This window comes from Melospiza melodia, chromosome 14 (genome assembly GCF_035770615.1).
Source record: "Melospiza melodia melodia isolate bMelMel2 chromosome 14, bMelMel2.pri, whole genome shotgun sequence".
In the NCBI taxonomy this organism is placed as follows: Eukaryota; Metazoa; Chordata; class Aves; order Passeriformes; family Passerellidae; genus Melospiza; species Melospiza melodia.
Genome location: NC_086207.1, coordinates 20,741,877 through 20,886,055, shown reverse-complemented (window position 1 = coordinate 20,886,055; position 144,179 = coordinate 20,741,877). Strand labels below are relative to the sequence as shown.

The following is a 144,179-nucleotide window of genomic DNA, read 5'->3' as shown; positions in this document are numbered from 1 at the left end:
CCAATCAGCACCATCTCAGCAACGAATCCGCACCGACTCAGGACAATCTCAGAAACCAATCAGCACCATCTCAGGACCTTCGCACCACCCACTCAGCACCATCTCAGCACCATCACAGCAACCATCTCAGCAACCATTCACCACCCTCTCAGCACCACCTCAGGAACCAATCAGCACCCATTCAGCACCATCTCAGCACCCACTCAGGGCCATCTTAGCAACCAATCTGCACCATCTCAGGACCTTCGCACCACGGCACCTTTTATGACAGTCGCGCTTTACGACACCTTTTACGACAGTCGCGCTTTACGGCTGTATTTACGACAGTCACGCTTTACGGCCGTATTTACGACAGTCGCGCTTTACGGCCGTATTTACGACAGTCGCGCTTTACGGCACCTTTTACGACAGTCGCGCTTTACGGCCGTATTTACGACAGTCGCGCTTTACGGCCGTATTTACGACAGTCGCGCTTTACGGCACCTTTTACGACAGTCGCGCTTTACGGCCGTATTTACGACAGTCGCGCTTTACGGCCGTATTTACGACAGTCGCGCTTTACGGCACCTTTTACGACAGTCGCGCTTTACGGCCGTATTTACGACAGTCGCGCTTTACGGCACCTTTTACGACAGTCGCGCTTTACGGCCGTATTTACGACAGTCGCGCTTTACGGCACCTTTTACGACAGTCGCGCTTTACGGCACCTTTTACGACAGTCGCGCTTTACGGCCGTATTTACGACAGTCGCGCTTTACGGCCGTATTTACGACAGTCGCGCTTTACGGCCGTATTTACGGCAGTCGCGCTTTACGGCCGTATATACGACAGTCGCGCTTTACGGCCGTATTTACGACAGTCGCACTTTACGGCCGTATTTACGACAGTCGCGCTTTACGGCCGTATTTACGACAGTCGCGCTTTACGGCACCTTTTACGACAGTCGCGCTTTACGGCACCTTTTACGACAGTCGCGCTTTACGGCCGTATTTACGACAGTCGCGCTTTACGGCACCTTTTACGACAGTCGCGCTTTACGGCCGTATTTACGACAGTCGCGCTTTACGGCACCTTTTACGACAGTCGCGCTTTACGGCCGTATTTACGACAGTCGCGCTTTACGGCCGTATTTACGACAGTCGCGCTTTACGGCACCTTTTACGACAGTCGCGCTTTACGGCCGTATTTACGACAGTCGCGCTTTACGGCACCTTTTACGACAGTCGCGCTTTACGGCCGTATTTACGACAGTCGCGCTTTACGGCCGTATTTACGACAGTCGCGCTTTACGGCACCTTTTACGACAGTCGCGCTTTACGGCACCTTTTACGACAGTCGCGCTTTACGGCCGTATTTACGACAGTCGCGCTTTACGGCACCTTTTACGACAGTCGCGCTTTACGGCCGTATTTACGACAGTCGCGCTTTACGGCACCTTTTACGACAGTCGCGCTTTACGGCCGTATTTACGACAGTCGCGCTTTACGGCACCTTTTACGACAGTCGCGCTTTACGGCCGTATTTACGACAGTCGCGCTTTACGGCACCTTTTACGACAGTCGCGCTTTACGGCACCTTTTACGACAGTCGCGCTTTACGGCCGTATTTACGACAGTCGCGCTTTACGGCACCTTTTACGACAGTCGCGCTTTACGGCCGTATTTACGACAGTCGCGCTTTACGGCCGTATTTACGACAGTCGCGCTTTACGGCACCTTTTACGACAGTCGCGCTTTACGGCCGTATTTACGACAGTCGCGCTTTACGGCACCTTTTACGACAGTCGCGCTTTACGGCACCTTTTACGACAGTCGCGCTTTACGGCCGTATTTACGACAGTCGCGCTTTACGGCCGTATTTACGACAGTCGCGCTTTACGGCCGTATTTACGACAGTCGCGCTTTACGGCACCTTTTACGACAGTCGCGCTTTACGGCAGTATTTACGACAGTCGCGCTTTACGGCCGTATTTACGACAGTCGCGCTTTACGGCACCTTTTACGACAGTCGCGCTTTACGGCCGTATTTACGACAGTCGCGCTTTACGGCCGTATTTACGACAGTCGCGCTTTACGGCCGTATTTACGGCAGTCGCGCTTTACGGCCGTATATACGACAGTCGCGCTTTACGGCCGTATTTACGACAGTCGCGCTTTACGGCACCTTTTACGACAGTCGCGCTTTACGGCCGTATTTACGACAGTCGCGCTTTACGGCCGTATTTACGACAGTCGCGCTTTACGGCACCTTTTACGACAGTCGCGCTTTACGGCCGTATTTACGACAGTCGCGCTTTACGGCACCTTTTACGACAGTCGCGCTTTACGGCCGTATTTACGACAGTCGCGCTTTACGGCCGTATTTACGACAGTCGCGCTTTACGGCACCTTTTACGACAGTCGCGCTTTACGGCACCTTTTACGACAGTCGCGCTTTACGGCCGTATTTACGACAGTCGCGCTTTACGGCACCTTTTACGACAGTCGCGCTTTACGGCCGTATTTACGACAGTCGCGCTTTACGGCCGTATTTACGACAGTCGCGCTTTACGGCACCTTTTACGACAGTCGCGCTTTACGGCCGTATTTACGACAGTCGCGCTTTACGGCCGTATTTACGACAGTCGCGCTTTACGGCACCTTTTACGACAGTCGCGCTTTACGGCACCTTTTACGACAGTCGCGCTTTACGGCACCTTTTACGACAGTCGCGCTTTACGGCCGTATTTACGACAGTCGCGCTTTACGGCCGTATTTACGACAGTCGCGCTTTACGGCCGTATTTACGACAGTCGCGCTTTACGGCACCTTTTACGACAGTCGCGCTTTACGGCAGTATTTACGACAGTCGCGCTTTACGGCCGTATTTACGACAGTCGCGCTTTACGGTCGTATTTACGACAGTCGCGCTTTACGGCCGTATTTACGACAGTCGCGCTTTACGGCACCTTTTACGACAGTCGCGCTTTACGGCCGTATTTACGACAGTCGCGCTTTACGGCCGTATTTACGACAGTCGCGCTTTACGGCCGTATTTACGACAGTCGCGCTTTACGGCCGTATTTACGACAGTCGCGCTTTACGGCCGCATTTACGACAGTCGCGCTTTACGGCCGTATTTACGACAGTCGCGCTTTACGGCCGTATTTACGACAGTCGCGCTTTATGGCACCTTTTACGACAGTCGCGCTTTACGGCCGTATTTACGACAGTCGCGCTTTACGGCCGTATTTACGACAGTCGCGCTTTACGGCCGTATTTACGACAGTCGCGCTTTACGGCACCTTTTACGACAGTCGCGCTTTACGGCCGTATTTACGACAGTCGCGCTTTACGGCACCTTTTACGACAGTCGCGCTTTACGGCCGTTTTTACGACAGTCGCGCTTTACGGCCGTATTTACGACAGTCGCGCTTTACGGCCGTATTTACGACAGTCGCGCTTTACGGCACCTTTTACGACAGTCGCGCTTTACGGCCGTATTTACGACAGTCGCGCTTTACGGCACCTTTTACGACAGTCGCGCTTTACGGCCGTATTTACGACAGTCGCGCTTTACGGCCGTATTTACGACAGTCGCGCTTTACGGCCGTATTTACGACAGTCGCGCTTTACGGCACCTTTTACGACAGTCGCGCTTTACGGCCGTATTTACGACAGTCGCGCTTTACGGCCGTATTTACGACAGTCGCGCTTTACGGCCGTATTTACGACAGTCGCGCTTTACGGCAGTATTTACGACAGTCGCGCTTTACGGCCGTATTTACGACAGTCGCGCTTTACGGCCGTATTTACGGCAGTCGCGCTTTACGGCCGTATTTACGGCAGTCGCGCTTTACGGCCGTATTTACGACAGTCGCGCTTTACGGCCGTATTTACGACAGTCGCGCTTTACGGCACCTTTTACGACAGTCGCGCTTTACGGCACCTTTTACGACAGTCGCGCTTTACGGCACCTTTTACGACAGTCGCGCTTTACGGCACCTTTTACGACAGTCGCGCTTTACGGCCGTATTTACGACAGTCGCGCTTTACGGCCGTATTTACGACAGTCGCGCTTTACGGCCGTATTTACGACAGTCGCGCTTTACGGCACCTTTTACGACAGTCGCGCTTTACGGCAGTATTTACGACAGTCGCGCTTTACGGCCGTATTTACGACAGTCGCGCTTTACGGCCGTATTTACGACAGTCGCGCTTTACGGCCGTATTTACGACAGTCGCGCTTTACGGCACCTTTTACGACAGTCGCGCTTTACGGCCGTATTTACGACAGTCGCGCTTTACGGCCGTATTTACGACAGTCGCGCTTTACGGCACCTTTTACGACAGTCGCGCTTTACGGCCGTATTTACGACAGTCGCGCTTTACGGCCGTATTTACGACAGTCGCGCTTTACGGCACCTTTTACGACAGTCGCGCTTTACGGCCGTATTTACGACAGTCGCGCTTTACGGCCGTATTTACGACAGTCGCGCTTTACGGCCGTATTTACGACAGTCGCGCTTTACGGCCGTATTTACGACAGTCGCGCTTTACGGCACCTTTTACGACAGTCGCGCTTTACGGCACCTTTTACGACAGTCGCGCTTTACGGCCGTATTTACGACAGTCGCGCTTTACGGCACCTTTTACGACAGTCGCGCTTTACGGCCGTATTTACGACAGTCGCGCTTTACGGCCGTATTTACGACAGTCGCGCTTTACGGCACCTTTTACGACAGTCGCGCTTTACGGCCGTATTTACGACAGTCGCGCTTTACGGCCGTATTTACGACAGTCGCGCTTTACGGCACCTTTTACGACAGTCGCGCTTTACGGCACCTTTTACGACAGTCGCGCTTTACGGCACCTTTTACGACAGTCGCGCTTTACGGCACCTTTTACGACAGTCGCGCTTTACGGCCGTATTTACGACAGTCGCGCTTTACGGCCGTATTTACGACAGTCGCGCTTTACGGCCGTATTTACGACAGTCGCGCTTTACGGCACCTTTTACGACAGTCGCGCTTTACGGCAGTATTTACGACAGTCGCGCTTTACGGCCGTATTTACGACAGTCGCGCTTTACGGCACCTTTTACGACAGTCGCGCTTTACGGTCGTATTTACGACAGTCGCGCTTTACGGCCGTATTTACGACAGTCGCGCTTTACGGCCGTATTTACGACAGTCGCGCTTTACGGCCGTATTTACGACAGTCGCGCTTTACGGCACCTTTTACGACAGTCGCGCTTTACGGCCGTATTTACGACAGTCGCGCTTTACGGCCGTATTTACGACAGTCGCGCTTTACGGCCGTATTTACGACAGTCGCGCTTTACGGCACCTTTTACGACAGTCGCGCTTTACGGCCGTATTTACGACAGTCGCGCTTTACGGCCGTATTTACGACAGTCGCGCTTTACGGCACCTTTTACGACAGTCGCGCTTTACGGCCGTATTTACGACAGTCGCGCTTTACGGCACCTTTTACGACAGTCGCGCTTTACGGCACCTTTTACGACAGTCGCGCTTTACGGCCGTATTTACGACAGTCGCGCTTTACGGCCGTATTTACGACAGTCGCGCTTTACGGCACCTTTTACGACAGTCGCGCTTTACGGCACCTTTTACGACAGTCGCGCTTTACGGCAGTATTTACGACAGTCGCGCTTTACGGCCGTATTTACGACAGTCGCGCTTTACGGCCGTATTTACGACAGTCGCGCTTTACGGTCGTATTTACGACAGTCGCGCTTTACGGCCGTATTTACGACAGTCGCGCTTTACGGCACCTTTTACGACAGTCGCGCTTTACGGCCGTATTTACGACAGTCGCGCTTTACGGCCGTATTTACGACAGTCGCGCTTTACGGCCGTATTTACGGCAGTCGCGCTTTACGGCCGTATATACGACAGTCGCGCTTTACGGCCGTATTTACGACAGTCGCGCTTTACGGCACCTTTTACGACAGTCGCGCTTTACGGCCGTATTTACGACAGTCGCGCTTTACGGCCGTATTTACGACAGTCGCGCTTTACGGCACCTTTTACGACAGTCGCGCTTTACGGCCGTATTTACGACAGTCGCGCTTTACGGCACCTTTTACGACAGTCGCGCTTTACGGCCGTATTTACGACAGTCGCGCTTTACGGCCGTATTTACGACAGTCGCGCTTTACGGCACCTTTTACGACAGTCGCGCTTTACGGCACCTTTTACGACAGTCGCGCTTTACGGCCGTATTTACGACAGTCGCGCTTTACGGCACCTTTTACGACAGTCGCGCTTTACGGCCGTATTTACGACAGTCGCGCTTTACGGCCGTATTTACGACAGTCGCGCTTTACGGCACCTTTTACGACAGTCGCGCTTTACGGCCGTATTTACGACAGTCGCGCTTTACGGCCGTATTTACGACAGTCGCGCTTTACGGCACCTTTTACGACAGTCGCGCTTTACGGCACCTTTTACGACAGTCGCGCTTTACGGCACCTTTTACGACAGTCGCGCTTTACGGCACCTTTTACGACAGTCGCGCTTTACGGCCGTATTTACGACAGTCGCGCTTTACGGCCGTATTTACGACAGTCGCGCTTTACGGCCGTATTTACGACAGTCGCGCTTTACGGCACCTTTTACGACAGTCGCGCTTTACGGCAGTATTTACGACAGTCGCGCTTTACGGCCGTATTTACGACAGTCGCGCTTTACGGTCGTATTTACGACAGTCGCGCTTTACGGCCGTATTTACGACAGTCGCGCTTTACGGCACCTTTTACGACAGTCGCGCTTTACGGCCGTATTTACGACAGTCGCGCTTTACGGCCGTATTTACGACAGTCGCGCTTTACGGCCGTATTTACGACAGTCGCGCTTTACGGCCGTATTTACGACAGTCGCGCTTTACGGCCGTATTTACGACAGTCGCGCTTTACGGCCGTATTTACGACAGTCGCGCTTTACGGCCGTATTTACGACAGTCGCGCTTTACGGCCGTATTTACGACAGTCGCGCTTTACGGCCGTATTTACGACAGTCGCGCTTTATGGCACCTTTTACGACAGTCGCGCTTTACGGCCGTATTTACGACAGTCGCGCTTTACGGCCGTATTTACGACAGTCGCGCTTTACGGCCGTATTTACGACAGTCGCGCTTTACGGCACCTTTTACGACAGTCGCGCTTTACGGCCGTATTTACGACAGTCGCGCTTTACGGCACCTTTTACGACAGTCGCGCTTTACGGCCGTTTTTACGACAGTCGCGCTTTACGGCCGTATTTACGACAGTCGCGCTTTACGGCCGTATTTACGACAGTCGCGCTTTACGGCACCTTTTACGACAGTCGCGCTTTACGGCCGTATTTACGACAGTCGCGCTTTACGGCACCTTTTACGACAGTCGCGCTTTACGGCCGTATTTACGACAGTCGCGCTTTACGGCCGTATTTACGACAGTCGCGCTTTACGGCACCTTTTACGACAGTCGCGCTTTACGGCACCTTTTACGACAGTCGCGCTTTACGGCACCTTTTACGACAGTCGCGCTTTACGGCCGTATTTACGACAGTCGCGCTTTACGGCCGTATTTACGACAGTCGCGCTTTACGGCCGTATTTACGACAGTCGCGCTTTACGGCAGTATTTACGACAGTCGCGCTTTACGGCCGTATTTACGACAGTCGCGCTTTACGGCCGTATTTACGGCAGTCGCGCTTTACGGCCGTATTTACGGCAGTCGCGCTTTACGGCCGTATTTACGACAGTCGCGCTTTACGGCCGTATTTACGACAGTCGCGCTTTACGGCACCTTTTACGACAGTCGCGCTTTACGGCACCTTTTACGACAGTCGCGCTTTACGGCACCTTTTACGACAGTCGCGCTTTACGGCACCTTTTACGACAGTCGCGCTTTACGGCACCTTTTACGACAGTCGCGCTTTACGGCACCTTTTACGACAGTCGCGCTTTACGGCCGTATTTACGACAGTCGCGCTTTACGGCCGTATTTACGACAGTCGCGCTTTACGGCCGTATTTACGACAGTCGCGCTTTACGGCCGTATTTACGACAGTCGCGCTTTACGGCACCTTTTACGACAGTCGCGCTTTACGGCAGTATTTACGACAGTCGCGCTTTACGGCCGTATTTACGACAGTCGCGCTTTACGGCCGTATTTACGACAGTCGCGCTTTACGGCACCTTTTACGACAGTCGCGCTTTACGGCCGTATTTACGACAGTCGCGCTTTACGGCCGTATTTACGACAGTCGCGCTTTACGGCACCTTTTACGACAGTCGCGCTTTACGGCCGTATTTACGACAGTCGCGCTTTACGGCCGTATTTACGACAGTCGCGCTTTACGGCACCTTTTACGACAGTCGCGCTTTACGGCCGTATTTACGACAGTCGCGCTTTACGGCCGTATTTACGACAGTCGCGCTTTACGGCCGTATTTACGACAGTCGCGCTTTACGGCCGTATTTACGACAGTCGCGCTTTACGGCACCTTTTACGACAGTCGCGCTTTACGGCCGTATTTACGACAGTCGCGCTTTACGGCACCTTTTACGACAGTCGCGCTTTACGGCCGTATTTACGACAGTCGCGCTTTACGGCCGTATTTACGACAGTCGCGCTTTACGGCACCTTTTACGACAGTCGCGCTTTACGGCACCTTTTACGACAGTCGCGCTTTACGGCCGTATTTACGACAGTCGCGCTTTACGGCACCTTTTACGACAGTCGCGCTTTACGGCCGTATTTACGACAGTCGCGCTTTACGGCCGTATTTACGACAGTCGCGCTTTACGGCACCTTTTACGACAGTCGCGCTTTACGGCCGTATTTACGACAGTCGCGCTTTACGGCCGTATTTACGACAGTCGCGCTTTACGGCACCTTTTACGACAGTCGCGCTTTACGGCACCTTTTACGACAGTCGCGCTTTACGGCACCTTTTACGACAGTCGCGCTTTACGGCACCTTTTACGACAGTCGCGCTTTACGGCCGTATTTACGACAGTCGCGCTTTACGGCCGTATTTACGACAGTCGCGCTTTACGGCCGTATTTACGACAGTCGCGCTTTACGGCACCTTTTACGACAGTCGCGCTTTACGGCAGTATTTACGACAGTCGCGCTTTACGGCCGTATTTACGACAGTCGCGCTTTACGGCACCTTTTACGACAGTCGCGCTTTACGGTCGTATTTACGACAGTCGCGCTTTACGGCCGTATTTACGACAGTCGCGCTTTACGGCCGTATTTACGACAGTCGCGCTTTACGGCACCTTTTACGACAGTCGCGCTTTACGGCCGTATTTACGACAGTCGCGCTTTACGGCCGTATTTACGACAGTCGCGCTTTACGGCCGTATTTACGACAGTCGCGCTTTACGGCCGTATTTACGACAGTCGCGCTTTACGGCACCTTTTACGACAGTCGCGCTTTACGGCCGTATTTACGACAGTCGCGCTTTACGGCACCTTTTACGACAGTCGCGCTTTACGGCCGTATTTACGACAGTCGCGCTTTACGGCCGTATTTACGACAGTCGCGCTTTACGGCCGTATTTACGACAGTCGCGCTTTACGGCACCTTTTACGACAGTCGCGCTTTACGGCCGTATTTACGACAGTCGCGCTTTACGGCACCTTTTACGACAGTCGCGCTTTACGGCCGTATTTACGACAGTCGCGCTTTACGGCCGTATTTACGACAGTCGCGCTTTACGGCACCTTTTACGACAGTCGCGCTTTACGGCACCTTTTACGACAGTCGCGCTTTACGGCACCTTTTACGACAGTCGCGCTTTACGGCCGTATTTACGACAGTCGCGCTTTACGGCAGTATTTACGACAGTCGCGCTTTACGGCACCTTTTACGACAGTCGCGCTTTACGGCCGTATTTACGACAGTCGCGCTTTACGGCACCTTTTACGACAGTCGCGCTTTACGGCCGTATTTACGACAGTCGCGCTTTACGGCACCTTTTACGACAGTCGCGCTTTACGGCACCTTTTACGACAGTCGCGCTTTACGGCCGTATTTACGACAGTCGCGCTTTACGGCAGTATTTACGACAGTCGCGCTTTACGGCACCTTTTACGACAGTCGCGCTTTACGGCCGTATTTACGACAGTCGCGCTTTACGGCACCTTTTACGACAGTCGCGCTTTACGGCCGTATTTACGACAGTCGCGCTTTACGGCACCTTTTACGACAGTCGCGCTTTACGGCACCTTTTACGACAGTCGCGCTTTACGGCCGTATTTACGACAGTCGCGCTTTACGGCAGTATTTACGACAGTCGCGCTTTACGGCACCTTTTACGACAGTCGCGCTTTACGGCCGTATTTACGACAGTCGCGCTTTACGGCACCTTTTACGACAGTCGCGCTTTACGGCCGTATTTACGACAGTCGCGCTTTACGGCCGTATTTACGACAGTCGCGCTTTACGGCACCTTTTACGACAGTCGCGCTTTACGGCACCTTTTACGACAGTCGCGCTTTACGGCCGTATTTACGACAGTCGCGCTTTACGGCACCTTTTACGACAGTCGCGCTTTACGGCCGTATTTACGACAGTCGCGCTTTACGGCCGTATTTACGACAGTCGCGCTTTACGGCAGTATTTACGACAGTCGCGCTTTACGGCACCTTTTACGACAGTCGCGCTTTACGGCCGTATTTACGACAGTCGCGCTTTACGGCACCTTTTACGACAGTCGCGCTTTACGGCCGTATTTACGACAGTCGCGCTTTACGGCACCTTTTACGACAGTCGCGCTTTACGGCCGTATTTACGACAGTCGCGCTTTACGGCCGTATTTACGACAGTCGCGCTTTACGGCCGTATTTACGACAGTCGCGCTTTACGGCCGTATTTACGACAGTCGCGCTTTACGGCACCTTTTACGACAGTCGCGCTTTACGGCCGTATTTACGACAGTCGCGCTTTACGGCCGTATTTACGACAGTCGCGCTTTACGGCCGTATTTACGACAGTCGCGCTTTACGGCCGTATTTACGACAGTCGCGCTTTACGGCCGTATTTACGACAGTCGCGCTTTACGGCACCTTTTACGACAGTCGCGCTTTACGGCACCTTTTACGACAGTCGCGCTTTACGGCACCTTTTACGACAGTCGCGCTTTACGGCCGTATTTACGACAGTCGCGCTTTACGGCCGTATTTACGACAGTCGCGCTTTACGGCACCTTTTACGACAGTCGCGCTTTACGGCCGTATTTACGACAGTCGCGCTTTACGGCACCTTTTACGACAGTCGCGCTTTACGGCCGTATTTACGACAGTCGCGCTTTACGGCAGTATTTACGACAGTCGCGCTTTACGGCACCTTTTACGACAGTCGCGCTTTACGGCACCTTTTACGACAGTCGCGCTTTACGGCACCTTTTACGACAGTCGCGCTTTACGGCCGTATTTACGACAGTCGCGCTTTACGGCAGTATTTACGACAGTCGCGCTTTACGGCACCTTTTACGACAGTCGCGCTTTACGGCCGTATTTACGACAGTCGCGCTTTACGGCACCTTTTACGACAGTCGCGCTTTACGGCCGTATTTACGACAGTCGCGCTTTACGGCACCTTTTACGACAGTCGCGCTTTACGGCCGTATTTACGACAGTCGCGCTTTACGGCCGTATTTACGACAGTCGCGCTTTACGGCCGTATTTACGACAGTCGCGCTTTACGGCCGTATTTACGACAGTCGCGCTTTACGGCACCTTTTACGACAGTCGCGCTTTACGGCCGTATTTACGACAGTCGCGCTTTACGGCACCTTTTACGACAGTCGCGCTTTACGGCACCTTTTACGACAGTCGCGCTTTACGGCCGTATTTACGACAGTCGCGCTTTACGGCCGTATTTACGACAGTCGCGCTTTACGGCCGTATTTACGACAGTCGCGCTTTACGGCCGTATTTACGACAGTCGCGCTTTACGGCACCTTTTACGACAGTCGCGCTTTACGGCCGTATTTACGACAGTCGCGCTTTACGGCACCTTTTACGACAGTCGCGCTTTACGGCACCTTTTACGACAGTCGCGCTTTACGGCCGTATTTACGACAGTCGCGCTTTACGGCCGTATTTACGACAGTCGCGCTTTACGGCACCTTTTACGACAGTCGCGCTTTACGGCCGTATTTACGACAGTCGCGCTTTACGGCACCTTTTACGACAGTCGCGCTTTACGGCCGTATTTACGACAGTCGCGCTTTACGGCCGTATTTACGACAGTCGCGCTTTACGGCACCTTTTACGACAGTCGCGCTTTACGGCCGTATTTACGACAGTCGCGCTTTACGGCACCTTTTACGACAGTCGCGCTTTACGGCACCTTTTACGACAGTCGCGCTTTACGGCCGTATTTACGACAGTCGCGCTTTACGGCAGTATTTACGACAGTCGCGCTTTACGGCACCTTTTACGACAGTCGCGCTTTACGGCCGTATTTACGACAGTCGCGCTTTACGGCCGTATTTACGACAGTCGCGCTTTACGGCCGTATTTACGACAGTCGCGCTTTACGGCCGTATTTACGACAGTCGCGCTTTACGGCCGTATTTACGACAGTCGCGCTTTACGGCACCTTTTACGACAGTCGCGCTTTACGGCCGTATTTACGACAGTCGCGCTTTACGGCCGTATTTACGACAGTCGCGCTTTACGGCACCTTTTACGACAGTCGCGCTTTACGGCCGTATTTACGACAGTCGCGCTTTACGGCACCTTTTACGACAGTCGCGCTTTACGGCACCTTTTACGACAGTCGCGCTTTACGGCCGTATTTACGACAGTCGCGCTTTACGGCACCTTTTACGACAGTCGCGCTTTACGGCACCTTTTACGACAGTCGCGCTTTACGGCACCTTTTACGACAGTCGCGCTTTACGGCCGTATTTACGACAGTCGCGCTTTACGGCACCTTTTACGACAGTCGCGCTTTACGGCCGTATTTGCGACAGTCGCGCTTTACGGCACCTTTTACGACAGTCGCGCTTTACGGCCGTATTTACGACAGTCGCGCTTTACGGCACCTTTTACGACAGTCGCGCTTTACGGCCGTATTTGCGACAGTCGCGCTTTACGGCACCTTTTACGACAGTCGCGCTTTACGGCCGTATTTACGACAGTCGCGCTTTACGGCCGTATTTACGACAGTCGCGCTTTACGGCACCTTTTACGACAGTCGCGCTTTACGGCCGTATTTACGACAGTCGCGCTTTACGGCACCTTTTACGACAGTCGCGCTTTACGGCCGTATTTACGACAGTCGCGCTTTACGGCACCTTTTACGACAGTCGCGCTTTACGGCACCTTTTACGACAGTCGCGCTTTACGGCACCTTTTGCGACAGTCGCGCTTTACGGCCGTATTTACGACAGTCGCGCTTTACGGCCGTATTTACGACAGTCGCGCTTTACGGCACCTTTTACGACAGTCGCGCTTTACGGCACCTTTTACGACAGTCGCGCTTTACGGCCGTATTTACGACAGTCGCGCTTTACGGCACCTTTTACGACAGTCGCGCTTTACGGCACCTTTTACGACAGTCGCGCTTTACGGCCGTATTTACGACAGTCGCGCTTTACGGCACCTTTTACGACAGTCGCGCTTTACGGCACCTTTTACGACAGTCGCGCTTTACGGCCGTATTTACGACAGTCGCGCTTTACGGCACCTTTTACGACAGTCGCGCTTTACGGCCGTATTTACGACAGTCGCGCTTTACGGCACCTTTTACGACAGTCGCGCTTTACGGCCGTATTTACGACAGTCGCGCTTTACGGCACCTTTTACGACAGTCGCGCTTTACGGCCGTATTTACGACAGTCGCGCTTTACGGCCGTATTTACGACAGTCGCGCTTTACGGCACCTTTTACGACAGTCGCGCTTTACGGCCGTATTTACGACAGTCGCGCTTTACGGCACCTTTTACGACAGTCGCGCTTTACGGCCGTATTTACGACAGTCGCGCTTTACGGCACCTTTTACGACAGTCGCGCTTTACGGCCGTATTTACGACAGTCGCGCTTTACGGCCGTATTTACGACAGTCGCGCTTTACGGCCGTATTTACGACAGTCGCGCTTTACGGCCGTATTTACGACAGTCGCGCTTTACGGCCGTATTTACGACAGTCGCGCTTTACGGCCGTATTTACGACAGTCGCGCTTTACGGCCGTATTTACGACAGTCGCGCTTTACGGCACCTTTTACGACAGTCGCGCTTTACGGCCGTATTTACGACAGTCGCGCTTTACGGCCGTATTTACGACAGTCGCGCTTTACGGCCGTATTTACGACAGTCGCGCTTTACGGCACCTTTTACGACAGTCGCGCTTTACGGCACCTTTTACGACAGTCGCGCTTTACGGCACCTTTTACGACAGTCGCGCTTTACGGCCGTATTTACGACAGTCGCGCTTTACGGCACCTTTTACGACAGTCGCGCTTTACGGCCGTATTTACGACAGTCGCGCTTTACGGCCGTATTTACGACAGTCGCGCTTTACGGCCGTATTTACGACAGTCGCGCTTTACGGCACCTTTTACGACAGTCGCGCTTTACGGCACCTTTTACGACAGTCGCGCTTTACGGCCGTATTTACGACAGTCGCGCTTTACGGCACCTTTTACGACAGTCGCGCTTTACGGCCGTATTTACGACAGTCGCGCTTTACGGCACCTTTTACGACAGTCGCGCTTTACGGCCGTATTTACGACAGTCGCGCTTTACGGCACCTTTTACGACAGTCGCGCTTTACGGCCGTATTTACGACAGTCGCGCTTTACGGCCGTATTTACGACAGTCGCGCTTTACGGCCGTATTTACGACAGTCGCGCTTTACGGCACCTTTTACGACAGTCGCGCTTTACGGCCGTATTTACGACAGTCGCGCTTTACGGCCGTATTTACGACAGTCGCGCTTTACGGCACCTTTTACGACAGTCGCGCTTTACGGCACCTTTTACGACAGTCGCGCTTTACGGCACCTTTTACGACAGTCGCGCTTTACGGCCGTATTTACGACAGTCGCGCTTTACGGCAGTATTTACGACAGTCGCGCTTTACGGCACCTTTTACGACAGTCGCGCTTTACGGCACCTTTTACGACAGTCGCGCTTTACGGCACCTTTTACGACAGTCGCGCTTTACGGCCGTATTTACGACAGTCGCGCTTTACGGCACCTTTTACGACAGTCGCGCTTTACGGCCGTATTTACGACAGTCGCGCTTTACGGCCGTATTTACGACAGTCGCGCTTTACGGCGCCTTTTACGACAGTCGCGCTTTACGGCCGTATTTACGACAGTCGCGCTTTACGGCCGTATTTACGACAGTCGCGCTTTACGGCACCTTTTACGACAGTCGCGCTTTACGGCCGTATTTACGACAGTCGCGCTTTACGGCCGTATTTACGACAGTCGCGCTTTACGGCACCTTTTACGACAGTCGCGCTTTACGGCCGTATTTACGACAGTCGCGCTTTACGGCACCTTTTACGACAGTCGCGCTTTACGGCCGTATTTACGACAGTCGCGCTTTACGGCACCTTTTACGACAGTCGCGCTTTACGGCCGTATTTACGACAGTCGCGCTTTACGGCACCTTTTACGACAGTCGCGCTTTACGGCACCTTTTACGACAGTCGCGCTTTACGGCACCTTTTACGACAGTCGCGCTTTACGGCCGTATTTACGACAGTCGCGCTTTACGGCACCTTTTACGACAGTCGCGCTTTACGGCCGTATTTACGACAGTCGCGCTTTACGGCCGTATTTGCGACAGTCGCGCTTTACGGCACCTTTTACGACAGTCGCGCGTTACGGCCGTATTTACGACAGTCGCGCTTTACGGCACCTTTTACGACAGTCGCGCTTTACGGCCGTATTTACGACAGTCGCGCTTTACGGCACCTTTTACGACAGTCGCGCTTTACGGCCGTATTTACGACAGTCGCGCTTTACGGCCGTATTTACGACAGTCGCGCTTTACGGCACCTTTTACGACAGTCGCGCTTTACGGCCGTATTTACGACAGTCGCGCTTTACGGCACCTTTTACGACAGTCGCGCTTTACGGCACCTTTTACGACAGTCGCGCTTTACGGCCGTATTTACGACAGTCGCGCTTTACGGCACCTTTTACGACAGTCGCGCTTTACGGCCGTATTTACGACAGTCGCGCTTTACGGCACCTTTTACGACAGTCGCGCTTTACGGCCGTATTTACGACAGTCGCGCTTTACGGCACCTTTTACGACAGTCGCGCTTTACGGCCGTATTTACGACAGTCGCGCTTTACGGCACCTTTTACGACAGTCGCGCTTTACGGCACCTTTTACGACAGTCGCGCTTTACGGCCGTATTTACGACAGTCGCGCTTTACGGCACCTTTTACGACAGTCGCGCTTTACGGCCGTATTTACGACAGTCGCGCTTTACGGCCGTATTTACGACAGTCGCGCTTTACGGCACCTTTTACGACAGTCGCGCTTTACGGCACCTTTTACGACAGTCGCGCTTTACGGCCGTATTTACGACAGTCGCGCTTTACGGCACCTTTTACGACAGTCGCGCTTTACGGCCGTATTTACGACAGTCGCGCTTTACGGCACCTTTTACGACAGTCGCGCTTTACGGCCGTATTTACGACAGTCGCGCTTTACGGCACCTTTTACGACAGTCGCGCTTTACGGCCGTATTTACGACAGTCGCGCTTTACGGCACCTTTTACGACAGTCGCGCTTTACGGCACCTTTTACGACAGTCGCGCTTTACGGCCGTATTTACGACAGTCGCGCTTTACGGCCGTATTTACGACAGTCGCGCTTTACGGCCGTATTTACGACAGTCGCGCTTTACGGCAGTATTTACGACAGTCGCGCTTTACGGCCGTATTTACGACAGTCGCGCTTTACGGCCGTATTTACGGCAGTCGCGCTTTACGGCCGTATTTACGGCAGTCGCGCTTTACGGCCGTATTTACGACAGTCGCGCTTTACGGCACCTTTTACGACAGTCGCGCTTTACGGCACCTTTTACGACAGTCGCGCTTTACGGCCGTATTTACGACAGTCGCGCTTTACGGCCGTATTTACGACAGTCGCGCTTTACGGCCGTATTTACGACAGTCGCGCTTTACGGCACCTTTTACGACAGTCGCGCTTTACGGCCGTATTTACGACAGTCGCGCTTTACGGCCGTATTTACGACAGTCGCGCTTTACGGCCGTATTTACGACAGTCGCGCTTTACGGCACCTTTTACGACAGTCGCGCTTTACGGCACCTTTTACGACAGTCGCGCTTTACGGCTGTATTTACGACAGTCGCGCTTTACGGCACCTTTTACGACAGTCGCGCTTTACGGCCGTATTTACGACAGTCGCGCTTTACGGCCGTATTTACGACAGTCGCGCTTTACGGCCGTATTTACGACAGTCGCGCTTTACGGCACCTTTTACGACAGTCGCGCTTTACGGCCGTATTTACGACAGTCGCGCTTTACGGCCGTATTTACGACAGTCGCGCTTTACGGCACCTTTTACGACAGTCGCGCTTTACGGCCGTATTTACGACAGTCGCGCTTTACGGCACCTTTTACGACAGTCGCGCTTTACGGCCGTATTTACGGCAGTCGCGCTTTACGGCACCTTTTACGACAGTCGCGCTTTACGGCACCTTTTACGACAGTCGCGCTTTACGGCCGTATTTACGACAGTCGCGCTTTACGGCACCTTTTACGACAGTCGCGCTTTACGGCACCTTTTACGACAGTCGCGCTTTACGGCCGTATTTACGACAGTCGCGCTTTACGGCACCTTTTACGACAGTCACGCTTTACGGCCGTATTTACGACAGTCGCGCTTTACGGCACCTTTTACGACAGTCGCGCTTTACGGCCGTATTTACGACAGTCGCGCTTTACGGCACCTTTTACGACAGTCGCGCTTTACGGCCGTATTTACGACAGTCGCGCTTTACGGCCGTATTTACGACAGTCGCGCTTTACGGCACCTTTTACGACAGTCGCGCTTTACGGCACCTTTTACGACAGTCGCGCTTTACGGCCGTATTTACGACAGTCGCGCTTTACGGCCGTATTTACGACAGTCGCGCTTTACGGCACCTTTTACGACAGTCGCGCTTTACGGCAGTATTTACGACAGTCGCGCTTTACGGCCGTATTTACGACAGTCGCGCTTTACGGCCGTATTTACGACAGTCGCGCTTTACGGCCGTATTTACGACAGTCGCGCTTTACGGCACCTTTTACGACAGTCGCGCTTTACGGCACCTTTTACGACAGTCGCGCTTTACGGCACCTTTTACGACAGTCGCGCTTTACGGCACCTTTTACGACAGTCGCGCTTTACGGCACCTTTTACGACAGTCGCGCTTTACGGCACCTTTTACGACAGTCGCGCTTTACGGCACCTTTTACGACAGTCGCGCTTTACGGCCGTATTTACGACAGTCGCGCTTTACGGCACCTTTTACGACAGTCGCGCTTTACGGCCGTATTTGCGACAGTCGCGCTTTACGGCACCTTTTACGACAGTCGCGCTTTACGGCCGTATTTACGACAGTCGCGCTTTACGGCCGTATTTACGACAGTCGCGCTTTACGGCACCTTTTACGACAGTCGCGCTTTACGGCCGTATTTACGACAGTCGCGCTTTACGGCACCTTTTACGACAGTCGCGCTTTACGGCCGTATTTACGACAGTCGCGCTTTACGGCACCTTTTACGACAGTCGCGCTTTACGGCCGTATTTACGACAGTCGCGCTTTACGGCACCTTTTACGACAGTCGCGCTTTACGGCCGTATTTACGACAGTCGCGCTTTACGGCCGTATTTACGACAGTCGCGCTTTACGGCACCTTTTACGACAGTCGCGCTTTACGGCACCTTTTACGACAGTCGCGCTTTACGGCACCTTTTACGACAGTCGCGCTTTACGGCCGTATTTACGACAGTCGCGCTTTACGGCACCTTTTACGACAGTCGCGCTTTACGGCACCTTTTACGACAGTCGCGCTTTACGGCCGTATTTACGACAGTCGCGCTTTACGGCACCTTTTACGACAGTCGCGCTTTACGGCCGTATTTACGACAGTCGCGCTTTACGGCACCTTTTACGACAGTCGCGCTTTACGGCCGTATTTACGACAGTCGCGCTTTACGGCACCTTTTACGACAGTCGCGCTTTACGGCCGTATTTACGACAGTCGCGCTTTACGGCCGTATTTACGACAGTCGCGCTTTACGGCACCTTTTACGACAGTCGCGCTTTACGGCCGTATTTACGACAGTCGCGCTTTACGGCACCTTTTACGACAGTCGCGCTTTACGGCCGTATTTACGACAGTCGCGCTTTACGGCACCTTTTACGACAGTCGCGCTTTACGGCCGTATTTACGACAGTCGCGCTTTACGGCACCTTTTACGACAGTCGCGCTTTACGGCCGTATTTACGACAGTCGCGCTTTACGGCACCTTTTACGACAGTCGCGCTTTACGGCCGTATTTACGACAGTCGCGCTTTACGGCCGTATTTACGACAGTCGCACTTTACGGCCGTATTTACGACAGTCGCGCTTTACGGCCGTATTTACGACAGTCGCGCTTTACGGCACCTTTTACGACAGTCGCGCTTTACGGCCGTATTTACGACAGTCGCGCTTTACGGCACCTTTTACGACAGTCGCGCTTTACGGCACCTTTTACGACAGTCGCGCTTTACGGCACCTTTTACGACAGTCGCGCTTTACGGCCGTATTTACGACAGTCGCGCTTTACGGCACCTTTTACGACAGTCGCGCTTTACGGCCGTATTTACGACAGTCGCGCTTTACGGCCGTATTTACGACAGTCGCGCTTTACGGCCGTATTTACGACAGTCGCGCTTTACGGCACCTTTTACGACAGTCGCGCTTTACGGCCGTATTTACGACAGTCGCGCTTTACGGCCGTATTTACGACAGTCGCGCTTTACGGCCGTATTTACGACAGTCGCGCTTTACGGCACCTTTTACGACAGTCGCGCTTTACGGCCGTATTTACGACAGTCGCGCTTTACGGCCGTATTTACGACAGTCGCGCTTTACGGCCGTATTTACGACAGTCGCGCTTTACGGCACCTTTTACGACAGTCGCGCTTTACGGCCGTATTTACGACAGTCGCGCTTTACGGCCGTATTTACGACAGTCGCGCTTTACGGCCGTATTTACGACAGTCGCGCTTTACGGCACCTTTTACGACAGTCGCGCTTTACGGCCGTATTTACGACAGTCGCGCTTTACGGCCGTATTTACGACAGTCGCGCTTTACGGCACCTTTTACGACAGTCGCGCTTTACGGCACCTTTTACGACAGTCGCGCTTTACGGCACCTTTTACGACAGTCGCGCTTTACGGCCGTATTTACGACAGTCGCGCTTTACGGCAGTATTTACGACAGTCGCGCTTTACGGCACCTTTTACGACAGTCGCGCTTTACGGCCGTATTTACGACAGTCGCGCTTTACGGCACCTTTTACGACAGTCGCGCTTTACGGCCGTATTTACGACAGTCGCGCTTTACGGCACCTTTTACGACAGTCGCGCTTTACGGCACCTTTTACGACAGTCGCGCTTTACGGCCGTATTTACGACAGTCGCGCTTTACGGCGCCTTTTACGACAGTCGCGCTTTACGGCCGTATTTACGACAGTCGCGCTTTACGGCCGTATTTACGACAGTCGCGCTTTACGGCACCTTTTACGACAGTCGCGCTTTACGGCCGTATTTACGACAGTCGCGCTTTACGGCCGTATTTACGACAGTCGCGCTTTACGGCACCTTTTACGACAGTCGCGCTTTACGGCCGTATTTACGACAGTCGCGCTTTACGGCCGTATTTACGACAGTCGCGCTTTACGGCCGTATTTACGACAGTCGCGCTTTACGGCACCTTTTACGACAGTCGCGCTTTACGGCCGTATTTACGACAGTCGCGCTTTACGGCACCTTTTACGACAGTCGCGCTTTACGGCACCTTTTACGACAGTCGCGCTTTACGGCACCTTTTACGACAGTCGCGCTTTACGGCCGTATTTACGACAGTCGCGCTTTACGGCACCTTTTACGACAGTCGCGCTTTACGGCCGTATTTGCGACAGTCGCGCTTTACGGCACCTTTTACGACAGTCGCGCTTTACGGCCGTATTTACGACAGTCGCGCTTTACGGCACCTTTTACGACAGTCGCGCTTTACGGCCGTATTTACGACAGTCGCGCTTTACGGCACCTTTTACGACAGTCGCGCTTTACGGCCGTATTTACGACAGTCGCGCTTTACGGCCGTATTTACGACAGTCGCGCTTTACGGCACCTTTTACGACAGTCGCGCTTTACGGCCGTATTTACGACAGTCGCGCTTTACGGCACCTTTTACGACAGTCGCGCTTTACGGCCGTATTTACGACAGTCGCGCTTTACGGCACCTTTTACGACAGTCGCGCTTTACGGCCGTATTTACGACAGTCGCGCTTTACGGCACCTTTTACGACAGTCGCGCTTTACGGCACCTTTTACGACAGTCGCGCTTTACGGCCGTATTTACGACAGTCGCGCTTTACGGCACCTTTTACGACAGTCGCGCTTTACGGCCGTATTTACGACAGTCGCGCTTTACGGCACCTTTTACGACAGTCGCGCTTTACGGCACCTTTTACGACAGTCGCGCTTTACGGCACCTTTTACGACAGTCGCGCTTTACGGCCGTATTTACGACAGTCGCGCTTTACGGCCGTATTTACGACAGTCGCGCTTTACGGCAGTATTTACGACAGTTGCGCTTTACGGCCGTATTTACGACAGTCGCGCTTTACGGCCGTATTTACGGCAGTCGCGCTTTACGGCCGTATTTACGGCAGTCGCGCTTTACGGCCGTATTTACGACAGTCGCGCTTTACGGCCGTATTTACGACAGTCGCGCTTTACGGCACCTTTTACGACAGTCGCGCTTTACGGCACCTTTTACGACAGTCGCGCTTTACGGCCGTATTTACGACAGTCGCGCTTTACGGCCGTATTTACGACAGTCGCGCTTTACGGCACCTTTTACGACAGTCGCGCTTTACGGCCGTATTTACGACAGTCGCGCTTTACGGCACCTTTTACGACAGTCGCGCTTTACGGCCGTATTTACGACAGTCGCGCTTTACGGCACCTTTTACGACAGTCGCGCTTTACGGCACCTTTTACGACAGTCGCGCTTTACGGCTGTATTTACGACAGTCGCGCTTTACGGCACCTTTTACGACAGTCGCGCTTTACGGCCGTATTTACGACAGTCGCGCTTTACGGCCGTATTTACGACAGTCGCGCTTTACGGCCGTATTTACGACAGTCGCGCTTTACGGCACCTTTTACGACAGTCGCGCTTTACGGCCGTATTTACGACAGTCGCGCTTTACGGCCGTATTTACGACAGTCGCGCTTTACGGCACCTTTTACGACAGTCGCGCTTTACGGCCGTATTTACGACAGTCGCGCTTTACGGCACCTTTTACGACAGTCGCGCTTTACGGCAAATTTTACGACAGTCGCGCTTTACGGCACCTTTTACGACAGTCGCGCTTTACGGCACCTTTTACGACAGTCGCGCTTTACGGCCGTATTTACGACAGTCGCGCTTTACGGCCGTATTTACGACAGTCGCGCTTTACGGCACCTTTTACGACAGTCGCGCTTTACGGCCGTATTTACGACAGTCGCGCTTTACGGCCGTATTTACGACAGTCGCGCTTTACGGCACCTTTTACGACAGTCGCGCTTTACGGCACCTTTTACGACAGTCGCGCTTTACGGCCGTATTTACGACAGTCGCGCTTTACGGCACCTTTTACGACAGTCGCGCTTTACGGCACCTTTTACGACAGTCGCGCTTTACGGCACCTTTTACGACAGTCGCGCTTTACGGCCGTATTTACGACAGTCGCGCTTTACGGCACCTTTTACGACAGTCGCGCTTTACGGCCGTATTTGCGACAGTCGCGCTTTACGGCACCTTTTACGACAGTCGCGCTTTACGGCCGTATTTACGACAGTCGCGCTTTACGGCACCTTTTACGACAGTCGCGCTTTACGGCCGTATTTACGACAGTCGCGCTTTACGGCACCTTTTACGACAGTCGCGCTTTACGGCCGTATTTACGACAGTCGCGCTTTACGGCCGTATTTACGACAGTCGCGCTTTACGGCACCTTTTACGACAGTCGCGCTTTACGGCCGTATTTACGACAGTCGCGCTTTACGGCACCTTTTACGACAGTCGCGCTTTACGGCCGTATTTACGACAGTCGCGCTTTACGGCACCTTTTACGACAGTCGCGCTTTACGGCCGTATTTACGACAGTCGCGCTTTACGGCACCTTTTACGACAGTCGCGCTTTACGGCACCTTTTACGACAGTCGCGCTTTACGGCCGTATTTACGACAGTCGCGCTTTACGGCACCTTTTACGACAGTCGCGCTTTACGGCCGTATTTACGACAGTCGCGCTTTACGGCACCTTTTACGACAGTCGCGCTTTACGGCCGTATTTACGACAGTCGCGCTTTACGGCACCTTTTACGACAGTCGCGCTTTACGGCCGTATTTACGACAGTCGCGCTTTACGGCCGTATTTACGACAGTCGCGCTTTACGGCCGTATTTACGACAGTCGCGCTTTACGGCACCTTTTACGACAGTCGCGCTTTACGGCCGTATTTACGACAGTCGCGCTTTACGGCACCTTTTACGACAGTCGCGCTTTACGGCCGTATTTACGACAGTCGCGCTTTACGGCACCTTTTACGACAGTCGCGCTTTACGGCCGTATTTACGACAGTCGCGCTTTACGGCACCTTTTACGACAGTCGCGCTTTACGGCCGTATTTACGACAGTCGCGCTTTACGGCACCTTTTACGACAGTCGCGCTTTACGGCACCTTTTACGACAGTCGCGCTTTACGGCCGTATTTACGACAGTCGCGCTTTACGGCCGTATTTACGACAGTCGCGCTTTACGGCCGTATTTACGACAGTCGCGCTTTACGGCAGTATTTACGACAGTCGCGCTTTACGGCCGTATTTACGACAGTCGCGCTTTACGGCCGTATTTACGGCAGTCGCGCTTTACGGCCGTATTTACGGCAGTCGCGCTTTACGGCCGTATTTACGACAGTCGCGCTTTACGGCCGTATTTACGACAGTCGCGCTTTACGGCACCTTTTACGACAGTCGCGCTTTACGGCACCTTTTACGACAGTCGCGCTTTACGGCCGTATTTACGACAGTCGCGCTTTACGGCCGTATTTACGACAGTCGCGCTTTACGGCACCTTTTACGACAGTCGCGCTTTACGGCCGTATTTACGACAGTCGCGCTTTACGGCACCTTTTACGACAGTCGCGCTTTACGGCCGTATTTACGACAGTCGCGCTTTACGGCACCTTTTACGACAGTCGCGCTTTACGGCACCTTTTACGACAGTCGCGCTTTACGGCTGTATTTACGACAGTCGCGCTTTACGGCACCTTTTACGACAGTCGCGCTTTACGGCCGTATTTACGACAGTCGCGCTTTACGGCCGTATTTACGACAGTCGCGCTTTACGGCCGTATTTACGACAGTCGCGCTTTACGGCACCTTTTACGACAGTCGCGCTTTACGGCCGTATTTACGACAGTCGCGCTTTACGGCCGTATTTACGACAGTCGCGCTTTACGGCACCTTTTACGACAGTCGCGCTTTACGGCCGTATTTACGACAGTCGCGCTTTACGGCACCTTTTACGACAGTCGCGCTTTACGGCAAATTTTACGACAGTCGCGCTTTACGGCACCTTTTACGACAGTCGCGCTTTACGGCACCTTTTACGACAGTCGCGCTTTACGGCCGTATTTACGACAGTCGCGCTTTACGGCACCTTTTACGACAGTCGCGCTTTACGGCACCTTTTACGACAGTCGCGCTTTACGGCCGTATTTACGACAGTCGCGCTTTACGGCACCTTTTACGACAGTCACGCTTTACGGCCGTATTTACGACAGTCGCGCTTTACGGCACCTTTTACGACAGTCGCGCTTTACGGCCGTATTTACGACAGTCGCGCTTTACGGCACCTTTTACGACAGTCGCGCTTTACGGCCGTATTTACGACAGTCGCGCTTTACGGCACCTTTTACGACAGTCGCGCTTTACGGCACCTTTTACGACAGTCGCGCTTTACGGCCGTATTTACGACAGTCGCGCTTTACGGCACCTTTTACGACAGTCGCGCTTTACGGCCGTATTTACGACAGTCGCGCTTTACGGCCGTATTTACGACAGTCGCGCTTTACGGCACCTTTTACGACAGTCGCGCTTTACGGCAGTATTTACGACAGTCGCGCTTTACGGCCGTATTTACGACAGTCGCGCTTTACGGCCGTATTTACGACAGTCGCGCTTTACGGCAAATTTTACGACAGTCGCGCTTTACGGCACCTTTTACGACAGTCGCGCTTTACGGCACCTTTTACGACAGTCGCGCTTTACGGCACCTTTTACGACAGTCGCGCTTTACGGCACCTTTTACGACAGTCGCGCTTTACGGCACCTTTTACGACAGTCGCGCTTTACGGCACCTTTTACGACAGTCGCGCTTTACGGCCGTATTTACGACAGTCGCGCTTTACGGCACCTTTTACGACAGTCGCGCTTTACGGCACCTTTTATGACAGTCGCGCTTTACGGCACCTTTTACGACAGTCGCGCTTTACGGCCGTATTTACGACAGTCGCGCTTTACGGCACCTTTTACGACAGTCGCGCTTTACGGCCGTATTTACGACAGTCGCGCTTTACGGCCGTATTTACGACAGTCGCGCTTTACGGCCGTATTTACGACAGTCGCGCTTTACGGCCGTATTTACGACAGTCGCGCTTTACGGCACCTTTTACGACAGTCGCGCTTTACGGCCGTATTTACGACAGTCGCGCTTTACGGCCGTATTTACGACAGTCGCGCTTTACGGCACCTTTTACGACAGTCGCGCTTTACGGCACCTTTTACGACAGTCGCGCTTTACGGCCGTATTTACGACAGTCGCGCTTTACGGCACCTTTTACGACAGTCGCGCTTTACGACACCTTTTACGACAGTCGCGCTTTACGGCACCTTTTACGACAGTCGCGCTTTACGGCCGTATTTACGACAGTCACGCTTTACGGCCGTATTTACGACAGTCGCGCTTTACGGCCGTATTTACGACAGTCGCGCTTTACGGCACCTTTTACGACAGTCGCGCTTTACGGCAGTATTTACGACAGTCGCGCTTTACGGCCGTATTTACGACAGTCGCGCTTTACGGCCGTATTTACGACAGTCGCGCTTTACGGCAAATTTTACGACAGTCGCGCTTTACGGCACCTTTTACGACAGTCGCGCTTTACGGCACCTTTTACGACAGTCGCGCTTTACGGCACCTTTTACGACAGTCGCGCTTTACGGCACCTTTTACGACAGTCGCGCTTTACGGCAGTATTTACGACAGTCGCGCTTTACGGCACCTTTTACGACAGTCGCGCTTTACGGCCGTATTTACGACAGTCGCGCTTTACGGCCGTATTTACGACAGTCGCGCTTTACGGCACCTTTTACGACAGTCGCGCTTTACGGCCGTGTTTACGACAGTCGCGCTTTACGGCACCTTTTACGACAGTCGCGCTTTACGGCCGTGTTTACGACAGTCGCGCTTTACGGCAGTCTTTACGACAGTCGCGCTTTACGGCACCTTTTACGACAGTCGCGCTTTACGGCAGTATTTACGACAGCAACCAATCAGCACCCTCTCAGTACCATCTCAGCAACCAATCAGCACAGACTCAGGACCATCTCAGCAACCAATCAGCACCCCCTCAGGACCATCGCAGCACCATCTCAGCAACGAATCAACACCCACTAAGCACCATCTCAGCAACCATTCAGCACCATCTCAGCACCATCTCAGGATCATCTCAGACACCAATCAGGACCCACTCATACCAATCTCAGCAACCAATCAGCAACCACTCAGCACCATCTCAGCAACCATCACAGCAACCATTCAGCAGCATCTCAGCAGCATCTCAGCAACCAATCAGAACCCAATCAGGACCATCTCAGCAACCAATCAGCACCCACTCAGCACCATCTCAGCAACCAACCAGCACCCGCTCAGCACCATATCAGCACCAATCCGCAGCATCTCAGCACCCACTCAGCACCATCTCAGCAGCATCTCAGCAACCAAGCAGAACCCAATCAGGACCATCTCAGCAACCAATCAGCACCCACTCATCACCATCTCAGCAACCAACCAGCACCCGCTCAGCACCATATCAGCACCAATCCGCACCATCTCAGCACCCACTAAGCACCATCTCAGCAACCATCTCAGCAACGAATCAGCACCCCCTCACAACCATCTCAGCAACGAATCAGCACCCACTAAGCACCATCTCAGCAACCATTCAGCACCATCTCAGCACCATCTCAGGATCATCTCAGACACCAATCAGGACCCACTTATACCAATCTCAGCAACCAATTAGGACCCACTCATAACAATCTCAGCAACCAATCAGCACGCCCTCAGGACCATCGCAGCATCCACTCAGCACAATCTCAGCAACCAATCAGCAACCACCCAGGACCATCGCAGCAACCAATCAGCACCCATTCAGCACCATCTCAGCACCCACTCAGGACCATCTTAGCAACCAATCAGCACCATCTCAGGACCTTCGCACCACCCACTAAGGACGATCTCAGCAACCAATCAGCACAATCTCAACACCCATTCAGCACCACCTCAGCACCAATTCAGCACCCATTCATCACCGTCTCAGCACCAACCCGCACCATCTCAGCAACCAATCAGCACCCAATCAGGACCATCTCAGCAACCAACCAGCACCCATTCAGCACCATCTCAGCACCCACTCAGGGCCATCTTGGCATCCTATCAGCACCATCTTAGGACCTTCTCAACATCCACTCCGCACCATATCACCACCAATCCGCACCATCTCACAACCATCTCAGCAACCAATCCTCACCCACTCATAACAATATCAGCAACCAATCCGGACCCACTCATAACAATCTCAGCAACCAATCAGCACCCCCGCAGGACCATAGCAGCATCCACTCAGCACCATCTCAGCACCGACTCAGGACCATCTCAGCAACCAATCAGAACACACTCAGCATCATCCCAGCAACCAATCAGCACCCACTCAGGATCACCCCAGCAACCAATCAGCACCAATTCAGCACCATCTCAGAAACGACTGAGGACCATCTCAGCAACCAATCAGCACTCACTCAGGACCATCCCAGCAACCAATCCGCACCAACTCAGGACCATCTCAGCACCGACTCAGGACCATCTCAGAAACCCAGAACCGTACCTAGCACGTACCCGGAACGTACTGGAACTAAAATGCGCCGCAAGAGGTGCCATCACAGGCACAGGCAACATTCTGCCATTGACAGGGTTTTCAGGCGCCACCTTGCAGCCCCCTTTCGCCACCCCGCACATCCTGGTCTACTATTAGTGGCAATACCCGGCCCCTGCATCCATGTCACAGGCCTACAGTGATCTCGGCGCAAGAACACTACAGTCTCAGGTACCAGCCCTAAGGTTACTGTGATGTGTTAAGGCGCAATTCCAGTCCCAGAATGAAGAGAAGACAAAGCCCAGTGATCTCAGCTCTTTTAGTTCTTGACCCAGAAGCTTTATTTTACTGCCAGCTCTCTTCTTCCAGCTCCAGCTCTGAGTTTTTCCAGCTTCAAATGCCAGCATCTGGCTCTTGGCTCCAGCTTGGAAACAATTCAGCTCCCGCACGAGCCTCTGAAAGCCCACCCCCCACCATCCATATGCTAGCCCTGCAGTGATTTAGCCCCCACCCAGCAGTCCCCAGTCACTTTGCCACCCCCTGTGTAAGTTCTCCTGGATGCCCACAGCCCCGTTCACAGGTCTAGGTCCTTTGCCATTTTCATTCAAGTTGCCAGCCCCGCAGTCCACTTCCCAGCCCCACAGTGCGCCCCAAGAGGTGCCATCACAGGCGCAGGCAATATTCTGCCATCGACGGGGTTTTCAGACGCCACCTTGCAGCCCCCTTTCGCCACCCCGCACATCCTGTTCTACTATTAGTGGCAAAACCCGGCCCCTGCATCCATGTCACAGGCCTACAGTGATCCCGGCGCAAGAACACTACAGTCTCAGGTACCAGCCCTAAGGTTACTGTGATGTGTTAAGGCGCAATTCCAGTCCCAGAATGAAGAGAAGACAAAGCCCAGTGATCTCAGCTCTTTTAGTTCTTGACCCAGAAGCTTTATTTTACTGCCAGCTCTCTTCTTCCAGCTCCAGCTCTGAGTTTTTCCAGCTTCAAATGCCAGCATCTGGCTCTTGGCTCCAGCTTGGAAACAATTCAGCTCCCGCACGAGCCTCTGAAAGCCCACCCCCCACCATCCATATGCTAGCCCTGCAGTGATTTTAGCCCCCACCCAGCAGTCCCCAGTCACTTTGCCACCCCCTGTGTAAGTTCTCCTGGATGCCCACAGCCCCGTTCACAGGTCTCGTGCCTTTGCCATTTTCATTCAAGTTGCCAGCCCCGCAGTCCACTTCCCAGCCCCACAGTGCGCCCCAAGAGGTGCCATCGCAGGCGCCGGTAATATTCTGCCATCGACGGGGTTTTCAGACGCCACCTTGCAGCCCCCTTTCGCCACCCCGCACATCCTGGTCTACTATTAGTGGCAATACCCGGCCCCTGCATCCATGTCACAGGCCTACAGTGATCTCGGCGCAAGAACACTACAGTCTCAGGTACCAGCCCTAAGGTTACTGTGATGTGTTAAGGCGCAATTCCAGTCCCAGAATGAAGAGAAGACAAAGCCCAGTGATCTCAGCTCTTTTAGTTCTTGACCCAGAAGCTTTATTTTACTGCCAGCTCTCTTCTTCCAGCTCCAGCTCTGAGTTTTTCCAGCTTCAAATGCCAGCATCTGGCTCTTGGCTCCAGCTTGGAAACAATTCAGCTCCCGCACAAGCCTCCGAAAGCCCACCCCCCACCATCCATATGCTAGCACTGCAGTGATTTTAGCCCCCACCCAGCAGTCCCCAGTCACTTTGCCACCCCCTGCGTAAGTTCTCCTGGATGCCCACAGCCCCGTTCACAGGTCTAGGTCCTTTGCCATTTTCATTCAAGTTGCCAGCCCCGCAGTCCACTTCCCAGCCCCACAGTGCGCCCCAAGAGGTGCCATCGCAGGCGCAGGCAATATTCTGCCATCGACGGGGTTTTCAGGCGCCACCTTGCAGCCCCCTTTCGCCACCCCGCACATCCTGGTCTACTATTAGTGGCAATACCTGGCCCCTGCATCCATGTCACAGGCCTACAGTGATCTCGGCGCAAGAACACTACAGTCTCAGGTACCAGCCCTAAGGTTACTGTGATGTGTTAAGGCGCAATTCCAGTCCCAGAATGAAGAGAAGACAAAGCCCAGTGATCTCAGCTCTTTTAGTTCTTGACCCAGAAGCTTTATTTTACTGCCAGCTCTCTTCTTCCAGCTCCAGCTCTGAGTTTTTCCAGCTTCAAATGCCAGCATCTGGCTCTTGGCTCCAGCTTGGAAACAATTCAGCTCCCGCACAAGCCTCCGAAAGCCCACCCCCCACCATCCATATGCTAGCCCTGCAGTGATTTTAGCCCCCACCCAGCAGTCCCCAGTCACTTTGCCACCCCCTGCGTAAGTTCTCCTGGATGCCCACAGCCCCGTTCACAGGTCTAGGTCCTTTGCCATTTTCATTCAAGTTGCCAGGCCCGCAGTCCACTTCCCAGTCCCACAGTGCGCCCCAAGAGGTGCCATCACAGGCGCCGGTAATATTCTGCCATCGACGGGGTTTTCAGACGCCACCTTGCAGCCCCCTTTCGCCACCCTGCGCATCCTGTTCTACTATTAGTGGCAATACCCGGCCCCTGCATCCATGTCACAGGCCTACAGTGATCTCGGCGCAAGAACACTACAGTCTCAGGTACCAGCCCTAAGGTTAATGTGATGTGTTAAGGCGCAATTCCAGTCCCAGAATGAAGAGAAGACAAAGCCCAGTGATCTCAGCTCTTTTAGTTCTTGACCCAGAAGCTTTATTTTACTGCCAGCTCTCTTCTTCCAGCTCCAGCTCTGAGTTTTTCCAGCTTCAAATGCCAGCATCTGGCTCTTGGCTCCAGCTTGGAAACAATTCAGCTCCCGCACGAGCCTCTGAAAGCCCACCCCCCACCATCCATATGCTAGCCCTGCAGTGATTTTAGCCCCCACCCAGCAGTCCCCAGTCACTTTGCCACCCCCTGTGTAAGTTCTCCTGGATGCCCACAGCCCCGTTCACAGGTCTAGTGCCTTTGCCATTTTCATTCAAGTTGCCAGCCTCGCAGTCCACTTCCCAGCCCCACAGTGCGCCCCAAGAGGTGCCATCGCAGGCACAGGCAATATTCTGCCATCGACGGGGTTTTCAGGCGCCACCTTGCAGCCCCCTTTCGCCACCCCGCACATCCTGGTCTACTATTAGTGGCAATACCCGGCCCCTGCATCCATGTCACAGGCCTACAGTGATCTCAGCGCAAGAACACTACAGTCTCAGGTACCAGCCCTAAGGTTAATGTGATGTGTTAAGGCGCAATTCCAGTCCCAGAATGAAGAGAAGACAAAGCCCAGTGATCTCAGCTCTTTTAGTTCTTGACCCAGAAGCTTTATTTTACTGCCAGCTCTCTTCTTCCAGCTCTGTGTCCCATTCTGCGATTAGTCCTCAGATCCACAGTGAGTATGCCTTGTAGCAGTGACTCTTTCTGCAGCACTGCAGTCCCCACCCCGTCCCCAGTGATTTCAGCTCCAGTCCCACAAGCTTTATTTAACTGCCAGCTCTTCTTTTGCACTTTCTGCTCAAAATCTTCACAGTAGTGCCACACAATACTACTTGTGCTTCTCAGGACAGGATCTTTGTTTTAGCTCTAGTTCTTGAGCTCTGATCACAGCCCTTACAGCAATTTCAATTCCAACCATGCAGTTCACCTCCCCGCTCCACAATCCCTATCCCAGCCCCACGGGGGTTTTACACCAAACCCTACCATATTTCTGTCTCCTCCAGGTCTGCTGCCTCAGCTCCAGCTCCTCAGCTTCCTACTGGCTGCAGCTAAAAGCTGCTCATGCTTCTCACTGCACCTTGGGGCTGTTGATAAGGCCACAAATCAGTTACTGCCATCATTACAATTTCAGTATCTCTAGAAGCTGTCCCATCCACCCACCCAGCCCTAAGTGGCAACCTTAAGTGGCATCCCAACTCTGGGGACACTGGAGGCCTGAAGCTCAACATCCATCCTCCCCCTCACCCTGGCTCTCAGCCCAGCACCTGCACAAAGGCCCCCTCACCTCCCCTCAGGCAGCTCCAGGGGCTGGGAATAGCCATTGGACTCCTGCCCCCCCATCCCAAAAGGCACTCTTGGGCTGGTTCTTGGGCCCTAGAACCCTCTGAGCCCCCACACCCTCAGCTCCTCGTTGGTACCACAGGGCAGGAGCTGGGAACCCCCAGGCATAACCTGCAGGCCCTGTGGTGCAGCTCCATGCCTTCCTCCCATGGCATTTATCTAGTCTCAGCATTGCCACCACTCCACATTGTTTTGGGCCTGACTCATGCCAAAATCATTATTCCACACCCTGGGGTTTCATGTCCCCAGTGCTCTCACAACTGGTGTTTCAGCCCCAGTCCCACAACCCTTACCAAATTAATATGAGATATCTAGTAAAGAAAACAAATCAAACCAAAAAGATGTATTAAAACGGGCAACAATAAAATAACACAATTAAGAAAAAAAACATTACAAGTAAAAACAAAATAAAGTAATAAAAATACAAAAAGCAAGCTTTATTCCTCGTATTCTAAACATTTCTTTAAATCCAGAAACCGCGAAATGGCTACTTCCCAGCCCCCAGTGACAGCAGACGGTGCCCCCCCCCCCACCGCGCCACTCCAGGCCCCACACCAGCCGCCGGCTACCCGAGCCACGCAGGGCGCGGCAGAAAGAACTGGACACGGCCGGCCCCAGATACGGCCGCAGGCATCGCGTCCGTACTCACCAGCGCTCCCCGGATCAGCTGCCGCGGGGGTCCCGTCCTGCCGCAGCGCCGCTCCTCGGACCGCGCATCCGCAGCTCCCGTCGCTCCCAGCTTCGCCGCCGAACTGACGCCGCTGCCTCTCCAACGCCCGCTATTTATGCCCCACGGGCGGACAGCCAGCCAATCACAACCCGAGGCAGCGCCTGCCGGCTCCACCAATCCCAGCCCGCCCATTCCCGCCGCGCTCGGATCCGCGACTCCCCGCGGTCCCCTCAAGCGCTGCTCCCGCCGCCGCCATTGCTGTGGCCGCGTCCGCCCGCTCCCCGCCGCCTGCCCGCTTCCCTGGACCAGAACCTGATCCCGACCAGGACCTGAACTGGAAGCTCCCGGCCGCCCTTCCCGTCCGCAACAGCGCCTGCCGAGGCAGCGGCAGCGGGGACGCTGCTCCGCCGGCTCCCAAAGCGGCGGTGGCGGGAGCGGCGCCTCAGGCGTACGGCCGAGCGGGGCCAGTCTGAGGCGGCGAGCCGCGACTGAGCGGGCTGAGGTTGGCGGGACCGCTTCCGGTTTGAAAGGGCGGCTGTGATTGGACAGGGCGGACGGAGAAAGGCGGGCCGTGATTGGCAGGTTTAGGAGCCGTCAGGCTGCGGCCCGTGGGAGCGTGGGGCGGAGCTCGGGCTGCCCGAAGGGCTCGCAGGCGGCGGCGGCGGCGGCGGCGGCGGCGGCGGCGGCGGCGGCGGCGGCGGCGGCGGCGGCGGCGGCGGCGGCGGCGGCGGCGGCGGCGGCGGCGGCGGCGGCGGCGGCGGCGGCGGCGGCGGCGGCGGCGGCGGTCGCGCTCGCCAAACCCCCGTCCCCTTCTCCGGCCTTCTCTCGTGCCCAGGTCCCGGCGAAAAGACTCCCGCAGAGCCCCTACCGGAGAGCCCCATCGGCACTCGGGGCAGGAGGCGGAGAGGAGTGTAGCCCGGGAGGGGTTCCGTGTCGTCTTTGCGACAGCAGGGCGGACTAGGGAGCGGCGGCGATTTGGTGAGGAGAGGGCTCGGGAGCGGGGAGGGCGTGCAGCGCCCGCTGCGGGCTCTGGGTGCCTCTTCTACCGCAGTGCTTCCGCTTCTGCGGGGACTTGGCCTGCCCCGACTGGCCGAGATCAGCACCCTGGCCAAAGTTAAGTGCCCGCGTCCCCCTGCCCGCCCTCCGCCTGCTGCGGGCCCGCTGCTCACCCTCGTCGTCGGATGTTATAGATGATAAAACAATATTGGCTTTCACATTCATAGATTAGCTTTTTGCATTACAAGTATTTTGATATGGTAAAACTTATACTTACTTTGAACTGCTTTGTATAGTGTAATATGCTAGTTTATGTATGCACTGTATATTTCATATGAATAGTAGCCTGATAAATATATCGCAGTTTTAGCAAAATGTTGAAATAGAAACTAAAGTACTTCTATGTAACTAACTCAGAAAATGGTGTAAAGCAATTATTCTGTTTCTTATAACTGCAGACTGCCCCTACCAAGTGATAATAGTGACAAAAAGAGCTTAAGCATCCAGGAAGCATTTATCGACTCTTATCGGTATTATCAGGGAGTGTGAAGCAACAGGATAAAACTACAGGAAGAAATAAAATGTGTAGACCTCATTTACAGAACGTTCTGCAGACAAGTCAGAGGTTAAAACCAAACAAGAGAGTTCCTGGAACATCAAAAAGTCAAAGGAATGTTTGAATAATGTGTAAGTTAATGAATATGCATGTAACCTCAGCAATGTAACAGTATATAGTGAACATGTTTTTAAGCTACCTCTGTGCTCTTTGGCTGTTTGCTAAAAGCATCCCAGTGCTGGATTATTTTGTCCTTTTATCCTTTAATAAACTTTTAAAAATTTTAAAGAATGAACTCTGTTTATCACATCAGTGAAGCTTAAGCTGATCTGCATCCAGGTGTTTTGGGACCTGCTGGGGCAGGCCATCGAGGTAAGTGTGGGGCTACTGCAGTGGAGGCCAAGTATTTCAACACAATAGCATAATCAGCAACGTTAATTAATTTTGTGTTCTTCATGCAAGCCTCAGCCTTAAGAACTCTACCAGCCTCTAATAATACGCATAGTGTTACTAGTATTAATATTTAGGTAAGGATTGTTAGTGTTAACACTGGTACTAAGTATGTTAGCTGGTATTTACTGTGAAGCTCTGCTCTCCCACAGTATGACAAGGTCCTGAAGCTGTCCTCAGGTGCACAGTTAAGTGAGCACTGCTGTCCTTACCACGGTCCCCCAATGGAGCCACGCTCCAGAGACGGGCAGCAGTGACTCTGCAGACGCCTTCCCAAGGTGACAGAGCCCGCCCTCCTTCCCATCTGCAGTCAGGGGATGTGAAGGCAACCATTGCTGTCCTTGGCTTCATCATCTCCAGTGCAGCCAAGCACAGTATAGACAATGAGTCTCTGTCAAGTGAGCTGCAGCAGCTGGGACTGCCCAAAGGCAGGGGAAGCCCTCAGGGTGGCACCATCAGCCAGACCTGCTGGGATGTTGCTTACAGTTCCCAGCCCTGCCTTCTTCACACCCAGATGGAGGGCAGGCTGCCTGCTGTGCTGTCCTCCATCACCTCCCTTCTGTACCATCAGTCCCTGGGGGCTCCTCAGGTGCTTTGGTGAGGTTTGGCAGCTGCAGGTCTGGTGTGAGCAGAGGGATTCTTCTCTTGTCTCCCCTCATAAGCAAAGCATGCCAGCCAGCTGTGCTGTTTTACATGTGACTGACCCACAAAATTGCAGGAGACTGAGGACTCGTAACAGGTGCAGGACAGGTTCAAAAGGAACTTGGGACAAAACCTCTGCCTTTGTCAGTCCAAAGGGACAGCAGAGCTCACATCTGCTCACAATAATCCTCTGGAGAGCGGAGCAATGTTTGTATGGAAAGATGACTGGGGGTAAAATCAGTGGAAACCGAGTTACATTTGTATCCTAACAGGAGCTATAATGGGACAGAAATTTTAGGGTAAAATACAGGTGCTGTTCCCAGGATGGAGCTGGCTTGGCATGCTCCACAATGATTCCCCATACAACCATAAGGACCTGCTAAGGGGGGTGGAGTGGAATGGGGCACCACAACCAGGCTCTGCCAAAATCTTTGCAGGGGCAGCAACTCCATGGTACTTTGAAGCTTATTAATTGCATAACAAGGGCTATTTGGCATATGTAGGAACACTTTCCAACCTAGCATCTGAAGACCAATTTAGAGGAGGCGCCTCTAAGTCGAAAGCCAGCCAGACCTTATGTTCTTAGCACCATTCATTTAGAAGAAATCCTGTTACATTTGCAAATTTAAGAGGTGACACCCCCATTCAGACCATGGCTCCTGGGTGCCAACAATAGCTCTTTTCAACAGCAAGGAAATCTGCATGCCCTAGTGTCTCAAGGTCACTTCACCTGAGAGTCCAGAGACCCTAATCCAGCCAGAGTCCTAGCTCCCAGAAAACTTCTGCTATAAGAAATCCTTCAAAGTGTGCAATTCTAGGAGTGGAAGTCCTACAGGAAACACGAGGCTTCAGGCTCCAAATGGGATCTCTTTTCCACACAGTGGAAAACTCAGCAAGCCCTTCTGGCAAGACCAGTTCACAGGAGGCCTAGTTGGGTATGATAACAAGTAGACAGAGAGACATGGGAAATGGGGAATCTAGGCCCAAAGGAATGAGGAAGAGTTGATGGTATAGTTTAACCAGTAGATCGCTTGGCTTACAGAATTTCATGAAACATTAAGTACAAAAAAAGTCAAACAAGTATCAGACCTGCCTATTTTCTCACCATTGCATAAGAAAATCCTAAAAGCAGTATAAAGTCACTGCCTAAAACTGATCATAGGATGTAACAAAAAAACAATTTAGGTCATTTGCTAAACTCCAGCAGCCAAGCTGGCCCTACCAAATGTGTATGTTTATATATACAGCAAACAAAACCAAAACCCAAGTAATACCTATCAGAACTCTATTAAAGAAACCTATTGTAATTAATCCTACCTCAAATACAAACCAACCCATCCAGAAAGTTAGCTTCACTCAAAAAACAATTTACACAGAGTTAATAATACCAAGAAATAAAACAACACACCATATACCACCAATGAATATAATAGTGAAGAAAAAAACCCCACATTTTTTTCTTTTTTTTAATTTAAACTAACTTCCTTTATTAGCTAGAACAAAAGATTATGCCAGGACTGTAACAACAACTTCTTCTCCTTCTTCTCCTTCTGAAATGTCCCTTCTCATTCCCAAATTCCTTACAACTTCTGAGTTTAAATCCAAGCAAAATTTGTGCACTTGTGCGTTCGATGCTCCCGTCAGATTCTCTGTTTCCCTCCACATCTTCTTACACTTTCAGTCTTCACGCTGTCCTGTCGTCATGAGTTTGACAGAAGAATTGGCACATGTTAACAGAGGATTTCCCTCCCTCTCTCCCTCTGGTTTCCTTAGCACATATCAGTCAATCCCAAACCTGCAATGATGCACGCTCACCCCAAGGCTCACAGCAAGCATGCAGCAGCTCAGGCTTACTTGGCTCCAGGGCTCTGTGCCTCAGATAGCTGAGGAAACTTCTGATGAGCCTCTGTTCCAATAAATTGGAATGCAAACTCAGCTCCATCTCAGGGTCTTGGCGGGAGGCAGGAGAACATCTGGCTGAGCCACAAAAAATCCTTTCTTGGGTGGCTGCACTCTGCTGGAAAGGGGAAGCACATGCTAGTGAACAGCCGCTCAGAAACAATTCTTTTCTAATGTTACCTGCTCTACTTGACTGCTCACTACACAAGTCTAATTTTATCATTGCAGGGAGAATTCTGTGGGAAAATGTCTGATGAGCAGCATCAAAGGCCTTGCTCCCTGCCACACAGCCTGCAACACCCTTGGGAGAGCAGAACAGCAAAATCACCAAACTCTCCTTTCCATGGGGAAGGGTAGAAGATTACTGTGGGAGGCATATAATGCTCCTATAAATGCACAGCCATTTGCTTTCAGAAGCCCAGAGTTAAGGATCTTCTCTAGGAAGCCAGACATGACATGATATTTCTAAGATTTTCTTCCTTATTGAAGGAAATGTATGTATATACACACTCTTATAAATGTATGTATGTTTTTGGGTTTTTTTTCTTCTGAAGTTCCCAAGCTCCCAACTTTCTTCTGAAGTTCTGAAGAATGATTTCCCATCTTGAGTAATTTAGAAGAAATGGCCCCTGTGACTCTGGACAGAAGGGCTACCTGCATTTTTGATCATGACAGCTTTTGGGTTTACCCTGGAAGCAGGAGCAGCCAGAGCTGAGGCTCTGCAGAGGCTGACCCCGGCCAGCCCCTTCCTCACTTATCTGTGAGACAATGACTTCCAGGCAGAAGGATGCAAAGCAGGTTTTTGTCTTTTCTCTTGAATGCCAATAGGTAAAATATTTAGGCTTTGAAATAACTAATTACCCTCTCTTTGAACTATCCCAAGGACAGTTTTAATGAAAAGACAGAAGATTCCTGGTACATCCATATGGGATAAGGAGGAAAGCAGCAAGGATCCGAGGCCAGCGGCGTGGCTGGGCAGTGTCACGTCCCTGCCACCCTGTGATAAGGCACACGGCTGCAGAGCCCCAGAGCCTGCAGGCCCTGCAGCTGCCACACGGATGGACCTGGTTCCCTTCCCGGCTGCCCAGAGGGAAACCTGAGGGCAGGCGTCCACCCCGAGGGTGCACCCAGAGCCCCGGGCAGGGATGGAGTCACCGGCTGCTCTCTGGGGATGACACCCTCCCTGCAGGCGACACTGCCTCGTCCTCTCCCTCCCTGTGGGACAGGGACCTCCAGGGTCTATGACCAGCCTCCTTCTGTCAGCATCCAGGTGCTATGTCAGAGCCAGAGGGGTCAAGGCTTTCCAGAACCATAGGACCCTTTAGGCTGGAAAAGCCTTCTAAGGTCATCGAGCCCAGCTGCTGCCCCAGCACTGCCAAGCCCCCACCCAAATCAGGTCCCTAAACACCACATCTTGCCATGCTTTAAATGTCTCCAGCAATGGGGACTGCCCTGGGCAGCCTGCTCCTATGCCTGACCACCCTTTCAGTGAAGAAATTTTTCCTCAAATCCAATCTAAGCCTTCCCTGCTGCAACTTGAGGCCATTTCCTGTTGCCATGTCACTTCTTACTTGGGAGATCTCAGTACTTAAACCTTACCTGCCCATTCTCTAGGAGGTCTCTGGCTTGGCTGGATGAGAGGAGAAACACTCCCACCACAGGAACGGGAGCTCAGCAGGTCCCACACCGAGGCAGGGGAGCAGCTGTCCTCACCAGAGCTCCCGTGTCAGCTCTCAGAGATCGGCTCTGCTCTGCCTCCCAGGCAGCTCTCTGCTCAGTGCTTCAGAATTGGCTGTTTGGAGGAGGAGGGGAAAATAGGTTAGGCAAGTTTTTTACCCAGACTTATCTGATGTCCTTGCCTGCTTTGCCTCTTCCTGACTTCCTTTTGCTAAGAAAACAGCTGCCTTTGGACTTCTAGGGGGAACTTTCACGTAATGCTTGAAAAGGAACTACAGAAAAGTGCCTCATTTTTAAAGACTCGGCCAAGAAGACAGATAACTGCAGCTTCTCCATCCCCACTGCCTGCAGAGCTGCCAGGCACCAGGCCAGCTCTGCTGCTGCTTCAAGTTGTTCCCAAATCTGCTGGAAGAACTGAAGGGTACTTTGGCGTTCCATTGCTCTTCTTTTCCCGAAAAGATCTTTCAGTGCTGTTATTCCTCCATGGGAAGGCCCTTTCTGTCTCACACACTCGGTGACACAAGGCTACACGAAGCTGCAGTAGCCTCTGCTCCAGGTGGGAAGGGCTTTCTTCCTCCTCTGGCACCTGGCTGGCACAGGTTGCTCAGAGATGCTGTGGCTGCTCTGGGATGAGGCTCTGAGCAACCTGGTCTTGGGAAAAATGTCCCTGCCCACGGCAGCAGGCTTGGAATGAGGTGATCTTTAGAGCCCCTTCCCACCTGAGTTATTCCATGATTCTATGAACTCAAAAAACCTGAGGAATAAATTTGTAAAGGTCACTAAATATATAAAAGCACATCCCATTGATCCAATACTCACCAGCCCATCCGGCCAAGGTCAGAGCTCTCTGCCCACCGAGGACACGGCAACCAGCACGGACCTGCGAAGTCAGAGAGGAGTTTACAGAGACCGGGAGGCAGCGGGACGGGGCGGGCGCCCGGCCCGACCTTCCAAAGCTGGCGGCAGCGAGGGCGGGGAGCGCCACGGCCCCACTCCGCCGCCTGCGCCGCCTGCCCGGGGCCGCCCCGCCGGGATTGTCCGGCCCGCGGTCGCTCGCAGCGCCTGGAGCGGGGAGTGCGCGGGCTCGGGGGCTGCAGCCCTGTTCCCACGCCGCTCGCCCGCCCCGCCCGCTGCCCCGGCCCGCGCAGCGCTGCGACCGCGCCTCCGCCGCCCGCCGAAACCGGCCCCGCCGGGCCGCCCCCGCTCCTGCCATTTTTCTCAGCCATCATGTCCCTTTGCACTCCTGAATCTCCTTCACCCCTCCCCGCCACTTACAGACCGCGCCTGCCCCTCGCCCTTCCCTCGATCGGCAGCCGCGTTCTTCCCCCGGCACCTAGCGGCGATAAGCAGGGCGTTGGCTCGGGGGGGCTACAGTACTACTCTCTGTCCACAAGGCAGCAGGTTTACCGGGGTCTGCGATTTTTGCCGCCACCTTGAAAAGGTCAAGCGAGTCCGCGACACCCGCGACACGCCACTCCCAAGGTGGCAGCCTCTCGGCTGCCTGTAGGTGGAGGACTGCAGTACCGTGCTCTGCCCACAAGGCGGCAGCACTAGCGCCCGCCCCAGCCGGGGGCGCAGAGCGCCTCGGGGCTGCGGGCAAGGAAGGCGGCAAAAAAGAACAGGGGCGATCCCCGCGAAAAATTCCTCTAAAATAAATGCCAAAAAACAACCCGCTAGAAAAAAATAAAAACAACCCTGCCTCTAACCCATTAAAAACAAACAAAAGAAAACCAACCCTTTTTTAAAAAATAATATTTAAATATATTTTCTATGTTTCTCATAATTATATCCACATTTATATTTATAATGTATATTGACGTTTAATGCAATTTAGATTCTATATTACATATATTCCTATTAGTTCATTTGCATTTCTTCTTTTTTACATATCTTTATATATTGATTATATATTTCTATATTGAGATTTATATTTATATAGTGCTTATATTATTTAAAATAAAACTCCTGCTTCTACCCAAATAAAAACCAAAAAACCACTTTATTTTAAATATAAATTTTTAAAATTTTAAAAATTTAAAATTTTTAGATTTTCATATTTATATTCACATTCACATCTAAAATGAATATTGATGTATAGTGTTATTTATATTCTATACTACAACCCTTCCTATTACTATTTACTCATATTTTATATATTTAATATATATCTTAATATATTGATTTTATATTTCTATATTTAGAACTATATAACATTATTCAGTATATTCATATTCTTTAAAAAAAAGCCCTTCCTCTAACCAAACACAAACCATAAAACGCTCTTTCTTTTCAACTATATTTATTTATATTTCTATTTTTCATAATTATATTCACGTGTGCATTTATAGTTTATATCAGTGCATTATATTCATAAATGTATATAATAGACATCAGAATGTAATAATTTTTATTATATATCATATATACTGCTAATACTTCTATTAATGTAATTTTTTACTTTTATATATATCTTTATGTATTTATGATATATTTCTATACTTAGATATCTACCTTTATTTATATTTATAATTTTCATAATAAAACCTCTCCTTATTACCATATAAAAACCAAAAAAACCCCCTTATTTTAAACTATATGAAAACATTTTTATATTTATATTTTTATATTTACATTCCTAAGTGGTCGTATACTATATTATATTTACTATTATATATTACTACATTATATTATATTTACTATTATATGTTCTACATTTAGATACAGAATATATATGACATATAATAAGACATATACAGTATAACTAGTATCATGTATTTTATTGATTTCTATTATTGTGTTTTGGTATATTTATATACATCGTATATAAATGTATATATTTATATACATAGTATATATTTATATACAACATTTTTCCCTTTCCATTTAAAATAGAACGCAGGGATTCCCTGTCACCCCTGTGATACCCCTAACAGCCTGGAAAAGGCAGGTTTACCTTCAATCAACACCCTTGAAACCGCAAGTGAAAGGGGATCACCCCCAGTTCAAACACAGACAATAATGAAAGAGGAGTTACTTCTCTATGTTTAATTTAATTTATTTTGTCCTCATAAGCTCCTTTTTTTTTTTTTTTTTTTTTTTGTTTTGTTATGTTTTGTTTTACCCTGGGGGCACCGGGGAGTGATTGACAAGGTGAAATTGAGAAGGGGAAGGACAAAAGTCCCCGCTCCAAATCCACACGGGCTCACCTGTTCGGCTGCTGCTCCCCGGCACAAAGATTCGCCCCTCGGCACCTCCTTTAAGCGACGCTCCACGTATCCAAGCGCGGCTCCAGGTGTCCCCCCGACCCTGTGAGAAGCTCTCGCAGTCCTTCCATGAGACAGAGCCGGGAGCGCCCCATAAACCCCTCCACTCAGCAGCTCCATGCAAAAGGGAGCTGAGGCACCCAGCGTGACCCCCCCCGCCCTTCACCCACCCGCTCCTGCACCGTAGTGGGGCTCCCTCTCCTGGGGACCTTGGGATGCCCCAAAAGGCATCAGAGCCCCGAGTCTTCACCCCCTTTTCCTGACCCCTAAAGAAGGCACAGAACGAGTCCGACTGCCCCGGACAGCAGCGCAGCGCTTCCTCCAAGCCCTTTCCACACGTCCATGCCCGCAGAAAGGGATTCTGCTGCAACAAGAAAGGGGGGGCGGCCCCCAGAAGCGTTGAGGTTCTTCCCCAGCCTCGCTGTCCCGGGCCAGGGGCAGCGAGAGGGAGCGGCACCGACGGCGGGCACGGCGCGGCACTGAGCGGGGGCCGCTCTCGGCGCCGTGCCGGGAAAGCCGCAGCTCCGGCGCTGTCGGGCGAGGCGTCTGACCGGCACGGGGGGGATCCGCCGAGAGCCTCCGGCCCCGTGCGGGGACTCCTGCAAGGACCGAGCGGCGCCGGGCTCCGGACCTCGGGCCTTTATTCTCCGGCACCCCGAGCCCCGCGGCTGCGGGGCAAAGAGGAAAACGGGGCACGGGAAGACAGGAGCGAGAGCAGGGCATGAGAAAGGGCGGCGAGGGAGGTCGGGCTGTGCAGGAATGCGGGAGGGAAAGGGAAAGCCCGGGAGAGGGGTAGAGGGAGGGTGGACAGAGGAGGGAGAGAGGGGGAACAGAAGGGAGTAGCGGGGTAGGGACAGCCAAGAAGAAGCGGCGGGGACAGGGAGTCGGGATTGGGAGGGAGACGAGAGTAGGGTCTCGGGGACAAAGAAGAGGAATACGAGGAGGAGGAAAGAGAGGGAGAGAGAGGGACAAGCGGGCCTCACAGAGCCCCGGCTCCACCCCGAACCCGCCCTGCCCTGCGCGTGATGCTGCGCTCGGCGAAGCTCGGCTATTATCGGCTGCATTCTCCTCTTTGGCTCAGCTCGGCTCGGTTCGGCCGAACTCGGAGCCGCTCGCTGCGTTCGGCTCAGCTCGGTTCGTTTCGGCTGAACTCGGAGCCGCTCGCTCTGCTCGGCTCAGCTCTGCTCGCTGAGGGCGGCGCCGCCTCCCGCCCAACGCGCACAGCTCGCTGCGCTCCCGCTGCCGAGTCCCGCGCGCGGCCCGGCCGTCCCACGGACACCCCCCCACGGAAGATTAGACAAAGCAGTTTCTATGTTAAACCCTTTTTATCCCATAAGGAGAAAACTTCTCTACCTCCTTCGGTTACTCATTTTCTTCTTTGATGTCAAAATCAGAGTTTCAAAACCCTACTCAAGTACAAGACTTAGTAAATAGTCAATAAAGTAGTCCCGTAAATTTCATAACCTACAGAAAAAGTTATACTTCTGTTTCCATAAAAAAAAATCATATGAGATTCCTACTCACTGTGTCAAACCTTATTTAAAACACACAAAAAAACCCCATCATAAATAGTTCTACAACCAAAACAAAACTAATAAGCAACACTAACTAAAACCACACATCCAAATAGTGTTTATCAGTCACCAATCCTAAAAATCCATTTTCTACATACGTTGTTAGTATACCTCTTAACAACTAACCTTACCCCGCACAAAATTTAAATTGTAAATCAAATAATCCAATACATACTATAAACTTAAAAAACAATTTATACACTCTTACCCAAATTACAGTTAAACCACAAAAATTAAAATTACTAAAATCACCAAAAAATACTTGTATAATATTTAGTTACCAAAAAACTCAAACAAAAAACCACAAAAAGCTTACCTCAAAGTATCAAAACTATCATTTAAAACAATTAACATGACTAAGACTCAACATAATAATACATAAAAAAAATACATAATCACTCAAACACAAATTTACTCCTCAATAGCAATTCTCACAGGAGTGATGAACCGGGTCTGTTGGCCAGTTGCTGAGGGGGTCTCAGTGTAATACCAGTGGACCACCTAAAGCACACAAACAAGAACGGAGGCTAAGAGTCGCACCAGAAATCGAGAGCTGAGCTATACCAACTGCTTCCATCCACTGGTCACTGATCACCTTGCCCACTTACCACATTCTGGTAGACAACCTGAGAGCTATACATACTGGTGCAGTCAAACAAGTGCAGTAATTAGGATAAACAAATTTTAGATAGTCATTATAAAACATGTTTCCATGAGCTTCTAAAGCCATCCCCAACTACCCTGGTCAGTTTGAAAAACAGCCACAGACAAAAAAAGCAACACTCAGTCTGTTTTAAAGTTTTAACTGCATTTTACCAAAAGGATGAAAGCATTCTGGGCCTTTTAACGATCAAATCGAAACTCGTTCTCCCCATCTCTCCAACTCTGACATTCGCAGATCTCTTACTGATCAACAGTTGTACTGCTACAGGAGAAGCCCACTATCACAGTAGCTGGCATAAGAGAAGTCACGTCATATTACCCAGGTCAACCTAACAGAGGACACGAATAGCAGAACTTTCAACTATCAACATTTACCAGTAGTATTATTGTCAAACATCATTTGTGTTTGGAGATGTAAAAATGGGGCATGAAAAGCTCACAACAGAAAAGAATAAGCCTTTAGGCTTGTTAGAAAAAAAAAAAAGGAACAGAAAGCATACTTTGATAATGTTTTTTGTATTTATGGAAGTGAAATATACACATTGAAAATACTTCTTTCTATCCACTGTTTTTGTTATGACAGTGACAAAAAATTATCACAAATTGAAGCCTGGAAAGTGCTAGAGATTATGTATAAGCAACAGCCTCAGCTATTTAGAAGATAGAGTTTCATTCAAGACCATACATCATTAGGCTATCAGTCAAGGTTGATCTTTGATTATAGCAGAGAAGCTTAACTATTTTTAAAGTTCCTGGTCTTTAGCTACATCTCACATTTCATCCAAAAGTCTTTGTGCACTTTAAAATATGCAATCTCTTTTCTAGGTTTAACTAGTACTTATTAGGGCTAAATTATGATAATGCACACAGGTAAAAACATGAGTGTTTAGCTCAGCAATCACACCACCAAGCCCTCTTCATAAATTTATTATCTACACTCAAAACTCTTCAGGATTCTAAAGTCTAGTGGGCAACAAACAGAAAACATTTGAAATATACAGTCACTTATACCAAAAAGGCACTAAATATGCTAGCCCTAGTTAACAGTGCAATTTCCTTTAGAAGGGGTCAAGCCTAGTTACTAGTTTGGTTCAGAACGGGTCAAACACACTCTTCATGAGTCAGCCTTCAGCCGCTACACTCAGCTTTAGTCCAACCCGACAGTGGTGAGCACCTACTTGGGGGACAGCCCTTCTAAGGGCACCTGCCACAGCTCAGATCACCTTCAGTCTGCCAGCTATCAGTTTAGAGTCATTTTTCTTGGGGCTACTTGAGGTCTTGCTCAGATGCACAAAGTCCAGACATGTACGAGTGAAAACCCTAAAGGAAAAAAAAGCCCATGACCACATACCTCTTGACTACAAAGTCTCTGCCTACAGCTCTTTTCTCCGTGTTGTTTCATCTCTCCAGTCAGTGCCCATGACCTACTCAGTAAGTGCAGTTCGCAATCACAGCAGAAATATCTGTAACAGTTCATTTTACCAGCTTTACAGAAAATCTCCAGTGGCATTTCTAGAAAACAAAAGGACACAATGCAACAGGCCACATAGCGTACCACACCAGATCCTGGGCTCCGAGTATGCTCGAACTAATTTTTAGCTCCTTATTTCTAAGGGAAAAACAAAGAAAACCGAACAATAGTTTTTCCTCTAGTGCAAACCAGACACCAAGTCGAGGACTATCCACACTTACCCACGTAAACAGTCGCTTACGGAAAGGGTCTGCAGAGCAAAAGCCTGGGTGGACAAGGTCTCTGGCCTCTGCAGCACTCCCCAGGCCAAAGGTATCCTACCTATTTCGGAGGCGTGTATAAAGAGCGACTCAGTCCCCACTAAACGAAAACGAGCAGTAACCAGCAGCGAGGAAGCGCTGATGGCCGGCCTGTGCGCCAGCGGCCTTGGGAAGCCCCACGGAAAGCCGCAGCCCGCCCCTCGGCCCACTGCAGAGCAGAGCTCCGCGGCTCGCAGGCGCGTGACCCACCGCCGGCGCGGGCCCGGCCTCCGCCGGAGAGGGCCTCCCGAGGGGAGGGGGCGGAGGGGGAGAGCTGGGGGGAAAGGGGAGGGGGAGGGCGCTGCGGCATCACGGCGGCTGCGCGGCGCAGCCCCGGAACCCCTGAGCAGGAAACTCCTTTTTTGGGCCGCGGAAGGGCCATAAAAGGCACGGAGGAAATGCCAAATATGGTCGGTCCTGTTCCGGGCGGGGACGGTGCTTCTGTTCAGCCGGGGCCGCCCCCGGCGCGCTCCCGGCGCTGGCGCGGCACCGCGACCGCTGGAGGCGGGGGGGGGCGGTGGTCTCCTTCGAGCCAAGCCGAGCGGCCGTTCCTGTCGCTAGTTATCAGACCTGAATTGGCTTTTAAATCACAAACAGCTGAGGTTTAGTTCCGAGCAAATGTGTCTTCTGCGCGTAAGCGCAAAAGCGAGAGGTTTTCGCTTCCTTCCTCGCCGCTGCACTTCCTGCAGGGGGACGGTTTTCCCCGCCAGTGACAACACCTGCTGTTTCCTTGGGAACAAACTCCTTGAAACCGACTCATCCTACTAACTGGACTAGAAGCAAACGTTTTAAGAAACAGAAATACTGTGTTCAGGCCAACAGCAAACGAAAGATCTTGCAGAAAATGTATAGGCAATGCTTTCTCATAAGGCATTTTTCTTCCCTGAAATCTGTTCTCATTTTATGGGACAAAGGCCACGAAAGTAGTGGATGCAGAAGTCCCATGCATTTATTTCCTTTATGTTACGCTAGCAAGGGTGCACCGGCCTTCATCCCTGTACAGCCAAGCACTACTCCCTTACTTGGACCACTTTTCACACAATGCACCAAGATAACCTATCTTCTTTTTTCCTCTTTAGGCATGAAAATTACTCATTTCAAAATGCTCTGCAGAACCTGGGGCACCCTCAGGCTCATCAAGCATTGCTTGACAGCCTACTTGGTCAGTTTTTAGCACAATCAACATTCCAGAAGGCTAGACCAGGAGACAGTAATTGTGGTTACTTCAAAAGAGGTGGTGATGCACCTAATGCAAGGACATGAGTCCGCCATCCATGTTTTTTGAAAGCAACTGGACATAAGATTGATTTTATCTCCTCTCTTTAAACAGTTTGGTTTTGGTTTTTTTTCTCCTGGAGACAAGTGGTTATGTGTTGGCTTTGAAGCAACTAAAAGAGTTGGGATTGCTGTGGTGCAGTCTTCCTAAGCAGTAATTTCAAGGAAAGTCTGCACAATTTGATGTTTTATTTATTTTTTTTCTGAAGGGTATTGTACACCAAATATCCCAATGGCAGAAAAGCGCATTCAATGTGTTTAGAAGCCAAACAGTCACTTTCATTTTAACAAACACAATTACAAAGTAAAAATAAACCACAAAATAATGAACTGCATGTTCATAACATACAAAAATTGCTGCCTACTCAGTAGGTAACTACAACATTCCAACTCCTGAATATATATATAAATTTACATTTTTGTAACAAAAATAGACTTTGAGAGGTGGAGGGGGAGAGGGTCTGGGGTTGGTTTGGTTTTTTGCTTGTTGTTTTTCTGTTGTTGTTGTTTTTCTGATTGTTTGGTTTTGGTTGTTTTGTTTTCTTTTTTGGGGTCTTTTTTTTTTTCTTACATTCCATCCCCTGGCCCTTGCTCTTGTTCCTCTCCCCACCCATTCCCTGCTCTTCCTTACATTCTTTGAGTAACATCCCTTCCACTTTAAGGCAAGATGCAAAGCATCCACTCACACAAACGCATGACGTCAGCAAGGCTTCACAAAAAGGCACCAAGACTTGTAACTTTTAAAAAAAACTTCTGCCACATGTGAGTGTCTCATCAGATGATAATTACATAACATCACTCCAACATGCTCAAATACAGTAAGTGCTGTTCCCAAAGAAGTTTGAAACGCATTATAGCATTGTCACTGAAATAGAATTAACATCTACAAAATGTGGCCCTGCAAACTCCAAATTATACAATATGAATATGCAAAGATTTTTTCCACATCAATAGTACCTAAAGGAAAGCAAAACCATGGCACATGTACAATTTACATTAGCTAGATACTTAATCAAAAGTCCTTTCTTCCTAATAAAAGGCTATTGTTTATGGGGAAAGTTATATTGAACTTATATCCACAATCCATGCAAATTAAGTCATTCAACAGAGGTGGAAAACTTAAGCATCAGTTGATTCAGGCAGCTGAAGTTTAAACTAAATAGCCTTGCAACGTATGGTGTTGTGGGAGTAATCGGAGACTCCATGTCTGATAATACCAATGGAAAAGGTGAATTATCCTGTTCCAGAAGGTAGCCTCAGCAGATCTCAATTGTCCTTGGAGAAAAGGCTGAGTTCATGTCTGAAAGTGCTGAGGTTACCTGTGAGCTGAAATTGTTGGTGACTCCTGGAGATGAGAAGGAAGTGGCCACTTGGGTCTGAAAAGTGGCAGTGCCAGAGGGGTAAGTGGTTGCTATAGAAGGAGATGGGAATGTGGTGTGTGCAGGGGAGGGATAGGAAGAGGGAGCAGGAGAAGAATACGCTGTGCGCACCGGGGAGGGATAAGTGGTGGCGATGGAGGAAGGGTAGGATGTAGTCACAGCGGATGAATAGGCAGGAACTGGGGAAGCAGTTGAGGCTGGAGCTGCCTTTTCCACTTTCTTGTCCTTCTGCCTAAGGTGGATTTTAGTGTGCCTCTTCCTCTCATCACTTCTGGCAAACTTTCTGCCACAAATGTCACAAGCAAATGGCTTCTCTCCTGTGTGTGTGCGGATGTGCGTAGTCAAGTGGTCACTCCTGCTGAAGTTCCGCATGCAAATGCGGCACTGGAAAGGTTTCTGTCCCGTGTGGATGCGTATGTGCCGTGTTAGCTCATCAGATCGTGAAAACCTCCGGTCACAGGACTCCACTGGGCAGGCATAGGGACGCTCATGAGGAGGCGTCTTGCTGGGACGGTTGGGGTATTTCCTCATCCTGCTGGGCTTGATCAGCTGAGACTGATAATTAGCATTGAGCTTCAGCTCTTGGGAGCCAGTCTGCGTAGCAAATGCCTTGATGGTGGACAGTGGCGTGAGGGAAGGCTGCTGTGCTCTGGTCTCAAGAGCTGGGAAGGGCTTCTGATCAGCTGGAACAAGACTGAGCTCACCCTGTTGCTGAGGGAACAAGTAATCCGGGATCATTGGCACCTGAAAGTTGGTTTTAGCAGTCGGGTAAGCTGGAGGTGGATACTGGATGGGGGCTCCAGAGGGGTTGGGGAAAGATTGGGTCTGGGATTCAGGAAAAATGTCGGAGCTGGAATTGGGGAATGTTGGTGCAGCCGAATAAATTGGATTGTTCTCACTGGCTTGGACAGAGCAGCTCAATGGGGAGCTCTGCGAGGAGGAGGATGGTGATGATGAAGTAGGCGTAGATGTGGGAGGTGCATTAGCCATGCCCACCAGCCCACTGACGAGACTGAAGAGGGGCTCTGGCCATAGGGGGTTGCTGCTATTGGGGGCCGGCTCTAAGGAGAAGCGCCCCGTGTAGGTTATCGGTGGCAGTCTCGTCGTTTGGTTGGGATAGCTGGTTTCTGGCAAGGTTTTCTCGTTGTTCAGGGAGATTTCGGGGAAAGTGTCTGCAAAGAAAGGAATAGCGATTAATTCCAGCAGTTACTGCAGCTGCTGCCGGTGCTTCGCGAGCCCTCCCTCTAACAGCGCAGCCCCAGATTCTGGTTAATTACTAATTGAGCGTAACATATTGCAGCGTCGCTGGCAGGTCTCCAGCCGCAGCTAGTCCGGAGCCGATGACGCACGCAGGAGAATCCCCCCGCGCGGCCGCCGGGACAGAGGCGACGCTGCGGCGCGGAATTCCCGCCGGCGTCGCTGCCCCCGCTGCAGACCGGGACTCCCCGCCCGCCTGGGCGAGGTCAGCGCGCTTACCTGCCGCGAGGTGCTCGAAGTGCTGCTCTCCGGGCTCCCCGGCGGCGCCGAAGCCCGCACTCTCGGGTGCCCCGGGCTGGGCAAGGAACTGCGGACCCCCGCCGCTGAGCAACATCATCTCCTCCAGCTTGGGATAGTGAGTGTCCATGGCAGGGGGCGAGTGCGGGAAGGCGCCAAAGGGGTCGGAGATCTGCAGCGGGGGTAAGAGCTGCATCTCTGCCTTGGCCGCGGCCATGAGGGCGCCGGGCTCCGACTCTGACGGGTGATGGCGCTGCCGCCGCGGGGCCGGCGGACGGGCCGGCTGCGGCGAGGCGGCCGTCTCCTGCTCTGCGCTCTGCGCCGCTGTTGCCCCGGCGCTGCCCGCTGAAAGCTCTCGGCTGCCCGCCCGCCCGCCCGGGGCTCCCCCCGGCTCTGCCCGCTGGAAGCGCTCGGCTCCCCGCCCGCCCCGGCACCGCCTCTATATATCGGGTCTCACCGGCCGCAGCCCGCCCCAGCCCTGACGTACATGGCCATATATGGAAAGCAGGAAGCCCTTATATGGATGCGGGCCGGAGGACCCCTCCTGGCGTCAGAGCCGGGCACCGGGGAAAGCCGGGCCGGGGGGCCCCGCCCGCCCCGGGCTGAGGGCCCCGCGCCCGGTGCAGGTCTGACCCCCGCCATGGGCAGCGCCGCCGCAGCGCTGCCGCAGCATCGCCGGTCCCGGGAGACGGGTTCCCCGGCCCCCGCCGGCCCCGGCCAGCCCGCCGGAAGCCCCCACCGTACTTTCCATATTAGGAAACAACCTTATAAGTCTCGATTCCGGCGGAGGCTTCCCGTGCCTTATATGGCGATTCCGGCCCCGGGTTGGGGGGGCGCACAGCCCGTCTGCAGACGGGTGCGCGCCCGCCCCCTGGCAACAGAAGAGCGCGGAAGCCCCAGGCCGCGAAAGAGGGAGCATGCTGCCCGTGCGGGTGGCACAGGAGCCTCGGGGAGCACCCGACAGACCCCGGCGTCGCCGCCGTGTTTTCGCGGGCAGAGTTCCCCCTGGTCCCCACCCCGCGTGCTCAGCTCGCACTACTCGCCTCCCCTCCGTCTCCGCAGTGGAGCCAAGCGCCGCTCACGGCGGCTCCCGCGGCAGCCTCGATGTGGAGTTTTCTGGGTGGTGGCAGCGCGCCCAAGGCAGGAGCTGCCCGCTCCCGGAAAAGAGGAATCTCCGGGATTCCAGCGGCCTGCCGGGATCGCCCTGCTCCGCCCGCTCCCGACGGAGGTCTGCCCATAGCGCCAGACCGGGACAGACCCCGGCTCTGTGCGCCTCCTTCACGTAGCGGAGAACAGGGCACTGATAAACACTGAGAGCCTCAGATACTAAATGGCCACAGCCACCACTGACTTCAGCGCGATGAAATGTGACAGCGCTCGGGGACTCTACTCTCGCGGCCTTAGGACTGTCCCCTGAGTCCTACAGCTCTTTCCTGCCCACCCCGCAAAGCGCTGGCTGCACCCTGCACCGGCTCCGCAGGGAACCCTCGGCCGTCTGCTCGACGCAACACGCACGCCAAGGAGCCGCGCAAGAACGCTGCCCGGGCCGGGGGAGCCTCCCGCGCTATAAATAGTCGCTCGCCGCGGCCGCCGCCCCGCCCCGCCCGGGCAGCCCCGCTGCCGGCGCGCGGGGCTCCCCTGGCGCCGGGCCAGGCGGCTCCGGCGACGCAGTGAGGCCGCAGTGCGCGTGCGCGGCCATGGCGGCGAGGGCTTCCCCGCAGTGCGCGGGGCTCCGGGGGCGGGGTCGGAGCCGTCGCCCGCAGCCCGGTGCGCAGGCGGGCCCGATGCCGGTGCCGGCGCCTGAAGCTCCGCGGCGCACGGTCGCCCCATCGTCGGGCGCAGCGCCGGACGGCCGGCTCGCCGCTGTCTGCGGCTCCAGGCTCTGCCGCGGACGGCGCTCCCTCTGCCGCAGAGACGGAGCGTAAAGGCCGGCGACTTGGTTCCTCTTCTGGTCTGCCTACGGGCACGTCCCGCAACTCGCGGTCGGTTGCAGGGCTGGCTGTTCCCCGCGGAAATCCCGGGCCGAGCCACACAGGGCTTTATGCCAGGCGGCTTTCTTTTGCCGTGGGAAGGCAGCTGCGTAAACCACTAGCCTCTACAGCCTTTGAGATTTAAATTCAAGTTGCGAGCCACGGCAAGCCTCTGTCTGCCTGCTTTTTTAGAATATTTAGACTTTTGCCATGCGTACGTTTTTTAACTGAGTTGCTATATTTAGGGCAGTGCCTCCTACACCGATGCATTTCCACCTTAAAATCAGTGATGGACTGTAGCAACACAATGCCTCCAGGCTTTGGAGGATAGCTTCTGCTTATCTGCAGCTGCTGTTACTCAATGGCAGCTACTACACATCTGTTCTATGGTACTTACCCTTTATGGAGAGAAATCATTCTAGTTTCCAATGCACCAGGCCAAACTTTCTATTTTGAAAATGTGATTTGGAGCTTTTCCTTTTTAAACAGATACCTACAGCAGGTTTTGTGACATCCCATACATAATGATTTCAACTAGTCTGATTTTCATCAGCATGTCATGGTTTGGAGCTCTGTTAGAAAGGGATGAGTAGCAGAACTTGACTTTTTCTACCAACACTGTAGTTTGTTTTGGCTTCTGAACATCTTACTGACATTGCATCTTCCTTGTCCTCTTTTTTTATTCTATTCCTTTTCAAGATCAGAAAGAAGTGCCTGTTTCCTAAAGAATTTCATTCATACACTCTGTATGTTAGTCCCAATATTCCTTTACCGATATCAAAGTGCATCATTCAGACAAAGTTGGTTTTTTGTCAAAATCTGGAATCACAGATGGAAAAATCTAATCTTCTTTTTCTTTTCAATCACCTTAATTTTTATCCATTTGTATAAAACAAGAGACCTGCTTTAATAGTTGCAGACAGAGCAGTGTAACTAGCTTGAGCTGCACCTAAATTACAGTCATAAAGAATGTTTTGCAACATTGCACTGTTCTGGTGAAGTTTGCTGGCTTCAGGGAAGTACTGCAGAGGCCGTGGATGACTTACAACCTGTGCACTGAGCTAGGAAATTGCCTGTTGTTATGAGTTTTCCAAACGCTTCTTCTGTGTTCAATTTTCTTTTTCTGAATACAACATTAGGTATGTGGGAATTACATTGAAGTTGTTACATTTTTACTATTGAGATCCAAGATCTGTTTAGGTCATCTAGCCAGACATTTGGGTTTTTTTCTAGGTAGTATGATTTGAAACCCCAAAGAATTCGCTACTATTGACTAGTATTTGAAATGTCTTTCCAAAATGGCAGTATTTTAATAAATTCGTAACACTTCCTCTTAATGTTCCTAGTGAAAGCACAGAAATGTAGTAAGACACTGCCACTTGGGCAGCCACAATTTTATTTGAAAATTTAACAGTTTTGGCTCTGTCTAGTGAATAAACATGCGCAATACACTGGGTCTCCTTGAAAGTCCGTTGTTATCAAATATATTGTCTCTCAATACATTTCAGTGACAAGAAATGTATTGACAGGACATAGAGTGCAAAATGCTGTGGGGTCAGGGAACAAGAGGAGAGAATGGTTTCAGAGTTAAAAATTACCCGAGATGAATCCTTGGTTTTGTTTTGCTTGCTTTATTAGTAGAGGCTGGTACAAACTACTTTATACTCAGCCTCAACATACCTTTCAATGTTTATTTTTTCACTGTTTTTTTTTTTTATATTGTGCCAATAAAAGAATCACTGTGCCTTTATGAAATACGTTTCCACACAGTGGAACTACACTTTTACCTCTGTTACTTTTTGTTAACTGCTGCTTTCATGATGGGCTTACTTCTAGGTTTTTCCAACTTGTACTTTAAATTATGCAAGTCACTTGCATTTCTTGTACACAATTTTCTAGGTAAGGGGATGGTATTTTTTGTCTCTAAGTATACTTCAAATGCCCATCTGTCTTGAAATTTTTTATTTGCTAATATGGAATACAGAGCAGGGGTGACAGGGGGGCAAATCCTCCTTAGGAAGCAAGCTTTAGGGAAACTAAGCTTGCAGTTGCTGTGAGTGTCAGTGCTGCTGCTAGCTCAGTATCCATGGAAACTTGATTTCTCATCTTGCTGCAGGAATTAATTGAAGATCCCAACCCACTTGCTCAGGGAATCACCATGATATTAACTCACATCCCACTATAAAGCTCACTTTAATATCCCAGATTCTCTTTTCATCAGAACAAAAAGTTCAATTAGCTTTCACCAACCTAAAAAGGAAAAAAAAAAAAAAGAAAAGAAAAGGCCATCTAAATTTTTACTGCCTCAAAACCAGGGCAGAGAACAAACATAGAGCTACATCTTGGAGATCTACCTCTTTCAAATGGAACTTGCCAAAAACGTCAACAACAGGAGAGGGCACAGAATCAGGAATGCTCTATGCAAATCTCATGTCCGAAATCATATAGTTACCTCTATTTTTCACCTATGCCAGTAGCTGTATTATCTTGTGGGAAAAATTCACTGTCCATACTTCAGTATCAGAACATAACTTTGTCTTCCACAATACATTCTTAAGATATACTGTGCAAAGCTTCAAAGAATAAGAGAATAAGCCAAAAGGGACATTTGCTAGGGAATATTGTTTCCAGACTTCTCTTTAAAGACTTTTCATTAATTACAAACACCAGCATGTCAATTCCCACAAGGTCTGCTTCCGGATCAAACATCTCTGATTATCTACCTTGGAACTTTCTTTCCTCTAATTTCCTGTTGGATTCCCTAGTTGCTCCCACCATTCCTTTTCTTTTTTCCCGGTCCCCAAATAATCTTATCTGCTCTGCAATCTTTTCTGTTAGGACACTGATTTTCCCCATTTTCATGTTTCTGATACTTTGTATTTAGCACCTGGTCCTTTTGTAACCATGACAACTACATCATGATATCAGCAAACAATCTCACTATTATCTGAGGAACCCAATCTCATTAGCTTGAACTGATGTTTAGTGTCCTCTACCCAGGGGACAAGTTTTGTTTGGAGTTTTCTATATTTTATACATGAGCCAGGAAAGGCCAATTTCTTCTGTTAACCAGTATCCTCCTTCACACAGTTGTCCTCCATCTTTCATTTCCATTCTTGACACACTGACTCTCCCAGAAATGTGGACCACTGAAGGAATGTTACCACAGAAAAGATGGCGAAGACATTATCATAGACTGAGCATAGTCTTTGGATTAGATCAAAGAAGTTATGTTGTGTTGCTCTATTACATCTCCAACACTGACAGTTTATAAGCAATTGACCTCAAACTGTTAATTCCAGGTGCTGCAAAAACTGCATGTACTAGTTACAAAACAGTTTTGGATTTGTGGACATAGCTAAACACCACTGTTTTCTCTGAATGGCAAATGCAGGCAGGGGACAAGTGAAAGTAATATTTTGAACTGACTTGGTAGTAACTCAAGACATATTAGATAAATAGTTAGGAGGATGAAGAAATACCATAGACCAGTGGAAGACTGCTGAAGTACAAGGACACCAGAAATAATTTCCCCTTCTAGCCGGACTTCCAAATTACATGCTGAGTTATATTGTTACTCACCACCAAGACTGAGAAATCCATCTGTGGTTAATCACAATAACAATTCTATGAAATGCTGCGTTATGTAGAGTACAAATATGCAGCAATGCATCTGTAGAGTACTACATACATGCTGGATCAGATCTGTAGCTCAGACCAGGTACAGTTGCTCCTAGAATTTTTGCATTTTCCAGGTGAATAGAGAAGGGAGGAAAGAGCAGTAGTTGTCTTGGATTTTTTATGCTTTACCATAGTATTTTTAGTTACCATGTATACTATGAAAAAAAATCAAATACTTGAATTGAAATCTAATAAACACATTAATTTTAGACACGTCACAGCAACGAATCCTATAAGCTAGCAATTATGGTGTTACAGACTCGTGTCTTGGAAACAAACCTTCAGCTCTTGCAATGAAAACAGGTCAATTTACTTTTTCTTATTCCCAGACTAAGGAAGCCCAAAGAATTGATTTTTATAGAATACAAGAATTTGACAACACCTCCTCTTGTACTTGTTAAATAAGAGGAAACACAATGTGCCTATATTGAACTCACTCTGTTAACGTTCCCATTTGCACTTCATTTTATTTCTAGACATTAAACTTTAGTAGTACGTGAATGGGAGTTTTTTTCCATTGCACTCAATAAACATTAAATCCTTTGAGAAAAAAAAAATCACACACATATTAATTACCTAATCTCTCACCCTACCTCTTCAGTAAGTTACGGCTCCTGAACATATATTTTTTTCCTTTCATTTCTCAAGGTTGATCTGTGACAAAAATTTAAAACTAAAGCAAAAATCTTGCTTCAAAGAAAATTTGAAGGCAAAATTTTATTCCAAGTATTGAAAGATAAACCAATGTTTAAGTATATAGTAAGCTAAAATTCACAATCTTCCAATAGGAAAAGTCTCACAGTAGTTAAAATAATTGTAGACCTACAGGATTTTCTTCATCTTGATTGTAAAAGCTGAGGAAAGGAGTCTGATTGTAATAACACACAAACACATCGCTAGAGGCAAGGTTCCCCTCCCACTTCATGACTGAAATAGTCCAAATCTGGATTGCATCCTTATCTTGATTTTGGATTTGCTTAAACTGTTTTATTATTGAATGCTAAGAATTTTTATTGGAAGCTGAGCAAGAACTTTAAAATCAGCATGACTGAAAACTCATTGCTGCTTCCTCATTAATATGCCAGAAGGACTGTCTGACATTTCTATGGAGTGTCTGTGCTCTTGGGACTGATGATTCAGTGCAGAGCTGTTTGGAATGTCTACAAAATTTCAGCCCTCCTCCCTTCCCAAATGGCTTAATTTTACCAATCTGTCAAGTAATGCTAAAAATAATGAGTTTGTGTGCAATTACAAGGGGAAGGATGGAAATTTCATTGCAAAGTGTATTAGGTAACTCATTAGAAAGCAGAAGCTGCATTTTCAAAAGCAGTGTGAAACATATCTCCCATGCTTTTTTTTTTTCCACAGTTAGAAAAACAAACTAAGCTAAAATTTTAAGGTGCATAGTAATACTCAAACTAAAGGAGGATGCAATTAAGAATTCTGTGAGGTCAATTTGATGAAAAGTGTTCCTTGGCTTGTCAGAGTTTCATGGAAGATAAGGAAAAAAGTGATTAGGGTTAGCAACTCACAAATTCAGTGGTCAATTCCACTGGAGCCTGCTAGCCCAGAAGAAGCAGCTTAGCCTCAAGAGCTGCCAATGATTCTAATAAACAGGTAAACTCAAAGTCCAAACCCAGTGCAGCTGTTCCTGTAATCCTTCTGCACAGGTCAGCTGCTGTTGGAGCAAGTGGGGATATAAAATGTCATAGACATATACAAAGAGGAAAATAACCATATCATTTTTGCATATGCCCAGAAATATAGTCAAACACTTTCTATTTACTATATAAACATTTCAGGTTTCAACTGCTGAGTTTAGGAATGGCCAATCTGAGCTGGCTGAAACAGAAGACAATCTGCTTCCTTCACAAGGACATCCACAGAGTTGGAAGGATGGCAGTAAGGGTTGAACTAGATGATCTTTAAGGGTCCTTCTAACTCAATCCAATCTATGATTCTTTGATTCATTGCATTGGCAGGAAAAACTGACAGCTAGGGGGTAAAAAGAGAAAGGCTGCACCTACATAAGAGTCTACTTTGGGAAGGAAAGAAACCACTAAGCTGAATTTCAAAGCCAAAAAGGATTTCAACTCAATCCAAAACAGACTCAGTCCATTACTACTTTTATGAAGTTCCAGCTAGAGACCACAGTTCATCAGCCTCAGACATATGTTACCAAAACACCAAATATAAAGATGCCACTAGAACCCTGCTAGCTGATTTCCTCTCTTATCCCAGCCACTACAACTGCTAGCTCCCAGCTACCCACTTTACCTGCTAGTTGGGTCTGTGGAAGAACAACTGTTACTGGTAGCTACAGAAAATTCTTCTCACAGCCCATTTTTACCTTGTAATTTCACATACCCTCTGCCAGTTGTCGCTACCACAGGTTTTCCAGTAAGTAAGCTGAGTTCTTGCTACCCGGCTCTGCAAGACAATTTTTATTTCCTGACCACTCTAATGTTTCATGCCTAGGTATAGCAGCTATGTAGTACTGATTAAACATTCGTGCTTCTGCACGTAGACCGCGAAAAAGATATTCACCATTCTCTAACGTTGCACACATGAATGCTTTCCAATTTCTGTCTTCCCCAAAAGTTATTTGCCATTACAATTCACGTGTCTAGGTCTCCTAGATGCTTAACAGCAACAGTATTCTGCAGGAACAAAAAGGCCACCTAACAAATACACTTGTGATAGGTATCCAAGTCCTCAGTTAACAGCTGGGAAGCGGACACAACATGAGAGTGAGGAACATTTATGTTCCTGTATAATGCCAGGACAAACCAGATTCCCAAAATTTGCCTTATTTTTAAGGCAAATAGCAGAAATAGCAGGACTTTGTGTTCATTTTCATATATTTATTCATTCAACAATGGAGAGGTGGAAAGGCAGAAGACTAATCACATAAGACATGAAGATAAACTAAAATGATTTAGGAGCACAATTTGAAAAGATAACAAAACAGCATTTTTTAAAATAATATCCACAGGCATCAGTAGCAAGAAACTGGGACATGAGGGGGGGAGAAAGGTATGTAAACTCACTAAAAAATAACAAAAAGCCATACCTTCAACTAATAAATTAATAAGCCTATTCTGATGACACACAGAGATTTAAATTCAAAGTATCTGAGACATTTATCTGTCAAAATAAACTGGAAATAAAAAGTGAATAAATAACTTCTAGAATGTTTCTCTCTCACCCACATCAATAACTAAACCTTACCACAGCAACTTTTTCTTTAGAGGTGCCATCATAGACTTGTGATCAGTTGTTCCTGGTAGTACCACTTACCAGAGAGACCCACATGAGACAGTAGCAAGAAGTAGTGTTCAAAATTTAGTCCTTAGATGATGCCTTTTTGGTCTCATCAGCAATCTTCAGCAAGTTGATAAATAAGCCTAAATAGACATAGTAAAATGAGCTTTTCCAAATAGTCTCCAACCCGAACAGAAGGGCTGTCTTTCCATGTGTATGACCCTGATACGTCAGAAGGGAACTTAGCCAGGAAAGCCATTTCTAGTGGAAATGTCAAAATAATTGAGAACAGAAATAAGGACTAGTTGCCATCTTGTGGAACAAGAGCACATCTGCATTGATAAAACCTTTTGTATTATACTCTGGATAGAAATGGAAGACAAGCAATGGGCCCTTTAAAATAAGCACTTCAAAAAAGAGACTGTTAAAAGATACCTAAGAAGAAAGCACAACACAAGACTTAGATTTTGTACATTTAAGTCATTATACTGCAGCAAGTGACCAGACTTAATGACCAAAAAAATTAGTTACAGATTCTCAACAACTCCTCCTCTTAGGAAAACTCTATTAACTCAGTCATTTAACACCACAGTGCTTCAGCACATGGGTAAAAAAGTGACAGTGTCGTAATGAGGCATTTTCCAATGTGTGTTTAATTCCAAACTACCCTCTGATCATCAAATCAACTGAGCAGTATCAGAGACAGGACACTGGACTAGCTGAACTAATTCAGTTTGCGTTGGCCTTTTCTCTGCTTTCCCTTTTTGGCGGTAAATAGCCTTCCTGCACTACAATGGCTCCAGGCATCAGTGACCATATTCTTGTAGTAAATACAGAATGGTCACAATAGCTGGTTACAAAATTAATTTTACAAAAATTAAACTATTAAATGCTGCTTAATTCTATTTAATTCAATATATTCATCACCCCAAATAAGCAAGCGATAGCAACAATGTTATAATTTCCATTCAGTTGCTAGATTCCCCAACAGAACCTAGGAAAAAGGAAAAGGTTGGAAAAAAAAAAATCTGTGCTTTAGTTTTGGCTAAACTTACATCAGCACACTTCCTATAAAACCAACACTGAGTGTTGACAGTAGAGAGCCTTTATGTTAGTTCTATACAGGCAGAGATAAATTAACTACATACAAGGCTTAGCCACAAAAGCCAATTCCTACCTCCCTCAAAAAGAGGTTAATTTCTTATAACTCTTTAAATCATTACTAAATGTTTTGTAGAATGCGCTACATGCTTTTGGGATGAGGCATGTCAGGGCAATCCATAACTTGTACTTGAAATTTAGCACCTGCCCAAAAGCACTGTGTTGGTTTACATAAGGCCGATCATATGAATGGAAAATAGAAACATATTCAATATATTTTATTCTTCATGTTTTTCCCCCTGATGTCTGACATTGAAGAATCCCCAGGACTATTCTAGATTCTGTTTCCCTTTCCTACAGAAACCTCCTGGTATGTCCTGGATCCTCCTTTACTCTGCAAGTCTCCATCTATGCTGTTGCAAATAAAAGAATTTCTCAACATTGGAAAGAATCTCATACTGTTAAATTATGTTCTAATATCAGCTTTTCCATGTAAGAATGTCAAAATCCCATGGACTCATATTATCCTGTATGGTTAACAAATACGAAAAGTCGAGTTTATTTTGTGAAATGCGTGCACCATTAATTGACTTTAAAAAATAACCAAAACAACAAAACAAACAAAAAACCAACCAACCAAATCTGTGTCTGTTCTTCAGAATGCTAACTCTCTGTTGCCATGGTCACAAATTACCATAGTAACATTAGATACATCTGTATTTTTAGATTAAAATTGCTTCTCTTTTCAGAGAAAACAGACCCAACTAAAAGAAAATACTCATCCTTACCAGGAAATACTACTAAAATTCAGAGTATAAAGTAGAGGAACACACAGCAATTGGTTAATTACAAAAGCTGGTGGGGGGAAGAGGGCTGCAGGGAGGGGGTGAATCACAAACATTGCCATTTTCAGAGCTGCTCCCTACAGCTAGAAAATGGTTTGAATATACAACAAAAATTAAAAAGTGAGGACAGTTATTCTGTAACTCTATTGTCTCAGCAAGCCTTACTGGATAGTGGCTCAATAAGAATGCCAAGAATAGCCTTTTCAGTCAGATGTTAATAGCAGTATTATTTCATGAAATATTTCTCCATTAGAACCCCAGCTTGTTTTCCCTCTCACTCCCAAGGAGGACCTTCACTCATACCTAGGAAATATTGCTGTTCAACTGCCATAACTGAACTAACTGCTACAAGACATGTCTCTGCTCTCTCATGTTCAGTGGTTTTATGTTATGCTTATACCCTCTAGTGGACAAAAAGTAATTCACAACCCTCCTAGTGCCTTACTGCCTTTAGATCAGCACTGGGCTAACAGGGACTTGAGGATGTTAAAATGCTGAGTCAAACCCAAGCATCTCTAATTTGAGATTAATTTCAGAAATAATCTAAGAGTCAGAAATGATGAATTAATTAATGCAGTGCTTTCCCAAATAAGGCAGCAACACAAACACAAAAAGTTTATATTCGATACTAGGTTTGACAATCATGAAAATTTCTCTTCATTTTATAATTTTAGTTAATTTTTTTACTTCTTTCTTTCTGGTAAGTTACTAAGCATTACTTGTGATAAAAACTTAGTTCCTTGGTATGTAAAACTTTATATGCTTGCCATCCAGACTAACTTTCCTCCCAAACCCCAAACCTACGACAAAGACCATGACTGAATGCCCTACCTTTTTAAGTCAGTATAGCAATGCATTTCCACTGTGGCCAGAAATGCTTTAGTGTTTTACATATTCTCAGTCAGTCATATATTACAGAAGACTTGAGCTTTGCTCCTTTAATGTTCACTAATTTTTGCATTATTCCCATAAATGCTACTTCTAACATGATCTGGTTAAACACTGACAGAATGCTCTTGGTCCAAAGGGTCTGCAGTAAGCACATTTCAGCCAGAATCACTGCAAGAAAAGGGAAATATGTCAACCTATGCTATTTGCAATAGATACTTACATTCCACCTGCGAATCTAGCCTTAGGCCTTGTTGTACCAGTTACATGTATCAATCTAGGTCATAGGTTTAAATAACAAGAAAAGGCTAAATTAAAGCTCTAATACAGTATATTTCAAATCTCCACAGTCAGTAGAATGGAATCCAGCCCTTGCTTAATAAGAATAAACATAAAAACATAAACAATTCACAGAAAAACAGGAGCTCTGAAAGAGAGAAAAAGTAACAGCTTGCAAGGTGCTTTAGGCAAAGATTTTAGGCATATAAATAGCAATGACCTGAATTTACCTGCAAAGTTGCAAAAAAAGAAAAACAAAACAAACAAACAAAAAAAAACCCCCAAAAAACAACAAAAAAAAAAAAAAACAAAAAAAAACAAAAAAAGCAAACAAAAAACAAACAAACAAACAAAAAAACCAGCTTGCAACTGTTTCTTTTCACTTCATATTATTTTAATTCCTATTATCATCAGAAATAGAGCACTAGAAATTCTGACATTGAATTGTGGGATTCTAGAGATAACTGTGTATATGAGCATAGCTAAGCCCAGCATTTGGTTCGCCCAAAAATGCAGGCTTTGGCAGGGGACACAGGGTAGAATTTCCCAGGCAAACATATCCTCTGAAGCCTCCTGCTACTGCTTCTCCAGTGTCATGCATCTACAAAAGAGACGAGATGCTTGATATTCATCTGGTCCTCCCTGCAGATCAGCTGCCTGCCTGCTGAAGTAAAAGTAAAATTTTATTGCTCTGAAGGGGTGAAAGTTTGAAGAATCTTAATGTATGTAGCTCAAGCCCAGTTTGAAAGGGATGGGGAAGCGGGGGAAAGCAAAGGGGGAAAGAGGGAGGGAGGAGACAGAGACTGACTCCAAGCGAGAACTCAGGCTCAAAAAAGAAATCAAGCTCTCATCTGTAGAATGCACAGTTTAAGTGTTGCTTGAGGCTCAGAAAGTTAGCAGTATTTACTGGACAGCTCTGTAATATACACAGCTCATTTTCTACTCTAATGCTATCTTATCAATCTATCTGTCTCACAGGAAAGGTTCTTAGCTGCTATGCAGTTATTGTCTCCATTTACTGTTGATACCAACTGTTTTCACAATTTACTCTGCATACCTCAAGATCTTTTTTGAGACTCTAGGCTTCTTAACAGTACCTATAAGGAACATAAGAATGGAGTTATGTTTATAGTGTCTTGCAATAGAGCCAAATTCCAGATGAAAAGTGACCAGGAAACATTTCTCCTCAATAACACTAAAATGCATTCCCATGCAGCATATGCATTTCTGCACATATTATCAGCCCTTAGGGTCAGCAGATTCCAGACCAGAAATAGCACACAGGAACTGGCAGTGGGTGGCTCTGACTGAGTTGCAAGGTTGAACCAGATGACCCCCAGAGGCCCCTTCCGACTCTGACACCTCTATGGTTCTACAAGCTCATGTAACTTTGCAGTGCTTTTCCTGGTTTTTCACATCTCTGACTTTGCAAGACAACTCACAAAGCAGCACGTCAAGGTGCTTCAGCCAGATAGCACATTACAAATTCCTAGTGGCTAAAGCAAGAAAAGCTATAGTACAGACCAGTTACATAGAGATGTCATTCAGCATCTGCCCAGTAAGCAGTAATGTGACAATACAGTGTCCCCATTATAATACAACTTTTTTTCCCCAGATTTCTCTCTTAGGGAGCAACACTTTACAGCATTATATGCAACTTTGGAAGACAGAAAGGAAACAGGTCAATTTAACAGCTGCTCTCAAACACACAATGACACTTCACAGTTAACTTGTGAGCCTCCTTGATACAATGCTCTATGTGGACCAGAGAACCAGCATAGTTCTCCATAGATATCTTACTTTTCTCCTAAAGCACTAAATTTCCTGCTGATTAAGATGGCACAGAACCATTTCTGGAAAGTTGGTGGTTCTCTTGTTTTCCAAGGAAGTATATTGTGAAGGAGTCATACTTCCAAGAGCGATGTATTAAAAAAAAGCCCAGCACTGCAAAAGCACAATGAGTGGAAATCAATTCACTAAAATGAGGGAAGGTGAAACTTCCCCAGAAAAAGCTTTGCAATTTTAACACCAGCACCCCTCTCTATATATATGCTCTACATACCAAGGAAATCATTCTAGTCTAAAGGAAATCAGTCCCAGAAATGTAAAGCTGGAGAATCACAAACTCCATTTTAAAAAAGTAGGTAACAATGATGTTTAGGTAAAGTGTAAAGGGTTAAAACCTGACAGTTGTCTCCCCTGTATTTTCATATTTCTTACCCACCACGGAGGATTATTGCCAAACAAGAAAACACTTTCCCTTTTATGCAACAAATTATTAAGTTTCTTACACAGGAAACCCCATTTCAGTATTTTCTTTTCCAACAGCAGAACACTGACTCATCCTACAACAAAGCATGAAAGTAAAACATTTCTTTTCAAAAGGCAGTCATGGCTTCAACTTTGTATGTCATGGTACAGGTATTTTAGGATAACCTTTAGGCACATGAAGTTTGACACACACATACCACCCTCTTTAGCCTCCACCTTCAAGTATCATTTTCTGTTACTGCACTTCTCTCTATGGCCAGGCAGATTAGGAAAAGGCTCTAAACATTTACCAAACACAACAGGGTTCTACTGCTAGGTGAAGATTTAACCATTTGCTTAATTGCATGATGAAGCCCACAGATGATACTGAAGAGAAACTACATTCCAGCATTTCCTGCTGAAAACACCGAACAGCAGCTGATAAAAGCATTTTATCAAAACAGCACATTCAGCGTTCTCATTAACAAGAGAAATTCTATGCAAGACAGTGCATCCAATGCAGAACTAGATCTAGAAGCTCACTAAGAGGTCACGTGGGTGGTGGTAGATCTGCAGTGGCTTTGATCAAGCAAAGTGCAATCTAGCAGTCACACTTGTACTACAAGAAGAAAACAGTATCCATGCTAAGACATTGGTCTTGCTCTGGGTAAGTTCTGCTGCTTGACATCATCAGCTTCATATCACACACTAGATAGTCCCTCACTCTACTGTAGACTCCCTCTTGCAACCAAAAAGCCAATTCCCCTGTATAAAGAAAACTCAGAGTAAAACTGACCTGTATTTACCCACAAGCTAACGACATCAAGCATCAATGCTAAGTAAATGCTACTTAGCACAGACCCCAGCTCAAGAAGACAAATCCAAATACCAGAACTGACTGAATCTTCAGAAATTTTTCCCGTGCTTCAAAGCAGAAAAGCCATTACAAATAAATGTATTCTAGAGAGGATTCTGGAAAGTTGCTCTGTGGAAACCCAGTAATCGTAGACTATCACAGTGCATGCACAAGGAAAGGGCAAGAAGAACAGCGCAAGGGGAGACTTGGCTTCCAAATTAAGTCCCTCACAATGATTTACATAAATAATTTGCTATGCACAATTTTAATTTTGAAAAAAAAAATCAAGAAACATGGTCACAGACATACTAGGTATATAGAGAACAATGGTTCTCTCTCGCTCAGTACAGTAAAGTCTAGGACAGCAATATCTCACAACTGGATCTTCCACATAACCATGAAATATTTTATCTGTTGTCTGAAGAGAGGAATTTCCTTTGGAAACAGCAAGTATTCCTGCTTCAGGACATGCATTTGCATGTGCTGGTAAAACACGAATATGAAGTTTGCTAATAAACTTAAAAAGAACAAAATAATTGTTTGTTTGTTTGTTTTTATGAAATGCAGAGCCAAATCAAGCATTTTCTACAGGCTTCTGGATAAGGCCTTGTGGATAATTTAGGACAAATATTTCTGACAAGACGCAAGTTTCTAACATGGACCGTAAAGTTTAAATTTTTTAAAGCTGCAAAAAATAGTAAACCCAACTTAACCGGCTTCCTGAAATAACTGGTGTATTCAACAGCAAACGATTTGCCACCAAGACAGTGGAAAACAAGAAAAAAATTCAGTCCTAATCTTCACCTTTATAAACTTTTGAAAGGCTATTCTCTAGGTCAGAAATACTTGTGGAGCATTAGCTGCAGAAGTGCTTCTATACCTTGTCAACAGCAAAATACTGGGCTCTGTGAAGAATTCACTGTAATTTTAGAAATGTGACAACAAAAGTATGGGATGCAAACACCTGCTTGTAGGAGCCAGGTTCCTTTGATAACTAATTTCAGTGAAAATTAAGACCATCAAGTATTCATTCAGACATCCATGTCTAAAATGGTGCACCTTCATTATTGATCTTGATAACAAGAACCCAAACTCTTAAATTTTCATAGGCTCAGCCGGCATGTGTACAGGGGTTCGCCCCTGAAAAACGTTCAAGAGTCTAGTATGGCTTGTCATTAAGCAAATTTTCTTTCTAGCACTACAATTTCCTTCCCACAATACATATTCTACATTCCTTGTAGTTTTCTGTCCCAAGCATTAAGTATTGCTCGAGTCTCAGGACACTGATAAGCACGGCACATATCAGACAGAAAATCTGTGCAAGGGCTGCAGCAGGATAAAGCAAGAGAACAGATTAATCAGTATTTACCAGTATTGTGCCCTAGTGCCTGCTTTTTATCCCCCATAAACGAAATCCTGAAGTTAGAGGAACTCGACCGTTAATAAATCAACTGTTTCAGTTCTTATGTCCTGAGGATTGACTCTCCTAAAGCTGAGAGGTGAGGGCTTCTGATATTCTCAAGTATGTTTGCAGACTATTTTGAGACAGATTTTCCCCAGACATCTGCTAGAATAAAAGAATTTGTCTGAAGTAACAAGCAACACAACAACATGAGTTCAACCACTAAATGGCAAAGTGAGTATGCTTGCTATGGAACTGCATGAGACTCGCTTCATTCTGATGCTCTCAGTGAAGTCAAAGTGAGCATTAGAACCTGAAATAAAATTCAAGCAGTTTAAAAAAGAGCCAAAATCTTAGATATGTCACACTTTCCTTCTCAACAGTAACTCCTACCTACTCCATCATATAATGTGCATGTAATAGCACATTTCCTTTATCAGTTTTTCAAATTATCGCCCTTCTAGAAAAAATTATCACCTTCCAGAAAAAATAAAATTAAACCCAATCTCTTCATCTTCCAGTATGAGTAGTGGGAATCTAGTATATACCTCCCATGAGCCAGTCCTTTATGTTCTAAAGCACTCAGTACAATATCACTTCGACCACTTTCTCAAAGGCAATGGACATATCCATTCTTAAGGAATATGACTCATGATGGGCACTTCTTAACAACACACAGCTGCAGGAGACTACCCAGAGCAAGAGAAGACATTTTTGAGAGCCACCCACCCTATGGAACTCCAGTGTCTAGTATTTTTCCAGCTTCTGTGCAATGGATGCCTTTAACCCTAGTAGGTTTTTCCAGCAAAGATTCTCAACTAGAGTTATACAGTGGGAATTCCAAAGCATCTGGCTATGTACAGACATATCAGCATTCCCTCCAACAGAGAGATGAAAAGGAGAAAATTCCTGAGGATTTGTACCCTCTACTCTGCTTTCTGAATCCCAGCCTCCCCCTTGCCTTGGAATGAGCTCTGTAAAGCAGTATCGGTTATGTACAAGAATCTCAGCTCCCTTCCTTTGGAGAGTTTCCCCATAAAAAGCGAAAGGCAAATCCCAGGACAGAGACAGGTGCTGGAGGGAGCAGGTTGCCTTAGGATGACTCGCCAGAAGCAAGAGAGCCAGCAGCTTTCTTCTTAGGGCGGGCTTTTACACTTCTCACAGGAAGCTGAGGAGAAATAAAAAGAGGCATCTTAGGCTAGTTTATTTTAACATCTAAATGTGTAACAGAAAGATGCAAGAAAGCAGAGTGAAAAATAAGACAAAAAAACAACAACATGACCCTAATAATGTCATCTGTTGTCTCAAAATGTCTGTTTAACCATTCTTTTTTTTTTTTTTTCAATAAACAAATCACTCAATATATCCATCAAACCAGAAAAAGGCATTCTAGAACAAGGTATGTACAGTAGTAAAATCAAAGCTGGCTGTCCAAACAAAAGGTTAAACACAGATATTTCTGACTGGTAACATTCACATAACATTTCACTGCTCCAACTTTTCTGCTTCTTAACGTCCATCACCAGTGCAGTTCTCCGAAAGCTGTAGAAACAACCTGAACTAATTTGCACACTTTACTTCTGTGCCTTACATTCTAGATACTGGTAAGAGGAGCACATTTATTCATCTGTGATGCATTCAGCCCTGGCTGGAAATCTCACAGATCTCAGTCAAAGACCTCCTACAAGTCCTGCATCTGACCCAAAGACCCAACAATCTGAGCATAAATACCAATATGCCTGCAAAGGTCTTTATCGGTACTTCTGTATTCACAACAAACAGCAAAGAAGAGTTCTTTCTGACTTTTCATAATTTCACTTTGAAAAGTCCTCACTAGGAAGCTTCCACTCAAATTTTGAGCCTCTTTTTTCCCTGTTCCTGTCTAATAGAGAAGACAAGAAAGAAGAGGGGTCAACTCCAAAATAAGCCATAGAAAGATCCTAGTTAAATTAAAATGCATCTTTGGACAGAGATGTCTGTTTTTGGAGAAAATCAAAAGCCACCTGGACCTGGTCCTGGGAACTGGCTCTACATGAGCAGTGGTGAATTCAGAGAACCCATCCAACCTCAATTATTTTGTGATTCTATTACAAGGAGCACTGAAGCACATGCAAAGGTTTCCCACACACTGTAAAATCAGTTTAACACTACAACTTAAAATCACACCCTAAGCAATTACTTTCCTTCAAACTATTTCATATTTAGCCTGAATAGCTCGACAATGTGAGTCAGTTATATAGCATTCTTTATCTTAGATAAAAATAATAACATTAGAAGTCCAAGCTGAATCAACTCCAACTTCATAAAAAGGGAGAAGCATTTTATCATGTACAAATCAAACCATAAGAAACACGCAAGCAAGTGTCAAGACCTGGAAAGCAGCACCTCAAAAAACATTTTCTACAAAACACAGATGAAAACACCTGGAAAAAAGATTGCTAAGCTCAAGTGATTCTTGGACACAACTGCATCTACTTTCATGTATGGTTTATTTGAATAATAAGAAATCAGGCATCTCATATCCCACTGAATGGCGGTAAATACCTTGGATCATCATGTGAACATAAGGAGACAGCTGAGCAATCACTAGTTACTCAAACTTCAGGAACAAACTCCAGGAATGGGGTAGGTAGGACTGGTGTAATTTCCCATACCTAAGGTGTAAAAGTCAAGGGAGGCCTAAGAGGGTACACAACTGCTGCATTTAGATCAAGAGAAAGTGGCTGTCCCAGAGATAAATGTCACTATTATGTATTCAGACTGCAGTAGATAAGAGAGAGGATATTGTCAACAAAACATGTTAAAGATATCTAATGCTCCACCCTTCAATACAAAATCCAGATGAAAGAAAAGCTGGGTTCTGGCTTATGACAGAGGCTTACAGGCATGATAAAAATGCAAAAGCTAGAGACAAGTATAGCAAGTAGACGACAAATCCTCTGATGTAGGACTCAACTAGAAAAGACAGTCCAACAAAATTTATATATACAGCTTCTAAATGCTGAGACTATAAAGCTATAGCCTTTCAACCAAGCTCACAAATCAATGTCAGTGCTGGAAATTATCTATACACCAACTAACTCACTTCAGCTTTCATCACCTTTTTAGGAGTTTTGAGACTCTGGGTTCGTTTAGGAAGTTTGTCTCCTGCATCTTCATCTGATGGGTCTGTTCTAGCATCTGACGGAGTTCCATTAGACCGATGTGCCACACTGCTCTCCTCTCCTGAGGAGTAACACGAAGCTAAGGAACAAGAGCAAAAGTTTTAGCAAATACTTTTAAAGAATCTCATGAGGTTTTAAACGGCCCATCCTCAAGGAACACATGACAGAGAGACCATCTTGAATAATGATTATGGGATAAGTATGGAATAAGTACAGAGATGTATATTAAATAAGAAGGCTCTAAGGAAGACAATGCAACTTCTCACAGATAATTTACAATCTTGTACTCCTTTCTGAGACCCAAGGCTCAGGGAAGCCCTCCTGGCTCACTATCAGAGGTCTCATACAACGGCCCAGCTGGTGCTCTGTACCTGAGTCTTCAATAGTTTCCAGAAGACTTGCACCAGAGGGGTGCAGCTGTGGATCACGGCTTCGCATATGCACAGTATCTTCATCTCGGATCAGAGTGAGATCCTGCATGCTGAAACTTCGAAGCTTCTCAGACAAAACTCCCTGGCCCTAAGAGGACATAAAATTAGGGTGAAAGGCACCTCACCAAGATCATATCACATGGAATTATTCATTCAGAAGAGGAGCAAAGGTGCCCTATTCCCCACCAGGGTACTCTGAAAAAAACAGAGAAGTGAAAACAACAAGAGGTTAAAGCAAAATCCACTCCACTCCCCCTCTACTTTTTCTAAGTCAAAGGATGGGATTATCTGCAAGGCAAACAGGAAGGAAGGAAAAGTAGGTTGCTGCCAAACAAGTACTAGTATCTCTAACAGACCCACAGCACCTAACTGCTGGTACACAAAAATAAACTGCTGGAGAATTCATTAATATTACAGAAGGCACTGCATTACCTTTGCAGCTGCAGTAACCGCTGCATTGGCAGCAAGGTTTAACCCTCTCTTGCCAACTCGCATCATGGTTTCGTAGCTCTTGTCACAAGCCTGAGTAATGTATTCATCAATTTCCTAGGAATGCAACATGGAACATGGCATTTAGTTGCTCGTTACAAACATGATCAAAGTTTCCTCATCATCACCCTTAAAAACACAAAGCTCATCTCTTTTTTCAGACTATTAGCATCAGGTGTCATTGATCACATAACTTGAGTTTCTCTGCTAATTACAGAAAACATGTAAATGCAGCTTTAAAATACAGTATGCTATTTCCAAATTATAACTACTGAAACAAAGCAGCTGCTTATACCAACAATGTGAAAAAATAGACTGGCTACAGAACATGCTCCTCCTATCGTGATTCAAGAGGCTTAACTACTGACAGTGACTGTAAGGGCTCATGACACTGGGTTAGCCAAACATGCTTTCTAAGCATTAGGCAAACTATTGGCTACACTGCAATCTTCAGTAAGCTGCAGTATGACATCATTGTCAGACACAGAATCATTCTACATTCACTAAGGTCAGCACAAGCAAGATTCATTGATTTCAGTTTTTATTGTGGCATAACTGAATTAGAAGTCAATCAAGTCCCAGACAGGTCAGTATCTTCCAACAAGCAAGTACCTTCTCCTTATTGGAGAGCGTTGGGTGCACAAACTTCCTGTAGAGGACACTGGAGCCCTTTGTGTAAGGGGAGAGCAGCCAAATCACAAATGCGATTTTCAGCTCGAAATAAAAGGGAAACCTGAGAGAAAGAGGAAAAAAAAAAGAAGAAGAAAGAGAAAGATGGAGAACTGGAATCAAGATCAGCACAGAGACAGATGGAGATAACTAGCAGAGAGCAGCACAGGCAGAAAGAGTGTAGGCAAGGTAAAGGCTCAGAAACAAGAGAATCAATTATTCAGGTCAGAAAAGCAGAACCCTTTTTAGAATCCTAGGACATACCTTCTTCGAGTATCATTTAGTCTTTCATCCATAGCCATGAAAACTCCATAAACAGGGCATCTCTCAGCCCTGCAAACACACCAAATTACAATCTGATAGCTACTCTCAGAATTCTGAAGTTTCTTCAGAGAGCACCCACCGGCTGTTAACATCACATTATTTTCCCTTCTCAGTTTCCAAAATTTTCAACTATGCATCTTAGTAATGTCACATTGCTGCTAAAGCTGATGGCTGTTTCTGAAACTTCCAACAGGTACTCCTCAGATAAGACAGAAAAGCAGGGCCAGTGTAAATGAAAAAGAGCAGGCAGAACGTATGCCTGTCCTCTCTAACCCTTATCCAATAAAGTCTAGAAGATACAATAGCAGAGATTGAAACAAGTGAATAGAAATTTTCTACTGACTCAATCAGTAGGAAGAAACTCCTGTTTTCAGAAGTCCTTTATGTGAATAAGCTGAAGTTCTTATACCTTCTCAATCTTTGTCTGCTTTTCAGATTTTATGCAGGTAAAAACAAAGCTGCTGAGCACGTTTGTATGGCATGTATAGTACCTCATGGCTCTTAAGAAGATGAAACTCTTGACTAACATTGTTTCAGAGATGTATGCAAAGCTCAAACACTAAAGCAATGAGACAACTGAAAATACCCTGTTTCAAAGTTGAAGCCCTGTAACAATGAATTGTCATTTTTGGAGGCCTCCATATTGCCAAGCATGACACAGAACATCGAATGGAGTAACAATCTGCTTTCTTCTATTCCAGTCTGTCCCATCCTTCCTAGAGAAAGCCAAGTTCATCATGCAAACCACTCACAGCACTGACATGCGTGTGATCTGTTCTTCCACATAAAAGCCTGTCAAAGCAAAATAGGTCCCTTCCTTCTACAATTTTAAAGGTGTCTTTTAGACTATCATTATTCAAACTGTACCAGTTCACATTAACAGCTTCTCAAAAATATTTCAAGTTATGAATGGATGAAGATCCTTTTACAGATACTGTGCATTTACCCTAACTTTGCAAGCAAAGGAGTTGAAACAGCTAAGATGGCAGATGCTACCCACAGTATCTAGAAACCTGCTAACTCTTCACAGGGACTGAAAACTCCTAAAGGAGACAAGAGTTGATTTTCTTAACATCCTAACAGTTCTCCTCTCTGCTTAAAAAAAAGGCACAACACCAAAACAAAAACACAGCAATAACAAAAAAAAAAAAAACAAAAAAAAAAAAAAAAAAAAACAAAAAAACCACAACGTGCCGCTAAGGAACTCACCAAGAAAGAACAATGTCTGTGAGTGTTTCTGCAGTGGTGAAAAAGGCAAATACAATCCAATACATCATCCACTTCACCTGCAAAAGAGCAGTCACTCAATGGACACACATCAGAACCCAGAAAAAAAAGTCAAATGTCTTCTCAGTATAAATGACTCATCTCCACACATTAAGACGGATTCAAAAAGAAGGCATATATAATCTGTAATGGACACATACTAAACGGTACATTTTGGTCTGAGAAAACATGTAGGATTAACTGTGCTCTAAATAAACACAAACAGATACATTGATGAACGAATACCCTGAAGCAACATTATGGTTCAACAGTGTTAAGGTCCCAAATGACCTATCCAAAAGGATATATCCATTCACTTGAAGTAAAGTTACATTCTTCCATATATCATGAATACTATAAAAAAATATATACATGCACATATATAAAAGCATAAGTCTCAGCTGCAGCCCTGTATTTTCCTGATAGAAAAAAAGAAAAACAACAAACAGAGCAACCTATTACTTTGTGCTAACTCACTAGTAAGCATTCTTTGCCTTAATCATTACTCCCAGAAATCCCACAAGCAATTAATTTTTCTCTTTAAATAAAGGCTCACCGAGAGAGGTATAGAAGCAAAGAACACGCCACATCAACCTAATCTTCTTGTTTAAGGGTTAGAGTAGATGTATGTACTACTATGACACATTTGGACGCCTTTTATCTATCTCTCTACTTCCTCACACCCTTATCTGGGGCAGTATTTCTTTCAAAGCACAAAATAACTCCCCCCTAACAAACACAGATACACACTGCTGTTTTGGTAACTGGCTACAAGCTTAGAATTCACTCAGCTTACTCCTCAAGAGGAGTCAGCTGAATTATAAGGAAATTTGCTAGTTTTCTATCCTGTTGAGAATTAAAAAAGAGCATAAGTAGCAGATAAATGAAGAGGACACCTCAATTAAAAGCAATTTAACACCCTGAGTGTCATCAAGAATTGGAAAAAAGGACTAAACTGAATCAGGGAAATGCCACATACTATATCCATACATTAATCAATCGATTAAAATGACACAAACAATTACGTTCATATAATAACGACTTGTTGACAATCCTTGCAAATACTATAAAAGCAAGTATTTCCCCAACCCTGCATGTATTGGAAAATTTGGCGATCTGTTCTGGAAAGACTCTCCACAAGTTTCTCATAAAAGAAAATTAATCTGTCTCCAGCTGCTCTAACACAGTGATGAGTAGTTAATAATCCAAATTATTTCCACTTTACTTCAAACCTTTTCACAACAGAAAATAGCAAAAACTTATATTGTATGGCTCTCTCCTGCCTTTTTCTTTTTCTTGTATCATCAGTTTGGACAAGACCAGGAGCCATTCAGCTGATCTAAAGCAACTTTTTGAAAAGAATGATTAAGTCCTCAGTGCAGCAACATGAATCAGCTCTTACATGAAGAAGTGTGTGAATAATGATAAATCTAAGTTTGCAAAAAGGTATCCAAAAGGGTGACAGATTTCAGAAAGCCTATACACCAGTAAATCTTACTTCAGCATTAGGCAAAATGATGGTAATAATAGTAATAAAAGCAATTAGCAAATACCTACATATATATAATAAAACAAAGATTAAGGGCTTTTTTCAGAAAAAAAAATCACAAGTATAGCAGAACTCTTATGTTTCCATAAGACTCTGCTAGCTATAGTGCTTTCCTTACAGGGCAAGGGTATATGAAGCTTCTAAATAGTTTCTAACAGGTCTATACAAACACTTAAAGAAACAAAATCGTCAGGGATAAAAATGAAGGGACTATTGAGGATTAACAATTGGTTAAAAAAAAGGAAACAAAGGATAAAATAAATGGCCACTTTTCACAATGAGGAAAGTTACCAGTGGAATCCCACAGGAATCTGTTGAGATCTGTGCTGCTCATCTTCATGAAACATCTGGAAAAGGCTGTGAATAGTGAGATGACAAACTGTGCAGAAGATACTTTTCTATCCAAGAGATTAGATAGGAGTTGATTAAAGGATTCAAAAAAGGATCCTGCTTGATCTCCAGCTGACATTTTGTCTCTAAATGGGATTAAATACAAAGGAATGAATTTACAGTGTCTCCTTTTTCCTAGTGAAAACTATTGCATTTACATATATTAGTAGATTTCACTCAAAAGAGGTCACTGTCGGCAGCCTTAGTGTAAGCTTTGTGTTTATTTTTCACTCTGCTTTGTGTTTTATTTTCACTCTGCTAACAGAATGTTCAGAGTACGAACTGAGAACAGAAAACATTGTTTTGTTACTGTTTAAATAAACTTCATGTTCACATCTTTGATACTGGACACATCTCTCACCTCTGTCTCCTTCTGGCACCCTTCACCCTATGCTTTAAAGCCAAGGAAAAAAAAGAAGTATAGCTCCTAAACAAACTAGAAGGATCCTAGTTTTAGAAGTCCCTACAGATGATCAGAAACTAAAAGAAGAGAAAGCAGATGGGAAGAAGCCCTATTTTTTTCTTACAGATTACAAACACCTTCCAAAATTGTGGGTTGAATGAGGCTGCATGTTTTTTCAATTTACTAAAAGGAGGCAGGAGTCATTTGCTGCTCACCCTGATGATGACCAGCTTCAGGCACATATATAGTCTCCCGAACTTGCACCAAGAGCCTAAACAAATTCAGCAAATGCGGAAGCAAAACTGGAATGTATACTTGACCAACGCTGAAGACAACACGTGAAAAGAAAGAAATTGCTCTTAGGACAATCTGAGCTACTAGAAGTAGTTTGCCACAACTGATCAAGGATTTATCCTGAATTTTTATCATGGTGGTAGAGAACAGTAAATTAGCACTGTACTGTGGTGTCACTGATGAACTGTTTGTGGTAGCTTTGTCTGTGTCAAGTCAAGCTTCACTACACTACTTAAGCACAGATACACCTCTAAGACCTTTCTCCACCACCAAACCCTAACCAATGCTGGTTCTTAAGCACTATGAGCAGGCAGCAGTACATAAAAGAGCTAGATTTGAAAATGGGCAGAACAGCATTCAAGTTTTCTGCTGACTTTTCACATGAAGAACATTTTGAACAGATATTGCCCCTTCTGCTACATTTTCTCCTGTCTTTCTACTTGTGTTGAAAAGGAAGAAGTGTTTCAAATGTAACTGAATTAGACAGATGGCAGTCCAACATCTAACTGCTTATTTCTGATGCGATCCTCTCACGGAAAAATTATTAATGTGCAAGTTTTCGCAGTTCAAATATATTTTCTTGAACCACTCTGCTGGAATCCAGACTAACTACTTCAGGAAACCTATACCATTGAATCACTAAACAAAACCCAAAAATTAGTGCCATATTTTTCCACATCATAGGTCTTGTCTCAAATTATCTACTCAGAATATCGCTTCTGTAAGAAGGCAACACATTACCACAAAAAACATCTGGTGTTGTAAGTATGGTAATTGCAGCAAGGGTGTAGACAGAGAGAGGGAAACGGTTTCAGAAGGGATGGAGAATGAAGTTTTAACCAACATAAAACACTGATCGCAAGCAGATGGCAGGCAAAGTTGATAGAAAGCCATAAACTAAGCAGGATTATTCAACCCTTTGCGAGAAAACAAAAGTAGTACTGAAAAAGAAGGACACAAAGCAAGGATAAAGTTACAAGAAAGAACTTGTCCTGGACTTTCATCTGCTTCCAGACTGCAGTGTTTCCCCCACTTTCCCCTCCTCACTCAGCATCGCCTGAGAAAATACAGCCCACACTGACGGGTTGAAAGCTCCCATTTCAGTAAGCACCCATCCTTGGCAGCTTTTCCAGAGACGACTGGAGCTGCTGCTCGGGCGGCCTGGCTGACCCGAGCCCCTGCGGAGCCGGAGTGCCATCGTCCCGAGGACAGCCCGGGGGCTTTCGAGGGCGGCCGCGAAGGACGAGGCGGGCGCTGCGCCGGCACGGTGAGCTCGTACTCACATATTCCTTTACGTTTTTCGTCTTCACGGCCTTGTAGGAGGAGTACGCGGGGTAAAGGGTGCCGAAGATCAGCCTACGAGAAGCACAGACCCCTCAGCGCCTCGCGACGCCCTGCACCGTCCCCGGCCGCAGTGGCGGGCACTCCCCCTGGGATGCCGGTGCCGGCGTGATGCCGATCTCCGGGCGGGGCTCAGCCGCCCTCACCGCGGCACCGCCCGTGGGCCGCAGCAGCCCGCGCGAACCCGCCCGTCTGCGGCCGCAGCCACCCGCGAGGGCGCCCGCCCCCCCTTCCCGGGCGTGGGGTCCCGCGGGGCAGCACTGACGCCACCGCCGGAGCCCCGCTCTGGGCCGCGGCCCCCGAGGGACCGCCGAGGAAGGGCCCCGCCAGCGGCCCACACCTCCCCGCGCCCCGGCCGCACGCACTCACACCACGAGGCGGGAGATTATCCAAGAGACCATGGCGGCACCGGGCGCGGCTCAGGGCTGAGCAGCGGCGGGAGGCGGCTCTTAAAGGACAGGTTCCTGCAGCAAGCGCAGCTCCGCCCCGTGTGCTCGCATGGGAGGAGCCGACGCGGCGGAGGGAGAGGCCGCAAGGCCCTCAGCATCCCGCCGCGCTGCGGAGCCCCGCGAGGCCGCCCCGCGCTGGGGGAAAACCCCGCGTTCGCTCGCACCAGGTCGGGAGGTGCGGCGGGATCCCGGGAACGGAGCCACGGCAGCGGAACGGCAGCAGCGAGGTAGACGAGTGGCCTTGTTGGAACGATGGCAGAGAAGCAACATGCACAACGTAAGGAAAATTACAGGACAGTGCTGAACTGAGATCACGAGCACTTGGGAGGACAGAGTAAGAGAGACAGCCGAAGAAGCCATCTTCGTTCCAGTTGCCACCTCCAAGGAAATCAAGACAACAGCTATTACATGCTGCAAACAGGGTACTTACGTGTAAGAGCGTTTCAGAGTTCCACGGCTCCGAGTTTCGCCCAAAACCGGATGCAAAACAAAACTCAGCTAGCCAGTACTGACGTTTACGTTATCAAACCAGAAGAATAAAGGCTGTTACTTGTAGTTTCCAGGTAATTTCAGTGTTGCCAGATAATCTTTCTCGTAAACTGAGAGGTCAAGGATTCCTTTGCTAACTACACAAACGAGGCTGAACAGTGTATGTGTTGGAATATTATTCTTAGTGTGGGGTGGGAAATGGGTATAAATGTGTATTCTTAAGCATACTGGAGTACCGGAAACTGTTGTATTTTAACAGGTCACCAATGAATACTGTTAAAAGAATCTTCCTCCTCAGTCAATGCCAGAGTTCGTTACTGGGTCCCTGGAAGCCTGTACGTGTATTACAGTCATGGATTGATTAGGCCCTGTACACAGATCTCTGAATCACGCTGAGATAACTATTACATAAGTTGGTTTTCAATGGAAAAAAAAAATCACCAGAAATCTGTCATGGTTCTTCAGCTAACAAAAAACAAAACAAAAACAAACAAAACACCGACACACAAACAAACAAAAACCCCCACACAAAAACCCCACCCCTAAAAACCAAAAAACTCAAATCCAAAACCCCTCTCCAAAACAAATCTCACAAAAAACCCAACCAGCCAAACAAAACAAAACAAAAATGGATGGAAGGCACTACGGCAAAGTCTCATTAGTTACCGATGGTTGCTGAAGAGCTTTTATGATAAGAAATGAGACCAAGGAAAGAGTCATAACAAAAACAAAGAGCTGTTTGGGAAAATATTTCTCATGAATGCATGAAATTCAGTATAATGAGCAAAGAGACAAATACAAAACATTGACAACTTCCCATTACATGCAAGAGATGAAAACGCAAATGTCTCTACAGACAGCAACAAAGAACATTTTATCACAGTCTGCTTTTGGATATGAATGGCCACAAAATGATTGCATAAGGGACTCCACAATTTACACCACTGATGGCATAACTGACTTACTAATAGGATAAAAGGAATCTGCTTTCACACATCCAAATAACAAGCAAAACCTTCAACAAAATTACTACCTTTCTAACTGCATCTGTTTCCTACTGGTGACCAACACAGCAACAGGTCTGTTACTTGAGTAATTTGTTCATGCTTGGTTGAGCGGAAGACGCAAACAGGAGAGGGAAAATGCAGAGATCTGGTGAGTAACACACATGATTGTGTGAGAGCGCTAAATAACTGCAGCATGGGTAAGTTACACCTAAATAAAATATGCCTTAGTGTTTTAAGCTATTTAATGTGCCATGGGGCATTATGAAAATCTACAGTGCATTAAACACAAATGGTGGTAAGAACAACAGAATCTCAACATCATTAGAGAAGGTGGTGTTGTAAATGTAGTGCCAGCTCACTGTTTAGTAGCATGTTATGCTTTAGAACAACTTCAGAAAATATATTTTAAGCCAGCAATTTACATTTAGCAATAAGTTGTTAATTTTTTTCCATATCATAAATAAAAATGAAAGATTAATTATTTAACTGACCTTTCCACAAGAAGAAATTACTGGTAGTTTAAGGGCTATTTTTGCAATAAAAGTCAGCTGCAGGTTAAGTGAAAATAAAAATATTAGTAGTATTCTTTTTATTAAGTTAATAGTAATATTGTATAATGCAGTGTAAATAAGACCTAACCAGGAAAGCAATTCATCACTTTTTTTCAAATTAAGGCTGTATGGGGTTTTTCTGCAGCTGTGTTACTGCTGAAACAACTCATGATAAACTTGTGTTCTACAAATAGTCCAAATAGGTCACCAAATATCTATCAATCTGCTACGGCTAAACAACAAAGCATGGAAATCAAATAAGTTGTTCCTCGAATAAAGCAGCTTAAGCAAAGCTACATTAAGAAAAATGCCAGGTCAGATTCAGAGATCCTGCTGAAGCTGAGGTTCAGGCAGAAGCTGCAGTGATGAAGAAACAGCAATTCATCACGGCTCAAGAATATAGGATTCCCTCTGGAAAAGTTTAGCAGACTAAATATGGGTCTTTGGAATACAGGTGAAGTCGAAGAACACAATGGGAACCCTCTCTGAAGCATAAAAGTGCAGATTGTATTGGAAGAGTATCAAAAGTTGAAAGAAGTAGAGAAAACAGAAAAAGTGCAAGCTGACAGCCAAAAATGACACCGTGGACATGACAGCTGGAAATTGTTCTGAGAACATTTCTTTAACAGTTTTGCTTTGCGACTGAAAGCTGTTCTTTTAGCAGATACCTTCCTAGAGGAAACAGCTGTATTTTGTTGTATCCAGCTCTTGAAACTTATATTACCATTTTCCTATTAGACTATATAAAGGCAGAGATAAATAAAAAGCTCCCCTTCAAGGCAGGGGAATGAGGGACATAGGAGAGAAAAGTAAGATGATTTCTGCCTGGTTATTTTTCAAATACATGGTGGGAATGTGCAGCTCTTTTTCAAAAGTTGAGAACAGGAATCTTTAAGACACTGCCAATTAAGAGGAAAGAAGCTGTGGGCTGATTTTAGATTCTGAGATGCACTGGAAGATAGTACACGCAAGCAGGCATTGGCATGCATACCAGCTATTGGGGTAAGTTTGGGGAAACACTGAAGTTGACAATTAGAAGATAAGATTCATTACTGTAACCAGAACTGGGAAGATGCACTGTCAACATCTCCTTCTATGCTATGCTTCACTCACATGCTGTGTAGTTTCACAATCATTTTCCACTGAATCAATGCTTACAAGGTGTGGTTGATACATGAATAAATCACTAGTGTGTCATATACCTCAACCAATACCTCAACTGTAGAAGCTCTGAGCTATCTGAGCTATCAAAGGGCTATCAGGAGTGAGGAAGAAAGGAAATTATACATACAGGGGAGCAATAGTTTTAAATAATATTCAGGCCTCATAACTTTTATCTTATTTGGATTGTAGGTAAATTCCAGTTACTGCTTAGCATCGAACATCGCTGCTCCAATTCTGATTCCACATCTTCAGGTTTTACAAAAGGCTGTCCAAGAATCTTTCACAGAAACAACACATGGAACATAACTTTAGATGTGTTAGGTACTTATTTTTTTCCTATATTTATGTTGCCTGGTACAGTTGCATCAGAGTAAAGATTTAGGTTTTGTAAAATTAAACGTTGCATGCTGCTACATTTTTATTCATTATCAAGAAAAGGGAGGCTTTTGGTTGAAAAGAAGTGAAATCTTCAGGCTGGGGACATTAAGGGGACATTACACCTTTACACGGTTGAGTATACACCAACTCTCAGTATTGTGAATGCAATCTAAATTCACTAGGTCAGGCCAACAGCTATATATTCCTGAATTCTTGCTTCATCTTGTCTGTAGTTACAGAGGACATTGGCTAAAAGATATCAGAGTTTAAAGCCCATATTAAAAAATGGTGCTGCCCACTGTCTCATGCCCCTCCATTTAGTAATGGCAAGAGAGCATTAGATAGAATAAGTGTGATGACTGCAGCAAACTATATTAAGTCATGTAAACTCAAATTTTTATTCTCCCTCTGCTAAAATCCCTATGCTTTTATGATGTCTGCTTTATTCTGCTGACATTCTATGTAAAATACCAGCTGCCCCTTAAAATCTTGATCTAGAAAATACTGTGATAAAAACTACTGATTTTATATCTTAAGTCAATTTTATAACCACTTTGGCTGGCTACTTGTGGTATAATCTCTCTATGATACGTCAGAACAATTTGATGATCTTTGAGATCTCTTCCAATGTAGGCCATTTTATGATTCTATGGTATTTCTTAATTTTAGTAATCCCTCTGATTTTGGCTGAATATATTACTTTAGGTTGATTGTACTCCATGATTAGTAAAAAAAATTCAGGAGACAGAAGCAGTACTTGATAGACTCAAACTAAACAAAGGTTTAGAATGAGACGCAAAACCCTTATTGTAGATCACTGGATTCAAAATTATTCATGCTACTGTATTAAGATACAGCCAAGTCTCTACCTTTTTGATCTTTATCCAATTCTAATGCTTATACACACACATTCATAAATGAGGGAAACATCTCAGCTATAATTAATCTGTATGCACAGAGTACAACAGATGTGCACAAGAAATTGTACACAACAGAATACAGTGAAGCTGAATGATTCATGTGTCTGGAATAACCCTTTTTATCTCCAGCAGATAAATTAGCCCATATTCACAGGACAGCTTCAAGGGTATGAGGCAGCAAAAGCCTGTGACTGGACTTTGCACCTAACAACCAAACTGAGAAGCTGCTAGAATGCCACATGTCAGTGAACAGAACTGCTGCTGCCATCACAAACTCCAATGTCAGAAACCACAGAACTTTTACCACCCCATCCTGGTCTCCAGTGGAGAGGGCATCTCTGGACCTGCTGGGAAGATAGAGACGGGAAGCACAGTACAAGAGACGTTTTTTATGACAAGACAAATCCTCTACCCAAACTACCTTGAAGAATCAACAATTAGCAGGCAGCTTGGTGCTCCCAGCACATACTTGGGATGCCAGGCTAAACCACATAAGCCTTCTGGCCAAGCACAGCAGGTCAAAATTAGCAGGCAGCCTACACTGCCAGGGGCAGAGGCTGAGACAACCTCAAGGCAGGAAGATCAGTGTACAGGTATGAAAAAAACTGCCCAGGCTGTTACAGTAAATGACTTTTATTTTTTAAAAAATGAAATAACCGTGAACATATTAACAGGCCTGCAAGTGGCACTACAGTACAGCTGGAGATAAGGTCAATACATTTCCCCATGTACCTGGACAATGAAATCCATTGCATCAATGCTGACATTAGTAAATTCTGAATACAGTTCTATCAAGCAGGAACATTTTACTTAAATAGTTCTGGACAAAGTTGACACCAAAAGTTAACTTTTCCTTCACTTTGGAAAGGATATATGTTTTATAGATGTTTTCAGGTAGCACTGGTATTGGGTGAATATTGCCTGCAGTCACCAGTGCAGGGAGAGATGTACAACATCTCCTTGTGAGAACAGAGTTTATACTCCTTTTTACTTTTCATTCTGAGGAAGCAGGGTGGCGTAGAGAGAGGGGGGACAATAGGTGAGGTAATATGGGCAAGGGAGGTGGGATGTCAATTTCTATTCAATTCTCCTTTGGCTGTTTTTGTGCTATTTTGGACTGCTTTTTAAAAATCACTTCTTGATTTTATTGAAAGGAAGACTAAATGTAATACACCTTTCCTTGAAAATCCAGGAACAATTGTGGTACTTCAAAAATACTAAAAATATCTACTTTCATGAAATATTAACTGTTTCACTACAAACCTATTTTTTCACTAAATACACAATTCTCTTATTTCTGGAGTCTCCCTGGGGGAAAAAAAGTGGGTTCTCCCTTTAGTTCTGCAACTCTACAGAGTACAGAGAAACAGCTAGAAGAATGGGAGTGCAGAGAATAGCTTTATCCTTTTCCTTGGCCAGTATCTCACACAGGGAGTTTGTTTGAATTTCTGCAGTTGGGCTACTGTTGGTCACATTCTTTCAGCAGTTATCAACCAAGTCTGCAGTAGGACAACCCACCTCCAGCACATTCTGTCTAACTTTGTGGAGACTAAGTAGGCATGAGGGAAAAAAAACATCCACACTCTTTCTACCATTTTTGATCATAGTATGCAGGAACACCAAGTGGCTTCCATGTTCTCTCAATTTGCGAAGGCCACAGGAAAGAGATATGGCACCTTTTAGAATCTGGAATTCTGCATTTAAGAGTGCGACCTTCCATTAGACCTTCGGTGTTGAGGCAGCGTAGAAAACAGTGGCTGAAGAGTGTAATACTGACCACACCAGCTCCCAGTGAGAAGCTTTTGCTCCTGCAGAGGCAGTCGTGTGCAGTCCCTGTATATACCATGAGCAATAGGCCTACTTGACAGGGCATTTGGAATTAGCAATTCCTACGATCTAGCTAGTTTAGATTCATGAGCTTTCAGTGTGCCAACAGCATCTTTCACTGCATGGTAGATAATGTTCTTCACCTGCAACAGGAAAAAAGAAAAATCAACTTCTACAGACTAACAAGGAGAGTCTTACATAGCCACGCAATCAGCTTTGACAGCTGAATTTGTAATAGTTGGTAAGTATACATGAAATATATACTATTTTGCTTCAGAATACCAACAGCACAAATTTAAACTGTCACAGATGACAAGTATCTTAGACACTTGCACTGATTTATTAACTCATTTTCTGGTCACCCAGCAACATATATTTACTTGTGTTGTTTTAAGATAATTCCTTCTCTTGTGAGAGCTAGGAGGAAGTGCAGTACGAAGTTATACATATATATATATACATACATATATATAGATATATTAGTTTATTTTGAAGAAGTCCTTGTGATCAAAGTCACTTAGAGACTCACATGAATCAAATCTAAAAGCTGCTAGAAAATTATATGGTTTAATCCTATGAAAACTAATATGACACAACAAATCATCTTGTTGTCTTTGCATGGCAGCTAGAAATACTTCAAATTTGTGAATCTTGCAGAAAGACAAGCCCATGATGAGAAATCCACTAGTACTCACTGCTATCTTTTTCACAGTTACCTATTTAAGAATCAAAGTTCTGTCTAGTTTCTGATTTTTTTCTGATCTAAGTTTATTTGAATTCTGTTTCCAGGTGCTGAACAGAACAGTTTCGCCTCCTAAGTGAGTAGCTCAATTGCACTTGCTCAACTAACTGGCAACCACCATCATCTTTTCCTGATGTACATGTGACCTCATTTTTGGTATAATTTATGCAGCTGTTATTGTCTCTGTGTATTTTAATATATGAAAATATAGACAGAGGTTTATATAAAAATATACATTAAAAATGACAAAGTTTTTTAAAAAAAATATGGAGACAAATAAAACCAGTATTTCTTTTCACAGGGTTACTGAGTTGCACTTTTCTTGGGGTTTTTTTTTAATAATAAGCGTTATTCATTTGCAACCTCTTAATTTACAGAAACATTTCTGCATTTGTATCATCACAGCTGAAGAGGCACAGTGTTAGATGCCAGAATGAGAGTTGATAATACTTCTGCTTTCCTTTATAATCCCATGAAAATTCACATAGAAATTTATAGCAAACTTTCACTGAATTGGTATGAGAAAATTAACAATGTAGATTCTGACATCCTTGGGTGACATTCTGGAGAGTGACCGTACTTTGATGAGGACAATCATTCTTCAGATCTCCACCCTCCTTCCTTTCACATACGTGTAATTACTGATACACAAAAAATGCTGACAACAAAATCTGCAAACAGAGCAGTTACTAAAGTTGCTTCAGAAGCATTAGACAAAATCCAACACAATATCCTATGGCCTTCTTTCCGTACAACTTACTGTCTTACATCAAGTGTCCTTGTGTATCTATTATGTTCTGTGCATAATTATTAGTTGAAGCAGTCATGGTTCCTCAAACCAAATCACATTTAATTTTAGGACTAACATATGTTGGATAAGACCTTTAAGATCATCGAATCCAACCACACACCTAACAATGTCAAGTCCATCACTAAACCATATCCCTGACTTAATTAAGCCATTCGCTTTCAGAGTTTTCCTTTAGGCAATAAAGAAACAAATATAAGAGTACTTGGTCAAAAAAACCATCTCTCTTCAAAACAAAGCACCGCTCTTTCCTTTTTAAGATTTTTTTTTCTTCTGGTCTGCTCTGCTGTCATTAGGATTCAGCCATTCAAAAGCTTATTAACACCAATGTGTGCATTAATCTAATGGGGGAAAGTTCTCTGGAAATGCAAATGTCTATTACTAATTTTTGTTTACATAATACTGTAGACAGAAGTACTTTATTTTAAGTAACATACCTATCAAATGAGAACCTCCAGATTTGTGGGAAGTCGTTACTCTTTCCTTAGAGATATATTTCTAGTACTGAAGTAAGCTGGCCAAACACAGGATGTATTTAATGTTTACTGACATAAAAAGGTTACCTGCAGTTTATCCTCATGGTTTGTATGAGTATTAGACAGATGCCTGAACTCCTGGGTCAGACGGAAGCAGTGCTTCACGTGTTCGGGAGATACAAAATCTTCTGCCACTTTAATGCAGCTGTACAAATTATGGACCTAAAAATCCATACCAAATGACTGATATATAAAGACAATACAAACCATACAAAACAAAACAAATAAAACCTCAACACCCAAAAGAAACATCAACAATAAACAACAAAAACCAAACCCCCAGACAACCCCCCAAATATTTAGGGTCTGCTACATTTACTTATCGAAACCAGAAACTGACAGAGTTGTATCTAATAGTAAAATGAGAACAACATACACGACATCTAACAGGTTTCCTGTTCTCCCATATATATCAGTGTTCCCTAAAGTGAGTTCTCTTAACCTCTGAATTTGGTTTGCTTGGCTGAAGTTTCACTACATAGAAATGCTTTCCCTCCATTCGTCCCAGTTTTTTCCCCCTGTAATTTCATCAGTTATGTACACATCATTCAGATTTTTAGTAATGTAAGAACTGCATATGTAGAAAAAGAAATCTTAAGTATGCAATATTAATTACCAGTTATTTTAAAACTGCAGCTGTTGTGCCTCCAATTCAATTCTATCTGTCAATATGGCCTGTAGTTGGTATAGTTACCTGATGGGGAGCACCTGCAGGAATGAACACGGCATCACCAAGGAACTGCACTATTGCCCAGCCTTGCACACCATACTCATCATATAGTCTCTTACGTAAGGTCTGGTCCAAGTACCAGCTTTGGTCATGAATGGGGTCATGATCTGGAGGATTTTCTTGGCCTTGTTCTTCTCCAACCTAGGGCCAAGATATGGGGTGGAAGGAAACCATGACACAGCACCTTGATATTGCTGGCTCACAAAATGGTCTGTATCTAAAAATTTAACAAACTATTTCAAGGTAGAACATGATTTTCATCAAGGTCATTTAGGTCTTAAACAGCAACATGCATTAGTATGAAGATTCCAGACCAGGCAGCAAAACTGTGAACATACTAACTATCAGTGCCCTCAAAGACAGAAGTGCAATACCTACACACTTGATGTTGATAGCAATTTGAATCGTTCAGCTGCTATAAGCAAGCTAGTCAAGGAACCCTGTAAGCTTAAGCTTTCTTTGCAACTAGCATACCTTCCGGAGAAGTTCCCGTATCTTTTCAGCATCCTTGGCAGCATAGATGTGCCACAATGCTCCAGGTTTCTCTCTTCCTTCATGGATTCGCTGCTTTGTTACATCATCAGCATCTCCCTCATCAATTGTTTTCAGAACCTCTGAAAGGGGAATCCATGTAAGAACTGCTCATGTTTTGACACAGAGAAGAGGAAAGAGCATTTTGAGCTACTAAATTCAGTCACACTGCAACTGATCATATAGTGCCCTTCCTAAGCTCATCAAGCTTCACAGAATTCAGTGAATGTGTCAATTGACAGCTAAAAAAGCTCCGTTCACAAAGCTCAGTCTTGAATTTAAACTAAGATACAATTATTTAAACACAAGGAGAAGAAAGGGGAGTAAGCTACTCTTTCTTCTCTTTTCTTCAGGAATGTACCTAATTTCTAGGTACAAAACTCTGCTGCTCCCACAGTTGGAAACTAATGAAGCATTACTGCACTTTTAATTATGTGCTGCAAATGTTGCAAACTGTCTTGTATATTTGAATTATGTATCATAGAAATTACAAGCTTAAACAATAAAAGATACTCTTTTTACAAACACAATTGATTTTTAGTGTACAGAAAACAGCTTTCCTTAAGCATTACCATCATCATGGCTCCCTTCCCCAATGGGAATCCCAACATACACCATGACGTTAACAGCATCAGACACATCCAAGTGCAGGTTTGTGGTACCAACTCGTCTGTCTTCTGCAGTAATTAAGCCTATAACAGAGTGCAAAATAAAATAAAATTCTGTGACTAATCTCTTATAGAAATAACCTAGCTGAAAAACCTGTTTAAACAGCTAACTTTGTACGGCAATGAGAGCAGAAAACAAAGTCAAAGAGCAACTGAAACAGGTATATTCATGTCACGTGTAGCGTAAGTAAAAAGTTTACTGATAACTAGTATTTTTATTTTACAGGAAAACAGAAGCAAACCTTACCCAAGTCATGAGAAAACAAGCATTTTAACACCAAAGCCGTAACTTGTACTTTACAATTTTCTCTTTGAGAGTCTTTTATACAGCCTGTACTAGAGAACTTAGCTATCAAAAGCACAAAGCAAGTCTTCCTATGCTTGAAGGCAAGAGAGAACTGCTTTAAATGGCATTAGCATCCTACTGTGTGCAGCAAGTCAATGGTCTGTTAGAAGTATAAGCCTCCAGCCATTTTTTATTTTCTCATACTAGCTGTAAAATCCATGACCAGCTGAATTCACAGCAGTTAGTGATCAACTCATCATTAACAATTCAGATTACAATTCAGTAAGGAGAAACACCTGCAGACTCAAGTGCTTGTACCTTTGCACATTGAAGGAACTTATGTCTCTCTCAAGTGACTGTAGGTAATGGAGAAAGATTTCAAATGTTTGCTTCTTAACTCTTTGACCTTCTTATTAACACGTTCCCTTTTTTTTCCTCTGGCCTTTCAATAGCACCCTCTCTTTCTACCTCTGCTTAACCATGTCTAGCAAGGAACATGGCATGGAACCAGAATATAAAAAAAAAATAAAATCTTTGTATCAGCAAACAGTAACGGAAGTGTGTGCCCACAAGAGTTTTCAGGACTACCATCGTATTTATCTATTTTCTGTTTAAAATACAAGCTTCTGAAGTTAGGAACTCAACTCACTGAACAGTACCTATCATAACAGATCAGAAACAGGTCAAAGTCCCCAGAAGGTGAGTAATTTTCCTCTTAAATACTTCAGTTGCTCTCAAAAACATACTAACTTTTCCTTGAACCCTGTACTGGTATGATGCCTGTTATATGTATCAATAATTGTTTGCAAACCTAACTTACTGTATGTACATCTCTTGGATACACAAGGCAGAAAAGGGCACATCTGACAGAGAGAGAGCTAATGTAAGAATAGTTTTGCAGGATTAAATGAAAAAGAAGAAACAGCAGGCTCTAGGATAAGCACTGTGTTTTGCCACAGTCACAGCCTTGTGTAATGCCACAGCCTTGTATTTGCCCTAAGTGTAATAAAGAGTCACAAAAACCAGTATCTGCAGACCTATACTCACATACCATATGCATTGTACATTTTAGGACCCAAGTCAGGACGGACAAAGTAGCTTGGCAGCCTAGAAGCCAAATTCAGTCTGCCATCTCTCTTGGTATATTCAGGAAGAGGAAGATTTTCCATCAAGTCCTCAAACCTAGAGAATAAAGACAGACAAAGGCAGGTTGTCCTCCTGTAGCACCTACAGCTGTCCTGTCAGCACTGATACTAAAGGTTACTTACCTTGTAGGCATCATATCTCTGAAGTCCTCCCCTGGAGGCCAATCCTTTAACTTTAGTACCATTGGCTGACCATCATCTGACCTGAGCCGTTCTGCAAGAAACAAATTAAGATTTCTTCATGCAGTATCTTTTTACCACAGCCCACTACCTTTTTAAAGCTGCAAGGGTTTTTGTACCTCTCACAATGCACAGCAAAATGGATCCTGGTTTTGTTTTGGGCTTCCAAGCAATATCATAGTATGATAAACAACAGTTTAACAACTATATAAGTATACATGCACAGATATAATCACTGACAGCAGAAGTTTGACAGATCTTGCACAGCTGCTAAGTCTCAGAATAGTTTTTATTCAGCTTCAAAAGCCTTTCGAAAACATTCTTCCTTACTCCTTTTACCAAAGTTTATGGGAGGTTATAGTTAATTTCAAGAGAAGTGGTACTTCTATAAAATTAAAGTTATTGGTTCTTGTTCTGAAATCAGTCCTAACTTCAGTGTAAAGCAAGAAACCATCGTACACTACATTCAAAAAAGCTAAAGAGCAGGTGGTCACAAAGGAAGACAGCCTTTAGATTTCTTTATTTCTTATTTGCTGGAGGAACTCAAATTAGCAGAGTGCCAAAACCAAACATTTGTTCTTCACTTTAGGAGTTTTACACAAGTCCTGACTGGAAACAGAAAATGAGCAACATAGAAAGATGGCATTACGTATGCAACAGTGGATATATGCTCTGACAGTACTGACCATAACAACTGCTGTTCTACCTCAGATCTTAGGGCTAAGAGAATCTATCTGGAAGTGGTACACAAGTAGCAGAGAACTCACTGTAACATTCAGAGAAAAACATAGCTCATTCTTCTACCAGATTTTTCACAACTCTACATGAAGCCACCAATTAAAAAACTAGGTGTACAGCAGTCTTAAGAATTTAGCATCCCCATTTGCCCAGAGAGTAACACCCTTCACTGCTTCCTACCTTACTGAGAATTGTCAGCCAAACTGATCTAGCAGAGCTCCTGACAGCATCGGAAAAGAAAGCATATCTAAGAAATTAGGACTTGGAGATTTGTGAATCACATCTGTGTTACATATCATCAGGCTACAGAAGACAGTCTGAGTTTGCAACATAAAAAAATATTTTATTGAAATTAAAAGGAATTAAGAACTGCAGATATGTAGTGACAAAAGTGACTGATTTAAAGATAAACTTTGATAAGCTACAGATTTTAGAGAGGTGAGCGAACTGAAAAGCTCAAGGACTTGAATTTCAAGATGTTTCACAACTTCCCATATTCAAGATTTTGAATTTGTGAAGGATCTTTGATCTAAACAAGAAGCAGTTTGTAGGGAGGCTATTCAGAAAGGACGGAGTGAAGAACTACTTGGATGATAACACACAGATGTGACAAATTACATGAAACTGGACAAACCCCAGAAAATACCAGCAAAGAAAAGCAGATGTAAGAAGGATCAAAACAAAAGTCCACTTTGAGCCCAAAAATATTAAAAGAAACAGCAGAAGATTGAAATTAATTAAAGTATCATATAGAATAATCTCAATAACACCTCCAAAGTCAGTGGCTGTTCTACAGCTCCTTGATAACTTAATGTGAGGGTGGGAGCCAGCCACATATTTAAAAAATTTAGAATTCATGTTATGCAGAGAAGTCAGAGACATTAGGAAATATACCAACAGTTTTCATAAGAATTAGAATGTGAAATATCTGGACTAGCAGCAAATAATATTCCTCTATACTGGGGACTGAACATGGCTGAAGAAACTCTAAATAAAATGTATTTAAAAGAAACTATCATGAGTGATAAGGTTTTCCAACCTAGGTAATTAATATTTCTCATGTATAGTATGGTAAAGGCTTTGTCTAAAAGAAAAGTCAAAGGTGATTTTGCTGAAAGAAGCATATCTGTCTGGAGACAAACTGCAAGTAACATTTCTCAAAGATAACTCGACCCATACAAATTCACTATTTTCATTCATCACCCCAGCACAAAAGTGAAGAGTTTGTGAACTTTCCCAGTTACTGTTAATACACAAAGACCACACCATTATATCCTCCAAGGCCATTTATTCTGATTAATAACAAAACCAGTATGAAATTTAACAGTACAAAATACAACACTCTGTACTAACCATATAAAAAAACAAGTCAAAAGCAGGGAGTTTATTGATTGGAAAATTACTAGGAAAGGAATATTCTTGGTCTGCAAATCTATAATTTCGTTGACTGTTGAATGAACATTCCATTAAGTCATCCAACACTTCACCGTTTCTGCAATATGCACACAGCAATAAATACAGAAAACATTTTATACACAACTCGAAAATCAGCAATACTGCAATGAATTTACACCTGTAACTACAAGACCACTCAGATCTAGGTAAATACAATCTAAAATGGAGCACTCAGCTTGTCAGAAGCTCTTTAACCTGACCTATAATGTCCTCAGAAATTTTAGTTAGTTAGTTTCCCCATCCACACTTGACAGAAGGTTTTCTCAAAGACCTTGAGCATTAAATAATGTGTTATCATGTGAGGCACACATATAGCATTGCTATTCATAATAGATATAAATTTGCATTTGTATGTCAGATTTACTTGACTGATGTATTCCACCAAATCCAAATTTTCATATCGAAAGTCTCCATCTGTTTTAGGAGAGCAGGTTCCCTTTAGTTTTACAATAAAAACTGAGGTTGAAAGGAGAGCAAAGGTAGACACATTACTTACTTACTTAAAAATGGTAACTGAGGATTAATTTCACTGGGAAAAGTTAAAACAAACAAACAGGCAGTTTCCCATGAAAGTTTGACACATGAAAGTTACACACACCAACACACTGCAGTACAGACAGTTCTCTTGGACAGTCCTGCCCTAATCCCCACCAATAAAGCATTTTCCAGGGTGTGCTACATATAAGGAGCAATGGCTTCTTTGGATGAGACTGATAGGTATTCAGATTTTTTCTTCATTTATTTTTTAGGAAAATAGGTGGAAAATTAAGAGTTGAAGATAACAAGACAGACTGCTCAGTTAAACTAGTCAGCCATAAATATTACTTACTAGATATTATCTCAAAGCCATCCCAGAAGTCACGCACTTTCACGTCTGAAATTATGGCACAGTTCCTGCAGTTCACCAAATCTACATCTTGATCTCCAAATTCCAGGCTGAAAGCTTCTGGTTTCCAAAGTTCTGACTTCAACTTCTTATGGACACCAGATACCAGCACGGGCTGAGAATACAAAGATCAATGCTTACTCCACCATAACCAATTATCTTATATATGCAGCCAAACTTTCTTAAGAGAGCCAAGACTCCTGCTACCACCATATAAAAGACACCACAAATCTGTTTTCATCATGTCTGGCTTTTGTGCATCAAGCAAATAACCAGAGTCAAAGCAAACTTCAGTTCCATGCCATGTGCAGTTGCCTTAGAAGTGGCGTTGGATTAGACTTGCCAAGGTAAGTGCATTAGGTCTCCATGGCAAGGTGTTGGCAGCAGGTATAAGCTTTGTCAGAGGAGGCTGGGAGCTGCCCCATGGTGGACACAGATGAGTCCAAACCAGGCTCAACAGACCCATCACTGGCAAAAGCTGAGCCCACAACTGATGCTGGTAGCATTCTCTGTAATAATGAGAAAGGGTAAAAAGTTCTCCACAGCTAACGCATGCGCGCCTGTGTGTGTGTGAGAGAGAGAGAGAGAGAGAGAGAGAGAGACAGGGGGACACACAACACACGGATGGCAGGCAGGAGGGAGGGAGAGAAACAGCTCTGCATACACCAAGGTCAGTGATGGAGGAGGTGCTCGCAGCCCATTGAAGAGCATGGTGAGGCAGGCTGTTCCCTGCAACCTGTAGAGGACCACGGTGAACCAGAGATCCACCTGCAGTCTACAGAGGATCCACTGGAGCAGAGGGATATTTGCTGGAGGAAGTCCATGGAGAGCCCATGCTGGAGCAGGTTCTGGCAGAAGCCGTAGGGAGAATCCCACTTATAAGCAAACTTTCTGGCAAAAACTACCCACTGGGGACCCACACTGGAGCAGCCCATGGAGACAACTCATGTTAGAGCCATTTGTGAAGGACACTATCCTGCGAGAGGAACTCCACACAGAGGAAGCAGCAGGAAAGTGTGAGGAGGAAAGGGCAGCAGACACTGTGTTGTGAACTGACCACAACCCCCATCATCCACCCTGCAGGAAGGAGGTAGAATAGTCAGAGATAAGAGAGTAAAGTTGAGTCTTTAGGAAAAAGTTGAAGTGGGTGGGGAGAGGTAAGGTGTTTACTGATTTGTCTTTCTTCTCTTCCAGCCTACTCTATTTTTAATTTGCAATAAATTCAACTCCTTTATCACAAATTAAACCTCTTTTGCCCATGATAGCAATCCCTAAGGGACCTCCCTGGCTTTATCTTGACCCAGAAACTTCTTCACCTGACTTTCTTCCCATATTATGTTGAGAAGGGGGAGTGAGAAAGCAGCTGGGTAGAGGGGTCTGGCAGCCAGACAGGGTCAATCCACCTGTGGCAGTAGAGTAGGTGTAGAATCCCACCACCTGACCTTTTTCTTAGGCACACATGCAACTACCACTAGAAACAGCATTTGTAGTAAAGCCTTCTCATGTGAAATTTTAGTATTTTAATATGAATTGTTTAACTATTTCACTTGTTATTTATGTATAATCACAGATCAACATTAACTCTGTAGGACAAAACCAAGTAGTGGAAAAAAGGCTGCTCACTAGCAAAAGGGGTTTTGAGATGCTTACGCTAATGATGTACATGTATTCCAAACAGCTATTTCAGTGGCCTCTCCCCATAAAAGCATTTAAAATGCTTTAATTAATTAATTAATTAAATTAACCTCAAAGTATTTGCTAAACTGACAATTGGAAAAGTTATACCAGACAAACCTCCCAACACTGCCAAAACTTTCTCACTTCCTCTCACCCTGCCATCTCAAAAGAGTTACCAAACTTGAGAGAAAATGAAGAGGGTATAAAGTGAACTTGCACATGAACTATTCCCACCCAAAAAGCTTTACTTTTGTAACTGCTACCTATGTTCAAATGGCAGTTCCCATGGCTATGCAAGTTTGAATTAATTCCAAGCTGTGCCCTATACATTAACAATGTATAGTGATGGTGGGTCTTGGTTTATTCACATGAAGAGCTTAGCACAACCCTGAGAAGCACACGTGACCCTAGATGTAATATCAGTGTGCTAGGCAAAGATACCGACAGAGCTATATACAAGCAACTTCAAAGTTATGCTGCTTAAACACACTCCAGTAACTAACTGCTGCTTCTTTTGTATTGTCCAATAGCCTCTAAAAGGCCTAGTTTTGATTTTAGTCCCTAAATGAGGACAACTATTTTTACATCCAGAAATGAATGTAAAAATCCCAAGTCTGGGGATAATGGGAATGGCCTTGGTTTTCAAATACAATACAACACAGCCATTAAGTTATAGAAGGCAGCAATGAAACCTCAACTTCAGATGAGTGAGATTTAAGAAAACAAAAAGGGGTTGTTTACTTTACTCCTGTGAATTTCAGGGGAATAGGGGAATGAAAAATAAAAAAACAACACAGAAACATTTAGACTACCCTCACATCAAAAAAGACTATTTTCTTGTATTGAGGCTGAACTTTCTGCACCCACTCCCACTTCTCCTGTCAGTGGGCACTGACAAGAAGAGCCTGGCTCCCTCTTAAGATTTCCTCCCCACACTCTCCTGAGCCTCTTTTTCTCTAGGCTGAACAGTCCTAACTTGTTCAGTCTCTCTTCAGCTAAGTGATGCTCTAGTCCCTTCATCATCTTTGTGACCCTTCACTGGGGTTCCCCCTCCCCTCCTTCTCATTGGGGAGCCCAGAACTGAACACAGTAAGAGGAACCATCACTTCCTTTGACTTGCTGACAACCCTCTTTGTCGTGAGGACACATTCTTGGCTCACAGTCACTCCCTTGCCCACTGGGACCCCAAGATTCTTCCAGGCAAAGCTACCTTCCAAATGGTTGCTTCTTAGCAGCTGCTGTAGGATGTTATACTTCCTTGATGTACAGGACATTACATTTTCCCCTGCTGAACATCACTAGATTCTTCTCGGTCCAATTCTCCAGCCTGTTCAGACCCTCTGAATAGCAGCAGAACCCATCTGCTGTATCAGTCATTCCTCCTAGTTTTGTATTGCCTGTAAACTTGCTAAGGGCGTATGAACCCTACCCCATCTAGGCCACTAATGACATGACAAGTACTACTCACTGCAGAAGTGACTGATGATATACCACTAGTGATAGTGCTCTCACACATGGCATTTCAGTCAGTTTTAAGTCCATCACACTGTTCACTTACCAAGTCACTTTGATGATATTATGACAGTGTAAAAAACCTTTATTAAAGTTAAGACAAAAAACATCCACTACTTCCTTTCATGTACCAAGCTAGTCATATCATCACAGAAGGCTACAAGGCAGGTTAAGCATGATTCAACCAGTATTCCCGAGCTCCTTTTCTCTTCACGACCATATCCCCATGGGATTCTTCCAAGCAAGTATCTGAAAAGGCAAAAGCCTGCTCTCCCAAAGCCCAAATTTGTGATCATGATTTTTTGTTTTGCTCCCTCCTCTCAGAATCTTGATCTGAATGCCACCATCTATTAGTCACTGCAGGCAAAGGTGCCCCATATCTCCACATCAACCACCAGTTCTTCCTTGTGTGAAAGCACAAGGTCCAGAACAAGTGCCCTTCCCCAGCAGCTGTCTCAGAACATTGACATCAATGTTCTGAGAATGAACGCACTTCAGAAAACTTCAGGACTGCTTGTGACCTGTTGTGTTGTTCCTCCAGCAGGTATCAGGGTGGTCCCATGAGGCCCAGGAAATGTGAACACAGGGCTTCCTCCAGTTTTTTAAGGCCTTATCCCATTTTTACGGTCAGCTGGTCTGCAGCAGATACTTGCCATAATGTTGTCCATAATTGCTGCTCAATAATCCTGGCCCCTAAGTTCTTGGATGGCTCATCATCAGTTCCTACACAATTTCAAGCATTCTAGGTTCTTCCTCACAAAAACAGCAATGCTCCCTGCTTACTTTCCTGGCTTGTCATTCCTGTGTTGTCCTTCCTGAACAGCCTCTACCTATTCCTTCCCATACTACAGCTGCATGAGCTATCTCACCACTTTGTCATACCAATGAGATCACGGCTGTGCAACTGCACACTAATTCCTCCTCTTTGTTCAATGTGCTGCATGCATTAGCGTACAGGTACTTCAGAAAGACATCTAGTCATGTTAATTTCCCAGAAACAGTGTGAGAACTTTCTTCACAATGCTGTGATGCACACAGATCCTTACTTACATGCATATACTTGAGGTGGACATCTTTCATCCTCTGTTTCTTGAGTAAGGGATTATCCCTGTTCACATCACCTCACACTGCTTGCTTGCCAAATCAATCAATTCCTTCCTTGATATCACTGGTCATATTCTCCATCTCTCCATCCCTTGTTCCTGCTTATAGCTTTTCTCATAAGGTTAGCCAGCCTGTTGGCAAAGATCCTTATTTTTTTTTTTTCTATTTTTTGCTTAGATGGATCCTATCTCTTCCACACAACCCTCAATCCTCAAAAAGGTTCCCATGATCACAAAACCCTCTTGGCTAAAACTGGCTGTGCAAACCATAGTTGACATGCAGGATCTGTCCACTCCCCTACCCTTCACTGGCAGGAGTAAGAAAACCATGAGGGCTCCACGGCCTTGATTAACACTTCCAGAGCCATACAGCCACTTTGGATACTCTCCCGGTCTCCCAGTAGTACTCTGAGTGCCAATATGGAAAAGCAGCAGAGGGCACATGTTTGAGGGACAGATAAGCTTTGGTAGTCTTCCCACTATGTCCCAAACGTGACACCCTGACAAGCAGCAAACCTCCTTAAGATAACAAACCAAATACAGCAATCTCAAATCTGAATATACTCTCATGCCAGCAAAAATGGTAACATTAGGGCAATTAAAAAGTTCAGGCATATTCTACAACAAACACTAGGGATCACCTATGAGTAAAATAACTTTTCACAGTACCTTTCACAGGATGTGTAGAAAGCATTGCCTGGTAGACTTTAAGGTGATAGCTAAACCAGCTGTCTTCAGTGCGAAAAAATAATGACATTTTGATCCCCACTGCATTCACCTGACCACTTGTAAACAGCAATTAAAAGAAACCCCAAAACAACCAAATTGCTTAAATTAGTAGAACCCTTCTAGCTATTAAGCAGCAAATTTGCAATGGAAGAAAAAATTATTCTCTCTAGTGAATAACACAGATAGGGCTCCAAGATAAAATGACAGTGGACTTGCGTGGTAGACATCTCCTGCCAAATCTGCTCTCAAACTACAGGGAGATAAAAATTACAAAAAAACCCAAATCAAAACAAAAAGCTCCAGTACCATATCATATTTTCAGTGTCTCAAAAAAGAGAAATCCTAACATGGAAAGTCAGAAAAAGTCAGAAAATACCATGTTGCTATATGATGAGGATCCTAACAGTATATCCTAACAGATGAGCAAAAACCATTTTCAGGAGAAAAAAATGCTCTTTAAAAACAACTTCAAGAATTACTCTTACGGCCTCAGTGAATTCTGGGATAAGACGAAGTTTAACTAGTTTCTGACAATTTCTAAGATGAAGGACTCAAAAAATGTTGCTGCTTTTGAGTGACACTGAAAGAGTGTCATTATTATCTAAGCATTAAGGGAAAAGAATTTTCTCTTTTAACAATTTCGGATGCCATCATATCCAACATCTTCATATGGCACAGACCTAGTGTACAGCGTTATTGTGCTGGGGAGGGTGGCTAAGGGTTTTTTTCCAAGTAACTTTTCCCAAAACACCAAACAGGAAGGGGATTTAGGAAATAGTGGTAGAATTAATGTTCTTTCACTTCACTTTTAAAGGTGCAGCTGGGATGTACAGGAGGATGTAAGCCAAGGAAGTACAGTGACAGAGAACAGTTTCTTCAGAGAGTCTCTGCTTGAAAAAATTATTTTTAAAATACCCTTGTTGAGACAGTAACACCTGTCTGGGTCACATGCTCTCTCTTATGTAGGAACAAGGGAGGTTGTTCAATTCCTTTTCTCATTTCAACAGGAAACTCCATTGACTGCAACACCACCTTGAGGACTGCTGAATGAGCAAAGGACTTTCCCAGTCTGTTCCTATTCAAGGGGTCCTCTGAATGCTAAAATGATCCAGAAGCATCAATAGCATACCTTGGGGCAAAGGCTAAAATAGCAGGTGACAAAGTACCTGCTATTGTACAGGTACACGAGCATGGCAATTGCAGCCAGAGTCTCAGGTTGTACACCAGCTTGGATGGTGCTGCATTCTGCAAGCTACACATTGGACACAAGATTCATAATCACATCTCTAGACTCCCTAAGCAGTCTCTCAAGACTTATTGCCAGTCAAGAACCCCAGGGTCACAAACAGCATGTTGCACATGGTGATTAACCAGTCTCATTGGCAAAGAAACTGACAAGCACATTTTTTGTAGGCATTCCCAAGATGTTTAAGATCCTCCTAGGAGAGGCAGTAGTATTTCCCAACAGAAAGAGTTGAGAAAATTATCAAAGTATGCTAACCAGAAACTAAGAAGCTCTTAGAAAAGATGATGGACACCACAGCACTGCAAAAGAATGATCTGAAATCTCTCATAAATCAGAAAAATATAACAGGATGAAAAATAAAATAAATTTAAAAAAAAAGAGATTCCCATGTATCCCAAAAAAGTCAGGACAGGAAAGCAACCGCACTTAGTCGGAAGCTGGCAGTGAAGTTTCTAGTCAGACAAGCAAGGGTGTGCTGCACAGTACCTTCCTCCAACTATTAGGAGCTGGCCAGAGGAATCATGAACAGAAATGAGGCCTGTGGCACAACAGCCATCTTTGCAGTTCTCGCAGCTATGTGCTAGCTGTGCTTGTGCCCAGGCAACCCAGAGAATGTGCAGTTCCATGGGACTACATTTAAATGAGAAGTACTCTACTGTCAGGAGTAGACTCTGAGTGCCAAAAGAGGTATATGCAGCCTGTTCCTCCACCACACCTCAGTGTCTTGTGAAAAACCACAAATAAGCATGGAATATGACTGCCAAGCGCATTAGGACTGTAACATGAACTATCTGACAACAAGCACTTCTCCAGAAAAGATGATGATGGACCTAATGGTCTAGCACTAATGGCCTCAATTCTGAGTAGTTAGTGAAGGTAACTGTGTCAGAGGCAGCTGCAGAACCAAGTGCCAAAAATACAGTTTGAATGGCAATGGCCATTATCCTCCGTTAGAGCTGTGGGTACACTTCTTTGCAGCAGCAATTACTCATCCATTTTTTAAGATTCAGGTTGTCAGACCAGGCTGATCTTACTGTCCCTCTGGAGAAGTCTAAGCTGCAGCACTACAGACTGACATCTGAAAAAGTGGCTGTGCTGAGAGCAGGTCTAAGGTATAGTCTGTTGTCTGAAGGCCTAACTGCTTGATGGCACCTCAGACAACCCACAAGAGTGCTCCATGCATGAGTTGCTGAGTCCACAACCATACTTGGGTTCCCACTGGCTGTAGGGCTCAGGGTGAGACACTCTATCAAGTACATCCAAAATTCAGTAGATTATTGCATGCAGCATTTTCACTCTTGTACACACTGTAGCTGGAAGAAAACGCATCTTTCCCTGAGGCTATAAAGCATCGAGTGTGGAGCAGATGCTAAGGTGCACTCAGGAAATCAGAGTGGATTCTCTACTGGGCTGTAGTAGAGCAGAGGACATTCAGCCCAAAGCACACTGCAACTAAAAAGGCTGTCACAGCAAACACTCTCATGATGGTAAGCTGAGAAAAGCTCAACATGCAAGAGGACGTGGACCCAAATAAATATGGCATAAAGTGAACAGGGCTGCTGTGTCCCCTCTTTATAAAGCTATAGTTGAAATATTCATTCACCATATTCACTCAGGAGCCAAAGTTTGAAGAGACTGCTTTTACCAATGTACAGACTGCAATTTCAGGACACTAACAAGCAATAAGGGTTGGATACTTATCACCCACCTGGCCTTGTTTCCAGCATTCCCTGAAGATCTTCCAGTTGTTTTTATTGCTGGGATCATGAAGGCAAAGAAGTCTACCATCACACAGCCAAGAGTGGGAAGTGTGTGGATCCAGCACATTTAATCCCATTACCATTTCCTTCACCTCCTTCTGTGTGTCAGCTAAATTACTAGCTCGTTTTGCAGCATCAGACGTCTTCTTATTTTCCACCACAGAAGCAATGATATGGTCCAAGAAGTTTGGCAGGCTGGCTTTACCTTTGACCCCCTATAAGACGTAAATCCAGAGGTAAGTTTAGTCTTGCAACAGTATAAGTATTAAGGTATATCTGCTCTCCTTCAGACTTTAGCACAGACACCTTGCTACCAGGAAAACATGCATCAGAAACAAACTGGCTCAGAGACAGACATGTATCCAACAGAACTGAACAGAAATGGCTACGGCTCTTGTTTTACAATGGTAGAGGTTAAAATAACCAGCTAAACACTACCTATAAAAATATTATGCAGACATAAAATAGAAAACTTTACTTTGATTGTAAAAATAGTTCATAGTTTTCCCAACTTCATTAATATCTAAACTCCATTTCCCCATTTTCCTCATTCCATTACTAAGGAAGTCAATTCAACCTTGGGACACATAAGCTGTTCACATATGTGAACACTAAGTAAACATGGACAGAGAAAGGAGAAAGTGCTTCCTGTATGTTAGTGGAACCACTAGTAGAGAGACTCTCTGGTTCAAACCAATCAACACCACTCTCTCCTCCCTCCCAAAAACTGCCATCATCTTAAAAACTAAAGTTCAATAGATAAAAAGTTCACCATATATAGAGCTATCAATCTAAAACACAACATTATTCATTACTGAATATATTAATTCAGTAAAAAATACTTATGGAATTGTAGAAGAGTCTCGGTCCAACTGAAGTTCTAGAGATCATCTGGTGTAAATTTCTGTTGAAACTAGGTTTTGTTCCCCTGGGCTGGGTCATGTCAACTTTAACTTGACAGGAAAGGAGATTAATTCACTTCTTACGGCAGCCTATTCCACTCTTTGAATGCAAAGGGAGAATTTTTCCTTAGATCCAGATAGAATTTCTCCTAAAAGAAACTTGTATTGCCCCTTGCCCTATTAACCATGCATCTTTATGAAATGAGTACCTCCATATTCCCTACAAACACCTTTTAGAAATTATAAGATTGATCAGATCCCCAAAGCATTCTCTTCTCTAGGATGAAGAGAACCATTTACTAGAACCTTTCTAAATGTGTCAAGCTCTCCAATGCCTTAATCATTCTTTATGGCCCTTCACTGGATCCCATAAAATTCTTCACTGTCATCTTCACCCGGGGAAACCAAAACTGGAAAGCGTTCCAGGTGTAATCTGACAGGAGCTGAATGAAATAACCACATTCCTTGATGTGCTTCAGCTGTATGCTTCCTGATACAGCCCAGGACTGTTTACCTTTGCAGTTGCAGGTGTGCAGTGCTGGGCCAGGTGCAGCTTGTTGTCCTCCGGGACCCTGGGCTCCTTTAACAGGCACTACCTCACTGCTAGTCTGATTCCACTCTCTACTGCTGCCTGGAATTATGTTAGTTTTCTACAGCCCATCTTACCCAAATAAGACTAGATCATAACATCATCCGCTTTGGATGGTCTTAAAAATGTACCATTACTCTGACTTGCTAGAGGCTGTAAGATAGATAATATGCAGCTTAATTATTAAAGATAATGCTTATTATTCTTCACAACAAACTATCAATGCTCCAGAAAGATCAAGATGATTCTCTCCATGAGCAGCAGTCTTGCTTCTCTCAATTTGAGTAACACACTTGTTTCTCAGGTCTGTTTTGTTCATTCTATATGAAGCATCCAGACATTCAAGTCAGGAGATGTACCAGAGTTCTCCATAAGTTCTTTAAATCTAAGTTACTCAGTGAAGATCAGAAGCCAGGAAAGTGAAAAAACACATTACACAATACATCTGATTAGATGTGGTGAGACAAAGCGTAGAGTTGCCAGGACAGGGATACAAGTTCAGACAGGCTATCTTAAGCCTTGAAGGAATAAGTTGCTTTAACACAAGTGACCACAATTTCTTTGCCTGTACTCAGTGATGACAGACAGAAGTATTCTTGGATTCACTTTCCTGTAGCAGCATCATATTTTCATGTACAGTTCCCTCTCCCAAAACCAACCAACATGAACTATTATCGAGGTGCTGGCCTGCCTGTCAGAGAGTTTAAAAAAAAATCCACTATGAGACAAGCCATTTCAACTTCCTTCTTACTCTATCTGCCTAAGCTTTTGGAGAAAGTATTCACCAAAAAGAGATAAGTGTTGATAAATTCCACAGAATTTATCCTTCTCCTCAAACAAAATGTTTCTAACCACTCCAAATAGCATTGATTTGTTCAGGTTTTTTTTCAAAGCTATTTCTTCCAAAATGGATTTAAGTATCCTTATTCCAGAAAAGGCATTCAGAAATGGCAACTACACCTTAAACTCACAGGATCACAGAACCATAGAAAATGCTAAGTTGGAAGCGACCCATCAGAATCATCCAGTCCAACTCCTGGCCCTCCACAGGACAGGCTAAGAATCGCACCCTGTGCCTGAGCATGTTGTCCAAATGTGGCTATTCAGCTGTCTGCTGGACATTTTGTCCAGAAGGATATTTAGAGAGACATCATCAAAAATTTACTTCCAGAAAGATGTCATCTTTCTGGCTTTCCCCGATGAATGAGGTGGTGCCATCATAGAAGGAAATCACATTCAACAAGTAGGACTTTCCACCCACACTGCAGTGACCAGTGACTGCATTGTATTCCAGATGTTTTCAAATACTTCCCAGAATAATATTTTCCATTATTTTACTGGACACTTAAGTGAGACTGACACACCTGTGGTTTCCATGGTACTGCTTTTTGCCCTTTTAGGAAATCAGGACAACCTTTGCCAGCTTCCAGTCAGCTGGGACCACTCCAGACTCCCAAGACCACATGAAACTCATTGAGAGAGGCTTTTTGATGACATCAGCAGCTCTCTGAAGATTCTTGGATTTATCCCATCAGGCCCCATAGATTTGTAGTGTTGCAGGTGGAGCAGCAGATCCTGGCCAAGTATATTCTAGCTCAAATGCCTTTCAAGTATACATAAGTTTAAGGAACTGGTTTACTCTGAAGTTTTTGTCTTTTTTTCTGTGGTATGCTCTTACAATATTTTTAAAGATGTGAAATTTAATGTCAACTTAGCAGGGACTCTGATTATCAAGTTATAGGCTGTATTTACACAAAAACAAGTTATAGGCTGTATTTAACCCACTTTCTTGGTCTCTTGAAGAGAACAGCCTCTCCTCAGCAGTAGTACACTAAAACTAAAAATTAGCATGAAAATTCTCTACAAATTTGTGGGGTGGTGAGTTTTGGTGAGGCATTACATTTGTTTCAACATTCAAGAGTAGAATATGATTAAAACATCCAGATGAAAATCCTTCCCTAGAACAGACATCATTGAAGGAATACAAAATTATTTACCGTAGAAGCTGCAGAAAAGACTGGAGGAAAGGGGATTCCTGTGTCTGATGGGACCTGAGGAAGCTTTCCTGGCCCTGTGTGTAGCAGATCTCTGAGGCTGGAGCCTTCAGCTTTGTTGCTAGATGTCACTGGGCCCAACAAGAGGCTATTAAACAGCTTTGGGGTTAGCGGGGAAACCTTTGTACTGGAGTTGAAGGAATCTAATCCAAAGGGTGAATGGGATTCTTTATTAAGCACTGATCTCAGTGATCCTGATTCTGCAAGATAAATATAAACATTACAGGGAGGGGAGAGAAAAAAATCCCCAAGAGGCAAAGTCAAAACGATCACAAAGTTTTCTGAAATTATTTCCTCTTGCATTAAATAGGATATTAACAGAATCTTGTGGTAACGGTAAATTATCACTGTAACAGTGAATGAGGCACCTCAATGAGCATCAAAGATACTTCACATAGATTTTGCCCTTCATATGCTGCTATGGTTTTGAACAGCACAATAGATCCGATCAAAGATCTGACACATGTAAACACAACTTTTTAATGTACTCAGTTAAAAAACATTTCCCTGACTTTCTGAATTTATGTTTTGATTTTAAATATTTCAAATTTTAATGGTAGACAAAATATTAAAGTGACCTGCAAAACTTGCAAGTGATTCATCAACATTTAACATCAATATGTAAAGTAGTCCCTTCTAGACATATGGACAGGAATAAATCCTGTGTTAGTCATGTTACCTCTGACTTCTAGGAAGTGTAGTCATTCCAACTACTGAGTATTAGAGATGCTCTAAGCTTTCATCTAACTCTCCAACTGGACTCGTCTCAGCTCCTTGAAAATACATTCTTCACATACCACACAAAAAAGCTGTATTTACTTCAACAGTTATAAAGTGACAAAGCCGCATCTGAAGTTAATTACTGTCATTTTACATCAGGATATCAGCTTCTGAGAAAATAAATACACAGCCTGGCACAGAAATAAACTGTGAGACAGTACTGTCTGCAGCTGCATCATCTTTCCAGCTTTGCATTTTTCTAAGCCTGTAGAACAAAACTGGTTCTAAGATGCAAAGGAAGAAAACTTACCATTTTCTTTTCTGTTTAGGGCTAGACACTCTCACAAACTACAGCAATCAAACAATATGTTATCATTTATCTTTTAATTGCAACCCCAGTGGGCATTTCTTCTGCTCACCTTTTGTTTCCTCTTTCGCTTTTTGCGTTGCTAAATCTGCAAGCCAGTGTAAAGCTGACGATGGAGCTGTTTCTGGACAAAGTGGTCTGTTAGACTTTACTTCCCCAGTGTTATTGGTTGGTAATGTCTCTGCTTTTGCAGATTCTTCTATCCTAATGTCAGTTGCTTCAGATTTTGGTACAGTGTCCATTTCTACTTGCCCCACTCCTGCTGTCCCTGCTCCAGTGGAAAAGGCGTTCTCATTTCCAGAGACTGATGCACTGGGATTTACAGTTGGAAGCTAAAACAAAAAATATTAAAAAACTGCTAAATGTTGAATAAAGGGAAGAGTTCAACTTGGAGACATTTTCAATATCCAATGCAATCGATTTTGTCAGTTGTTTTTCTTTTTCCATTTGCTACAAGCTCACAGTAAAATTCATTTATGCTTAGCAGAATACAGAAGCTTCCTTATCTGCGTGTATTCACCTTTGCACTGTGGTGTGAATTCTTACCATGTCATCTTTTAGACATCTTTTAACTTAAGCCCAATCTTTTTGAGTTCTTTCCTTTTCTTTCTGGGATTTTTTTATTACAGGAGGATTTTTTGTGTTGATAGTTACAGAACTGCTCTAGATTCCTTCAGGAAGCACAACAAAATAAAAACACATGTTGCGAGCTACTCATAGTGGTTTGTTTTAAAATACAGCATCAATATTAATGGCTTCCTCCCCAGTTTCTACATAAGAGTATTAGCCCAAATAATATCTTACTTGGTAGATAACAGATGCAATTCGTGTCCCTAAAAAGTGATATGGAGAAAGTAAAATTCCTGTTTCACAACAGATTAGCTTAACGGATCTAATATCCTAATAGATCTTTAAAATGTAAATGTTGAACAAGGTAATTTCAGCTTCAAATTACATACCTGTGATATTCCATTAGTGACAGCTGGTCTCAACACTGATTTGTTCTGTCTGTTAATACATGGACAGTTGGCCTTAATACCCCATTTGCCTCGTGCTGCATGAACCATGTCTCCAATATTGTAAAGTGCTGTAAATGAAGTTAGATCTTGAATCACATGCAAAGAAATCTAAAAAAGGGCCAAAATTACATCTTCAAAGAAATGTGGTTTTTTTAGTATTACCGCCAAAGTATCTTTAAGGTCACATGCTATATAACAAGACATTGTCCCTGATCAGTAGAGTGTGGCGAACAGTGCTAACACTGCCTTCACAATGTCACTGAGAGGCTGCCAAACCTGGCAAATCCTACAGATTATCATCTGCTTCTACTATTCCATGTAGGGTCCAATGATACTGCAATGAGGTGACTTTACACCACCACAAGAAGCTATATAACCCTTGAAGCAATGCTGAAAGGATCTGGAACACAGGTGTTCACCTCTATCCTCCTGGTACACAGACAGATGTAATGAAATGACCAGATGAATACCTGGTGGCGTGGCCAGTGCCATATTCAACAGTTTTGCTTCTATGACCACAAATCTACTTCCAAGAAGTCAGGTCTCTTGGGAGCAGATGGGATTCACGTGCCCAAGCAGAGCAAGAAAGCCTCTGCCAACAAGTTGACCAGACTTTTCTGGAGAACTTTAAAACTAGATTTAATGGGGAAAGGGGATACAGATTTGAGCAACAGGCAAAAGCCAGGGGTTACCAACATATTAGGAAGCAACAGGGAAACACCTGCGAAATAACTCAAAGGAATTTGGGTATGTTCCTATCAAGAGGGGTAAGGTTGATAGCCCAGCTGGAGGGCCTCTTCATACTAATGCATGCAGATCAGGTGATGAGCAGGAGGAGACAGAAGTCATTATGCAACTAGAAAGCGACAATCTAATCTTTATCACTGAAGCATGATACAATTAATTGTGGAACTGGTGAACTGTGGGGAGGTGCTCTCCATGTAGAACAACATACTGACCACAGAGAACTATCTTTGAAAAACAGCGATGAACAGTCAAGAATTTATGGGCAAAAATGAGGGACAAAGCCAACAAAGAAAACCTCACTGCTAGGGTTTACTCCAGTCCACTCAGCCAAAGGGAGCCTGTTGAAAAAGTGTTCTTATTTCAACTACAGGAAGCATCATGCTCACATGATGATTAGGGAAATTCAATCACCTTGACGTCTGCTGGAAAAGCAACATAGCAAGCTGCAAGCAATCAAGGACAATTCTGGAGTGTTTTGAGGGTAACTTAATCCATGACATAGAGACCAACCACACAAGAAGTGTTACTGGACCTGTCATATACCAACATGAAAGAACTAATTGGACATGTCAAGACTGGTGGTACCCTGGACTGCAGTAATCAGGTCCTGGTGGAATTCCCAACCTTGAGGAGTGTAAGCCAGATCAAGAGTAGAGTAAGAATTCAGTCAGACTGAATTTCAGGAGAATCCTTAAGGAATCAGTGTATGGGATGCTCTGGAAAACTGCCCTCGGGGACAAAGGAACAGAACAGAGCTCGCAGCACTTTAAGAACATTTTTCTTGGAGTGAAAGTGCTGTCAATTCCCCCATGTAAAAAATTAAATAAGGAAGGCAAGGGAAGAACAAACTAAAATCTAAGAATGAAATGCAGAGGCAGTAGAACCCGGACACATAATCCTGGATGCTGCCTGGATGTGCAGAGATGGCATCAAGAAACCTAACACAAAGACGAAAATGGATTCGACAAGGGATGAAGAGAATAATAAGGGTTTCAACAGTTATCCTGGCCAGAAAAAGACGATTAAAGAAAACGTATACAACACGCACTATCTGCACTAAATAAGATGTCCAAGCAAGTAACAGCTGACATGGAGAAAGCTGACATACTCAACATTTTTATTTCCCATCATTTTTCAGTTTTATTCCTTTTTCTCACCTCTCTTGAGACCCTGAACCTCAAAGGAGAAACTGAGGGAATAAAGTTCCTCCTCTCATTGGAGAACCATATAGAATCTCAAGCAGGAAGAGGAACCATGAGGATCACTGAGAACAACTCCCTGCTCCCTCACAGGAGCACCTAACGCTAAACCATACAACTAAGAGCATCATCCAGACACTCCTTGAAACTGACAGGCTTGGTGCCCTGACCACTTCCCTGGAAAGTTTGTTTCAGTGCCCAACCACCCACTCAGTGAAGCAGAGTCTGAACCTCGCCTGATGCAGCTTCATTCCATTTCCTTGTGTCCTACTGCTGGTCACCAGAGAGAGGAGATCAGCACCTCCCCATCTGCTGACCCCCTTGAAGAAGCTACAGATTGTGATGGGGTCACCCCTCAGCCTTCTTTTCTCTAAGCTAAACAAAACAAGTGACCTCAGTTGCTCCTCCTAAGCCTTGTGCTGTGACACCTTTTCCCATCTTGGTTGCCCTGCTCTGGACACACTCTCACAGCTTGGTGTCCTTCTTATACTGAGATGCCCAAAACTGCAGACAGTATTTGAGGTGGGGCTGCACCTGAGGAACTGGAACATATAAAAGTCCATGAAACCTGGTAAGATGCACCCCAGGGTCCTGAGGGATTGGGCTGATGTAGTTGCCAATCACACTTGGAAAGTCCTGGAAGTCTGATGAAGTCCCTAGGGACTGGGAAAAGGGAAACATTATGCCCATTTTTAAAATGGTTCAAAACGAGGACCCTGAGAATTATTGACCCGTCAGCCTCACCACAGTAACCAGGTAAGATCATGTAGCAGATTCTCCTAGAAGGCATGTCAAAACATATGGAAGTTAGAGGAGATTAGAGACAGCCAGCACAGCTTCACCAAGGGCAAATCACACTTGACTAATCTAGTGGTTTTCTTCAATGGAGTGATTGCATCATTAAGCAACAAAAAACTAATAGCTGCAATCCACTTATACTTCTGCAAGGCCTTCAATATAGTACCTCACAAAGTTCTTGTCACTAAATTGGAGAGATACATTTTAATGAAGGGACGATTCTGTGGGTAAGGAAGTGGCTGGATGATCACATCCAAAGGTTATCATAAATGTCTCTATGCCCAAATGGAGAACACTAACAGGAGGTGCCCCTCAAAGGTCCTTACTGGGACCAATAATATTTTGCATCTTCATCAATGACATTGACAGTGAGATTGACCGCTCCCTCAACAAACTTGCGGATGACACCAAGCTAAGGTGTGCAACTGATTCCAGCATGTCCTTGACAAGCCAAAGGAGTGGACCCACCCAAGCCTCATTAAGTGCAACAAGTCCAAGTGCAAGGTCCCACATCTGGTTTGGGGCAACTCTCAATATCAGTACAGAGTGGGGGAGTGAAATGGATTGAGAGTAGCCCTGCAGCAAAGGACTTAGATACATGGCTAGATGGAAAACTAGACGTGATTCGGTAAAATGCACTTGCAGCCCAGAAAGCCATCCTGCAGCCTGGGCTACATAAAAAGAAGCATGGCCAGCAGGCTGAGAGGCGATTCTTCCCCTCTACCCCAGCCCACCTCCCCACCTGGAGTTCAGCATTCCAACTCTGGGGCGCCCAGTACGTGACAGACATGGGCCTCTTCAAGCAGGTTCAGATGAGGCCATGAAAATTACAAGAGGGCTAGAACTCCCCTCCTATGAAGAAAGGCCAAGACAGTTGATGTGGTTTGGCCTGGAGAAGAGAATGCCCTGTGGAGATCTTGTTTTGATGTGGTTTGGCCTGGAGAAGAGAATGCCCTGTGGAGATCTTGTTGTGCCTTTTCAATACATCAGGGGGATGATAAGCACTGAGACTTTTTTTTCAGGATCTCTAGGGACAGGATGTGGAACAACATTTTTATACCAAAAGAGGGTATGTTTAGATTGACTATTAGGAAAAAATTATTCCCTGTGAGGGTGGTGATGCACTGGCATAGATTGTCCAGAGAAGCTGTGCTTGCCCCATCCCTTCAAGTGTTCAAGGCCACGTTGAATGGGGTTTGCAGCAACCTGGTCTAGTGGAAGGCAGTCCCTGCCCGTGGCATGGGGGTTGAAGCCAAATGATTTTTTAAGGTCCCTTCAAATCCAAACCATGTTATGATTCTGTGATTTTTATGACCAGTTATATAAATAGTCAGAATGGACCATTTAGTTTCCCTCCCTGTCCCCAGAGAAGAAGAAAAAAAAACCCAAACCATCCCCAAAAAACCTCTTTCTTGCTATTTAAACAAATTTACTTAAAATACAACTAAAAAACAGCTGACCATAACAAGTCACAGCTAATACTAGAAGGATGCACACTTCAAATCCACAGCTTGATCATACTTGGGTTACCTTCCCTTCAACCCTTCTTCTGTAGCAAGTGGAATTTTCCTCTAAATCAATGCTAGAAGAGGTATCAGCTACAACATCACCTATCTCTACATTTTTTTCCATTTTCTTGCCCAGAATTAGTACAAAATTTGCTATTTTTCCTTTTGTGTTTCAAGCATTACCTGTACCAGGGATGATCTGTGTTGGCATGAGATTCTCTGGTTCATGAGACTGACCCTTTGCACACTTCAGCCATGAGAAAACTTCTTCATCACCAATCTCCTCTGTATCTGGAATAAAGAAAAATAAAAGATTTTTGTACTAAAGCTTTACAATGCAGGATATCTGTACATTACTATTGTTTATTTAGATTCTTTACTGTGCAGGAAATTAACGTGGTGATCTCAGAAATAAACTATAAATACAGACCATTAGGACTGGATATACAGCAACTTCTGCCTCCACAGATTATACAGCTACCATAGTAATTTCCCCTCAGTCATCTATAGCAGTTTGTTTTCAATCACCTAAAAATCCTGGCTTCTAACCTCAATTTTTAAAATATGATACTCTTGTTCTCATTATACTTTTCTAAGTAATCATAGTGAATACACAGTAGTATTCACACTTATTAGCATCCAGTATTTTATACATCTGCTCTATATAATAATGTAACTGTCACTAATTAATCTCACTGGGATTACCATTTGTTTGCATCCATACTACCAAAGTGGTCTCAGTACAGTAGAGTACACCAAAAAACCCAGCCAGGTATCCACTTTCTCATGCCTCTGCTTCTTAAAATTGAACTTACTGAACTTCTTCCTGAATTAGAAGCCCTGGTGTGTCACAGAATTAAAAAAAAAAAAGAAGAGGAAAACCTTCCAATCTAACTCCTTGTCAAAGACAGCATTTCTCTGCAGTGTCTGCTTACAAGTTCCCCATACAACAGTTCTGAACTGTTAAGATAGTACATAATTTTTCTTTTATACTTTTTGAGGAAAAGAACTATACAGCCTGAGACAGTCAACTGTCTCAGTAGACACTCTATGCTTGAGCCTGCTGATGCTGTGATTTTAATAATCCCACCCTTTCCAAATAGATAAAACACAGGTACATAAGGAAATGAAGAATGAAACAGCATCATGTAAGACAAGTTCCAAACATGCCTTCCAAGCTGATACTTGGTAACTCTCCCACAAAACATTCTACAACTTCCCAGAAACTATTCCCTGACTATACTCAGCTCAAAGGTGACAGCAGGAGAAAAATGCCCAGTACTCACCACTACGTGGACGATTCTTCCTCAGCCGGTAACAGTCCAGACAGACGCCAAAACCACACTTCCGACAAACCCAATGAATATTGAAGAGTGTTGTCTCACATACATCACACATCTCCCTCACACCACGTACTGCTCGCTTCCATGCCACCTTCTCTATAGAAAGAAGGCATACTACGAATTATTGCTTTGACATTTTGCATGTCTCCCATCTAATCTGAGAGTATCACAGCAACATTGATAAATTCATAGCAACATGACCTGAAGGAAGAGTACAGAAACACACATTTTTTACCTTCATAGCCCCATACTTTGAGTTGCTAGTCCAGTGACACCATTAAAATTCCCATTTCTAGGAACGGGTAAGGTCAGGTATCAAAATGCACACTACCAGGAAATGCAGCACCTTACAGTGTTCTGTAATAACTGAATTTAATGGAGCACTAATGGAACTTACAGCAAAATCACAAATCTTCTGCTAGTTTTATGAACAAGTGACATCAATATATAAAAGCATAAAGAATGTGTATTTAGTTTTAGTAATCAGATCTCTATCAACTATTTAGATTCTAAACCAACATATTTGCCAAGGAAGGGGTTCTCCAAATGCCCTTGTATGTTCCACAAAATAACAGGAAAAAATTAGATAGTCAGTTATCCCCATGTGATAAACTAAACTGGGTACCCTCCCCTCCCCACCCCAACCCTTTCTCCCTGAAATGGAAAGCTGGCAACCAGATGATCAGCTAAGTCCTTTGCAGGATGAATTAAGGTACTGCTCCCACCCTAGAAAACCCTGAGCTTTTACATGAGGTCCCTGGAGCATGAAAGGATAGGAAAACATCAGAAAATCTGTTCGTTAAATCATAGCTGGTCAGTGTGGTAAGTGTTTGGGCTTATTTCTATTTTCTTAGGAGCATGAGCCAGCTGATTTCTGCATTTAGTTATTAAAGAATAATGTCTGGGAAAGTTACCATTAGCTTCCTTGGTGGTAATGTTGCATTGATCCAAAAGAAAGTCTCAAATTCCGATCCCTCAGTTACATCCCCCACCCAAGAGTGAATATAGCCTCTCTTTGGAAGAGCAGGAGAAGCATTTCAAAAAGAAATTTTAAGACATTTTCAATTCTATTCCACTCTATTGTACATGCATTATACAGAAAGGGTGGGAAAAACCATGACAAAAGTCCAACGTACGATGTGGCTCCACCATCATCATTGCCTCCTTCTCTGACATAACAAGCTGGCAGAACTGGTCCCCAACATTGGCCAGGATATATTTGGAAGTTTCCAGATCGATCCCCTCTGCAGGGGAGGAAGAAGGAATCCATAGGCTCATAGCATCAGTGTCACTTTGTTGCGGGTTCAAGAAACCTTCTACTCGCAGTATACCTTTCCGGGTAAATACCAGCCTGCAGGAAATAGGATGGAGTAATTGAGAAACTGCTCAATCACTTTTAATTAACTTATAATGACATCTATATCAGAACATAAATCCAGAAAGGGAGGAAAAATACTTCATCTAGAGTGCTATATTCTACAGACAGTACACTTATTATGCAAATACCAGTAACACAGAGAACAAGGCATACAAAGCTGTAGCTACAACACCCATTAGAATGAATCCCAAGGTCGTAGTAAACATTGGTGGGAAATGCCACCTAAAAGAAATTGCTACAGTTTGCTTCATCCTACTTCTCTATCTCATTAATAGAAAGAGACAACAAAATTCAATTTGACCTGCTGCATTATGCTGAATGGCTGTCACTTTCAGTTTAATTAATCAGAAAGTTTTTCCCACCTTTTGAGAAAACGGTATTTCAGTTCTGGCTAAGGCTGCCAACACCTGGCAACTCTTCCAATAGCTCACATGATGATATATGTAAAAAACCTTGTCACACTGGTCTCCACATAGATGAATCACTACTGTTGTACCAATAGTTGTTAACCCTCCCTTTACCTTGTGTGGTAAAAGGTGTAAAACTGTATGACAGAACCCTAAGCATCTCCTGTCAATATCAAAGATATCTTCATTTTTAAGCAGAAATCATTTTATCTTTAACCTCAAGCTAGATTAATTTTTAACAAGCTTAGGAAAAGAAGCAGCATGCTTACTGGATGGGTGACACATACTAAAACTCAGATCATCCTTTACATGTCAGAAAGTCATTTAACTACTTTCGGAAAAAGATGTGTAGCACTTGCTAGGATCGACAGTTAAGGAAGACGAAAAGAAACACAACAGGTCAAAGAAGAGTAATACATGTATATAACACAGAGGGAACACAGACACAGCGTTCTACTCCTAAAAATTAGTCCTGTGTTCAACAGAATATGGTGAAACATTAGCCTCATGCTGGCAATGCTTAGTTACTTGTTGAGTGGATTAAAATTTTACCTTTGTTCTGAATGCATTATGAAAGAGTGAGAGTTATTGTATATTAATTGCCATCCAGAAGTAAAATTCTACCCAATAAAGCAAATTCAGCTTCCTGAGGCTGTACCCAGAGGCTCACTTAGTATCTTATAGCTTTATCTTTGAAAAGCAGCTCTTTCTGGGCCAGTGAGGGAATTCCCATCAGGTGATGCAGGGAAATGCAAGACACTCAAAACCTTCATTATTGTACCCAAGCATATTTAATAAATAAAACATTGTGCTTGGACATGGCCCAAGCTCTGCACACAGACTACATATGAAAAAAGGAAGAATTTGAGCACCTCCGGAAATGGAAGAAGCGACATGCCACAGTTGAGTCATCCTGCTCTTGCTCCTTAAATTTGCGGTACCGCTCCAGACGGCACTCCCGACACTTGTGCAGATGTGGAGCTACATTGATGCAAGAGCCATCCTGGAGAAAAGGCTCACCTGACTGCTTCAGCTTCCTCACCTTACTCATATCTTTCAGCACAGACTGGCCAACTGGGTGAGGCAAAGCAGAAGTAAAAATCTATATCAGTTAACTGCAACAGCAAAAGGATACTGGCTCCAACAATCATCTTCTCAGAGATCTGTATGTTCATACCCATGTAAAACAGTAAGTCTGTTCAAGCCTACAGCATACCACACTTCTGTCCTGACACACAGGCTTAAACATTTATCAAAGTGAACACCAAATTCACATCCATGAAGCATTAAGCTTCAGCCCTGTAAGCATCCTGTGTGCTGCCTACTGAATATGAAAGAGGTCTACAACTGTGGTTAGTTTACACAGTTCATTACACAGGAGATAACCCAGTATCCCACCTCCTTGTGCTTCCAAAACATCATCTGCATTCAAGTAATCACCTTTTAGGGGAGCTGTGCGGGGCCGGCCCTTTGGGGCTTGCTTCCCCTTTCCTTTACCCAGCAGTAATTCTGCATTGCGCTCCACATTGGGGCCTAGCTTCGCCATCAAATGGTCTGGGATACCCTTCATACAAGCCTTAGCCTGCAACTGGTCTTCAGAGTCACTCAAATCTGACAGATCACTATTTGTACTGGAGTCGGAGTCCTGTTTGGACGTTAAGCTCCGCTCATCTAGCGAGAACCTTTTCACAGCTTCAAAAGGGGCTTTCTTCTCCTGTGGAAACTCTGCTTGTGAAGAGAAAAGGGTAGGTGGATGTCTGCCAAACACATTGGAAAAAGTTTTCAGAAGAGGATTGTCCTGCTGCCCAGGCCCAACAGCTGGTTTTTCTTCTGTTGGACTGGAGGATAGTGTGGGCATCTCAATAGGCTGTGTCAGGCTGCTGCTCGGTGAGCTGGAACGGCCATTCCCTACAGTGGAAGGGCTTTGAACACCAGCAGTAGCTGTTGAACCAGAAGCACTAGAGATCATCTTTGAGGAGTCAGTTGTTATAAACAAGGTTTTCTTCTTAGCTAAAGAGTCTGTACAGGTGAGTGACTCCGGCCAGCCAGAAGTGGCCTTATGACCCACAGGTGTTGACAGAGTACAAACCCCTGTCTGAGATGAAGATGCAAAGCCACTGAAAGGACTGAATTCTGCTTTCTCAGCAAATGCCAGGAAAGGGTTTGAGGGTTCCTCTCGTGACAGCTTTGGAGGCTGTAAAAATAGGTTTTCATGGCTATCAGAGGGACGAGTATTCAACAGACTTCGTGAAAAGGCTGGAGTAAGGGTAGGCATAGATTCCACAGGCAGCTTCCGCTCTACAGAACTACCAGACTGGGCTCCTGGCTTACAGTCCACTGAAAGAATTTTACCTTTACAAGTCCCAGCACCCACACTCTCTGTACACTGCTTGAATGAGTCTCGACTAGAGACATCTTCAGTCAAGCTCTCTGAAATGACTGTGAAATAGTTACTGGAAGGAAGATTCTGGGACATGCACTGAAAAAATAAGTTCTTGGATGAATCAGAATCTTTTTGAGCCTCTTGTCCAGTACCACAGCCAAAAGGAAATCCAGAAGGTTTGCTTTCTGGAGCCATCACTCCATTTGATTGGCTCCTTCCAGCCCCAAATATCAAGGACTGGGAAGCACTTGGGAGAGAGATTCCAAATCCAGAAGAAGCCAAAAGTGAATTTCGGGAATTCTGGAACAAAATTAGTAAGCATTAGTCCATTATAAATTGTTATTTGAAACACAACTACTTTAGTTCATCTCGTAGTACTATCAGCATTCTCCTTACCCATCAGGAAAAAAAAATTCCAGCAGACTTACAATTACTTCTTTAAAGATTCCTACACACAAGCTATTGAAATTGAAGACACACAGAGAAAACTAATACTTAATATCTTATCATACCTTAGAACAAAGGTGAGGAACCAGACAGGTAAGCTAACTCATAGAAAAGCAAGTTAGTAAAACTGCTGATAATTTGAATTCAAATCAACAAAAAGGGAACCATAATTGAAACTATTTTTGAATACCCTCCAATCTTTCACCCTCCCCCAAGAGCATTCTGATAAGATTCATCTACTTAAGTAGCACCCCTGAAATCAGTATCTTAGTTTGCAAGTTAAGTAAACAAAGCAAGCCCCTAGCAGTCAGCAGACAAACTGTTCCTGATCCCCACAACTCACATCTGCTGGCAGGTAGACAGATGCCTAGGATGTGGAACCTTCCAGGGAACAACTCAGTAGAGGTTAAGCACAAAATACTTACTTTTTATGACCATTAAATACAGGAAAGTTTTGTGAATGACAGATTTCTACTAGAACCATAACCGTGATATAGAATATTCACTTGCTCTCTTCTCAATTGGTACTTGTTCAGATTTTCCAATTCTGACAGTCCTACTATAACTGATTATATACTGTGACTAGTTCCTCACAGAATCATTTAGATCAGCTCTACTCCTTTTCTTTGAGTTTCCACTTAGAAATCTGCGCATCATTAAAACAATTTTATTTCAAGGTCATGCTAAATAAAACCACAGACTCTGTGCAACACATCCAACTGGTCACTAGTGTCCCTGCACACCTACCTGACTGCATACTAACGTTTAGCTGATTCCTCATTACCAATCTACAGCTGTAATAACTTCAAAAACCTATTGACATTTCTTCCAGATATTAGAATTTTCAATATTTCTTTTTAGAGACAAAAATAATTTTAGAAAACTCTGTTCTAATAGTTTTTAAAAGAATATGAATTTGAATGGAAACAAAGGTTGTGAAGTCATCTCAAGGACCCAGTTACACTATGATACAGTAGATAGTCTGAAATAGTAACATATATGAACTATCTACAACACTCTTACTGATTTATGTCAGGTTCCCTCCCTCAAAAAATAGTTTAAAATGGACTAATGGCCTGCTAGCGAACTCTGAAGCTGAATTATTAATGTTTTAAAAAAGTGATACGGGGCTAGAGAGAGGGAAAGAAGGAGAGGTGGTACCAAAATTTCTCAGTACAATTACACAATCCGCAGTTGCTCCTAACTCTGAATTTATTTATTGGGGGGGTGGAGGATAGAAGAGTTCATATTACATTATATTATGCTCATTATGCAACACTCCTGGTTTCCACAATTCTATTCCTCCTTTACACCTTCCCATCCAGGAATCTTTATCCCAAGGTAAATATCTAACCTTTCCACCCATTCCATTATCTAATACAAAAGACAGGGATGATAACAATGCCTTCAACTTCCTGGCAATCACACTGGACTCTCTTAACATATCTCCCATTTTCTTCACTTTACTTACACAGCAGATGGCAAGATTCTTTATTTTTATTGTATTTAACTGAGGTGAGTTTCATTTTTGTTTTGTTTTTACAAACCTTCATTTAATTTTAGAAGTTTTCTATTTTGCCTTTAACAGGGTTTCCCTTTTATTTTTCTACTCTTTTCCTTGTAAACAAAGGCATAACTAAAAGGCCTTCAAGTTGCTTCCAGACTGACCTCTCATCTCAAATATTTTAATTATTTCTTTGGGTTTAGTCCTATATAGTATACAATGCAACTGGCTCCTTTTTCTACTATACAGGTAACAGAGACAGGTAAGACAGGCATCTTTTAAAGGTCTTCTAAATGTAGGCTCATCATTTTTCTGGTTTTGAGGCTTTTTTTCTTTAAGTAACTTGAATGTTCAATTCAGTGTACATGTGCATGCAGATTTGTTTATATAAAGGCAAGAGATTTTAAGAGGGCTGTCTTCTGTATGACACAACAAAATTAATTAAGTGCAGTGCTTAGCATTATTTTAAAGCTGCATTTCTCAGATTGAGACTGGATAAGCATAAGACTGCTGCAGTTATCTCTTACTACTCCTTCACCAATTATCTCAATTTTCTTTTGAGTAATTTCTTAGGTCAGATAACTGGTTTTCTTTGGGAGGAGATGGACTCATGAGAGAAAAAGTAGTTTTTTCAGTTCCATGGACACATATTTTAACAAGAGTATATTGCAGAACATCTGTGGCAAACATGTAAATCTTTCTAGAACAAGTGGGATCACGAGCTACTCACCTCTCCCTGGGCTTGCGATCGGACTGTTTTCAGTTTCTCCTGTCCACTAACAGCAGGCAAACTGGTATCAGAGATCCTCACAGTTGCCGGTGTCAAAGCAGTTGTAGTAACTGCGGTTGCAGAAGTCACTGTGCCTTGAACCTGTTCCAGTGATTTTCCTGCCTCTTTACACCCAGATCCAACTTGTAATGGCTGTCCAGCCACAGAAGAAAATGGAGTGAAGGGCAATGGCGTGTCACCAACTGGCTCGTCTTGGACTACTAATGTTCGGCCATTCTCTTTGGTGTAAGTAGCAAAACGAATATTGCGACTAATTTGAGGAAGAAATGAAGGCAACTGCTTGGCCCTTGGATCCAGTCCTGTTTCACTACCGGAGACTCCTTTCCAGGGACCTCTGCTTGCCTCACCTCCATCACTACCATTGCTATCTGCCTCACCCCTCTCCTTCAGCTTCTTTGTTGCAGGATCACAACCAGGATCTGATATATTTTTCCTCCTCCTTCCATCCTTTCCCTCCAGGCTTTCCTTCTTCTTTTTACCTTTAGATGATGATTTAGTTGCTTTTAGGCCCCCTCCCTATAACAGACAAAGCCATGCAATCATTAAACAGAACGATCCAGATACCCACTCAGAGAACTTTCTTCTGTTAGAACAGAATATATTACACTGCTCTGAAGTTTAGGAACACTTTATCACAAATTGAGACATCTAAAGAGAGATGATATATGAGCACAGAACACAAGCATTAAGCGCAGTCCTGTCTTTTTTGTACTAGAGTAAGATCTGCACAAGTGATTTTTTAGCTGAGCTACCTTGCTGTAGCATGAACCACATCCTAGCCAATTCTGAGAAATACGCAATACTCCAACAAAGCTCTTCGTGATGTATGAATACCACCTGCACACTAAGTTTTGCTCCAAGCATAAACCCCATGATTCTTTTGAATGGCACACTTTCTGTTCATTACACAAAGCCTACAATATTTAACTGCAGGAGATAGCTTGCCCTTTGGCCTAGGGTAAAAATTCAGGTTCAAACATTATAATGGAACATCTCAATCGAGGCAGTGAAATGCCATAAACACATAAGCCTGCTTACAAGGCACAGCAGCCAGATGGCAAGTTTTAGAAATGCCTTAAAAGGTCTGTGAAGGAGCACAGAATGATCCTATTAGAAAAAGGCAGCAACACTCCACCTTAAAATGGAGTACAACCACCATGGCTACATCGCTACTGATCATCCCTCTAAGATCCATGCTAAATTTAGTAAACAGGCCTGAAAAAAAAAGAAGATAGCTTAAAGAAAACTACGATCATCAAAATGGTAAACAAAATTTTCCTGTTCAAACTTTAAGAGGAAATATACTAAAATTATCCAAAATCCACAAGTCAACACTGCATCATTTTTTAGTCTTTTCCAGATTTTACTTATTTCACATCAAAAATTTTACGAAGTTGCACACTGTATATACAAGACCTGAATGAACTGCTGTACTACCTCGCCTGGAGAAGTGTTATCCATCACCACGTGAATCAGTCGAGGATCCACCGACTTGATCTCACCACTCTAATTTTCAGACAGATTGATAATGAGGAAGTAGGAAAAAGAAAAGCAGAGGTTAATTTTAAATTCAAAGTATATAGTATCAACATAAGAGACTTAAACACACTGTTACTGTGCAGGCCCTCTCCCATTTACCTTTTCTTCTTTTACTTATTTACCTTTTACTATCTTTATTTACCTTTTACTATGTCACTTTCTTAGTAATACTACAGCCTTCTAGTTTACCTTCTATCCTTTTGCTCCTTCTCTATTTCAAAAACTTTCAGATTTGATTCCTACCACTGTTTGTATATTTGCTCTGTTGAGCATTTCTAAAGGTATTCATTGCATTAAATGTAACTCTTGAATTTCATTTAACATTGTTACATATATGTTCACCCCCTTAGATCTAGAAAGGACTACTGGAAGAAGCACATCCGTTTAGCCCAAGTATCCTCATCAGCGTCTCCTCAAAAGAAGCAACGCATATCCAATCTCTGTAACTGTTCTTGGAGGTTCCTTTCTATTTCACAGTAAGTACACAGGAAACTCTGTGCTTCCTAGCACATATCTGCTGAATGCACATAACTCCACAATTTTTATGCCTCTATAAAGTATTATGCTGATTTACCATACAAAGTATACTTTTTTCCCTGTGTGCCAGCAATAGCAGTAGTCAGAGTGTAAGATTACTGCTCATTCAGTGCATTCCATCTACACATGGAAAAGGGTACAGGGGCCGTGGGTGCAAGACACAAGAAGGGATCTAAAAACCAAGATGCATGCTACTGCTAGACAGCACCATGGACCTGCTCCCAGTTGTTCTGGAAAAAGGAAGCTATCAGGAGCAGGCCACTGGCAAGACTGAGCTACCTGTCAGACTGCACAGAAGCACATAATAAAAACCAGCAACTAGCAGCGCAGATTCTCTGTGCTGTACACAGGTTTACTGATAGGAACAGGGCAAAAGTAAATAGTCTGAGCTAAAATATATAAATCAAATTTATTTATATAAAGACTCCATCTGCTTTGCTAAAATTGTTTCAAACTATTTGTACAGTGTGTCAGATGGAAACCAAGAGAAGGCATAGGAAAACCACAATGTAAGGGACCCAGAAGGTAGCTTTCAATGCATCAGCATGCTTTCTCTTCTGGAGAGTAATTTCCAATATTTTTTTCTTACAGCATTAATTTCCAATTAAACTCTTACAGCTTTTTTTTTAATAGAAGTGGCCTGTGTGACATCATTTTTTCAAGAAAGTCATCCTAATAGGAAAAAAAAAACCCTGTGAATCACAACACAAATAATTACTTATCTTTTAAAGCAGAAAAACAACCCAAAATAACAAGTTTTGGTGAAGCTGTCATTCTCCACATACAGATATTGAGGAATGGTATTTTAGGTATGGTATTTAACACCAAAGTAGCACTTCATACTTTTACCTCAGTCACAGACACTTCCATAAGACGAGTTATTGGGTCTTGGTGGCTCACAACACCACAGAGCCAGCTATTTTCATCCTCTGGTTGATAAACTTTAACTCGCTGGCCTTGGACACTGTAAGGACCTGGAAAAGAAGGACTTTGAGGACATTTTCCAAACAAGCTTTGTGTCATACAATAAAATGGTTCTGTGCACTTAATTAGGGCTTGAAGTGTCATCTTCCAGGTGGAAAGAAATTAAAACACCAGGGCTTCTCCTGCAAATCCTGTGTAAGCAGGCATTTTATCCTAAAAAGTCAATAGGTCCTCATTGCTGTAACTCATGAATACAGCTTACACATTAAAAAACTCAAACGTGAAAGACCAAAATTACCTCACTCCTTTGACAAAATCAAGCTACATGGGGGTTCCTTGCTAACTAAATTCTTTTGTTTTCTAACCTACAGGTTAGTAATTATGCACCATCAATCCAGTGAACAGTCCCACTATTCTGACTTAGCCCAGATGTTTCAAATCCCAGATAAAAAGCTATGAGTTTCAGAGTAAAAACATATATTCGGATATCCAACATCTCTAAACCAACCAGTCTTAGCTCTTTCATACAGATAACAGATCATCTACAGAAAGGTTTCCTCTCACCCTGCCCTTGCTCTCCAGATCAGCATGCTGAGCTTTCCTCCCACCCTAAGTCTAGACAAAATAAAACCTCTGCTTATCTTGGATCATCAAAATCTACATGATGCAACAACCTGTATGTGACACAGCCAGAACTAGGCACTTTAGAAGAAGGCTTCAAACTGGACAATTCTTAAGCTACTTGCTCATCAAAAAAGTATTGTTCTCAGAACTTCTATGAACACACGTTTTATCTGACCAAAAGGCACCAAATTCCCATGAAGAACTACATCTTCCTTCAGATGTAAGACAGTGGCCTGTCTGTAGGGTGGCTCTCTGGCACATGAACTCTGGATAGAAATTATTTTAGTACTTGACCAAGATGACCCAAATCTGACAACCAAAGCCACAATCAGGCTTAACCCTAATACACAATCCAGACAACAGATATTAACTCTATGCTGACCAGCCACATCCACACATATATTCAACTTAAACAACTGATGTATTAATTATCAAAACGTCAAAATCTGAATTGCTATTACAAGCAAAGTTTCCGAGGATCAGCAGCTACAAAGGAACTTCACTTCAAAGTTCCCATAGTTACAGAACAGAACCACAGAAAAGGACCAATACTTTAAAAATTCAAAAGTAAAACTTAAAATAGGGAAGTTGTAAATACACAGACGTTGCCCTACTTTAACTACACCTTACGCGATCATTCCCAGTAGGTATTTCTGGTTGTATCTAAGCAACTGCTTACCTGTATCGGTGATAAAATAAAGTTACTTTGTAAAGGACTTGCAAAATATGGAAAATTGACCTCCAAATGAAATAGTAACAGATACTGTTACTATCCCCCTTCACAAATTCCAGCGTAGCCTTACAGCGGCTGCACAACAAAGTAGCTCTGAGAAAGAAAACACGCCTCACCTCTACTAAATATCTCCTGAAGCTTCTGGTCACTGATCAGCGCATTGACAGATTCTCTTAGGGAAGGCTGCTCCTGTAGAATCTGATTTTGACTCTCTGTTCCCATCTGCCAAAAACAAACAGTTTTAATAAAGTATAGTCTTCTTGGATAATAGAAACATTAGTTTTTACAAAACAGCTCTTCTTGGACTGCAGTCAGATTGACAAAATAAAAAAAGTAAAATTAAGAAAAATATTACTGAATATGCCAGGAGTAATAAGGGAATTAACTATGCAAAAGCTGTATTTATAAAATGTGTATTCAAAGAAATTCTGAGGACAAAACTTCCACTGTAATTAACAGCTACACAATGACAGGTAGCTCTCCAATTGAACCATGTAGAGAGTGTCAGTACTTTTTGAATGCAAACAGAGGTCAGTGTAAGGACCTTGAAAGGCAGGGAAACAAATACAAACATCTGACAGGGCAGTGAAAGGAGAAAGATGGGTATGTTGTTGAAACAGTAAATAAAACCCCAAAACTAATCTGACAAGCATAGCACAAGGCTAAATTTACATTTCAACTGAACATAGTTCAAATACCTGAAATAAACGTAATCCACTGGCATCAGACAGGAAACGTAAATGTCTGTCCAGAAGAAACTCCACTGGGACCGCAGAGCCTAACCCCAGCTTATCTACTAGAGGAGTAAAGGTCTGTGATGAACAACAAAAAAAAGAAGTTACCAAAATGACTGAGCACACATATAGGCCAACAACAGTCGATTTCATACTACTCAGGATTTTAAAAAATTTTAAATTGTCATCTCTCAACTTGTACTGCCCAGTACTTGAGTTTTAATGTAAAATACTAGTCATTATGTCTAAGCCAGTAATTCTTGCATTACAAGCAGGAATTACAGGCAACTGGATCCACTTTTTCAGTAAATCTTAAAGAAGAAATGAAAACACCTGTGGGGGTGTTTGGTTTTTCATAGGTAAGCACCTTCTAATGCTCAGGTTTAAAAAAAAAAAAAAAAGCTTTGGTTAAGGTTAAAAAAAGCTTTGGTTAATAGTTCAAACTATCTAACATATTTCAGATATAGCCTGGCTAGTGGTTTGTGAAAAGCTGAAGTTCATAGCAAGTGTATTACTGATGTTCAAGATGCACAGCAAATCACTTAAAAATACCTAGTGAATTCAGAAACCTTGTAATAGTAGAATCAGACAACCTTATAACATAACTTGCTGATGGAAGAGCAAGTTGACAACCAGAGTCTTTGAAATGTGTTACTTGTCTCATGCTCTCACCTACATGATTTTAACACAAGTATTCATGACATTTTTCCCTTAACAGCTCTCATCAAGTTTGCTTACATTCCATTCTCCCGTACACAGAATAAATATAAAAATTTAGTTACTCAGCTTATGCAAAACCCTCTCCTGAAAGCAAACAGGATTACAAAAAAGAGAAAATGAAGAATGAAAACACATTCATAAGTGATATATCTTAAACAAACAAACAAAAAAAAAAGAACCAAAACGCACCATCCCCCACACTCCTGAAACATACCATTCCCTTTGTAATGCTAAGCAGTTGGTTTCCCATTGCAAGTATGTACTCTGGTGCTTTGACTACCTCCAATCTGCATTCCCATGCAGTTATCTGAGTAGGCCTGTAGTACCTAGAGAAAGCTCCAATGCTCACGTGGCTGTCCAGAGTACAGGGGATGGAAACATTTTTTCAGCAAGCCTACAGATAAACCTTGAGTTGTAGTGGAAAGAGTCTGGAATTACACAGTCAGCATGCAGAACATGGTAACACCCCCCAAATCACTCAGATTTTGACCAATTTGGAAATGAACTGAAAGACGCTGATCCTGTGTAAAAACAGTTTCCCAGATGAAACTAACTGGAGTTCATTTTTGGAGACAAGCTGGAAATACACCAACAGCAAACTTCACCTATGGAAAAAATACTCTCTACAGAATCACTGCTGTAAAGGCCCAGTCTTCTTCTGCCTTAAGCCAAGCACAATAAAAGAAATCCTCAGAGAAAGATGCAGTGATGAACTTAGTGCTTTGAGCCTGAATGCCCATTCAAAACATTAAATTCAAATTCTACCAAGGCACACGATCCTTGACAGGAAAAAATGTTTCAATGTATCTATGTTCAAAATGTATTAAAAAGCAGAGAGTAGGGTACCAAACAGTCCAAGGCCTGTGGGAGGACAAAAGAAACAAAAGGGGCAAATAATAAAAATTAAACAGCATAAAAATGAGGTAAGGATTCCCACATATAATGATCGTTCCTCTTCGGAAGTCACTAAGAGAAGAAATATATAAGTAATGCTCTTCACTATATACTACTCATCAAGATGTTTGCAGAATGGGTATATTCAGATATGCTAGCTAAAATAAACTGGCTTTGTTTTTAAGTGTCTTGACATGTAACTGCCATGTAAATAGCAATATGGTTAACCACATCAAGAAACATGAGAAAATTTTGTGCGTCATGTTAGTTAATGCTGACAACAAAACAGAAATAGATTTTTTAGATTAGGAGTGGCCAATTTATGGTTTATATATCAGGCACAGCATGCATTCTCTTCCTGAAGATTGCCTTCTGGTATGCCTATTCAATTGATGCAACAGCCTTTACCATACAGAGCTCTGGAAAGTCCTTCGTAAGACCAAAAGGCTTATTCTCACAATTCAGAAAAGCCTGACATACACAAGGTTTTAAAACAGGGAAAAATAATCTTTTCAGATATATAACACATCTCTTCAGAGACTAACTTTAAATAGTAAATATCACTTTTCTGTACAATATGTCATAGCAAGTTCTGGGGTAGGAACTGGAAGCATACTGCCTCTCCAATGCCTTCCCAAAGGCACTATTAAGTATCAGTTAAGGAACTCGTATTAGTAAAAGTCCATGCCCCAAGCAATTTTTGAACCTGCAAAATGGTGCCCTGTACAATATCCAAGCACTGAGCTTCACAGTGGAGCTGATGATCTCTGAGGATCTAAGGGCTTCTGGTCAAATACTCACCAGCGCAGGCCACTGCGCCTGCGAGATTCTAGTCCCCTGAAGCATAACAGGATCATTTCGAGGTGCCCAAACCAATGACCCTTCCAGCAGCAACACTATAACTTCTTCAGCATGGACTTTCACCCACGCATGTTGTTTCCAGTTACAGCCATCGAATTCCACAAAGATCTGATTAAAAAAAAAAAAAATCATCTCTTTTCAGACACTTAATAGAAAATAAGATTCCTATAATCCTTATGGAAAATGAGACCACAATTTTAGTAAGAAAAATCAGGGTAAGTATCGCAATGTTATTACTGAGAATACATCTACATAGCTACAGGAATCAAATTAACCATCACTAACCTATGAAAAACTATTTAAGCCCAAACATACATCACTGGCTCCAAATGGTGTGTTTTCCTATACAAAATTAAAGACATGAAAATTGCTCATCCCGAAATACAGATGATGACTCAATGCAAGCCTCTTTCACAGTAGGATTTTTTAGACAATCTCAACACTATTACCTGGCACTTCAATAGACAGCCTGTATCAGTACGGTTAACTGACATTCACAGAACTAAATGCTTCAGCCTGGGTTTGTGTTTGCAAAACCCATTCTAAATCGGAAGCTTTGTCTTGTCTTGTACGTTATTAAACTCCCTGAACAAATGCAAATATTTTGGATGGCATGAGATTACCCAGAATTACCTACTTGCTAGATTTTTAATAATCTTATTTACAAGTGTAACAATATAAACCACACTATACACACTACAAATCTAAATCACTATTCTATCATTCTCTTTTTTCTTTCCTATCACAAAGGACAACTGTTAAAATAATTTGAAATCACACAGCAAGAATGCTAAGGTTTCAAATCTCATTCCATGTCCTAAAAACTGGAGCTATTATCTGTTAGAAAAGTCACATTCCAATCTCTCATCTACAGAACTTACACACTTGCCAAATATAATCAAACATGTCTGATGAACAGCAAAAAATTACTAATCAGTTAAGGAACACTTTAAGCTGGCTATCAAAACAGGGTTTTGTAACCATCCCTGGGAAGCAACAAGGCTAACCAGAGACAAACAACTCTCTGCTTTACCAATACACCATATTAAAAGAAGTACTACAGACCACTTAACTCCTCTACTCCATTCCTCCCCCCAGACTCAAAAGGTCAAACCCCAAGGGAAGAATATGAAGTAACTCTCTTGATGAATTCTTGAACTCCATTACTGCTTAAGCCGCCCTGCTGAGAAACAGTGTCAGACCTTCCAAGATATCCTTCCACCACTTAAACAATTTTCAGCAATATAGTGGAAATTAGACTGAACATCTTTCCGTTTTCAGTGGGCCTACAGGTTTCTTAATACTATATTTATGCTATTTTGTCAGTAGTCCCTACTCAAAACACTTTGTGTCCCAGGCCTCCTAACTTTTATGGTATTATAGAGCTTGCCTATCCATTAAAACAGTGATCTCTCATACTTCTATTCCACATAAGAAAAGCAGTACTGCCCTTCATGTGACACATTGACTTATTTTCCCATTAACATGCAATTTTACAATATTAGGAACAGACTGAGATAAAGCCCAAAAGGTCTTTAATGATCCTGTTCTAGTAATCATTTTGAGAAAGAGGGTAATGCCTGTTTCCATTTAGAAGAGGCAAAGCTGTTTTCTAATAGCAGCATAATTTTTCCTCAGGATTTCTTCTAGATGCTCTGAATATGGGATGAAAACTATGACTGACCTTTATATGTATTTTTTTGTGGACTAACCACAATTAGGTTACTCCACATTATATCAAAGTAAGAAGGTCTAAGAGCTACTCTCTGTAACCAAAATTTTACAGGGCGAAAAAACCCAAAGATCTCTCAGAAGCTTTACTCTACCAGGAAAAAAAGAACCAACAATGAAACCCATACATTAAAGTTTTATACTTCTTATCTATTCCCAAGATTTCTGCCCTAGAAAGGCGCAGATATTCAACTGCACTTTTGTACTTCTATAAGCCCAGCATGAGACTACAGGCTAGCAATTGATACCATCCTTGCAGGATGCTATGAGAAAGGACAGACTTATGTAGACCAAAGAGTAGAAAATAAATTTTTCCCAGCCTTTATCACACCTAGTCCACATTGTTACCTCAGAAGAGTATTTCCTAAACAGTGGTTGACTGCTTGGTGCCCGCCAACTCATCACGTCTGACAGAATTACTTTAAAGAGAACTCTTTTCCAATAGCATATCATTGCCATTGTCACAGCAGCAATCATTATGCATGGAAGAGTCCATGAAAACACTGAATGTCCCACATTATTCTAAATTATGCCTCGACTATTTTACACATTTCACATCTTACAGTTCTTGCATAGATTTTTGAGAATACACTGTTTAGAGACAGCTACACCCCTGAAACAGTATTAAGTGGAAGGGTACTGATGAAAGGAGCTGGGGAGAGAACTGCAGTGCTGAATGAAGGTAATGAATTCACACACCAATGAAAATGCAAGACTACTGATGACACACGTGTCCAATGCAGTCTGCTACAAGAGCGGCTCTTCAGCTGGATCTTAGCCCCGACACACTTTCACAATTCAGATAATCTCAAACACTTGACACATTTCCCTTTTGAAGAAACCCTTTATGCATGGGCTTTTCCTTCCTCTTCCTTGAAGAAGTTAGGCAGCAGCTAGAGTACACAACCGCAGCTCTCAACTGCAGACACAGGGTGCCAGGCCCACCCAATTTGCAGAGTCAAACCTAGCACACTGCTTTGTACTGACAGCCATAGGTGCAGTTCTAAGAACAAGGACAAGAAAGCAGTAACACTAGAGGATAGATGTCAAGGTAACAGCTCAAATCTGGAACTCTGCAAACAAGCCCAAAAAACTTATGGTAACTACTAATTTTTAAAAAACTGATCATAAAGAGAACTAAAACTCTTCACAAACATAGAACCTCATTCCTACTACCATGTGACACTAAATCAGACACAGCCCTCCAAAGCATGCCAGCACTTAAAGCAAGTACCTGCAGAATCGACACATGCAAAGAGACACTCCACCAATACATTTTTAGGATCTCCACCCAAACGTTTAACTGAGCTATACTAGAAAAAATCCAGACAAATGCTAGAGTGCTTAAATACATTACATGAAGCCCAAATTCCTACAACTAAATACAAAACCTGAGAAAAACTCGAATGGATGAGCCTCAGTCAAAAGTCAGCACTCAATATGTATTTTCATATATAATTCACGGTGATCGAGAATACTTAACATCTTCCCGGCGGAAAAACAAAACGAAACAACCTAAAAAAAACCCAAAACAACGCATTGGGGTTATATACATACATATCCATCAGCAGCAGAAATGTCCCAGACGTATTTGTTTTACACCTATGTTACTTCCAACCAGCGCACCGGCGGTACCGGACCCCTCACATATCTGCCCGGTCGCTCCGCCGCTGCGCTCCTCGCAGGCTGGACCCGCCGCTTCCAGCCCCGGAGCGCGTCCGGCGGGCCCGGCTATGCAGAAGGGCTCGGGCCGCCGGCACAGTTCGGCCGCAGCACCCCGCCCGCCCCCAGTCTAGCCCGGACCGCCGGCAGCCCTCACGGGAGGCTCGACCCGCGGCCCCGTCCACGGTACTGTGTACCCCACTCTCGCCCCGGGCCTCACCGCCAGGTCCTGGGGCACCGCTCCGCTCATGGCCCTCACGGTGCCGCTCCGCCAGGCCCGTGCGGGCAGCGCAGGCCCCGGCTCCGACCCCGCCGTCTCGCCTTCACCCGGCCCCGCCGCCAGCAGCAGTAGAAGCCGCTTCCCCACGGGAGAGGCCGCCGCATCCGCCATCCCCGCCGGGCAGAGCCACCGCCCGAGCGCTCCGGCCGCAGCCGCCGCCCGAGGCACCGAGAGGCTCCTGCCCCGCGCTGGGCCTCAGCGCCGCCCGCCGCCGTCCCGGCGTGCACTGCGCGATCGACCCGGCCCCACAAGGCCCCGCGCGGGACAGGCGGGACCCGGGCGGTCCGAGGGGCCGTGGGGAGGGACGGGCCTCGTGGCGGAGCGGGAGGGCCCGTCGGCGGGGGTGGGCCTTGCCTAGGCAGAATCCCACACGACCGCCAAATCCAAAACCTGGAATTATCGCAGAAATGAAGGAGTTTTAACCTAAATTTTGATGTAAACACATAGGAGAACCAGTGCCCGCGTCTCAGGCAGGATCCCACAGATAGCATGAGTAACTGCTGCTGGCCCCAGAGGACCGGCAGCACCGCACAGATTGGGGTGCTTCACTTTCCAGTGAGGCAGATTTTGGAAAGCAGGTGCATTTAGGAAGCAATTAAGATACAAAATCAGAAGGTGAATGAATTCAGCTGTCATGATTAGCTCATAAATCTGAACCGTTATCATGTAGCACAGCTCAATGTCCTAAACCTGCCCCTTTTCAACATGAACCACAAAATACTTAATCATCTTATAGTATGTGTTTCTGCTTTTGCAGTAAAGGCACAGTAGCAGTGCTAGGAACTGTAATGAGGAGCAGATGCTATACTCCATACCAGCACAAGGATACTCTTGTGAAAGTAGGTTGCTCTTTCGCACATATTGTTTCTTCACTCTGGCAGAGTCCCATTTGACACTGAATTAGCAACAGCAAAGACAACTTGCTTGCTTTCACTTCCATTTATTCTAATGATTGTGCCCAGTTGTTTCAAGCGGATGACATTTCCTCTTTGTTACTTTCTAGTTAAAGGGATACAGTGTACTGACTGGAACATGGGTAAGGCAATGCCTAATACCAATTGAACAACTACACAAAACTTCAAAGTATCAGTGGCACTAGCACTCCGTGCTCTCCTCCTGTGCTGTACAGCATCTCTGAGTTTTGATTTGCTACACACCATTAAATTTACTAACTCCCCTCCCCTGTTTTTCTTTTTAAGTACAGTACTTACATGAAACATTACTGAATGGTAGCAGAGCCATTATGTCTTACATCTAAGTGAGTGCCATGGTAAATCCAAGATCTGCTACATTCTTTGAAGACCAGTCTTTGTCCTCATGTCTTAAGTTTCTTTACTGAAACAGTAATATTATCAGCTGTGCACGACAAATAGTACCACCATGTGAAAGACTCCAAGTGCCCCTATGCCCCTTCCCATTCCACCAGTTCAGACTCCCATTACTGTAATAAAGCAGACCAGCATTTCCCATCTCCCAAGCATGGTGCTGAATATTCCAATGGCATACAGCACCAGGTGGGCCAACCGTGATAAAATTCAGCAGTACTAGGGGTGTCCTAAGTGTCATTAATAATTGACCCAGACAGCATAAGTCATAAAATGTGAATTAAATTCAATTTAAAAAATACCTAACAACTTTTCTATGCTAATTCTGTTGCACCAACCTCTACTACAAGTTAGAAAAAATAGTTTCATAAGCTGTGCGTTAAATACTGCTTTACTGTGAAAGGGTAAAGACAGCTACTGCTGCTAAACTACATACTTAAATAGCTGCAAAACAGATATCACAATTTCAGCTTGTGAGAAATCAGGTAAGTAACCAGCACCCTACATCCAAAGGTGTCCCTTAGGCACTGAACATGGCTTCTTCTCCAGACTGCCACCTGCACAGCCTTGAGTGATGGTAAATGCTACAGCATACAAAGAAAGTAACTTTCCAGAGTGGCTGATCCAGGGACCGATTTTGTGGAATTTAAATAATTTGAGATGCGGACACTCACCTGTACAGGTTTTCAACCCTCCTTTTCAATACTGTATCTAAGGCTACCCCTTCCATAGACAGCAGCCATGTTCTTTGGAGAACTTTATTAAAATATATCCAAGATCAGTAATCAAACATTTTCTAATGAGCCAGGAGAGAACTGAAGTGAGGAAAACATCTGTACAGAGGACAGTGCTGTAATTTTTTGTTTACATGCTTTATTTCAATGTTTCACAGTTTAATCATTGTCTACAAAAATATATTTCTGAAACTCTGAGTCCTCTATAAAAAAAGCTGGTCAGCAGCAGTGACCCTGACAAACAGAATGTACCTTGGGATAGTGTGAGCACCTCCTGTAAGCAGATTAGTGCGGCTAGGGAACGCCTGCCTCACCCTGGGAGACTCCTGTTCTTTGGGATTAAAGCTCTGCAGTAGTTCTGAAAGAAGGCATTAAAAAAAAAAAGTCACTCCATTTCTGTATACTGCACTAAGCTTGGAAGGGGGAGCTGCAAGTTCAGTGTATCACACAACAAAGAGTGCTGACAAAGTACTTGGCACTCGGGGAAAGAAGATCTCAGGATGCTTTAGTACCAGTAAATTTTTCTTTGAGCTATCCATTCAGAACAGCCTTTGTCTGTGATAATAGGTTCAGGCTGTCAGCAGAGGTACAAACAGCACACAAGCAGAGTAATCCTATAAATGCAAAGAGAGTCCTTCTTTGAGGACAAGACAAGGGTTCTGTTCATTTTTACCTCAACATTTTCTGCTGTGGCTTTAACCAAGAGAAAAATTACTGTCATATCAAATAACAAGTGTACATTGTGTTGGATAGAACAAGCCACTATCAATGCTGTCAGCTTCAACTCCTTGGTACCCATAACTGGAAATATTTCTTACATCATCAATCATTTAATTCCTATGCTTACTAGTCACTAGTGTATCTAGCCACCAAAAATATGAACTGAGAAACTCATGTTTCCCCCAAATGAAATTTTTCTACTCTTTCTCTGCTCAGTTATTTGACTTTCTATAGAGATACTTGCAGTAACAAAGAAAAAAAAATAAATTGCCTCTTCTAAAAAAATAAATCTATCTTGCATTGTGCTCTAGAAAAGACAAGGTCAATGTACTCTGATCCTCAAAGCTCGTAACTAGAAGCCCCTTACCACAAAATAATCTCAGTCCCGAACCCCTAAGCAGGGCAGGAATTTTCAGCAGCAAATAAAGAGTAGTTATTGACAGACTGCTTCCCTAATGTGGTAATAGAAGATGAGCTCTCTGAAAACTTTTCCACAGCTGCCTGTCAGAAGATCTTTCTGAGCCAGCAGCTTATGAAATCTGAATTTCCTAGAGATTAGAGAATTCAGGAGAGTGCAGATGGTTATTTTAGGTACGCCTGCAATCAACGGGCTTCTGAGCTCCAGGCTTTTGTTCAGAAAAAGTTCTCCTGTAACTCATGCCTACCACCAGTCTCAGTCTGATCTGCTAGACCTGAGCAGCCAAGGAGGTATATGAATTTGAAGTAGAATCAGAATCATCCACAAAAACATAGAAGCAAAGAATCTTCACTGAGACAAATACCTTATCAAAAAAAGATACTCAGCACGAGAAAACTAGTAATATCTCACTAATACTAAACAGCTCAAGTGTAAAATTTTTAAGAAAACACCTCAAGTTTACTTCTTGACTATTTTCCTTTCTTGAATTTCTGAGAGGAGTGGAGAAGGGGAGGAGAAAGGAATGAATCACTGTATTAGTAGTAAGCCACTATAGAGAAGGCAGTATTGGAAAAACAAAATTAAACCAGAAAAAAAAAAATCTGAGAACTTGGTTATTCTGAAAGCTTTCCTTACCTTCCTAAACTAAACAGCCTAAACAGAAGATTTTGTCCATACTTCAAGTTCTTTCACCAGTCTGTTCCCATCTGTTCATCTTCCAGTCACAGACACACAACAGAGAGAATAATCAAGGGAGGCAGAGAAACCCACACAAAGGGTATGCCTCCCATACAGCACCTACTTTAATATATCCAAACAACATAAACAAATCAATCAGATATTGTTACATCTTGTGCATGGAAAGACTATAACTGAAGTGTAACAAGATTAAATTAAAGGAAGATGTGAAATTAAAGAAAAATATTCTTCTGTGGAACCTCTTTGCTGAAGACTCCACACCCCTTAAAGAAGCGATTCATATTCAGTCATTTGTGAAATGGAGAAGACTTGCCAGCAAAAATCCTGCCTTGGCTTCAGGTGAAAAATGCAAGTATTAATTCTCCTTTTAGTATCACAAAGCCTATTCATGTAAAACAAACAGCTGTCTTGCGTTGCCCTGCTGCCCTGCCCTGCTATAGAGATGAGTATATCACAAAATTGTAGACTATGCTGAGTTGGAAGGGAGCCATCAGGATCATGGAGTCCATCTCCTGGCCTTGCACAAGACACCCCAAGAATCCCACAATGTACCAACAAGCATTGTCCACACACTTCTTGAACTCAAATAGGCTTGGTGTTGTGCTAGCCTCCTTGGGGAGTCTATTCCAATGGTTAGCCACCTTCTGGGTGATAAACTTTTTCCTGACTGTTAAAAGCTGCCTTCTCCACCAGCACAGACAAGTGGGATGTTACTTCTAGCTGATGCAATTATGCAAAAAGAAAAAAAAAATCTGTATCTTAAAGCTTAGAATTCTAGTGTGATGGACCCCTTGTGGATAAACACTGCCATAGACTATGAGGTACTTTGTGTGAAGAACCTGCAACTGCAGCTGCACATTATTGCTACTTGCTGTCTCTCAGTGCATGCTTTTCCTATTTCAGCATTTTCTTACCTTCTCCAACTTATAGACTCCAGGGTGAAAAATTCTGAAACCTCACAAACATGGTTGCCAACAAAATACATTTGATGACATTTTAATCCCTTCCAAACTATTTAAAAGGCTGGCTTTGACAGTGCTACTTTTAACTTCAGGCCTAGAACTGCATAGAGAAAACTGTGTATGGTCAAGCATTAACAGTGCCTGCGCTATGCCTGTTCTCACAGGAAACGTTAATTAAAACAAGCAAAGTAACATAGAGAGCTTAGCCTGGCTGCCTTTTATAAGGGCATAATGAAGACAATAATCACAACTTCTCCAATTCACTAATATTTTTTCTAATATTCCCCATGGCTACACTTAAAAGAGGTTCTGCCAAATTAAATTTAAGCTACAAATCACAACTGAAAAGTGTGCACTTAAGTTTGAACCACCAAGGACCATCCCTGATCAGGTGGCTTCACTTCCATTTTCAAGCACACAAAGACAGTTCCCTGTCACAGACAACTGAAGCACATACATGGGAGAACTGATTCATTAAGCCAATGGGAGGCAAGGTCACTGCTGCCATGCCCCAGAGAAGGAGAAAGATTCATCAAGAAATTATAACTAAAAGGTTACAAAATAAAGGCAAGAGCTAAAGTCTGTCGGCAAGGAAATGCATTCTCCTGTCCCATGTGAACAGGAAACAGTGTCTGTAGGGTGTTAAAAAGGTCCTAGGAGGAGATGCCCTCCTACTTTTTTCTGCTGCCAAAGGAGAGGAGAGAAACATGCTGCTATTGGTCAGCAGGAATCTCTCTGTCTGCATCCAGTTTGCTTGTCTCTCCTGGGGAAGGAGTACGTGGTGCAGAGTGAGAAACAGGAGGGATCCCATGAGCTACAATCCCTTCCACTACTGGTGGTTCTGGTAGCCCAGGGTTGGCTACTCCCACTACTCCTGGAGGAAACCTAAAACCAACAAAAACATAGAAATTACAAGCTTGTCCAACAGAGTTATTCGAAGGAAAAGGAGCTATGCCCTCAGACGTGCTGAAAACAAATCCCTCTTTCTAACAGAAACGCTCTGAGATAGAACACAGGAAAAGTCTCCAGAGCTGAGGAGAAGCAGTGGTATCCTAATGCCAAATGACACCTGTTTGCAGACAGACCCAGACAGTCTGAGGTCACATACTAAGCATTTGAAAACAGATACAAAATTTATCTCCAGTTGAAAATATTGTGAGGCACTCTATGAAGGCACCTGGAGGCCTAGGAATTCCCTCCCCATCAGCAGGAAGAGTGTAAGCTGCAGTTATCCTTCACTGGGCTCCAAGACAGAAAAAGTAAGAGGCTGAACTGATAAAACAGCTAGATGCAAGATGAAAAATAGGAGAGTGACAGTCATGAATTGCTAATGAACTATTCTTCCATCACTTCCATTCTGCTTCCCTATGCTCTCTCCATAAATACATTTCAACTTCTCTAGATCTCTCATAGAAGGAAGGAAAATATATTTCCTACCTTTGCAGATGGGAGACAAACAGAAGGGAAGCAACCCGTCCACAATCACTTTACAGGTTTGTAGCAGATAAACTCAAATGCACTCTGTTTAGACTACTGAACAAATCCACTGGAACAGTGACTCAGTAATAGCCTGTATCTGGGCTACATGTAAGAACTGTGCTTTGTTTTTATATAGCCCTAATGCTATGCACAACTTCTAATGTAGAGCTGCAGACCTTTTTTAGGACATTCAGCAGGCTTTCTTATACTAAGGTATCTCTTGGGCATGTCTTCCAAGGATTTGGAAATATTGACCAATATGCAGCTGGAACTCAATATGACCAAGTACGTGTTAAATACTCGTACACCTTTAGAAGTGCTGCTGTTAAGTTTCAGGAAAGAACTCATACAGAGTGTATAGGAACAGAGACATACCTGTTTGCAGGTACAAGCAGTTCTCAAAAGCCCTGGCCTACTTCAGCAGGAAGATATGCTTGGATAACCTATGTATCTCACCTGTAAGCTGCAGCTCCATTGAGTTCTGGGTGGACAGTTGCAGGATCAATATTGGACCACTGAGCCGCTAACAGCAAGTACTCCTTATTAACACAGTTTCTCAAAGCGTCAGGTATATGACCTGCAAAGGCATCAAGAATGACAAAAAAACCCCAGAAAACAGGTAGGAGAGACTTGTTCCCGGCAGCATTTACAAAGGAAAGTAGAAAGGAAAAGCGCAAAATCTTTTCATCCACTTCCACAGGACACACTGGATACATGAGACTCTCCTCTAATCATCTGGTGTCTGGAGATGGCAAGAAACTGATCTTTTCCTCCCACTTCTATGATCAGGTAAAAATTATTGCCACAAACTGCAACTGTCAAGCCTCACCTTTTTCAAGAGACAACATGTACTACTCAAGGAAAAAAACATACAGTAAAACTGTCAAAGGAATTATTGCAAAGGATTTGGAAGATGTGGGTAAAAAGGCTTTCCCAGGGAAAGAGCCACTCTGGCACTAGGTACAAGAATTCTCAGAAGCCAAAGATACAATTATCAACTTACACTCCAGTCCCATAAACCACTTAATGAGTCTAAGTTTTCAGAGCAATCAGCATAATCCTTGCAGTGAACTAACAAAATTTAGCAGCAGCTGCAAATCTTCATTACCTGTAATAGCTCTACGGATCTCTTTAGCTGCATCTTCTCTGGATTCAATGGAAGCCTGTTCACTGTACCAAGCAGTGTGAGGGGTGCAGATAACATTGGGTGCATCTTTTAACGGCCCCTGAGCAAAACTGGGGGGAAGAAGAAGGTTTTTTTCCAGAAGTGATAACCCCATCTGTAAGCCAAATAACAACAAAAACCCCAAAAAACCCAAACCCACCAAACCGCCAGAAGAACCATCCAGTTTAGGTGAACCACCAGATAGCAGCAGGCATGCAGGTACAACATTACCTGAAAGGCTCAGACTCATGCACATCCAATGCTGTTCCTCTGATTCTCCCCTCTTTCAAGGCTTGTGCTAAGGCTTTCTCATCTACCAGCCCTCCCCGGGCTGTGTTGACTAAGAAGCAGCCCTGACGCATCTGAAAGAAGAAAAATAGTACATGCATTGAGAATGAGACTTTTCATGGAAGCTAAGTGAATCTTGGGAAATCTACTGGAAATGAGCAGGAGTCTGCAGTGACTAGATGAGGTCTGGAGGAACTAGGAGTGCTTTCACTGCAAAGCTTCCCACAGGGGAAATGCCTGCAAGCAATGCTTGAGAAATTTGCTCTAAAAATCAACAAACAAAACCATAAGACAACAAGGGCAAAAGTGGAACTCTCAAGTTCTGCACTCCATATTCATCCTACTACATTAAAAAAAAAAAAATAAAGACAGGAACCATGACTCAAGTATCCAGCTACACAAAACTGGACTACAATGTCCAAATGTCTCTCATAATACTACTGGAAAGCATTCATAGACTGCTTAGCTGTAAAACAATGTACACAGTCCCAGCCATGCCACATCTATCTCTAACCAGTGCAGTAAATTATTTTAAAGATAATTTGAAATTATGGAATCACCTAAAATATTTTTTATAAAGGAAACTACTTTGCAAGAAGAGCCAATCCTATTCTTCTCTTAACATAAAATTCTATACGGCACAAAGCACAGGCACCCAGATCCACACGCTCCCAGCCTCCAAAGGCAGCAGGAGGCACACAACAGAGGCAGCAGGATTCACACGCTCTCAGCCTCTGTGAAAGCAGCAGTTTTGGTTTGCATTCATTTCCACAGTGCTCTGTGGGGGAAATCAAGCTCCTGCTGCACCTGTTTAATAGTGAAGTCATTGATGAGGTGATGGTTATGTTCATTCAGGCTGCAGTGCAATGTGATGCAATCGCTGTGCATTAGTAGATCCTGCAGGGTTCCTACTCGTTGTAAACCCAAGGATCGCTCCACTCCATCCGGCAGATAGGGATCATAGAAAATCACGTTGAAGCCAAAGGACTTGGCTCGCAGAGCCACTGCCTGTCCAACTCGGCCTTCACAAAAGAAAACCCACAATCATCAAGGAAAGGTAAAACAAACTTTAAAGACAAGATACTGGGGTAGACTGGGAGCCTACACTGAAGTTTACTACCAGGGGCCAAGGTACTGCAGCCCTGGAAACCCCTAGGATTGCCATAGGGATCCAGAGGAGGCTATTCAGTGCTGCTCCTATGTAACTAATTCTAGTTCCTCCCCATGCAATAGCCAGAACATAGTCAAGAAGCAGTTCTGTTTTCAAACCAAATCTAGACTCTGAGACAGAGATAATAATCTGGCTACAAGAACTTGGAGAAGGAATTGGTAGCCACCTTTCAGGCAGTTTTGCTACTGATATAGTACTTAGCACAGAGGGTAACAGTCACTGAGAAGAGCTGTATAAATGTTCCAATTCTTCTAATCATCTGGAATAAAAAAAAGAGTAACCAATCCCCTGACATATACCCAGATCTTGAAGATATCCAGAACAGGGCACTAGCATTCCTTAGGAGTCAGTGTGTTTCACAAAGAACAGTTGTAGAATTATCACTTTTCTCAGTATGTGACTCTTAGCTTCCCAAAAACGTTCACAGTTCTCTTTTCAGTCTAACAATTCCCATCACTTACCGAGTCCAATGATGCCCAAAGTCTCCCCACGGATACGCACAGCACCTCCAGCTACCTCTCGAATCTGTTCTACGCTTGAGGCTCGATTCCCTTCCCGCAGAGCCTGATGTAGCCAAGTAACACGGCGATAGAGGTTCAAGATGTGGCAGAGGGTAGAGTCAGCAGTCTCCTCTACTGAGGAGGAAGGGATGTTGCAAACGGCAATGCCTGCAAAGCCATAGAGGTCATATAAGATTTTTAGCATCACAATCCTAAATCAACATAAAGCTCTTTAAGCACAAATGCCAAAAGATAACTGAGCACTCCAGAACTCAAGAAACACAGAATTCATTTCAGAACCTCATTCTACTACAACACAGATGACCAGCCATCCTTTCAATCCCCCAGGATTTCCCCCAGGAAATACCATTCCTTCTTTATAAATATGTATTTGATTATCACACTCAGCAGAAAAACAAAAAAGCTGAAATGAGAAAACTGGGCCATACAAGTGATACATGCAACTAACTGTTTTAAAAGACCTGCATTCAAAAAGATGCACTCCTTCCACAGATACTCCTGACAAATTAACAGGCATTCTGTAGAAGAATTGAGACAAATGGCTGAGCTCCTCATGCCTCATGGTCCAGATGCTCACTCATCAGCCTCCCCAGGAGCAACAATAAGTAACTAACTAAGTAAATGCAGACAGAAGTCCCAGGAGCTTCTCTAAATCCACTCGAAGTCAAGCTTAAAAATAGCAACACATAACACTCCCACTCTAGAATAACATACAAACACAAGGACCATAAAACCCATGGCTACAACTATCAAGTAAATTAGTAATGCAAACAGAATTGAAGTCCTAGAAACATAAATTACTATCAGAAAAAGGAAAGATGGAACTCTGCTCAGAACTTCAACCAGATTCTGATACAATCTATGAAAAAAAAAATAGGAGGGGGGAGGCTGGAAACATAAAATTTCATTCCTGCTATCCTTCGTTTGACAAACCACCGAAGAAATACAAATAATTAGATGGAAAAATGGTCTATTCCCAAATATAACCCTAATCACTTGCCAAACCAAGGCAACTCTTCTACCTCAAAAGTTCAAAAGTCCACCACCTAGCTAAAAACTGGAAACTAAATCTAGGCAATGGTTGAAGGCATCATTGTTTCGTAAGCCTAGTCAGAGGAAACATTTGGCTAAACTCAGACCATGCTTTCCCATGAGAATTAGGAGCGCAATGGCCACAGACAACCCCAGATATCCGACTGTTGTTCTCTATCAAACTATTTCCAATTTTGCCATAATGCCACACAGACAACTCAGAGGACATGAGCAGGGGTGATAGAAAACACCAATTTCTCTTAATCTCACTGGTTGTCATCTCATTCACCTCTAGACAAGCCCCATGCATTCATCTGTTACACAGCCAGACAAAGATTGTGTTAACATACAGTATCATACCTAAATGTAATAAACAAACACAGACAACAGCCCTTTGGTCTGAAGATTCAGAACACACAAGGAACAGTATCTTACCTCTGAATGAATTAAAAGGCCTGGCTAAGCATGAAAACAACCATTAATTGCCCATTAAAAAGCAAATCTGGCCACATGTAAGGGTCATTGCACTGTCACTCCACAGCAAAAGTGGCAAGCAACGGTCTGACGGTGAAGGAATTTTGACTCATTTCACCTTGGATTAATGAGTGCGCAGTGGAGGAAAAGGGAAATCTTTGAATCTGAATGAATCAAAGACATGGATGGTGACCTTAAGTAGAGAAGCATTAAGACTAGGTTAGGTTCCAAATTCAGCACAAATATGGCTGGATGAAAGCCAAGGACCTTGACAGGAACTCTTAAGACTATTCCTTTGAATCATCCAAATGAAAAGGTTCTTTTGACCTAATTCAAGCACTAGCCCAATACACACTCTTTATTTATAAGAAATTCACCTGTTCTTACAGATCTGAAAATTGCAATGCTTGCCTATTTCAATTTTATATACTAATACCTGTATTTGATTTAACCTTAACAAGACCTGCATTACATTAAGGAAGCTTTAGAATCCCTTGCACCTGTAAAACTCAAAAAAGAAGAGGAAGGATACTTGAGTGACACATCTCACCTATGAGACTAAAAGGTCCAGAAGTCTCACTACCATCTGTTTAGTAAATAACATCATCTTGTCACCTGATTCAGACACTTTTCAATGGCTAGGATTCCAAAGGGATAACTAATACAGTTTTATATCAGAATCTATTTGCATATGCAAAATTAAGAAGAAAACTCATGAAGCATTTACAATGAGTTTATCCGGCATCAGCATTTGCAAGCAGCTTTTTTCAGACAGCAGTTTGCTCAGGGGTCACAAAAAGACCAAAGTCACCTCACTAAAAGTTAGCTAGGCATCATATTCAGATTCTTGAATCCCAAACAACAACAAAGACACCAACATCAATAGCAGAGCAATCTGAAAACTGAGAATCTTTCTTTTAAGCCACCTATCAGCCCCTCTATTGGTCAGCTTCCTAAAGATACCTGATACTGAGCAGCTCCAAATCTTTGTACATAGAAGTTTTTAAACGCAGTCAACTCATAAAGCACAAAAAGATGTTCAGTGTTCAATTTCACATTCAGTTCTGATCACAACAGACACCTAACAGTGTCATCATACCTAGTTCTGCAGCGGATTTGATGTCAACATTGTCATAGCCACTGCCAATACGCACAATGACCCTGAGGGCTTTGAATTTCTCCAGATCCTGACGAGAAAGGGTAATGGTGTGGTACATCAGAGCTCCCACTGCCTCATTCAGCACCTATAACAAAAACCAGTCCAAATCAATATCTGGTTTGATTAACTAAGAGGCAAAGCTCTACTTCTGAATCTTGCACATCTTCTTGCCCACCTTTTCATGGATTTCCTGAGTTGACTGAGCATCACAAAATGCCACTGTAGCAACGTCCTTCAAGATGGGCATCTCCACAGTGCAATCTCGTCCATCCAGGAGTGCAACCAGTGGCCGTGCTGGCATTGGGCCATTCACAATAGGAGGCCGTATGCCTATTAAGAAAGTCAGCAGGAGTGATTACATAACAGACAAGAATTCTGGAACCCTCATCTGCTAGTCCAACAAGTTGCTAATAGCATTTAGGAACAGATTAGGCAAACCAAAAAACATGAAGACAAAACACAGGGAAAAGACGCTGAGAAAAAAAGCACAACCACCACTTAGATGAAGGAAAATAAAGCATGCATTATCAATAATAATATATGAGAGGTGATCTGCTCAGCAGCATGCCGTCTTACTCCTGGCTCCTGAAACGAGTGACAAAGTCGCTTCATACCTCCTCCCCCGTGACCGGCCCGCCCTCCATCCCAGCATGCCCAGATAATATTTCCCACTTAAGTGAGCAGAACTTGTACGTCCACAGAACCTCCGACAGTCAATAGCATCCGGCCCTTCCCAGAAGGCCGTAGGCAGTGCCTCCGCGTGCGGCGAGGCCCTGCTCGGCCCGGCCAGGCGGACGCTCAGCTCCACAAGCGCGCAGCGGGTCCCCGTGGGGGCAGGTGCCGCTGCCCACCGCCCGCTGCTGCCGCAGCTGACGAGAGGCGCCCGCCCCGCCTCACCTTCACAGATCCGGTCCAGACGCTGCCGCTTCACTTTGTGCCGGTCCATGGGCCGGGCGGGGCCGCGCCGCCCTCGGCGCCGCGGAAGGACCCGGGACCCGTCACTCGCCGCCCGCGCCGCTGCGGCGGAACCGGAAAGACGCGGCTGGGCCCACGCGAGCGGCATCGCCGCCACCGAGGCGCTGCGCGCTTCCGCTTCCTGTCCGCTGACTGTGGGCGTGCGAGGGGAGCGGGGCCGGGCCGGGGCCTTCCGGGCTCGTTCGGTACTCCCGGCTCACAGCCGGCTTCGGGCCGGCTGGGGCTGCAGGGAGTGGACCAGGAGGGTGCTTGCAAAAAGCTGGGAGGTGGATCCTGGGATGTAGCTGCAGGTCTTCCTAGAAAGCTCTCTGTGCATGAGAAAAATAGGGAGTCATTCAAATCGGTTCTGCTTCTGTTTTGCCACTATTGCAGCCGGGTCTCCTGCGCTTCTCGGAGTGGATCAGCGCTGCAATATCCGCTCATCCTGAGAAT

At 44.8% G+C, this 144,179-nt stretch overlaps 4 protein-coding genes and 2 long non-coding RNA genes across 15 annotated transcripts; 1 reads left to right on the top strand and 5 right to left on the bottom strand.

The window, feature by feature from the left end:
- Positions 1–36,873: 36,873 nt before the first annotated feature.
- Positions 36,874–46,975, bottom strand: LOC134424952 (uncharacterized). 2 transcript variants are annotated; one of them, XR_010029517.1, is made up of 8 exons: positions 46,633–46,975; positions 46,292–46,452; positions 42,874–44,778; positions 42,647–42,767; positions 40,260–40,320; positions 39,363–39,555; positions 37,680–37,881; positions 36,874–37,558 (listed from the first exon to the last, which is right to left on the bottom strand). It is a non-coding gene; the product is annotated as an uncharacterized LOC134424952 (long non-coding RNA). The 2 variants fall into 2 exon arrangements; XR_010029516.1 differs by having other exon boundaries at positions 37,719–37,881.
- Positions 46,976–48,155: 1,180 nt separating this feature from the next.
- On the bottom strand, positions 48,156–51,151 carry EGR1 (early growth response 1). The gene is made up of 2 exons (XM_063169151.1): positions 50,841–51,151; positions 48,156–50,536 (listed from the first exon to the last, which is right to left on the bottom strand). Exons 1-2 carry the CDS (start codon positions 51,073–51,075, stop codon positions 49,242–49,244), a joined length of 1,530 nt encoding a protein of 509 aa, XP_063025221.1. The 5' UTR covers positions 51,076–51,151; the 3' UTR covers positions 48,156–49,241.
- A 3,624-nt stretch (positions 51,152–54,775) lies between these two features.
- REEP2 (receptor accessory protein 2) lies at positions 54,776–78,211 on the bottom strand. 3 transcript variants are annotated; one of them, XM_063169146.1, is made up of 9 exons: positions 78,084–78,211; positions 77,657–77,729; positions 73,681–73,757; positions 72,412–72,480; positions 72,091–72,211; positions 71,422–71,535; positions 70,930–71,077; positions 70,495–70,637; positions 54,776–68,562 (listed from the first exon to the last, which is right to left on the bottom strand). In XM_063169146.1, exons 1-9 carry the CDS (start codon positions 78,113–78,115, stop codon positions 68,488–68,490), a joined length of 852 nt encoding a protein of 283 aa, XP_063025216.1. In that variant the 5' UTR covers positions 78,116–78,211; the 3' UTR covers positions 54,776–68,487. The 3 variants fall into 3 exon arrangements, with proteins under 3 accessions (XP_063025216.1, XP_063025217.1, XP_063025220.1); XM_063169147.1 differs by lacking the exon at positions 72,412–72,480; XM_063169150.1 differs by lacking the exons at positions 77,657–77,729; positions 78,084–78,211 and adding an exon at positions 75,578–77,274.
- Positions 78,212–78,312: 101 nt separating this feature from the next.
- On the top strand, positions 78,313–85,473 carry LOC134424950 (uncharacterized). Of its 5 annotated transcripts, none has more exons than XR_010029515.1 (4): positions 78,313–79,807; positions 81,564–81,695; positions 82,802–84,740; positions 85,289–85,473. It is a non-coding gene; the product is annotated as an uncharacterized LOC134424950 (long non-coding RNA). The 5 variants fall into 5 exon arrangements; XR_010029512.1 differs by having other exon boundaries at positions 78,409–78,726; positions 78,912–79,807; positions 82,802–85,473; XR_010029513.1 differs by having other exon boundaries at positions 78,409–79,807; positions 82,802–83,265.
- On the bottom strand, positions 83,290–130,751 carry KDM3B (lysine demethylase 3B). 3 transcript variants are annotated; one of them, XM_063169143.1, is made up of 24 exons: positions 130,566–130,751; positions 126,893–127,060; positions 124,442–124,555; positions 123,860–123,965; positions 122,312–122,436; positions 120,824–120,892; positions 119,327–119,902; positions 115,703–116,945; positions 115,135–115,336; positions 113,614–113,828; positions 112,421–112,573; positions 111,318–111,425; positions 106,823–106,950; positions 105,916–106,195; positions 104,720–104,976; positions 101,180–101,446; positions 93,148–93,319; positions 90,069–90,159; positions 89,852–89,982; positions 88,419–88,538; positions 87,790–87,953; positions 87,280–87,456; positions 86,613–86,747; positions 83,290–84,642 (listed from the first exon to the last, which is right to left on the bottom strand). In XM_063169143.1, exons 1-24 carry the CDS (start codon positions 130,734–130,736, stop codon positions 84,562–84,564), a joined length of 5,253 nt encoding a protein of 1,750 aa, XP_063025213.1. In that variant the 5' UTR covers positions 130,737–130,751; the 3' UTR covers positions 83,290–84,561. The 3 variants fall into 3 exon arrangements, with proteins under 3 accessions (XP_063025213.1, XP_063025214.1, XP_063025215.1); XM_063169144.1 differs by having other exon boundaries at positions 87,790–87,929; XM_063169145.1 differs by lacking the exon at positions 83,290–84,642 and having other exon boundaries at positions 86,615–86,747; positions 87,202–87,456.
- A 1,943-nt stretch (positions 130,752–132,694) lies between these two features.
- On the bottom strand, positions 132,695–143,784 carry LOC134424947 (C-terminal-binding protein 2). Its single transcript, XM_063169142.1, has 9 exons — positions 143,670–143,784; positions 142,948–143,102; positions 142,713–142,857; positions 140,048–140,254; positions 139,223–139,437; positions 138,359–138,489; positions 138,071–138,198; positions 137,419–137,539; positions 132,695–136,368 (listed from the first exon to the last, which is right to left on the bottom strand). The coding sequence occupies exons 1-9, from the start codon at positions 143,716–143,718 to the stop codon at positions 136,197–136,199; spliced, it is 1,323 nt and encodes a 440-aa protein (XP_063025212.1). The 5' UTR covers positions 143,719–143,784; the 3' UTR covers positions 132,695–136,196.
- Positions 143,785–144,179: the final 395 nt, after the last annotated feature.

Bases quoted from the DNA above. Each gene is read 5' to 3' on its own strand.
- EGR1 (XM_063169151.1), bottom strand. From the start codon at position 51,075: ATGGCCGCGGCCAAGGCAGAGATGCAGCTCTTACCCCCGCTGCAGATC. The intron at 50,537-50,840 runs GTAAGCGCGCTG...CTTTCTTTGCAG, and splicing joins CTTCGAGCACCTCGCGGCAG to ACACTTTCCCCGAAATCTCC.
- REEP2 (XM_063169146.1), bottom strand. From the start codon at position 78,115: ATGGTCTCTTGGATAATCTCCCGCCTCGTGGT. The intron at 70,638-70,929 runs GTACAGAGCACC...CTTGTTCCTTAG, and splicing joins GGAAACTATTGAAGACTCAG to CTTCGTGTTACTCCTCAGGA. The intron at 68,563-70,494 runs GTGATGAAAGCT...ATTTCTCCTCAG, and splicing joins GTCTCAAAACTCCTAAAAAG to CTTCCTGTGAGAAGTGTAAA.
- KDM3B (XM_063169143.1), bottom strand. From the start codon at position 130,736: ATGGCGGATGCGGCGGCCTCTCCCGTGGGGAAGCGGCTTCTACTGCTG. The intron at 123,966-124,441 runs GTATTTGAACTA...TGTTTTTGGCAG, and splicing joins GTGGATTACGTTTATTTCAG to ATGGGAACAGAGAGTCAAAA. The intron at 86,748-87,279 runs GTAACTATACCA...ATGGATTTTTAG, and splicing joins CTGCAGGTGCTCCCCATCAG to GTCCATAATTTGTACAGCTG.
- LOC134424947 (XM_063169142.1), bottom strand. From the start codon at position 143,718: ATGGACCGGCACAAAGTGAAGCGGCAGCGTCTGGACCGGATCTGTGAA. The intron at 138,199-138,358 runs GTAATGTTGTAC...TCTTCCCCCCAG, and splicing joins CATGAGTCTGAGCCTTTCAG to TTTTGCTCAGGGGCCGTTAA. The intron at 136,369-137,418 runs GTGAGATACATA...TGTTGGTTTTAG, and splicing joins AATGGAGCTGCAGCTTACAG to GTTTCCTCCAGGAGTAGTGG.